This window comes from Mobula hypostoma, chromosome 7 (genome assembly GCF_963921235.1).
Source record: "Mobula hypostoma chromosome 7, sMobHyp1.1, whole genome shotgun sequence".
Lineage (NCBI taxonomy): Eukaryota > Metazoa > Chordata > Chondrichthyes > Myliobatiformes > Myliobatidae > Mobula > Mobula hypostoma.
The window spans coordinates 34,995,972-35,140,150 of NC_086103.1; the positions used below are offsets into that span (position 1 = coordinate 34,995,972).

A 144,179-nucleotide genomic window follows, 5' to 3' on the forward strand; every position below is an offset into this window, starting at 1 on the left:
AGATCTGTTCAGTGCACAGATCTTTTCCAAAGACTTTCATCTCTTAAAATGTAAGCAATTTTTTAGATATGTGTTTGAAAACGGATGCTGTCATCTACAGTAACTTGCAAGATTTTAAAATTTCATATCGACCACTTTATTAACTTTTAATTTGTAATTCAGATCAATGTTTGGTTAGTTGAAACAGAGAACAATTAGCCACAGACTGCAGTGGATGCCAAGTCATTGAGTATATTTAAAACAGACATTGATAAGTTCTTGACTAAACAGGGTGTCAATGATTACTGAGAGGAGGCAGAGAATGGGGTTGAGTCGGATAATAAATCAGCCATGGTGGAATGGTGGAGCAGACTCAATGGGATGAACAGATTAATTCTGAACCTATGTCTTATGGTCTATGGATAAATGAGGGAGAAATTGGAAATGATTACAAGCAAAACCTGATTTTTAAAAAAGAAACCTTAAAGGGACATGGTTAAACTTTTGCTTGCACCCAAAGTTTAGAAGTGACAGAGCTTCATAATCTATGAAAATATTTTTTTAAACAGAAGTTTCCCATAACCTTTTTATTCTGACCTGAGAAATTAATTACACATTGCTCTGAACTTAATCTACACTTTTGATCTCAGTTACAGTATGTGTCATTAATTGAATTTGCATTCTTGAAACTTGTCCTGATGAATTATAAACAAAATCTTTTACACAGTGTTTTTTAGAAGTTAGAGTAGTGCTTTTAAAAGTTGAAGAGCCGAAGAAATTACTATATAGACACATTCTTTCTCTCTCTCTCTCTCCTTTTTCTCCCTCTGTCCCTCTGACTATACCCCTTGCCCATCCTCTGGTTCCCCCCCCCCACTTATCTTTCTCCCCGGACCTCCTGTCCCATGATCCTCTCATATCTCCTTTGCCAATCACCTGTCCAGCTCTTGGCTCCATCCCTCCCCCTGCTGTCTTCTCCTATCATTCTAGCACTTATCCTTGTAAGCGGAACAAGTGTTACACATGCCCTTACACTTCCTCCCTTACCACCCTTCAGGGCCCCAGACAGTCCTTCCAGATGAGGCGACACTTCACCTGTGAGTCGGCTGGGGTGATATACTGCGTCCGCTGCTCCCGATGTGGCCTTTTATATATTGGCGAGACCCGACGCAGACTGGGAGACCGCTTTGCTGAACACCTACGCTCTGTCCGCCAGAAAAAGCAGGATCTCCCAGTGGCCACACATTTTAATTCCACATCCCATTCCCATTCTGACATGTCTATCCACGGCCTCCTCTATTGTAAAGATGAAACCACATTCAGGTTGGAGGAACAACACCTTATATTCCGTCTAGGTAGCCTCCAACCTGATGGCATGAACATCGACTTTTCTAACTTCCGCTAATGCACCACCTCCCCCTCGTACCCCATCCATTATTTATTTATATACACACTCTTTCTCTCACTCTCCTTTCCCCCTCTGACTATACCCTTTGCCCATCCTCTGGTTCCCCCCCCCCAACTTGTCTTTCTCCCCAGACTTCCTGTCCCATGATCCTCTCATATCCCCTTTGCCAATCACCTGTCCAGCTCTTGGCTCCATTCCTCCCCCTCCTGTCTTCTCCTATCGTTTTGGATCTCCCTCTCCCCCTCCCCCTCCCCCTCCCCCTCCCCCTCCCCCTTTCAAATCTCTTATTAACTCTTCCTTCAGTTAGTCCTGACGAAGGGTCTCGGCCTGAAACATCGACTGTACCTCTTCCTAAAGATGCTGCCTGGCCTGCTGCGTTCACCAGCAACTTTGATGTGTGTTGCTTGAATTTCCAGCATCTGCAGAATTCCTGTTGTTTGCAAACTTAAATGTCTACTAGGTTTAAAAACATTACATCTCATTTGCAATTTAGATAGTTATATTTCTCGTAATGGTTTAGAAATTTAAAAGGTAACAAATGCTGGCTTCTTCAGCAAGCCTCAATTCTTAAAGTATCAATAAAATTCTACTGATTACTCCAACTAAGAACAGTTGAACTCAGCTGAAACTGACTGAACTGAGGTAAGTTATTAATCTGATTAGGGTGGTAGCTAATTTACAAGACACAAAGAGTAAATTAAATATTCTAAATGACAAATTGTGATCCATTACCCAGAAATCAGTGATGGGGACTTGGCTATTCTGGTAACCATTAACAAGTTAATTGTTGTCTAGAAAGCATGCATTCATGTCCACTGATAAGATACCACAACAAGTGTGGTTTAAAACAAAATAATTTACAGATTATATGAATGAGTTAAAATGTAACAAGTATTTATCCAGACTTATCACTGTATTATCATTCAGGTTGGATGTAATAGTACTAAATACGATATTTTCAAACTGGTGAAAATCCAGAAAGACTGGATGCCCAAAATATTCTCGGAGAGCTCTGAGCAATCTTGTGCATTGCATCATTGCACCTTGGAAGGAATGCTGGATTGATTTCAGTGTTCTGCTAGGAGACCTGTAGTTAGTTTATAAAGTGAGATAATAGAAATTCAAGTGGTTCCCCTGCAAATTTAGAAGATTAAGGTATGATTTAGTTGACATTTCAATGTATTAAATGTATAAAACGCAGTTGGAACAAAACCGTTTCCATTGCCTGGGGGTCTAGAGTGAGAGGTTACAATGGGTACCATGCAGTGTAGCAGTTAGGGCATTGCTAATACAACTTGGGACATCAGAGTTTGGAGTTCAATTCTGGCACCGTTTGTAAGGAGGTTCTGTACATCCTCTCTGTGGAATACCTGGGTTTTTCCCGAATGCTCCTGTTTCCTCCCACAATCCAAAGACATACTGGGTAGGTTTAGGTTTAGGTTTAGGTTTAGGTTTGGGTGACACGCAGTCCTCTTTTATTGTCATTTAGTAATGCATGCATTAAGAAATGATACAATATTCCTCTAGTGTGATATCACAAACACAGGACAGACCAAGACTGAAAAACTGACAAAAACCACATAATTATAACATATAGTTACAACAGTTCAAGCAATACCGTAACTTGATGAAGAACAGGCCGTGAGCATGGTAAAAAAGTTCAAAGTCTCTCGAAAGTCCCACATCTCACGCAGACGAGAGAAGGAAGAAAACTCTCCCTGCCATACCTGACCACAGTCCGACTCTGAGTCATCCGAAAACTTCGAACTCCAACCAGCCCTCCGGCACCGAGCAACGAGCACCATCTCTGCCGAATGCTTCAACCCCAGCCCCGGTCGCCAGCAGCAGGCAAAGCCAAGGATTTTGGGGCCTTCCCTTCGGAGATTCTCGATCGCGCAGCAGCGAACCGGGCATTCCAGAAGTTACTCCAGATGTTCCTCTGTGCCCTCATGGCTGTCTCCATCAAATCAGAATTGTGCACGGCCCCTATTTAACAAATACGATATCATTTCACCGGAGAGGCTATGCGCGGTGGATGTACAGATGTCACACTGTCATCTTTTCCTCCCTCCTCAATTGTTCATTGTAAATTGTCCCATGATTGGGTTAGATTAACTTGGGGCAGTTGTGGTGGCCGGAGGGGCCTGTTCCATGTGTATCACTAAATAAAATAAATTAAATAAATTAACATTTGACCTAGTCTATTATGAGATAATTTTTGGAAAATCTTCTCAGCATAAAGTGTGACATAATTTTGGGAATTTCTTTGACTGGCAATCATTCATGCTGACCCCAAGATCCATAATTTGTGTTTGTCAAAAGACTTAAGAAACTTGGAGCAACCAGGACAACAGAATTTGTTTGGAAAAAAAGCATATTCTTATCTATGATATAAGAAGCTTGGAGATGTGTACTACATTTTTAGTGTGTTCTGGTGATTTATCCAAAAACTATAACATAGAACGGCTGAAGCTTACTTTAATTTTGCAGCAATCAATTAACACCACTGAATCTAACAACCACATGATATAGTTACCTTAAATCATGAATTAAATCTTTCCTTTGTGATCTTAATGGTGCATCCAACACCTAACTTCTCCCATTTATCTGAAGCCTACATCAACACCCAATGCTGTTGGCACACACCTGAGTCTAAATTCAACATTGCCCACAATATAAGAATGAAACCCCAAAATACACACAGTGGGAACTTTATTAAGTACACCTTATCAGGACAATCTAATCAGCCAATCATGTGGCAGCAACTCAATGCATAAATCATACAGTCACCTTCAAGAGAGCCGGTTAGTGTTTGGAACAAACATCATAATGGGGAAGAAATGTGATCTAAGTGACTTTGAGCATGGAATATCTGATGGAATAGTTGATGGAGACGGGTGGGTGATTTGAATATATCAGGAACTGCTCATTTCCTGGGGTTTTCACTCACAACAGCCGCACCAGAGAATGGTGTGAAAAACATATAAAAAAACCATCCAATGAGCAGCAGTTCTAGAAACATAGAAAATATACAGCAAAATACAGGCCATTCGGCCCACAATGCTGTGCTGAACATGTATTTACTTTAGAAATTACCTAGGGTTACCCATAGCCCTCTGTGGGTGAAAATACCTTGTTAATGAGAGATCAGAGGAGAAAATGGCCAAATTGGTTCAGGCTGACAGGAAGGCGACAACGACTCAAGTAACCATGCATTACAAAAGTGGTGCGCAGAAGAGCATTTCTGAATGCAAAACATGTTGAACCATGAAGTGAATGGGCTACCATAGAAGACCATGAAGATACACTGAGTGGCCACTTTACTAGGTACAGGAGAGTTATATCTACCTGTCAAATCAGTGTAATGACAACATTAGAGCTCTTCTCTTATGAATGGATGTTTTGATGTAGGTCTGTCCATTGGAGAAACATACTGCAAATAATTGAAGTATTTTTTATGACCATTAATTTCAATGAATGAGGAGAACACCATTACATCCTGAGTTATGGCACATGACTACACTTCTGTAAAATAGTTATGGAAAAAGATAGAACAGGTCTACAGGTTAAAAGTGCTCAAATGGAGCAGGGTCAACTTGGAGGGCACTAGGCCGGATCTTCCAGAGGTCGACTGGATGATTCTATTTAAAGGCAAAGGAACAGTTAGCAAGTGGAAGGTTCCTATCAAGAGTTCAGGGTCAGTATGTTCCTGTTATGGTGAAAGTGTAGACATACCAAGTACAGGGAACCCCGGATGATGAGAGATATCAATGCTCTGGTAAGGAAAAAGAAGGAAGCGTACATTGTATTTACTTTAATGATATTAGCTTTCGCCTTAAGTTTGAGGTAATGCACTTTGGATAGTCAAACCAGGGTAGTATTTATACAGTGAATGTTAGTTTCTGATGAGTGCTGTGGAACAGAGCGACCTGTGAGGAGTACAAATCCACAGTTCATGCAAATAAACAGTGTGGTGAAGGAGGCGCACCACAGGGATGTGTGCTTAGCCCACTACTCTATTCTCTCTACACCCACAACTGTATGGTTAGGCACAGCTCAAATACCATCTATAAGTTTGCTGATGATACAACTATTGTTGGCAGAATTTCAGATGGTGATGAAAGGAAGTACAGGACAGAGATATACCAGTTAGTGGAATGGTGTCGCAGCAATGACCTTGCACTTAACGTCAGTAAGACCAAGGAGCTGATTACGGACTTCAGGAAGGGTAAGACTAGGGAACACATACCAAACCTCATAGAGGGATCAGAAGTGAAGAGAGTAAAGAATTTCAAGTTCCTGGGTGTCATTTCTCTGAGGACATAACCTGGACGCAACATATTGATGCAGCTTATAAGGAAGGCGAGACAATGGCTATATTTTATTAGGTGATTTGGTTGCTCAACTAAAACACTCAAAATCATCCACAAATGTACTGTGGAGAGCATTCTGATCTGGCTGCATCACTGTCTGATATGTGCGGGCGGTGGGGAGGTGGTGTCTACTGTACAAGATTGAAATCAGTAGCAGAAACTTGTAAAATGAGTCTGGCTCCATCATGGGTACTAGCCTCCGTGGCATCCAAGATATCTTCAAGGAGCAGTGTCTTAGGAAGATGTTTCCCACCACCCAGGACATGCCCTCTTCTCATTGTTATCATCAGGTAGGAGGTGCAGAAGCCTGAAGGCACACACTCAGCGATTCAGGAACAGCTTCTCCCCTCTGCTATCCGATTTTCTTTTTTAAAAGGACACTTAACCCATGAATGCTACCTCACAACCTTTTTTTAATTTCTCCTTTTTTGCACTACTTATCTTTAACTTAATAGACATATATGTACTTACTGAAATTATTTTTAAAATCTACATTTAATTATCGCCTATTTCATTGTACTACTGCCGTGAAGTTAACAAATTTCACAATATATGCTACTGCAATTATAAAGTCATCTGTGGTGTGACCATGCTTGGAACATTGTATACAGTTTTAGTCATCCTGTTACAGGAAACATTTTCAAGCTGGAGAGAATGCAGAGGTAATCTAAGGGGATGCTGCCTGGGTTTTAAGAAGAGACTGGCTACACTGGATCTTTATTCCTTGGTGGGCAGGAGATTGAGGAGTGACCTCATAAAAGTTTTAAAAATCATGAGAAGTATGGGGGTGTGGATAAAGTGGATGGTCTGTATTTTCCCCAGGGCTGGAGAGCCCAAAACACAGATGGAAAAAGGAGAGAGATTTGAAAGAGGTGCAAGAAGTAACTTCTTTGTAGTGAGGACAGGGAGTACCTGGAATGAGCTGCTAGAGGCAATGAGCGCGATGAGTACAGGTACAACACCGAAGAGGCATTTGGGTAGGTACATGGAGGGGAGGCCTTAGAGGGTTTTGGGCTGAACGCTGTCAGCTGGGACTGGTTGGCATGCACCAGTTGGGCTGAAGGGCTTGTTTCTGTGTTGCATTACTCTATGAATAGGTCAGGGGTATGTTTAGGGAGAATCTTCCTGTGTAACAAGCACATGGCAGGACACATAGACAGGTGTTTAGGAACAAATCTGCCTGATTCTTTCTGGTCTATTTAGATATTTCAGGAGTTACCACGGCACTGGTGATGAGTGGAAAATTTACAATTACATGTGGCTTCTCCAGGGCTGAGCTGTACCCAACAGCAGTAAGAAATATGGGTTTTGAAGTCTGTTCAATGGCCAGCAGGATAGGTAGCACTGACTCACCTTATGTTTTTCATCTTGGTAAGAAAATTGTTTGACATTATCTACTGTTCATAGATTTAAAAAGAAATATTTTCTGTTGTCTCAGTACCCATAGACTATTACAAAACAAAACACTTTGTGCACTCAGCATGTAAATTTCCCAAATGTGGTTGCTAGGCCATGGTGTACACCATAGCTCTTGAATTTTACTCTAATGGGAACTTCAACAGCATTATCAGTACTTCTTGTTTTGTTGTGACTTGAAACTTTCAATAACCCTCTCCCAGACACCATTGAAAAGATGCAAAAAAATCAGGTGATGAGTTGAAATAATGGTCTGTATTTTACCCCTACTTCTCTACTCTAAACAACAGCTTACAATAGTAATAATTTCAATGCAACAAATGTTACAAGATGACTGATGAGAAACTAAGTAAGCATGTATCCTTATTAGTAAGATTAAAGGGAATATCAAAAGCTGAGTTAAACCATAAGACAGAGGAGCAAATTAAACCATCCAGCCCAACAAATCTGCTCTGCCATTCCATCGTTGTAGATTTATCGTCCCGCTCAACTCCACTCTCCTACCTTCTACCCATAACCTTTGACACCATGACTAATCAAGAACCTATCAATCTCTGCTCAATGACCTGGCCTCCACAGCTGTCTGTGGCAACAAATTCCACAGGTTGACTACCACCTGGCTAAAACAAAATTCCTTCGCAATCTCTGTTCTAAAATGGGCGTGCTTCTATTCTGTGGCTGTGCTCCCTAGTCCTGGACTCACCCACAGGACCAGAACCATTAAACACTCCTCTTACATTAATCCTTTCATTCTTGTGTTCATTCTCGTGACCCTCCTCTGGATCCTCTCCAATGCCTGTACATCTTTTCTTAGATAAGGGGCCAAAAACTGCTCACAATTCTCCAAGTGCAGTCTGTCCAATGCCTTACAAAGCCTCAGGATTACCCCTTGCTCTTGATTTTTAATATAGTTTTTTTGTCATAGTAATGCTAACATTTATTGCCTGGCACAAGCCTTATAAAATAAAGCTGTTCTGAAATTATATGCAGTATGTCACTATCAATCGATGGAATATGTTGGGAAGGTTTCAGTTAATGCTTATTCTTTATAACAATGCTTTCTTTTTGATTTGATTGTGGATTCAAATGTGGAAGTATGAGTAAAGGTCACATCAGGTTTTATAAGAAAGGAAAACCTGAACATAATGGTCAAAACAATGAGGAAAATTAATCCAGCCGATTGTGTTGCCTCTGATCTGGGCCGACATTTACGTGCCAGGCGACGCCTAATTAATTAGCTTGTTTATTTTGGCTTTTTTCTTAAAAATGTGCTGGTTACGTCCCGACTACCACTGTATCGCTGCATTCTCCGCAATTCGGTATCGGTTCGCTGCCCAGCAGTTGGGGGCTACTGCATCACCCCAACCTCCAACGACTCAGCCTAACACACCATCATCAGTGTGCTCGGTGCTGTCTTCACGATTCCAGTAAGTGATACTACACTGTACACACATTATTTCTACTTTATATAGGTTGTGTATTTTTATGCGTTATTTGGTATGATTTGGCAGCTTCATAGCTGAAAGGTTACTGGAGAGAGTGTTTCTGCCGAAAGCGCTTGCGTGAGATTTTCACTACAGAGAACAGTGCGGCAATGATTGTAGAAAAGTATAGTCTGTGTATTTATCATATCATTCCTGCTTTTACTGTATGTTACTATTATTTTAGGTTTTATATGTCATTTCGCATGATTTGGTAGGTTATTTTTTGGGTCTGCGAACGCTCACGAATTTTTCCCATATAAATAAATGGTAATTGCTTCTTCGCTTTACGACATTCCAGCATACGAACCGTTTCACAGGAACGCTCTACCTTCGGACAACAGGGGAAACCTGTATTTAAATAACATTGAAGCATGACAGCTGCACCAATGCCAATGATGTTGGAAATGTCTTGTTGTTGGTTCTAATACCAGAGATACCACAAATGGTCTATTCAACTCTTTTTCCAAGAAGTGAGATTGCCCAAGTTTCTAGATCTTGACCATAGGCTAAGACCACAAAGCATTAATATTAGTGAAGGGCTAAACTAAGTTCACTTGTGAAATCTATATGATGAAGTGGCCTTCAGGCACCCACCTTCAGAACTGAAATTATGCCTGGGAGGGTTAATATAAAACATAGACCAGTTCAACACAGGAACAGGCCCTTCAGCCCACAATGTTATGCTGAACCAATTAAATTAATAATCAAATCGCCATCTAAACTAATTCATTCTTCCTATGCAATGTCCATATCCTTCCATTTCCCTCACATTATAGTCCCTAATGTATCTGCCTCTAATACCACACCATGCAGCACATTCCAGGCACCCTCTACTCTCTGCTCAAAAAAACTCTCTCCTCAATCTCCTTTGAACTTGCCTCTTCTCACCCTAAATGCATGCTCTCTGGTATTAGATATTTCAACCCTGAGAAAAATATACTTTTTGCCTACTCTACTATCTATGCCGCTCATAGTCTTATAAATCTCTATCAGATCTCGCCTCAGTCTATGCCACTCCAGAGAAAACAATCTTTCAGACAAGTGCACAACAATGAGGAAGACTGAAGCATTGGGGTGAAGCATTTGGTCAGCGAGCTCTCCTGAAGGAGGCCATGTCCTGGGCCTGCCGCCAGGCTGATGGCGTTTGGACATGGTCAGCGATCAGTCCCAATGGGGCCAGAGGACCAGCGATCACTAAGGCATGAGTCCTGAGTCACGGAAGGACTGTCTGATGTTCTGAGATATGTGACTGGACTGTTGTTTATATTGGCCACTTTCAGTTTTATGGCATTTTCTGTTTTTGGCCGATTGGTGGGTGGGTGATCTGTAAGTTCTTTGTGTGTGGGTGGAGGTGGGCAGGGTATTTCTGATACTAATGGCGCAGTTATTTTTGTGAGTGGGGGGTTGATCGCTTTTTTTTCTGCGGGGGAGAGGTTGGAGAGTGTGTTGCTATTGTTGCTGTCTTTTTACCTCCGAGTGAGAGGGTCAGGGATTGAATTGCTGGTCTTTTCCTGTGGTGGGGATGGGTTTACAGTTGTTGCAGTGTTTTCTTCTGCGTAGAGGAATTCAGAGATTGTTATTGCCGCTGTTCTTTTCTGTTGGGAAGAGGGTCAGGGAATGTATTGTTGCTGTTTTTTTTTCTGTGGAGTCGTGGGTCAGGGATTGTTATTGTCGCTGTTCTTTTCCGAGGGGTGGGGGTGGTGTTTGCGAGTTGTGTTTCTTTTACTTTATCATGGCTATCTGGAGAAGACAAATATTAGTTCTTTTGTACATGCATACTTTGACAATAAAATGAACCTTGAACCTTGAAAGTCAAAAAGGCTTAATGCAGGCCTAAAGGTGTTAGATTTGAACGCACGCAGTGTGCAGAGTAAGGTAAATGAACTTGCAGCACAGTTGCAGATTGAGTACATCACTGTCTGGTAATCGAGTGGTGGGGTGCTACTGCACAGTATTGACGTAAACTGTAGAGAGTTGTAAAATTCGTCAGCTCCATCATGGGCATCCTGAAGACAGTTACAGACGAGCATGTTTTATGATGTAGGATCACTGAATCACTGTTAAAAGATTATAGCTGGGAATTTAATGTCTAGGATACACATTATATCAAAGGGATAGGCAGGAAAGCAGAGGGGGTGGTGTGGTTCTGTTAGTAAAAAATGAAATCAAATCATAAGGAAGAGGTGGCATAGAGATGGAAGGTGTTGAATCATTGTGGATAGAGGTAAGGAACTGCAATGGTAAAAAGACCCTGATGGGAGTTGTATACAGACCCCTCAAAAGTAGTAAGGATGTGGTCTACAAATCACAACAGAAGATAGGAAATGAATGCCAAAAGGGCAATGTTACAATAGTCATGGGAAATTTCAATATGCAAGTAGATTGGGAAAATCAGGTTGGTGCTGGTTTATAGGAGAGGAATTTCTAGAGTGCCTACGAGATGGCTTTTCGGAGCAGCTCATGGTTCAGCCTACTAGAGGATCAGCTGTTCTAGATTGGGTGTTGTACAATGAACCAGAATTGATTAGAAAGCTTAAAGTAGAAGAACCATTAGGGGAAAGTAATGATAGTATGATGGAATTCACCCTGAAATTTGAGAAGGAGAAGCTAAAGTGAGATGTATTACAGTGGAGTAAGGAGAGATACAAAGGCATCAGAAAGGAGTTAGCCAGAATTGATTAGAAAAGAACACTGATAGGGATGATGACAAAGCAGCAATGGCTGGAATTTCTGGAAGCAATTCAGAAGGCACAGGATATATATATAATAGAACAAAAATTAGTGGGAAGTTAGAGGATTGGGATGCTTTTAAAAATCAAAAGAAGACAACTGAAGAAAGTCACAAAGAAGGTAAAGACGGAATACAAAAGTAAGCTACCCATAATATTAAAGAATATACCAAAAGTTTCTACAGATACATAAAGTGTAAACAAGAGGCAAGAGTGGATATCAATCTGCTGGACAATAATGCTGGAGAGGTAGTAATGCAGGACAATGAAATGTAGATGAACTGAATAAGTATTTTGCATCAGTCTTATCTGTGGAAGACACAAGGAGTATGGTGGAAGTTCCAGGTGGCGGTGGTCATGAAGTATGTGAAGTTATGATTACCAGAAAGAAGGTTCTTTGGAAAACAAAATGTCTGAAGGTAGATAAGTCACTTGGACCAGATGCTGTACACCACAGAGTTCTGAAGGAGGTGGCTGAAGAGATTGTGGAGGCATTACTAACGATCCTTCAAAAATCATGAGGTTCTGGAATGGTTCCAGAAGACTGGAAAATTGTAAATGACATTCCACTCCTCAAGAAGGGAGAGAGGCAGAAGAAAGGAAACTTAGGCCAGTTAGTCTGACCTCAGTTGTTGGGAAGATGCTGGAGTTTATTAATAAGGATGAGATCTCAGGGTACTTGGAGGCTCATGATGAGGTCTCAGGGTACTTGGAGGCCATAGTCAGCATGGTTTCCTCAAGGGAAAATCTTGCCTGAAAAATCTTTTGGAATTCTTTGAAGAAATAACAAGCAGGATAGACAAAGGAGGATTGGTTGATGTTGTGTACTGGATTTGCAGAAGGCCTTTGACAAGGTGTCACACATGAGGCTGCTTAACAAACTACAAGCCCATGGTATTGCAGGAAAGATTCTAACATGAATAAAGCAGTGTCTGATTGGCAGGAGGCAAAGAGTGGGAATAAAAGAAGCCTTTTCTGTTGGTTGCCGGTGACTAGTGGTGTTCCACAGGGGTCTGTATTGGGACCAGTTCTTTTTATGTTATATGTCAATGATTTGGATGATGGAATTAATGGCCTTGTTGCAAAGTTTGCAGCCAGTATGAAGATAGGTGGTGGGCTTGGTAGTTTTGAGGAAGTAGAGAGGCTACAGAAGGGCTTAGACAGGTTAGCAGTATAGCCAAAAAGGGAAGGTGGAATACAGTGTTAGGAAGTGTATAGTACTGCTCTTTGACAGCAGAAAGGTTGGCTATTTTCTAAATGGAGAGAAAATACAAAAAACTATGGTACAAAGGAACTTGGGAGTCCTTGTGCTGGATTCCCTGAAGGTTAATTTGCAGGTTGAGTCTGTGGTGATGAAGGCAAATGCAGTGTTAGTATTCACCTCAAGAAAACTAAAGTATAAAAGCAAGGATGTAATATCGTGAATTTATAAAGCACTGGTGAGGTCTCACTTGGAGAATTGTGAGCAGTTTTGGGCCCATTATCTTAGAAAGGATGTGCTAAAACCAGAGAGGGTTCAAAGGAGGCTCACAAAAATGATTCCAGGATTGAACAGCTTGACAAATGAAGAGTGTTTGATGACTCGGGTCCTGTATTCACTAGGATTCAGAAGAATGCCTTGGGATTCTCTTTAATCCTACTTGCCAAGAACTTTTCATGGTCCTTCCTGGCATTACTAATTCACTATTTGAGTCCTTTATGAGCTTGTTTATAATCATCAAGGGCTCTGTTTGATTCTAACTTCCCTTTAATTGCTTTTTCTTTTCCTTTTTGACTAAATTCATCACCTCTCTCAACATCCAAGATTCTCTCAATTAAAGCCTTAGTTATACAATAGCAAGAATTCAGTGTGCAATTCTTTTTGGGGAGTGTGCAGAGAGATTTACCAATATATTATTTGGGCTGGAGCTTTTCATTTATGAGCGGGCAATGGAGCATTTATTATTTTCCTTGGAGTGAGAACGCTGAAAGCATACCTAACTGAAGTGCAGAAAATAATCCGGAGCATAAACAGGGTGAGAAAAGCAGTCTATGATAAGAGGGAATAGATTTCAGAAAAAGGGGTATAGATTTACAAGAGACTTGAGAAAGATTTTATTTTCACTCGAGGTTGGTTTAAACCAAGTACTCATTAATTGTCATCACTAATCTCCTCAGAATGAGCTCTTAACCTTCCTATTCTAATTGAATCCTGCAATCTAACTGCAAACTCTCTTTCCTATACAGTCCTGTAATTGTTTCTCTCATCCACATCCATCCCATGAACTCCATGTTGAATCCTCTAGTAGAATTGCTGAAATATCTCTTACAAGAATCATAAGTAATAGGGTCTGAATATCTCAGAACTGAACCAATCCACTTTAAAAGTACATTTACTGTTGCTAAATAACAAAGGATTTGACATTCCATATGCATCCAGTACCTCTCCATTCAATGTCCGACTAGATGGGACTGCACTCAATGGTTTCTTTACTTTATAGACAAGGAATATCCCTTTTTCTTAGTGCTAGGATGTGGAGATCACTGGTTTCAATAGTTTATTCCAAATTGTTCTGTTCAGACACTTTAGAGTTGAGTTCCTGACAGGTCTTCAAGAGTGGATATAGAAAGGATATTTTGTCTAATGGAAGAAACTGGAACTGGGGGTCACTGCTGAGAGAGAAGGCAACAATGAGGCAAAATCTTTTCTCTCAGAGGGTTGTGAATCTTTGGAATGTTTTCCCTCAAAGGCAATGGAAGCAGATTCCAAGAATATTGTTTTTTTGTAATTTATTTTTTATTGAATTTCATCATCAAACAAACATTTCCATACGATGTATTTCAGATGCTGTACATATATATCATATAATCATATTTGTCACAAATCTCTGCATAATATTTATCTGAGGTATACACTAATAGAAAGGAGAGGAAAGAAAGAACAATCGAAAAAAGAAAACTATGTACAAGTAGGGAGTGATCTTTTTTTACAACATATTCATTCACTTGTGAGAATAAAATCAGGCCTATGAGGTGTTATGTAGTTAAACCATTTTTCCAGTATGAATAAAATTGTTCCAACTTATGATTAACAGATGCTGTTACCTTCTCCATAAAGCAGAGGGAGTTAGAATCTTGAAATGCAAGGGTATAAAAGGTGATAATATCACAGGTAGATCAGAATGCAGAGTAAAGGTTATAGTGAGACCAGGTGTGGTTTTATTAAAAGCCAGAATGTCTAAGTATCCAAATCCTGTTTGTTATTCCTATGAATCAGAAATCAGGTTTATTATCACCGGCATGTGTTGTGAAATTGATTAATTTAGCAGCAGCAGTTCAATGCAATACATAGCATCGAAGAAGGGGAAAAAATAAATAAATAGTAAATCAATTACAGTATACATATATTGAATAGATTAACAATCATGCAAATACAGGAATAATATATATTTAAAAAGTGAGGTAGTGTTCACGGGTTCAATGCCCATTTGGGAGTCGGATGGCAAAGGGGAAGAAGCTGTTCCTGAATTGCTGAGTATGTGCCTTCAGGCTACTTTACCTCCTATCAGATGGTAACAGTGAGAAAAGGGCATGCCCTGGGTGCTGGATGTCCTTAATAATGGACGCTGTCTTTCTGAGACACTGCTCCTTGAAGATGTCCTGGGTACTTTGTAGGCTAGTACAGCTTGTCAGAATGTTCTCCACAGTATATCTATAGAAGTTTTTGAGTGTTTTTGTTGACATACCAAATCACTTCAAACTCCTAATGAAGTATAGTCGCTGTCTTGCCTTCTTTATAGCTGCATCGATATGTTGGGACAAGGGTAGTTCCTCAGAGATCTTGACACACAGGAACTTAAAACTGCTCACTCTCTCTCCACTTATGATCCCTCTATGAGGAATGGTATGTGTTCCTTTGTCTTACCCTTCCTGAAGTCCACAATCAGCTCTTTCATCTTACTGACGTTGAGTGCAGGTTGTTGCTGCGACATCACTCCACTAGTTGGCATATCTCGCTCCTGTACGCCCTCTCGTTTCCATCTGAGAGTCTACCAACAATGTCATATGATTGTGTATTTGCAACCATGTTCTAAAATGAGACCAGTGAGCAAAATGACTTTTATTGCAATCTGGTAGTTTCATTGTCACCATTACAAATATGAGATTTTCATTCAATTAATAGTTTAAATTCTCCAGATGCAATGCTCCATTTAACATGAACCCAGGCCTCTGGAAATGAGTCTAGTAAAACAATCATATTGTAGCAATGATTGTGAAGATACTGTGAGTATGCATACTAAAGGATATTCATGTCCAACACATGGGAATAACCTATGTGACGGCAATGACCAGATAATATGTACATTGGACATAGAAGTTGTGTAGATTTGGCATGTCACCAGAAGCTTCAGCTTTGAATTTTGAGCTTTGATAATAAACAGGTCTTTGAAGGCCTGGTGAAGTCTTGTTCGGTACATCAGCATTAGAGGCCACTGCTCCATGCAAGTGTAGAAGGAGCTAGATTGTCTTTCAGGAGGATGCATATTCAAATGTTACAATGAGAACTTTCTCATTTTGGTTAATATTCTGAAAGGGATTGGAGATGTGGCTCTATGTCAGTGGAATCTCTGGTTCATGGACCCTATTGAATAAGCAGTCAAAGTTCTGACCTCAGCTTTTGTAGCCCATGGTATCCCCGTGAGTATCGCTCCAAAATTCATTTTTGATATTGGTCCAGAATATAGGTCAGCCTTGAATATCATTACATCGACTTATCCTTGTACTCCTTTGTTAAGATAGAGTTAAATATCACCTCACCTGTCAGCATCTAATGGAAAGGCTGAGTGAGTAATGAAGAACATGATGAAGGGACAGTTAGTGGACGTAAGTTATTGACTTGTTTTGTTTCACATGATGTACTGGCCAATTACAGATTCTACCTTTGAATGTCCCCTCAGATATTGATAAGTCAGCAGTTGCATACACAGTTGGGTTAAAAGCAGACCCTTAAAAAGACAAATGGAATTGAAGAGGAGGAACTAGTGGGGGTTAATATAGACACAAGATCCAGACTGCTTGAACCGATGGGTCAAAGACAATTGTCATGATAAAAGCAATGAATTACATTTGATGTACTAGGAACCAGATCACACACAACGAAGGTGAATGATAGACATTAAAAAATATCAGTGTAACATTTGTGCATGACACACCCAGAGAGTGGATGTCAAATACAGAACAAATATGCAGTTGAGGTACACAAGAGTTACAATGACACACAATTACAGGAGCACTCACTACTCAAAATGCATACAAAAACCATAACAAAGGAGAGAGCACATGCTGACAATAAAATAAATGATGCATCACAACCATTGGCACTTGAAGGTGAACAGATCTCAGCAGTCAAAAAGAGAGATCAGTAGAATTTATATATGAACATCTATGCAAATTAGCCAGCAGATGGTGTAGTGGCATCAGCACTCGTCTTTGAGGTGAATTGTCTTCAGTTCAAATCCATTCGGCTCCTTACACACTTTCCATCCATGCTGGGTTGAGCATCAAGCTAGCAACTCACCCTCATAAGAAAACAGTCAAACGCCTATAAAATACATTTGCCACCCTTGGAAGTTTTCATGATTTATTATTTTAAAACATTGAATCATAGTAAAATTAATATGGCTTTTTTGACACTGATCTACAGGAAAAGACTCTTTTGTGTCAAAGTGAAAACCAATCTCTACACAGTGATCTAAATTAATTGCAAATATAAAATGCAAAAATAAGTATTCACCCCCCCCCCCTTTTTTAATATGACACACCAAATCATCAGTGGTGCAGCCAACTGGTTTTAGAAGTCACATAATTAGTTAAATGGAGATATGTTTTTGGAGACCTGAATGCAATCAAGATGTTTCAATTGATTGTAGTCAAAATACACCTGAATTTGGAAGGTTCAGCTGCTGGTGAGTCAGTATCCTGGCAAAAACTACACCATGAAGCCAAAAGAACACTCCAAGCAGCTCCGTGAAAAAGTTACTGAAAAGCATAAGTCAGAAGATGGATACAAGAAAAATTCCAAGTCACTGAATAACCCTTGGAGTACGGTTAGGTCAATCATCAAGAAATTGAAAAAATATGGCACGGCTTTAAATCTGCCTGGAGCAGGCCATCCTCATAAACTGACTAACTGTGCAAGAAGAGGACTAGTGAGGGAGATCACCAAGAGACCTATGCAGCTCTGGAGGAGTTACAAGCTTCAGTGGCTGAGGGGTAGGAATAAGGGGTAGGCCATTTAGAACGGAGTTGAGAAAAAACTTTTTCACCCAGAGAGTGGTGGATATGTGGAATGCTCTGCCCCAAAAGGCAGTGGAGGCCAAGTCTCTGGATGCTTTCAAGAAAGAGATGGATAGAGCTCTTAATGATAGCGGAATCAAAGGTTATGGGGATAAGGCAGGAACTGGATACTGATTGTGGATGATCAGCCATGATCACAGTGAATGGTGGTGCTGGCTCGAAGGGCCGAATGGCCTGTTCCTGCACCTATTGTCTATTGAGAGTTTTAGTTAACGGTCCTGTTTGGTCTGGTGTTTATTGTTTTCTTTTCCCTTTAACACTTCGCATTGAAGTCTGTGAATTATCGACCTGTTTCAGTGTCTCTCACTCCGTACTTGGGCCATATTCATAGTCACAGTCGTACTTTATTGATCCCAGGGGGAAATTGGTTTTTGTTACAGTTGCACCATAAATAATAAATAGTAATAGAACCATAAATGGTTAAATAGTAATATGTAAATTATGCCAGTAAATTATGAAATAAATCCAGGACCAGCCTATCGGCTCAGGGTGTCTGACCCTCCAAGGGAGGAGTTGTAAAGTTTGATGGCCACAGGCAGGAATGACTTCCTATGATGCTCTGTGTTGCATCTCGGAGGAATGAGTCTCTGGCTGAATGTACTCCTGTGCCCACCCAGTACATTATGTAGTGGATGGGAGACATTGTCCAAGATGGCATGCAACTTAGATAGCATCCTCTTTTCAGACACCACCGTGAGAGAGTCCAGTTCCATCCCCACAACATCACTGGCCTTACGAATGAGTTTGTTGATTCTGTTAGTGTCTGCTACCCTCAGCCTGCTGCCCCAGCACACAACAGCAAACATGATAGCACTGAATATATCCGAACCGGGTGACAACAGACTTCTGTTTAAGGTTGTTTGTAGTACACAACAAAACTATTTCCGGTAGTTACTGAAGCAAAGAGTTTAGTAAAAATACGGTTCTGGTGCTGCTGGTCCGCCCACTATCTGTCAACGTTCCAAGCTTCGGGAAGAAAGTCGCTGTCTGCGCTGTGGCTGCCGCTAACATGCGGGATTACGATGAAATTACCGCTTTCTTGCGAGGCTGGGGACCACATCAGAAATTTCTCTTCTTTCTTCTGAGTGTCAGCGTCATTCCGAATGGTTTCACCGGATTAAGCATAATTTTCGTCGGAGATGTCCCAGAACATCACTGCTTAATTCCCGAGAACCTCAACCTCAGCGAAGCATGGAGGAACAAGACCATCCCTCTACAAGGCGCCGAACAGCAGCGCAGCAGGTGCAGTCGGTACCGGCTGGACGTGATAATGAACCTTTCGGAAACGTTCCCCGACCCCGATTTCCTCAACATGTCTGAGATCGAACAGGAACCGTGTCTGGATGGATGGGAGTACAGTAAGGAGCAGTACATCTCCACTATCGTCTCCGAGGTATGTGCTTGTACCCGCAGTGGTTAGCCCGAGAATACTTTGTAAAGACAGTTGTGATACGTTCAGATCTCTCAATACAACCCGGGTATTCCGATTTCTTCCCTCATCCCAAAGGTTTAAATATAGGTGTGGGTATCAAATGTTGGCGCCGAAAGCTTGGCGATTTGATGAGACGTAAAGCATTTCACTGTAATTTTCGATGTGGCAAATAAAGCAAATCTTATTCTGATTTTATTTAAACCCACACATAACGAAACAAATTTTTAATTAAGGGCTAATTAAGTGAAATGTGGACTCTTGCTTCTCTCCCCACAAATGAGCGACGTGCTGAATACTTTTTTTTTGTTTTTGGTTTAGATTTCCAGCATCTGTCGTTTTGCTTTTAATCATCACGAAACATCTGCAATTCTTTCAGTTAGCTAGCCTTGGGCATGGTATAATCTATGTTTGCTTTGTGTCTGGGAACGTCAGATATCCGATTTTGATGCACGACTCGGAGTTCGTTTCTCTGCACTCAGCCTTTCTGTGCTCCTGCAAGTTGTGACCGAACATATTTAAATTTCTAGCGTTGAATTTGGTTTAAAATTGTGGGTGATTCTAAAACTTGGAGAGAAGCTTTACATTTGACTGCTTCATGCTGGCGGCAGACTAGTGGCATTTCTGAGGAGTACTTGCCGAAGCAAAGAACTGTCTGCTTCTGTGGGCAGATTTAATGGAGGCTTGGTCGGGAAGACAAACCGTGTGTCAATATTTCTTTTTAAAAGACAATGAGTTTTCTCTAAATGTGTCAGATATTTTGACTAGGCTGCTGCAATTGCAATAACATTTGGTGACACATGAATGTAAGAAATGGGGCGGAAAATCGTTTCCCTGAGGTGCTCCATATATTAAGACTATGGCCGTTCTTTCTCTACTCCATTTTCTGGAAACATTCCTCAATTCTCTCAAAGCCCACAAATCTATCATTCTCCGTTTTGCATGTGACTAAGCCTCTGCAGCCTTCCAGACAATAAATTGCATAGCTTCACCTTACGCCACTCCTGTCAGAAACCAGCTACTTTTTTTTTGAAACTTTGCAATGGTGCTCAGCTTCTCCGCCATGGAAACATCTTCTTTGCTTCTTGTGTGTCAAACATGTATCAATGAAATTGCCGCTCATTCTTCTAAACCCCAGAGAATGCACTTATTGCTCATTCTTTGATGCAGCGCATGCCTGGATCTAGCCCAGTGAATCTCAGCTATATTCCTTCTACAGTAATTACATCCTTTCTTAGCTAGTTGACCAGAATTTCATATTATTCTCCTAATGTTGTCTCACCAAGCTCACACAAATTCTGTCTACTAAGCACTTGCTGTATGTGCATTTTGACATAGAAACATGGAAAACCTACAACACAATACAGGCCCTTCGGCCCACGATGCTGTGCTGAACATGTCCTTACCTTAGAAACTACCTAAGGTTACCCATAGCCCTCTATTTTTCTAAGCTCTGTGTACCTATCCAGGAGTCTCTGAAAAGACCTTATCGTATCCACTGTCGCTAGCAGCCTATTCCACACACTCACCACACTCTGCATTTTTTTTAAAAAAACTTACCCCTGACATCTCCTCAGTACCTACTGCCAGGCAGCTTAAAATGACCCCTTCTCCCGTCTTCAACCCTCCTCTTCTTCATGGACACCCCGCTCTGGTCTTCTGCCTGCTCTGGATCTCTTTATTGCCAACTGCCGACGGGACATCAACCGTCTCGACTTCACCGCACCTTGTCCCCATTCCAGCCTCACTCCTTCGGAACGCTCTGCTCTCCACTCCCTCCGCACTAATCCTAACATTATTATTAAACCCGCTGATAAAGGGGGTGCTGTTGTAGTCTGGCGTACTGACCTCTACCTTGCCGAGGCACAGCGACAACTCGCGGATACCTCCTCTTATTTACCCCTCGATCGTGATCCCACGAAGGAGCACCAGGCCATTGTCTCCCACACTATCAACGACTTTATCCGCTCAGGGGATCTCCCATCCACTGCTACCAACCTTATAGTTCCCACACCCCGCACTTCCCGTTTCTACCTCCTACCCAAGATCCACAAACCTGCCTGTCCTGGCCGACCTATTGTCTCAGCTTGCTCCTGCCCCACTGAACTCGTTTCTGCATACCTCGACACTGTTTTATCACCCCTTGTTCAATCCCTTCCGACCTATGTTCGTGACACTTCTCACGCTCTTAAACTTTTCGATGATTTTAAGTTCCCTGGCCCCCACCGCTTTATTTTCACCATGGATGTCCAGTCCTTATATACTTCCATCCCCCATCAGGAAGGTCTCAAAGCTCTATGCTTCTTTTTGGATTCCAGACCTAATCAGTTCCCCTCTACCACCACTCTGCTCCGTCTAGCGGAATTAGTCCTTACTCTTAATAATTTCTCCTTTTGCTCCTCCCATTTCCTCCAAACTAAAGGTGTAGCTATGGGCACCCGTATGGGTCCTAGCTATGCCTGCCTTTTTGTTGGGTTTGTGGAACAATCTATGTTCCGTGCCTATTCTGGTATCTGTCCCCCACTTTTCCTTCGCTACATCGACGACTGCATTGGCGCTGCTTCCTGCACGCATGCAGAACTCGTTGACTTTATTAACTTTGCCTCCAACTTTCACCCTGCCCTCAAGTTTACCTGGTCCATTTCCGACACCTCCCTCCCCTTTCTAGATCTTTCTGTCTCTGTCTCTGGAGACAGCTTATCCACTGATGTCTACTATAAGCCTACTGACTCTCACAGCTATCTGGACTATTCCTCTTCTCACCCTGTCTCTTGCAAAAACGCCATCCCCTTCTCGCAATTCCTCCGTCTCCGCCGCATCTGCTCTCAGGATGAGGCTTTTCATTCTAGGACGAAGGAGATGTCTTCATTTTTTAAAGAAAGGGGCTTCCCTTCCTCCACTATCAACTCTGCTCTTAAACGCATCTCCCCCATTTCACGTACATCTGCTCTCACTCCATCCTCCCACCACCCCACTAGGAATAGGGTTCCCCTGGTCCTCACCTACCACCCCACCAGCCTCTGGGTCCAACATATTATTCTCTGTAACTTCCGCCACCTCCAATGGGATCCCACCACTAAGCACATCTTTCCCTCCCCCCCTCTCTCTGCATTCCGCAGGGATCGCTCCCTACACAACTCCCTTGTCCATTCGTCCCCCCCCCCCCCATCCCTCCCCACTGATCTCCCTCCTGGCACTTATCCGTGTAAGCAGAACAAGTGCTACACATGCCCTTACACTTCCTCCCTTACCACCATTCAGGGCCCCAAACAGTCCTTCCAGGTGAGGCATCACTTCACCTGTGAGTCGACTGGGGTGATATACTGCGTCCGGTGCTCCCGATGTGGCCTTTTATATATTGGTGAGACCCGACGCAGACTGGGAGACCGCTTTGCTGAACATCTACGCTCTGTCCGCCAGAGAAAGCAGGATCTCCCAGTGACCACACATTTTAATTCCACATCCCATTCCCATTCTGACATGTCTATCCACGGCCTCCTCTACTGTAAAGATGAAGCCACACTCAGGTTGGAGGAACAACACCTTATATTCCGTCTGGGTAGCCTCCAACCTGATGGCATGAACATTGACTTCTCTAACTTCCGCTAGGCCCCACCTTCCCCTCGTACCCCAGCTGTTACTCATTTTTATGCACACATTCTTTCTCTCACTCTCCTTTTTCTCCCTCTGTCCCTCTGAATATACCTCTTGCCCATCCTCTGGGTCACCCCCCCCACTTGTCTTTCTTCCCGGACCTCCTGTCCCATGATCCTCTCGTATCCCCTTTTGCCTATCACCTGTCCAGCTCTCGGCTCTATCCCTCCCCCTCCTGTCTTCTCCTATCATTTTGCATCTCCTCCTCCCCCTCCAGCTTTCAAATCCCTTACTCACTCTTCCTTCAGTTAGTCCTGACGAAGGGTCTCGGCCTGAAACGTCGACTGCGCCTCTTCCTATAGATGCTGCCTGGCCTGCTGCGTTCACCAGCAACTTTGATGTGTGTTGCTTGAATTTCCAGCATCTGCAGAATTCCTGTTGTTTGAGCTTAAAATAGTGCTCTCTCATGTTAGTCATTTCAGCCCTGGGGAGAAAGCTTCTGACTGACCACGCCATCAATGCCTCTCATCATCTTGTACACCTCTGTCAGATAACCTTTCATCCTCTGCCACTCCTAAGAGAAAAGGCCGAGTTCACTCAACCTGTTCTCATAAGGCATACTCCCCAATACAGGCAACATCCTTGTAAATTTCCTCTGCACCCTTTCTATAGTTTCCACATCCTTCCTGTAGTGAGGTGACCAGAAATGAGCATATTACTCCATGTGGGGTCTGACCAGGGTCCTATATAGCTGTAACATTACCTCTCAGCTCTTAAACTCAATCCCATGGTTGATGAAGGCCAATGCACTGTATGCCTTCTTAACCACATAGTCAACCTGTGCAGCAGCTTTGAGTGTCCTATGGACTCAGACCCCAAGATCACCCACACTACCAAGGGCCTTACCATTAATACTACATTCTGCCATCATATCTGACCTACCAAAATGAACCAGCGCAGTTTTATATCTTATTAATGTCCTGCTGCAATGTCTGACAGCCCTCCACACTATCCACAACACCCCCAACCTTTGTGTCGTCAGCATATTTACTAACCCATCCCTCCACTTCCTCATCCCGGTCATTTATAAAAATCATGACAAGAAGAGATCCCAGAGCAGATCCCTGAGACACACCACTGGTCACCAACCTCCATGCAGAATATGACCTGTCTACAACCACTCGCTGCCTTCTCTGGGCAAGGCAATTCTGGATTCACAAAAGAAGGTCCCCTAGGATCCCATGACTCCTTACTTTCTCAATAAGCCTTGCATGATGGGAAATGGATCTGAGTATTAATATTGATGAAACAAATTGGTCAAGACTGTCTTGACAGTATGACAAATACAATAAACATTCGACTTAGATTAGTACAATATAATTTTTACACCAATTATTTATTACACCACAAAAAATAAATAGATTAAATTCAAATCTATCTGATCAATGTTTTTGGTGTAATCAAGAAATTGGTACTTTCTTACATTCTACTTGGTCTTGTTCTAAAATTCAACCTTTTTGGATAAATTTAAGAATCTTATTGGAACAAGTTACTGGAACTCAATTTCCACATAATCCTGTATTATTTCTATTAGGTGATATTGAAGGGATAAAACCGAAACTTAAATTGATTAAGTATCAGAAAGAATTCATAAAAATTGCACTGGCAGTAGCTAAGAAGGCTATAGCAGTTACTTGGAAATCTGATTCGTATTTAAGTATGAATCGTTGGAACAATGAAATAGCTAGTTCTATACCACTTGAAAAAATTACTTATAATTTAAGAGATAAATATGAAACATTTTTGAATATTTGGCGCCCTTATTTACAAAAGATAGGATGGCATATTTAGTTGCTCCGATGATAAAGATCTTGGTCCCTTGGGGAAAGTAATAAATAAATATACTAAATTTATTTTGAATCCCATGGAGCATGTGGAAACCTTCCAATATCCAGGCAGTTCTCTTTTTTTCTTTTTTTTCTTTCTTTTCTTTTTAGGTAGGAGTATATATTGGGGGGGAGGGTTAAGGGGAGGGGGGAGGGTTGACACTATCTTTTCATGTATTCACTTTGAAAGTTCAATAAAAATTACATTTAAAAAAAATAAGCCTTGCACAGGGCACCTTATCAAATGCCTTGCTGAAATCTATATACACTACATCTACTGCTTTACCTTCATCAGTGTGTTTAGTCACATCCTCAAAAGAATTAAATCAGGCTTGTAACACATGACCTGCCTTTGACAAAGCCATGCTGACTATTCCTAATCATATTATGCCTCTCCAAGTGTTCTTAAATCCTGCCTCTCAGATATTTTCCATCAACTTACCAACCACTGAAGTAGGACTCACTGGTCTAAAATTTTTCTGGGCTTTCTCTACTCCCTTTCTTGAAAAAGGGAACAACAACGGCAATCCTCCAATCCTCTGAAACCTCTCCCGTCCCCATTGATGAGGCAAAGATCATTGCCAGAGGCTCAGCAATCTCCTCCCTCATCTCCCACAGTAGCCTGGGTACATCTCATCAAGTCCTGGAGACTTATCCAACGATGCTTTCCAAAAGCTCCAGCACATCCTCTTTCTTAATGTCTATATGCTCAAGCTTTTCAATCTGCTATGTCATCCCTACAATCGCCAAGATCCTTTTCCATAGTGAATACTGAGGCAAAGTATTCATTAAGTACCTCTAATATCTCCTGCAGTTCCATACACACTTTTGCACTGTCACACTTGATTGGTCCTTTTCTCTCATGTCTTATCCTCTTGCTCTTCACATACTTGTAGAATGCCTTGGGGTTTTCTTTAATCCTGCTCGCCAAGGCTTTCTCATGGTCCCTTCTGGCTCTCCTAATTTCATTCTTCAGCTCCTTCCTGCTAGCCATATAATCTTCTAGATCTTTATCATTACCTAGTGTTTTTGAACCTTTCATAAGCTTTTCTTTTCTTCTTGACCAGATTTTGAACAGCCTTTGTGTATCACAGTTCCTGTACCCTACCATCCTTTCCCTGTCTCATTGTAATGTACCTATACAGAACACCACGCAGATATCCCCTGAACATTTGCCACATTTCTGCTGTACATTTCCCTGAGAACATCTGTTCCCAATTTATGCTTCCAAGTTCCTGCCTGATAGCTTTATATTTCCCTTTACTCCAATTAAACACTTTCCTAACTTGTCTGTTCCCATCCCTCTCCAATGCTATGATAAAGGAGATAGAATTGTGATCACTATCTCTGAAATGCTCTCCCACTGAGAGACCTGACACCTGACCAGGTTCATTTCCCAATACCAGATCAAGTACTGCCTCTCCTCTTGTAGGTTTATCTACATATTGTGTCAGGAAACCTTCCTGAGCACACCTAACAAACTCCACCCCATATAAACCCGTCACTCTAGGGAGATGCCAATCAATATCTGGGAAATTAAAATCTCCCACCACGACAACCCTTTTATTATTACACCCTTCCAGAATCTGTTTCCCTAAATGCCCCTCCATGTCCCTGTTACTATTGGGTGGTCTATAAAAAAACACCCAGTAGAGTTATGGACCCTTTCCTGTTTCTAACTTCCACCCACAGAGACAATCCCTCCATAAATACCTCCTTTTCGGCAGCCATGACGCTATCTCTGATCAACAGTGCCACGCCCCCACCTCTTTTGCCTCCCTCCCAGTTTTCTCTGAAACATCTAAAGCCTGGTACTCGAAGTAACCATTCCTGCCCCTGAGCCATCCAAGTCTCTGTAATGGCCACAACATAATAGCTTCAAGTACTGAACCACGCTCTAAGCTCATCTGCTTTGTTCATGGTGCTTCTTGTATTAAAATAGACACATTGCAAACCATCAGTCTGAGTGTATCCTTTCTCTCTCACCTGCATATCCTCCCTTTCACACTGTCTCGAAGCTTTCTCAATTTGTGAGCCAGCCACACCTTCCTCCGTCTCTTCAGTTCTGTTTCCACCCCGCAGCATTTCAAGTTTAAACTCTCCCAGACTGCCTTCGCAAACCTCCCTCCCAGGATATTGGTTCCCCTTGGATTCAAGTGCAACCCATCCTTTTTGTACAGGTCGCGCCTGTCCCTAAAGATGTCCCAATGATCCAGAAATCTGAATCCCTGCTCCCTGCTCCAATCCCTCAACCACACATTTATCCTCCACCTCACTCTATTCCTATACTCACTGTCACGTGCCACAGGCGGTAATCCTGAGATTACTATCTTTGAGGTCCTGTTTCCAAACTTCTTTCTTAACTCCCTGTAATCCATTTTCAGGACTTCTTCCCTTTTTCTACCTATGCCATTGGTACCACGACCTCCGGCTATTCACCTTCCCACTTCAGGATATCGTGGACATGATCAGAAACATCCCGGACCCTGGCACCTGGGAGGCAAACTACCATCCGTGTTTCTTTCTTTCGTCCCCAGAATCACCTGTCTGACCCCCTAACTATGGAGTCCCCTATTACTGCTGCCTACTTCCATTCCCTACCCTTCTGAGCCACAGAGCCAGACTCTGTGCCAGAGGCATAGCTACTGTTGCTTCTCCCAGGTAGGCCATCCCCCCCACCTCCCCCCCCCCAACAATACTCAAACAGAAGTTCTTATTGCTCAGGGGGACAGACACAGGGGTACTCTCCAGTATCTGACTCTTGCCCTTCCCTCTCCTGACTGTTACCACTTACCTGTCTCCCGAGGCCCTGGTGTGACTACTTGCCTAGAGCTCTTCCCTATCACCTCCTCACTTTCCCTAAACAGACAAAGGTCAATGAGCTGAAGCTCCTGTTCCCTAACGCAATCCCTAAGGAGCTGCAGCTCAATGCATCTGGCACAGATGTGGCCGGCCGGAAGGCTGGGAGTTCCCGAATTTCCCCACATCTGACACCCAGCAGAGAACACCGGCCTCACGGACATACAGTGGCATGCAATAGTTTGGGTACCTTTAGTCAAAATATCTGTTACTGTGAATAGTTAAGTGAGTAGAAGATGAACTGATCTCCAAAAGTCATAAAGTTAAAGATGAAACATTCTTTTCAACATTTTAAGCAAGATTAGTGTACTATTATTGTTTTCTACAATTTTAGAGTGAAAAAAGGAAAGGAGCACATGCAAAAGTTTGGGTACTCCAAGAGATTTGAGCTCTCAGATAACTTTTACCAAGGTCTCAGACCTTAATTAGCTTATTAGGGCTATGGCTTGTTCACAGTCATTGTTAGGAAAGGCCAGGTGAAGCAAATTTTAAAGCTTTATAAATACCCTGACTCCCCAACCCTTGTCCCAACAATCAGCAGCCATGGGGCTCCTCTAAGCAGCTGCCTAGCACTCTGAAAATTAAAATAAATGATGCCCACAAAGCAGAAGAAGGCTAGAAGAAGATAGCAAAGTGTTTTCAGGTAGCCGTTTCCTCAGTTCATAATGTAATTAAGAAATGGCAGTTAACAGGAATGGAGGAGTAATGTTCAGGTCTGAAAGACCAAGAAAACTTTTTGAGAGAACTGCTCGTTGATTGCTAGAAAGGCAAATCAAAAGACCTTCAGGAAGATTTGGCAGACTCTGGAGTGGTGGTGCACTGTTCTACTGTGCAGTGACACCTGCACAAATATGATCTTCATGGAAGGTTCATCAGAAGAAAACCTTTCCTGCGTCCTCAGCACAAAATTCAGCAAAGGAATGCAAAGGAACATCTGAACAAGCCTGATGCATTTTGGAAACAAGTCCTGTGGACTGATGAAGTTAAAATAGAACGTTTTGACCGCAATGAGCAAAGGTATGTTTGGAGAAAAAAGGGTGCAGAATTTCATGAAAAGAACACCTCTCCAACTGTTAAGCGTAGGGGTAGATTGATCATGCTCTGGGCTTGTGTTGCAGCCAGTGGCACGGGGAACATTTCACTGGTAGAGGGAAGAATGAATTAATTAAATACCAACAAATTCTGGAAGCATACATCACACCATCTGTAAAAAAGCTGAAGATGAAAAGAGGATGGCTTCTACAACAGGATAATGATTTTGGATAATGGACTATCTCAAGAGGCGCAAGCTGAAGGTTTTGCCATGGCCCTCACAATCCCCTGACCTAAACATCATTGAAAGTCTGTGGATAGACCTCAAAAGAGCAGTGCATGCAAGACAGCCCAAGAATCTCACAGAACTGAAAGACTTTTGCAAAGAAGAATGGGCGAAAATCCCCCAAACAAGAATTGAAAGACTCTTAGCTGGCTACAGGAAGTGTTTACAAGCTGTGATACTTGCCAAACGGGGTGTTACTAAGTACTGCCATGCAGGGTGCCCAAACTTTTGCTTCAGGCCCTTTTCCCTTTTTGTTATTTTGAAACTGTAAAAGATGGAAATAAAAAAGTAATCTTGCTTAAAATATTAAAGAAATGTGTCATCTTTAACTTTATGCCTTTTGGAAATCAGGTCATCCTTTACTCGCTTAACTACTCACAGTAACAGAAATTTTGACCAGGGGTGCCCAAACTTTTCCATGCCACTGTATTTCCTGTTTCTATTCCTCTCAGGTAACTTACCTCACCTCAGCCCGTTATCGCCAAAGCCCTACCCCTCTGCTTCAGATCACTCTGTCGACGACTGTTTCCGCTAGGTGGTGTCTCCCTTTTATGCCTGAACCTTTCTTGCTATCTAACTCACGATTGATGTTCCAGTTATAGCCGCTGATAGACCATATACAATGGATAAATGCTCTCGAAGCTCCCTTTTTAAATAACCACCTCCGACCTGTGAGAAATCCCTCTTGGTAAAGTTCTGTTGATAGGCCCATACGGACAAATGCTCTCGAAGCTCCCATTTTAAATAACTAAATGATATTTAATTCCTTATACCCAGACACAGCTAAGTCCCCATTGAACATAAATGCAACACAATCTCTCACCATTTAACACGTGATCCACTTTCAATTATGTGCATCAAAGTGCCTGCCCACATATCTTTCCAATTTCTATCAGCCAAATTCATTCCCATTCATTCAGATCTGTCCATACCCCCCATCAAAACCTTCTATATTTTCTCTGTACTCATTATCCTACCTTGTGTAGTATCATCAGAAACCCTGGGTATATGATATTTAGCCTTCCAACCACTGATATGCATGTCTTATCCTCTTGCTCTTCACATACTTGTAGAATGCCTTGGGGTTTCCTTTAATCCTGTTCACCAAGGCCTTCTACTGGCCCCTTCTGGCTCTCCTAATTTCAATCTTAAACTCCTTCCTACCAGCCTTATAATCTTCTATGTCTCTATCATTACATAGTTTTTTGAACCTTTGAGCTTTTCTTTTCTTCTTGACTAGATTTTCAACAGCCTTTGTACACAACGGTTCCTGTACCCTATCATCCTTTCCCTGTCTCATTGGAACGTACCTATGCAGAACTCCACGCAAATATCCCCAGAACAATTGCCACATCTCTGCCGTACATTTCCTTGAGAACATTTGTTCCCAATTTATGCTTCCAAATTCCTGCCTGGTAGCTTCATATTTCCCCTTACTCCAATTAAAGGCTTTCCTAACTTGTCTGCCCCTATCCCTCTCCAATACTATGGTAAAGGAGATAGAATTGTGATCACTATCTCCAAAATGCTTTCCCGCTGAGAGACCTGACAACGGACCAGGTTCATTTCCCAATACCAGATCAAGTACAGCCTCTCCTCTTGTAGGCTTATCTACATATTGTGTCAGGAAACCTTCCTGAACACACCTAACAAACTCCACCCCATATAAACCCCTTGCTCTAGGAAGATGCCAATCAGTATTTGGGAAATTAAAATCTCCCACCACAACAAAGGTATTATTACACCTTTCCAGAATCTGTTTCCCTGTCTGATCATCCATGTCCCTGTTACTATTGGGTGGTCTATAAAAAAACATCCAGTAGATTCATTAACCCCTTCCTGTTTCTAACTTCCACCCACAGAGACTCTGTAGACAATGCCTCATGACTTCCTCCTTTTCGGCAGCCATGACACTATTTCTGATCGGCAATGCCATGCCCCCATCTCTTTTGTACCCCTCCCTGTCCTTTCTGAAACATGCCCATGTTTCTTATTTGTAATACTGTACTGTCTCATGAAGCCATGAGATCATCAAGACAGGAACACTTCTGTAAAAGACACCCTGAAAAGGCTACTTATGATGTTACTCAGTTCCAGAAGATGAAAGAAGCATTTGAAAAGCATTGTACACTCAAGTCATTTGCCAAGAATGCTAAAAATGACCTTGATAGTGGTCTCAATGCTTCTTATAACATTTTCAAAATGATAACAAAGCGTGGGAAATCTTATACAATTGGTGAAAGATTAATAATGCCTGCTGCATCAGATATGTTCACCACTGTTCTCAAGATGGATACCAGTATTTTAAAATCAATTCCTCTGAGTAATAACACCGTAGCTCATCGTATTAACAGAAGGAGTGAAGATATTGATTATCAACTGTGCACAGAGCTACAAAACACAGAATTTGGGATGCAACTGGATGAGTCAACTGTGCAAGAAAATAAGGCATTTCTATTGGCCTTAATACGGTTTAGCAAAAAATGAAAAGTTTATGAAGAGATTCCCTTCTGTTTTTAACTTTTTACAAATATCATCAGAGAATCAATCTACGATGAACTCAAAATGTATATTGAGGATAAAAGTATTCCAATTTGGAACATGATTTTTGTGCAACAGATGGAACACCATATATGACAGGTCACCATGCTGGTTTAGTTGCATTTATGAAAAAAGAAATTCCAAGTCTGTTTACAATCCATTATGTAATTCATTGTCAACATCTCAGCCAAAAACCTCAGCCAGTGACTTTTTTCAAGCATGGCTCAATACCTGCTATCAACAGAATTAAATCTCATCCATTAAATTACAAATTTTACCAGTTATGGCAAGATAACAATGAGTTTAAAAGATTGCTTCTTCACACTGAAGTATATTGGCTGTCAAAAGGCTACTACTTAAAACATTTCTTTAATCTTTTTGACACTGAAGTTGAATTTTTGCTTAAAGTGAACAAGAGCTTGGAATACAAGATTGAACTTCTATGTGAGTTTCAATTTAATCCAGGCAAAATGTGAAGTGTCCACTTTTATCAGAAGCTTAGAAATATAAAAGCAAAAAATCAGGAGAAGAATGCCATGATGAGGCTAAACTCAGGTTGGAGGAGCAACACCTCATATACCGTCTAGGTAGTCTCCAGCCCCTTGGTATGAATATGGAATTCTCCAACTTCTGGTAATTCCCTCCCCCTCCCTTCCCCTATCCCCATGTCACTCTGCCCCCTCCCCCACTGCCTACCACCTCCCTCTTGGTTCCACCTCCTTCTACTACCCATTGTGTTTTCCCATACTCTTTCTTCACCTTTCCTGCCTATAACCTCCCTGCTTCCCCTCCCCCACCCTTTATCTTTCCCCTTACTGGTTTTTCACCTGGAACTGACCACCCTTCTCCTTCCCACCTTCTTTATAGGGCCTCTGCCCCTTCCCTCTACAGTTCTGAAGAAGGGTTCCGGCCCGAAACGTCGACCGATCTTTTCCACAGATGCTGCCCGACCTGCTGAGTTCCTGCAGCATGTTTGTGAGAAGAATGATCTCACAATTTCCCTGAATGGAGACCATGGAACTCTCTTTCACAGATGGTGATTTGCAAGAGTACTGCCTGCATTTGCAGTCACTGAAGAAGGATTTCCAGAATCAATTCAAGGATTTGAATGATCTGGAAATTCCAGACTGGGTAATTAACCCATTTCCTTTCAAAGTAGAAGAACAGGAAGAGAGCTTGCAAGAAGAAATAACTGAAATTCAGAATGAAGAAGAAGCAAAAGGGCTTTTCAAAAATGTCATTTTTTTGTGGTATGTGGCTTCACTGTCGTACAAATTTCCCTGGTTTGTGGAGAACTGCTCTTTGTACTGCTCTTCATTGTATTTCCATCCTCCTACCTTGTTGAAAGAGGCTCCAGTGCAGTGAACCACATAATCACAAAAGACAAAAACTGCTTGGATATTGTTATGTGAGGGGACTTAAGGATTTTGCAGTCACAACTTGAATCAGATATTTCAGCTCTTGCTGTACACCATCAACCTCAAGGTTCATATTAATACCTAAGCTGCTGTAAGCTAGGTTTAAAGACAAATACCAAATTTAAAGCAGAATCATTTTTATCATATCAGCATATGGTAGATGCGTTTTTGCCAGAAATTTACTATTGCGGCGGGGGGGGGGGGGGGTGGTGTTAGCAAGTATGAAATTGCTTTAGGGGGGCATTGATTTAACCTAATTTTGTTGCAAAGAATGGGGCGAACCCAAATGCAGGACACTGGCACGGAGATTGAGTTAGGATGCAGACGAGGGTGTGGGAGTGGCTGGAGCTGAACGGCAAACAGGAGGATGAACAGGAAAGCAGGAGGCAGGCAGAACTTATCTTGACACGGAGTGTAGAAAGGCAAGCGGTAGACAAATACTTTTCTTGACACGGAGAGACAGAGTTACACAGGTAATCCTCGGTACTGAAGTAAAACTTACAATACACAATCCTAAACGACCGGGAACGTTAATTACCACACCGGCTAAACAACTATCTGGCAACGAGTGGATGCAAAGCTGGGGTTTTTATGCTGCAGGTCTTGAGAGCCCGGTGTGTCGCCATCAAAGGGAATTAGGTGAAAATGGAGAATTAACGGGCGGGACCGTAACACAATCAAAGGGAATTAGGAGAAAATGGGGAATTAACAGTTGGGACCGTGACAGCATCCCCCTCAATGGAAGCCTCCAGGCGAACCACCAGGTTTGCCCGGATTGTCACGATGGAAATCTCGGATGAGGGAAGGGTCCGAAATGAATGAGCGGGGAATCCAGGAGTGCTCCTCAGGACCGTATCCCTCCCAATCGACAAGGTACTGGAAACCCCTGCCTGGACGGCGCACATCCAGTATTCGCCGGATGGTGTAAACTGACTAGTCATCAATGACCCGGGTGGGTGGAGGAGGTTCAGTGGAAGGGTTCAAAGGGCTGACAGAGATAGGATTCAATTGAGAGATGTGGAATGTGGGATGAATGTGCATAGATCTGGGCAGTTTGAGTTTGAACACTGAGGGGTTGATGAGGCTCTCGATTTCGAATGGTCCGATGTAACGAGGGGTGAGTTTCTTGGATTCATTCTTGAGGGGGATGTCTCTTGAAGAGAGTGAAATCTTCTGACCAGGCGGATAATTGGGCGCTGGAATCCGGTGGCGATCGGCTATACTGCGGTTGCGGTCAGCGGAGCGGAGCAGGGCTGAGTGTTCATCCTTCCAGACCTTGCAGCATCGGTGGAGATGGGCCTGAACTGAAGGCACAGCAATGTCGTCTTCATGGGCAGGAAACAAAGGGGTTGATATCCGAGGGAGCATCGAAAGGGGACATACCAGTGGCGGTGCTGACCAGGGAGTTGTGGGCATACTGCACCCAAGTGGATGGGTGCTCCAGGATGATGGGTTGTTGGTGGATATGCAGCGCAGTGCTGCTTCCAAATCCTGATTTGCTCGCTCCGTTTGACCGTTAGTCTGTGGATGAAAACCGGAAGACAGACTTACTGAAGCCCTAAGGGCTTGACAGAAGGATTTCCAGACTTGAGAGGTGAATTGGGGGTCCCGGCCAGGAACAATATCAGAGGGAATTCCATGAAGGCGGAAGACGTGTTGGACAAAGAGGTCGGCTGTTTCACGAGCTGTAGGGAGTTTGGGAAGGGCTATGAAGTGCACGGCTCTGGAGAAACGGTCCACCACTGTGAGTACATCAGTGTTACCATGTGAAAGGGATGGTCTAGTGACGAAATCCAGAGCAATGTGGGACCAAGGGCGGCCAGGGACAGGTAGCGGACGAAGCAGCCCAGCAGGTGGTCGATGAGAGGCTTTTCCACGGGCACACATAGTACAGGCAGAGACGAAGGAGCGAGTGTCAGCATCCATGGTGTGCCATCAGAAATGTCGCTTCAGAACGGACAGATTTTGATCGATTCCAGGATGGCAGGTGAACTGGGAACTATGCCCTCACTGGAGAACCTGAGACCGGACAGAGTCTGGGTCAGGTTGAATCCATCGGGCCTCTGACTATGGACTCGATCTCCCAGGTGAAGGCAGCCACAACACAGGATGGTGGAAAGATTGTATCAGGGTTGGAAGGGCCCTCCTCAGAGACGTATTGACGAGAGACAGCATCTGGCTTCCTTTTCTTAGAACCAGGATGACAGGTGAGGGTGAATTTGAAATGGCCAAAAAATAGTGCCCAACAGGCTTGGCGGGAGTTAAGGCGTTTAACTGTTTGGATGTACGCCAGGTTCTTATGTTCCGTCCAGACGATGAATGGACGTTCTGCTCCCTCCAGCCAGTGCCTCTACTCCTCCAAGGCGAGTTGGACGGTCAGCAACTCTCAGTTCCCAATGTCGTAGTTCAGTTCGGTGGAGGATAGACGCGAGAGAAGAAGGCGCAGGAATGGAGCTTTTGGTCTGGGAAGGAGCATTAGGAAAGGACTGCTCCCACCCCGGAGTTGGAGGCGTCGAATTCCACAATGAATTGGCGTGAGGGGTCAGGATGGACCAGGACGGGAGCGGAGGTGAAATGCCTCTTCAGCTCCGAGAAGGCTGAGTCCACTTCGGGGGTCCAGTGGAAGGGGTCGCAGGAGAGGTGAGCTGAGTAAGGGGCGCTGCCACCCAGCTGTAATCCCTGATGAAGCAACAGTAGAAGGTTGTGAATCCCAGAAATTGCTGGAGTTGTTTGAGTGTCGTCGGTTTTGGCCACTTCGCAACCGCCCGGATCTTTTCGGGATCCGCCCTCACCTGCCCGCTCTCAATGATGTACCCAGGAGGATGACGGAACGAGCATGGAACTTGCACTTTTCTGCCTTAACAAATAGCTTGTTCTCCTAAAGCCGCTGAAGGACCTGACAGACGTAATGGGTGTGCTCCTGAAGATTACGGGAGAAGATTAAGATGTCATCCAAATAAACGAAATCAAAACAGTTAATAAAGTCCCTAAGGTCGTCATTTACCAGAGCTTTGAAGACAGTGGGGTCATTGGTGAGACCGAATGGCATGACCAGATATTTGAAATGACCGAGGTGGGGTGTTAAAAGTTGTTTTCCATTCGTCTCCCTCCCTTATCCTGAGCAGGTGACAGGCATATTGCAAATCCAACTTAGAGAAAATTGTGGCTCTGTGAAGGGGCTCGAATGCAGAGTTGATAAGGGGCAGGGGATACTTATTCTATATGGTAATGTTGTTCAGGCCACGGTAGTCGATGCAGGGATGTAGTGAGCCATCTTTCTTCTCCACGAAGAAGAAACCTTCGCCTACAGGGAAAGATGAGGGTCAGATAATGCCAGCTGTCAGGGAGTCATTTACGTAAGTCTCCATAGCTTCCCTTTCTGGTCGGGACAGGTTGTACATCCAACTGGTGGGTAGTGAGGCTCCGGGGGTGGGGGGGGGACGGGGAGTCAATTGCGCAATCGTAAGGTCGATGTGGGGGCAGAGAAAGGGCCTGTTGCTTGCTAAACACTTCTCTCAGATCGTGATTCTCTACGGGAACCTTGGACAAGTCAGGGGTCTCAGAGGCGGACGAGGTCGCGGTGACCTCCACTGGGGGAAGGGCTGATTGCAGACAAGTGGAATGGCAGAATGAACTCCAGCTGACTATCTTCCCGGTGGGCCAGTCAATGTGGGGGTTATGACGGCTTAACCAAGGTGGCCAAGAACTACAGGGGATTGAGGAGAAGAAATTAAATTGAATCGTACCTGTTCCCGACGCTTTCCGGAGGGAAGGAGAAGCAGGGTTTCCGTGCAGTGCGTGACTCGGGCCAGGAGTCTACCGTCCAGTGCCCGGGTGTCCGGGGGGTACACAATGGCTCCCGAGGAATTCCGGCTTGGAAGGCTAAGTTTTCATCCAAAAAGTTTCCCTCTGCGCCGGAGTCCACTAGTGCTAACAGAGACAGGGACTGTTGGTTGTAACACAAAGTGGCTTGAAGCTGCATTCGGGGTTGGGGGACGGAAGGGAATGTTGTCTGGCTCACCAGGGTCTCCCCTGCTACTGGTGAGCCTCCCCTTTTTGGCCAAAGGGGGCAGGTGGCAAAGAAGTGACTGGACTGGCCACAACATAGACACTCACCTGCTCTCATTCTCCACTCGTTCAGTGGGAGAAAGGCGGTTCGGTCCCAGCTGCATGGGTTCCTCTCCGGGGGCGGTGGAAACGGCCGGGCTGGGAGCAGAATGAGGAGAGAGTCTTGTTGAAGGGTCTTTGTGTCCACTGGGTCCATGATGGCCAGATCATTCTGTTGCAAAGAACGGGGTGAACCCAAATGCAGGGCACTGGCACGGAGATTGAGTTAGGATGCAGACGAGGGTGTGGGAGTGGCTGGAGCTGAACGGCAAACAGGAGGGTGAACAGGAAAGCAGGAGGCGGGCAGAACTTATGGAGCGTAGAAAGGCAAGTGGTAGACAATACTTTTCTTGGCACAGAGAGACGGAGTTACACAGGTAAACCTCGGTACTGAAGTAAAACTTAGAATACACAATCCTAAGCAGCCGGGAACATTAATTACCACACTGGCGAAACGACGATCTGGCAATGAGTGGATGCAAAGGACTGCCACTTGCAGCTCTATGGAGTAACACTCAAATCCTGTGGCTGTCTTTAATTCCTCCTTTTCCCCAGTTTAAACTTTGAATTTTTAACTTTTATTTGTCAGATCTTAGAGGGGAATAGTTATCGTTATGTCACAATCTTTAAGAAGTGGAAAGCAACTTTCTGAATCCAGCAATGGAAACAGAAAAACTTCGAAAGAAAAATCAGAAGATATGCCTGTCTGGGCTGAGCATTTAGAACATGCATTGATGGCTCTCAACAAGAAAATAAGACAATAACACTTCTGAGATGAAATCGTTTTGACAGAGTTTACAGTTTGTAGAGGAAAATATTATTTCCTTAAACACTGAGCTTAAAGAGTCAAAGCGTCAGATAGCGGATATTTCAGCCCGCTTGGAAAAGGCTCAACGCAAGATTATTGATTTGGAAACAAGGTCTCGTTGGAAAAACATTCGAATTGTTGGACTGAAGGAAGGATCTGAGAGTGGGAATTTATTGGACTATTTTGCTAATTTGTTTCAATCTCTGTTTCCGGACATTCTACCTCAGCCTCCCAATATTGAAAGAGCGCATAGAATTTTCACTTCGAGATCTCCAGATCCAGATAAACCAAGGTCAGTTTTGGTCAGTTTTCTTCATTTCAGAGTTAAAGACCAAGTCATAAAATATGCAAGGAGACAGAGTCTTTAAATTTAAGGGTTCTAAGATTCGAGAAGACTATCCACAGGAAGTTATGGAACAGCGACTCAAATTCATTCCAGCTATGAAGATAGCCCATGATAAGGGATTATTCCCATCACTTTGTTATCCAGCCCAATTTAAATTATTTTCTAAAGATTCGACTCCATATGTTTTTTTGGATCCCCGAGCGGCATTGGACTATGTTAATTCTATTTTGGAGGTGGCCGAGGTCTGAATGGTATTAGGTCTGCTGAATAATTTTCTGAAAGAAGACAGGCTTTGAAGATTTCTGATATGTTGAAGATGTCCTTTGATCAATGGGCCACTTAAAGAAGATGTGAACGTCTTGTTTTGACTGATGAATGACTTTTCCGAACTCTGTTTGTTATACTGAGTGAACTAACACAGTGGACAGATTGTTAACTGGTTTTTACTCTTCCTTTTCTTCATTAATTAAGTGATAGTTTTCATAGTCTATATAGACTTTTTCTTATATACATCGTGGAGTGCTTAGTAAATAGAATAAATAGATAATTAGTCTCAGTTTTTCTGCTAAAAAGTGTTTTTTCATCAGGCAGTAAGTCAAAGGGATAATGGCGCCAATTTTTCTTTGTTAGAGATTACATTGCTTAGGTTTAATATTATTGTTTTGACGTCTCTGGAGATTGTTTTGCATTCCCTAGTTTAGTTTTTAATGATTAAGCATAAACATTTTTTTTCCTCTGCAGGGCTTTCTTATCTTAGGGCCATGGGTTTTTTCTTGTAAAAGGTTGGAGGGGAATTAAGAAAAACTTTTAAAAATCACTATTTGAATTGAGCAGTTCGCTGAGTTCTGTTTCTTTTTTCTTTTTCTATGGGGGTGCATTCCGGCCTATTCCTTCTCTTTGTTCGACTTCTACCTTTTGGGATGGTGGGAGGATTGGGGGGTAGTTTCGAATTATTGGTTTCATTGCAGGAGTGGATGCAAAGCCAGGGTTTTTATGCTGCAGGGCTTGATGAGAACCAGGTGTGCTGCCATCAAAGGGAATTAGGAGAAAATGGGGAATTAACAGTCAGGACCGCGACAAATTTAACAAGGAGATGAGAATTGGAGTGATAGTGTTTGGCTGTCAGTCACTTCACAAAATGAGTTTAGAAGATACTGAACTGAAGCCTGTAGATATCCGACTAAGAACTTACACTGGAGAAAAGAACTCCTGTGAGAATGACCTTTGTGACAGTGAAATACAACAATCAATAAGGCACAATCAATTGGCTTATATGTGCTTAAAACAGAAGGATCAGCCCTGTGCGGTTGTGAGTGGCTGAAAGAACTGCAACTTGATTGGAGGTCTATCCATTATTTGTGTGGTAAACCATATATATGTTGTGACTGGGTTAAGTGTCTGGACACGCCCCTCTGCTGACTGCTGCTGTGGCTCCTCCCCCAGAGTCCTGTACAAAGGTGTTTGCCTTGCCCCTCCCCCTCAGTCCGAGAGCAGACACTCACTGTGGAGGTCGTATTGTACAACGAATAAAAGCCTTTCAGTATTTTACCAAACCTTAGTGTTTTGGAGTTATTGAAGGTGCTTCAATTTGTATGCCACATCCCGTGCAATAGAGTCAACTGAAGGGAATTAATAAAAGTATTAGATGGAGCCACAACTGAAAGTGACGAAAGCTGTCAACTGTTTTTGAAGGCAAATTATCTGAGAACATAAGAACATAAGGAATAGGAGCAGGAGTAGGCCCGTCAAACCTGCTCTGCCATTCTGGCCATGGCCTCATCTCCATCTCCCTGCCTTTACCCCATTACCCTTAATTCCCCTATTATGCAAAAATCTATCCAAACTTGTCATAAATATATTTACTGAGGTAGCCTTCACTACTTCATTGGGCAGAGAATTCCACAGATTCACCATTCTCTGAGACAATCGGTTCTTCCTCATCTCTTCACCAAATCTACTCCACCAAATCTTGAGTCTATGTCCCCTAGTTCAAGTCTCACCTACCAGTGAAGACAACTTCCCTGCCTCTATCTTATCTATCCGTTTCATAATTTTATATGTTTCTATAAGATCTGCTCTCATTTTCCTGATACAGTATGTTAATCAGGCAGTTACTTGCAAAATGTGGTTTCGATTTAAGCTGGAAGAGAATTCAAGGAGCTGAAGGAAAGTTGCAAACATTCATCTTTTATGAATATAAAGAACCAGAATCTACTCTGTATATATTAAGGTTATTGGATGAACTTCAAGTGGGAGGCAAAAAGCTGCTTGTAAAGTTAGACACACACAAAATGCTGGAGGAACCCGCAGATCAAGCAGCATCAATGCGATTGAATAACCAGTCAATGTTTCAGGAGAAGACCCTTCTTCAGGACTGGAAAGGAAGGTTAAAGACCGCAAAATAAAAAGGTGGGGGAAGAGAAGGAGAATTCCTAAAAGGTTATAGGTGATGCCAGATGGGTAGGAAATGTAAGGAGCTGGAGAGGAAGGAATCTGATAGAAGATGAACGTGTATAGTAGTTCTATAAGATAACATACTGTGTGTATAAGGCTATAAGACATAGCAGAATTAGGCCATCTGGCCCATTGAGTCTCGTCCGCCATTCAATCATGGCTGATCCTTTTCTTCCCCTTCTTAGCCCCACTCCCCAGCCTTCTCCCGTAACCTTTGTTGCCATGATTAATAAAGAACCTATCAACCTCTGCCTTAAATACACCCAATGACCTGGCCTCCACAGCTGCCTATGGTAACAAATTCCACAAATTCACCATCCTCTGGCTAAAGAAATTTCTCCACATCTCTGTTTTAAATGGACACCCCTCTATCTTGAGGCTGTGTCCTCTTGTCCTAGCGTATCCCACCATGGGAATCATCTGTTCCACATCTATTCTGTCTAGGCCTTTCAACATTCAAAAAGTTTCAATGAGATCCCCCTCATCCTCCTAAATTCCGGCAGTTGCAGGCACAGTGCCATCAAATGTTCCTCATATTAGAGACCTTTCATCATTGTGAACTTCCTCTGAGCCTTCTCCAATGCCAGCACATCTTTTCTTAAATAAGGAGCCCAAAACTGTTCACAATACTCAAGGTGAGGCCTCAGCAGTGCATTATAAACTCCTCAGCATCACATCTCTACTCTTATATTCTAAATCTCTTGAAATAAATGCTAACATTGCATTTGTCTTCCTCACCACAGACTCAACCTGCAAGTTAACCTTGGGATGTTCTGCACAAGGACTCCCAAGTCCATTTGTATCTCAGATTTTTGGATTTTCTCCCTGTTTAGAAAATAGTATGCACATTTACTTCTTCTACCAAAGTGCATGGCCGTACATTTTCCAACATTGGGCCACTTTCATGCCCATTTTTCCTAATCTGTTTGAGTCCATCTGCAGCCTTCCAGTTTCTTCAACACTACATGCCCCTTCACCAATCTGCATATCATCTGCAAGCTTGGCAACAAAACAATCTATTCCATCATCTAAATCATTGATATACAACATAAAAAGAAGCGGTCCCAACATCGACCTTTGCGGAACACCACTAGTCACTGGCAGCCAACCAGAAAAGCATCATTTTATTCCCACTCGCTGCTTCCTACCAATCAGCCAATGCTCTAACCATGTTTGTAACTTTCCTGTAATACCATGGGCTCTTAACTTAGTAAGCAGCCTCATGTGTGGTACCTTGTCAAAGGCCCTCTGAAAATCCAAATATACAACATCCACTACATCCCTTTTATCCATCCTACTTGTAATCTCCTCAAAGAGGTTCGCCAAGCAAGCTTTTCCCTTAAGGAAACCATGCTGACTTTCTCCAACCTTGTCCTGTGTTACCAAGTACTCCATGATTTCATCCTTAACAATCGACTCCAACATCTTCCCAACCACTGATGTCAGGAAGTCTGCTTTATAATTTCCTTTCCATGCCTTCCTCCTTTTTTAAAGAGTGGAGTGACATTTGCAATTTTCCAGTCCTCTAGCACCATGCCAGAGTCCAATGATTCTTAAGGGATCATTACTGATGCCTCCACAATCTATATAACTACCTCTTTCAGAACCCTCAGGTGCAGTTCATCTGGTTTGGGTGACTTCTGTACCTTTTTGTCTTTCAGTTTTTTGAGCACCTTCTCTCTTGTAATAGTAACTGCACTCACTTCTCTTTCTTCACACCCTTCAACACCGGGCACATAGCTGGTGTCTTCCATGGTGAAGACTGATGCAAAACACTCATAAAATTCATCTGCCATCACCTCATCCCCTGTTACTATTTCTCCGGCCTCATTTTCTAGCATTCCTATATCCACTTACAACTCTTTTTTTTATTTTTTATATACTTGAAAGAGCTTTTTCTATCCACCCTGATATTGTTTGCTAGTTTGTTTTCATATTTCATCATACGATTCTTATAGTTGTTTTCAGTAGCTTTTTAAAAGCTTCCCAATCCTCTACCTTCCCGCTAATTTTTGCTTTGTTGTATACCCTCTTTTTTTTGCATTAACGTTGACTTCCTTTGTCAGCCATGGCTGTACTATTTTTTTCTTTATGTATATCTTTGTTTTTGAAATATATCTATCCTTCACCTTACTCATTTTTCCCAGAAACTCAAGCCTCTACTGCTCCTCTGTCATCCCTGCCAGCATCTCCTTCCAATTTATTTTGGCCAACTCCTCTCTCTTTCACTGTAATTTATTTTACTCCACTGAAATACTGCTACATCGGACTCTACTTTCGCCCTATCAAATGTCAAGTTCAACTCAATCATATTGTGATCACTGCCTCTTAAGGGCTTCTTTACCTAAAGCTCCCTAATCGCCTCCTGTTCATTACATAGAACCCAATCCAGTATACCTGATCCCCGAGAAAACTCAATGACAAATTGCTCTAAAATCCCATCACATAGTCATTCAACAAATTCACTTTTTGAGATCCATTATCAACCTGATTTTCTTTTTTTTTAATTTTTTATTTTTATTTGGATAAGGAATTCACAAGTATCAAGTACTTTTTTCACATGTATACTTTTCCGTTTTTTTATATATGTACAAAACTATAATTATTTATACATTCCTAAGCACACATTAAGATGATATAAAAAGAAATTAGACACTTAAATAGATCATTATGTACAGCTGAAATTCTAATCTATTAGGCTAAGTAATGATATTAGTTGTTAAGAAAAATAATAGTAATAGTGGATTAATAATAATTTCCATATATCTCTTCTTGACCATTTCTTCTGGTCCAAAATGTTGTATTTAAGCCTATGTAACAACCATTGTAGGTGTTTATATCCTAACTTGTTCATGTTTGCTCCTACCCCCAAACATAATTATCCAATCCCAATGTACTTATTTACTTAATTTTATCATTTTTTCTCCCTTTCCCAAATCTTTTCCTTTACTTGTGTTAATTCTCTATTTTCCAAAAAAAAACAAAAACAGTAAACATTTAGACCGGGGTGCTTACTTTAGCAATATTACTGTGTTGATGAGAAGAGCAGTATAAATCATTAGGAGAATCATCTAAAGTCTGCTCGCTTTGGGGTTATATATTCAATCCATTTATTCCAGATTTGATAAAATTTTTCTTTTTGAATTCTCAGGGAGTAAGTCATCTTTTCCATTTTAAATATTTCCAAGATAAATTCGTGCCAATCTTCTAATGTAGGTGGTATTGGATGTAGCCACTTCCTAGTGATTGATTTCTTACTTGCCGTTAAAAGGGCCTGCAGCAACTTTATATCTTTCTTCTGTTCAAGAAACAATACATGCCCCAACTAGAGCGTTTCAAAGTTCAGAGGTATCTGGGTCTTAAGTGCCTTAACTAATGTTCTATGAATACCTTTCCAATATAAACTTAATTTAGGGCAATCCCAGAAAATATGGAAATGATTTGCCTCCTTGGAGCCGCACCTTCTCCAACACGTCACGTTTGTGTCTTTATATTTTTCCTAATATGGGGTCTTGAAGTATCTTATAATATTTTTCCAACTATGTTCTCTCCAAGTCAAAGAATTAGTCGAAGACCACTGAAAGCTGCATATTTTCCCTCAAGCCTCCTCTGAAAGTACCAACCCCACTTCTTTCTCCCACTTCTCTTTAATATACAATGTGTTTACATTTTTAGCATGGGAGAGTGCATTATATAATCGAGAAACTGATTTACTAGGTATTGAACTGCAGGCCGAATTCAGAATCTTGAAAAATTCTAATTCTACTGTTGATAGGTCTGTATATCTACAACTCTGGTTAACATAGTGTCGTACTTGAAGGTACCTAAAAAAGTCATTGTGTTCTAGGCCATGTTTGCCCTGCAGGAATTGGGAACTTTGTAATACTCTTTTATGTGTAAATGAGAGGTAGGTTGTAAGACCTTTCTTTATCCATAGTTCAAATCTGTTATCTCCTCTGTTGGGAAGGAATTCGGTATCATATGCACACCATCTGAAAAGTTTTAACATGTTGTTGATTCCACATGAATTAACCACCTTCTGCCATACTTTTAATGTAAGATTTATCCAACTGTTTTTAAACTTTTCCAATTGGGCCATCAATCCTATGTCAGCTATTGAAGCCTGTAGAGGAAAACTGTCAACCAATACAAATTCTATTTCCTTCCATCTGGCCTTATATTCCCTATTACACCAATATAACAGAGAGGTTATCTGTGAAGCAAAAAAATAATTTGTCAAGCAAGGAAGTACCATACCTCCTCCTTCCTTCCCTAACTGTAAGGTGTTATATCGAATTCTAGGTTTCTTTCCTTGCCAGATAAAGTGGGAAATCCATTTGTCCCATTCCCTGAATTGATTATCATCCACCTCCACAGGTAAAATCCGGAAAAGATACAGTAACCGAGGGAGAATATTCATTTTTATAGTATTTATCCTTGAATTTAAACTTAAAAAGGGGATAAGATTCCATCTATGCATATCTGCTTTCATCTCTGAAATTAATGGCCCATAATTTACCTGTGACAGCGTTGAAAGATCCTTCGGCAGGGTTATTCCTAAATATTTTAATGATTTAGCTTCCCACTTAAGATCACATGTATCCTGCAGTTTTTTGGATGGTGTATAATTTAGGGACATAACCTGCGTTTTCTTTACATTTATTTTATAACCTGATATTTTCCCAAAGTCATCCAACAGTGTAAACAATCCTATAAGTGATTTTTCTGGTTCACTCAGATAGACTAAAACATCATCTGCGAATAACGCCACTTTCTGTTCAATCCCTGCCACCTTGATACCTTTTACGATTTCGCACTGTCTTATTAGTTGGGCAAGCGGTTCAATATATAGCGCAAAAAGGAGAGGAGAAATTGGGCATCCCTATCTAGTGCATCTCTCTAAAATAAAGGAGTCAGAGAGGTCCCCATTTATCTTAATTCGAGCTGTATGGCTGTCATATAGAGTCTGAATTACTTTAATAATCTTTTCTTGAAAGCTGAATCTTCCTAACACTCTGTGTAGGAATGCCCAACTAACTAAATCAAAAGCTTTCTCAGCGTCTAATCCCACAACCATTGTCTCTGTCTCGTTCTTAATAACCTGTTCTAGTATGTGTAGAGTTCTCCTTATGTTGTCCTGTGTTTGTCTTTGTTGAATAAATCCAGTCTGTTCTAAATGGATTAGGCCAGTTAAAAGCTTTTCCAATCTGCGCGCTAATATAGATGTAAATAATTTGTAATCTAAATTAAGAACACTAATTGGCGGATAATTACCACATTCTAGTTTATCTTTACCCTCTTTAGGAATAACTGAAATAATCACTCCTTTCCAGGAAGGTGGAGTTTCTCCTCTCTGCAAGATCCAATTAAAGGTGTTAAGTAGTAATGGGGCTAACTGTGACTTCAGCGATTTGTACCACTCTGAGGTAAACCCATCAGAACCTGGAGACTTTCCAGCCTTTAATCTAGAGATGGCCACATTCAGTTCTTTGGCAGTTACTGGTTCTAATAGGCATTCATTTTGTAAATCTGTAAGTTTAGGTAGATCTAAAGTGAAATTGATGATATTTATACATTGGAAACTCAAAGAAATTTTCTTTACCTGAGACAAAAGAATTATGAAGTAGGAGGTAAATCAGCTAGATTATTAGCATATAAATTACGAAAATAACAAGCAGACAATACAATTCATAAAATAAAGAATCTAAAGACAAAGCTTGTGGAGAATACAATAGGAAAAATTCAAGAGAGTTTTGAAACATATTATCGAGAGCTGTACTCCCAACCCCGGGCCTCCAATGAGCCCTACGTAGACACTTTATTGAATTCTTTAGATCTATCAACCTGATTTTCAAGTCAAGTCAAGTCGCTTTTATTGTCATTTCAACCATAACTGCTGGTACAAAAGCGAAACAACGATCCAATTCCCAATCTACCAGCCTGTTAAAATCTTCCAGAATGATCATAACATTGCTCTGTTAACAAGCTTTTTCTATTTCTCATTGTACTCTGTAGTTCACATCCCAGTTACTGTTTGTAGGCCCATATCAGAGTATGCCATCAGAGTCCTTTTACCCTTGCAGTTTCTTAACACAACCCACAAGGATTCAACGTCTTCTGATCCTATGTCACATTTTTCTACTGATTTGATGCCATTCTTTACCAGCAGAGCCACGCACTCCCGCTGCCTACTTCCAATCCCTCCGATAACCTTGGACATTCAGCTCCCAACTACAACCATCCTTCAGCCACGATTCAGTGATGGCCACAACATCATACCCGACAATCTGTAAAAGTGCAACAAGATCATCCATCTTATTTCTTATAGTTTGTGCATTGAAATATAATTTGAGTAGTGTATTTGTTGCCCTTTTTGATTCTGCATCCCTAATACAGGTGTCCCCCGCTTTTTGAACGTTTGCTTTACGAAACCTCGCTGTTACGAAAGACCTACGTTAGTCACCTGTTTTCGCTAACAGAAGGTGTTTTCACTGTTATGAAAAAAGGCAGCAAGTGCCCTGAGTAGCGAAGCTCCTCCTCGGAACTGCATTCTAGCCGGCATTGCTTAAACACGTGCCTGTGAGCATCTGTGCTTTATGTCGATTTATTTTGAACATCCATTAGCAAGATGAGTTCTAAGGCATCGGAAAAGCCTAAAAGAGCTCGTAAGGGTGTAACACTTAGCGTAAAACTAGACATAATTAAGCGTTTCGATCGTGGTGAACAAAGTAAGGACAATGTGAATTTGGCTTGTGGAAGTTGACGAAGATGATATTGAAGAGGTTTTGGCATCTCATGACCAAGAACTGATAGATGAAGTGCTGATGCAGTTGGAAGAGGAAAGGATAACAATCGAAACCGAATGCAGTAGCAAATGGACCGAAAGTGAAGTCTTCCAGGAACTGAACGTGAAGCAACAGTGTGAGATTTTAACTGCAATGATTGCCGAAAAGTATGACTTTCATTTTGAAAGGGTACGTAGGTTTAGGGCATATTTTTAGGATGGTTTGAGTGTTTACAAAGAACTGTATGATAGAAACATGCGCGAGGCTAAGCAGTCAAGCATACTGTCATTTTTCAAGCCTTCCACGTCAGCCACAGCAGCGACAAACCTCAACCTTCGACATCGAGGCAGGCAGACATAAAAGAAGATGACCTGCCTGCCCTGATGGAAACAGACAACGATGACATGACACCCCAGTGTCCCACCACCCCAACCTCCAGGCCGCGGACCGATACCGATCCGCGAAGAATGCAGTGGTGCGGTGGTGGCCGGGACGCACTCAGCACATCTTTAAGAAAAATTCAAAATAAACAAGTTAGTTAAGTAGGTGCCGCCCGGCACGTAAATGTCGGCCCAGGTCAGAGGCGATTGCCAATTTCACTTGCTCTAAGCAATCGGCAATCACCTCTGATCTGGGCTGACATTTACGTGCCGGGCGGCACCTAATTAATTAGCTTGTTTATTTTGGCTCTTTTCTTAAACATGTGCTGGGTGGGTCCCGGCTACCGCTGCACCGCTGCATGCTTCGCGTGTCGGTATTGGTTGGCGGCCTGGAGGCTAGAGGCTACTACACCACCCCAACCTCCGACGACTCAGCCTAACACACCATCATCAGTGTGCTCGGCGCTGTCTTCCCGATTCCGGTAAGTGATACTAGTAAGTGATACTATCTGTACATATATTATTTCTACTTTATATAGGCTGTGTATTTTTATGTGTTATTTGGTATGATTTGGCAGCTTCATAGCTTAAAAGTTACGGGAGAGAGTGTTTCTACCGAGGGCGTTTGCGTCGTGTTTCTGCCGAGAGCGCTTGCGTGAGATTTTCGCTACAGTGGAGAGTGCGGCAATGATTGTAGAAAAATATTTCTACTTTATATAGGCGGTGTATTTATCACATCATTCCTGCTTTTACTACATGTTACTGTTATTTTAGGTTTTATGTGTTACTTGGCATGATTTGGTAGGTTATTTTTTGGGTCTGCGAACGCTCACGATTTTTTCCCATATGAATAAACTGTAATTGCTTCTTCACTTTACGACATTCCGGCTTACGAACCGTTTCATAGGAACGCTCTACCTTCGGATGCCAGGGGAAACCTGTACGCTGATACTCAATTTGCTGGCTGCAATTTTGTCCTACCATCTGCCTGCCCTTCCTGACAGTCTGACGCACACTACCTTTGTTCTTTCACCATCCGTCCTATCCTGAGTCCTCTCACTTGGTTTTTATCCCCTTGCCAAATTAGTTTAAACCCTTCCCAATAGCTCTAACAAACCTGCCTGTGAGAATTTTGGTCCCCTTCGTGTTCCTTTCGAATAGGCCATACTTGCCCCAGAAGAGAACCCAATGATCCAAGAACCTGAAGTCCTGCCCCTTGCACCAGCTTCTCAGCCACGCATTTATCTGCCAAATCATACTGTTTAAACTGTCACTGGCACGTAGCACAGGTAGCAATCCAAAATTTTAATACCCTGGAGGTCCTGTTTCTCAGCTTTCTGTCTAGATCTCTGAGTTCTCTCTTCAGACCTTTTTGCTTTTGCCTCCTATATCATTGGTATTGACATGTACCCTGTGACGGGTTAAAGAACCAGCAGAAATGGAAAACACTTTGGAGTCCAGTATTGCTATTAACTAATGGTATTTATTAGTAACTACACAATACAGTAATATAAATGCAGATAAATCAAACAGCTTAGCAATGATTATATATAAGTAAGTGTGGAAATATATGAAAACTAAGCTTCTTCGGGTCTAAGGGTAAATAGATAATCTTATGATGATAAGTAAAGTTCAGTTCAGTTCATGGTATTGAGTTGAGTAGTGATGGAGAGAGAGAGAGAGGGAGAGACTCGAGTCTTCAGGTGAGCTGATGCCGTCAATCTTCCCGTTGTCCTCCGAAATCCTTTAGAAGTCACCGACTGTGACAACAAAGGGTACCATTCTTCTGTGGTGGAATTTTCAACCCAGGTGAGGGTTGGTCAGAGAGGGGGGAGGAAAAGAAGTACTTTCTACCCCACCAGCCTCCTGGTCCAACATATAATTCTCTGTAACTTCCGCCACCTCCAACGGGATCCCACCACTAAGCACATCTTTCCCTCCCCCCCTCTCTCTGCTTTCCGCAGGGATCGCTCCCTACGTGACTCTCTTGTCCATTTGTTCCCCCTCATCTCTCCCCAACAATCTCCCTCCTGGCACTTATCCTTGTAAGCGGAACAAGTGCCACACATGCCCTTACACTTCCTCCCTTACCACCATTCAGGGCCCCAAACAGTCCTTCCAGGTGAGGCGACACTTCACCTGTGAGTCGGCTGGGGTGATATACTGCGTCCGGTGCTCCCGATGTGGCCTTCTATATATTGGCGAGACCCGACGCAGACTGGGTGACCGCTTTGCTGAACATCTACGCTCTGTCCGCCAGAGAAAGCAGGATCTCCCAGTGGCCACACATTTTAATTCCACGTCCCATTCCCATTCTGATATGTCTATCCACAGCCTCCTCTACTGTAAAGATGAAGCCACACTCAGGTTGGAGGAACAACACCTTATATTCCATCTGGGTAGCCTCCAACCTGATGGCACGAACATTAACTTCTCTACCTTCCGTTAATGCCGCACCTCCCCCTCGTACCCCATCCGTTATTGCCCATCCTCTGGGCTTCCCTCCTCCCCCTTTCTTCCTCCCTAGGCCTCCCATCCCATGACCCTCTCATATCCCTTTTGCCAATCAACTGTCCAGCTTTTGGCTCCATCCCTACCCTCCTGTCTTCTCCTATCATTTTGGATCTCCCCCTTCCCCTCCCACTTTCAAATCTCTTACTAGCTCTTCTTTCAGTTAGTCCTGACGAAGGGTCTCAGCCCAAAACGTCAACTGTACCTCTTCCTATAGATGCTGCCTGGCCTGCTGCATTCACCAGCAACCTTTATGGGCATAAAAGGCATTGAGTTCATCTGGAAGTGAAGCATCGCTGCCATTCATGCTATTGGGTTTCACTTTGTAGGAAATAATGTCTTGCAAACCCTGCTAGAGTTGTCGTACATCCGATATCACCTCCAACCTCGTTCAAAATTGTCTCCTCACCCTTGAAATAGCCTTCTGCAAATCATACCTGGTTTTCTGGTACAGACTTGGGTCACCAGACCTGAGTGCCACAAACCTAGTATTCAGCAGATGACGTACCTCCTGGTTCATCCACGGCTTTTGGTTTGGGAATGTACAGTAAGTCTTTGTAGGAACACACTCATCCACACAGGTTTTAATGAAGTCGGTAACAACTGCAGCACACTCATCCAGGTTTCAAGATGAATCCCTGAATACAGTCCAGTCCACTGATTCAAAGCAGTCCTATAAGTGCTGCTGTGCTTCCCTTGTCCATATCTCCTGGGTCCTCACTACTGGTGCTGCAGTCTTCAGCCTCTGCCTATACTCAGGGAGTAGAAGTACAGCCAGGTGATCAGACTTCCCAAAGTGAGGGCGTGGAATAGCAGAGTAGGCATTCTTGATTGTGGTGTAACAGTGGTCCAGTGTGTTGTTTTCTTTTCTGGTATTGCAAGTGATCTGTTGATGGCAATTGCTTAGTGATTTTTTCAGACTAGTCTGGTTAAAATCCCCCAAAACGATGGTGGAGGCATTAGGATGCACTGTTTCGTGAATATTGATCCCATTGCTCAGATCATCTAAGCCTGATTGACATTGGTCTGAGTTGGAATGTATACCGCTACCAAAATGATACTGGAAATGTTCCGTGGTAGGTAAAATGGATGGCACTTAACCGCTAAATATTCCAGGTCTGGTGAGCAGGAATGGGACAGCACTGATATATTTGTGAACCAAGAAGAGTTGATCATGAGGCATACTCCTCCACCTCTGCTTTTGAGGACTCTATAGATTTATCCCGACAGTGTATAGTAAACCACTCGATCTGAATTGCTGCATCGGTACAGAAGGGGTTAACCAGGATTCCGTGAAACAAAGGACGCACGTGGTTCTAATGTCTCTCTGATTCAGCACCATAGCTCTGAGGTCATCAATTTTATTTATCAGAGACAGCACATTCGCCAGCAAGATAGTCGGTATTGGGAGTTTAAACCCCATTTCCTTAAATGCACTTGTATCCCTGACCTGCAGCAACGTTTCCTGCGTGGAATCCGAGGAGTCCGTCCGCAGTCGGCATTGTTTCTGTCAGTTTGTTTAAACGCATGAAGACATCTTTGTTGACTGTACTGACCTTGGAAGCAGTTGTGCTTTTTAGCTGTATCGGGCTGAAATGAGAATATTTAGTCGTATCCATTGAGAGTTCTGCTGCCACATGAGTTGCCTCGAGGCTCCCCGGAGGTATGATGGTATGAAAGTCTGAAGGTGGATAAACCACCTGGACTGGATGGAATACACCCCAGGCTTCTGAAAGAGGTAGCTGAAGGGATTCGGGAAGCATTGTTACTGATCTTTGAAGAATCACTCTATCTTGGAATGGATCCAGAGAACTGGAAAATCACAAATATCACTCTACTCCTTAAGAAAGGAGGGAGGCAAAAGTCAGGTACTTATAGGGCTAGTTAACCTGACTTCAATAGTTGGAGTCCGTTATTAAGTCTGAGATATCGGGGTACTTGGAGGCACATTATAAAGTAGCAGAAGTCATCATGCCTGACAAATCTGTTGAATTTTTTTTTTGAGGGAATAACAGGTTGGATAGAGAAAGAAGAGTCAGTGGATGTTGATTCTTAGATTGTCAGAAGGTCTTTGACAAGGTACAGCCCATGAGTCTGCTGAACAAGGTAAGAGCCCACGCCATTAGAGGAAAGATATTAACCTAGACAGAAGATTGGCTGATTGGCAGGAAGCAAAGAGTGTGAATAAAGGGGGCCTTCTTTGGTTGGTGGTCAGTAATAAGTGATGTTCCACAGGGTTTGGTGTTGGAAACACATATTTTCGCATTATATCTTAATGATTTGGATGTTGGGATTGATGGTTTTGTGGCCAAATTTGCAGATGATACAAAAATAATTCGAGAAGCAGGAAGCAGGTAGTGCTGAGGAGGCTGACATTCTGCAGATTAGGAGAATGGGCAGAGGAGTGGGACATGGAATATAGTGCATGGAACTGAATGGTCATGCACTTGGTCAAAGGAATAGACTATCTTCCAAACAGGGAAGAAGTTCAGAAATCAGTCATGTAAACAGTCTTGGGAACCCTTGTACAGGATTACCTAAAAGTTAACTCACGGGTTGAGTTGGTGGTAAGGAAGGCAAATGTAACTTCAGCATTTATTTTGAGAGGACTAGAATGTGAAAGCAAGGATGTAATGCTGAGGCTTTTTAAGGCAATGCTCAGATGCATGGAGTACTGTGAGCAGTTTTGAATCTCTTACCTAAGAAAGAATGTGCTGGGATTGGAGAGGGTGTAGAGGAGGTTCCAGAACAAGGGGTCACAGTTTGAGGATAATGGGGAAGCCTTTTAAGACCAAGATTAGGAAAAACTTCTTCACACAGAGAGTGGTGAATCTGTGGAATTCTCTGCCACAGGAAACGGTTGAGGCCAGTTCATTGGCTATATTTAAGAGGGAGTTAGATATGGCCCTTGTGGCTAAGGGGATCAGGGGGTATGGAGGGAAGGCTGGTACAGGGTTCTGAGTTGGATGATCAGCCATGATCATACTGAATGGCGGTGCAGGCTCGAAGGGCTGAATGGCCTACTCCTTCACCTATTTTCTATGTTTCTGTGTTTAAGAGTGATACGGGGAATGAAAAAGTTAACATATGAGGAGTTTTTGATGGCTCTGTGCCTGTACTTGCCGGAGTTTCGAAGAATGAAGGAGATCTTATCAAAACATATTGAATATTGGATGCAGAGAGGATGTTTCCTGTGGTGGGGCTATCGAAGACCAGAGGGCACAAACTCAGAATGGAAGAATATCCTTTTATAGCAGAGAAGAGGAGAAATTTCTCTCACCAGAGGGTGGTGAATCTGTGGAATTCATTGCTGCAGACATCTGTGGACAACAATCATTGAGTATATTTAAAGTGGATGTTGATAGACTCTTCATTAGTAAGAGTGTCAAAAGTTATGGAGAGAACTCGGGACAATCGGGTTGAGATGGATAATAAATCAACCATGCTGGAATAGTAGAACAGACTTGATGGGCCAAATGGCCTAATTCTGCTCATATATGTAATGGTCTTGTGCTCTTTTGCACAAGTGATGCTAAGTGAGCACTGTAAGCTGTTTGACTCTTTGAAGCCTCTGTGCATCAGTGCATCATGTTAATTAATGAACCAGCAAAAATTTCAGTCCACAGTTGTCTGGTCCACAAGAAAATAACCTCACAAACCTGAAGCATTGGATACTCCTGTTAGTCAAAGAAAACTGCATAAATTCAGAAGCAAGGTAAGAAGATGGAAGAGGATGGAATGGAAGAATATGCACTTGGTACTGAATGAAAGCAGAGTGGAAAGAAACCAATGTGAGGTCTTGACAAACTGTAATAATTTTTTTCAGTCTTTCAGTTTTATGTAAGTACTCTTAGTCTGATGATGGAATGAATTTAAGATTGAAGAGTTACAGTGCTCATTATGTTAGAAAAGCTGTCTGAAATAACAATATATTTTGTAGTTTTTTACAATTTGCTTTGTAAAATCTACACGCTGTATTTTGGAAGGCAGAAACTCAGGACCACCACTGAACAATGGAATGGTCTTTCCCAAGCAAAATTTTCTGTTAAGACATTAACTCTGTAAAAACAAATCTTTCTACTCATTACGTACTGTATATTGTCTTCAGTTCTTCATACATCCATATTCATAGTATTACACCGATGGTGGGCTGAATCAGATTGTACCCACAACTGCCCAAGGCCATATCTTTGGACTTTTTGAAGTTTTTTGTATTTCAGTGGGACTTGGTGTGTAACAATGGCTGGAAAGAACCGTTCACTGCATCATTGTACTTCATGGGAGTGTTAGTAGGTTCCTTTAGTTCTGGAATATTATCAGACAGGTGAGCCGTTTCTTTCCTTTGCCTCATATAGTCTATTTATCATGTATACTGCTAACTAACTCCATCACATAAAGATCATGGTAGATAAGCTGAATTAATAAAATAAATTTAGAAATAAATTACAGCATGATAACATACTAATTTATGGGATAATACAGGAGAATAACTTAATCCAATGGAATTTCCAGTCAGAAGGCATGGGATCCAGGGAAGTTTGGCCAGGTGGACTCAGATTTGGCTTGCCTGCAGAAGGCAGAGGGTCATGGTGGAGGGAGTACATTCAGATTGGAGGGTTGTGACTAGTGGTGTCCCACATGGATCGGTTCTGGAACCTCTACTTTTCATGATTTTTATTAACGACCTGGATGTGGGGGTAGAAGGGTGGGTTGGCAAGTTTGCAGACGACACAAAGGTTGGTGGTGTTGTAGATAGTGTAGAGGATTGTGAAAGATTGCAGAGAGACATTGATAGGATGCAGAAGTGGGCTGAGAAGTGGCAGATGGAGTTCAACCCGGAGAAGTGTGAGATGGTACACTTTGGAAGGACAAACTCCAAGGCAGACTACAAAGTAAATGGCAGGATATTTGGTAGTGTGGAGGTGCAGAGGGATCTGGGGGTACATGTCCACAGATCCCTAAAAGTTGCCTCACAGGTAGATAGGATAGTTAAGAAAGCTTATGGAGTGTTAGCTTTCATAAGTCGAGTGATAGAGTTTAAGAGTCACGAGGTAATGATGCAGCTGTATAAAACTCTGGTTAGGCCACACTTGGAGTACTGTGTCCAGTTCTGGTCACCTCACTATAGGAAGGATGTGGAAGCATTGGAAAGGGGACAGGGGAGATTTACCAGGATGCTGCCTGGTTTAGAGAGTATGGATTATGATCAGAGATTAAGGGAGCTAGGGCTTTACTCTTTGGAGAGGAGGAGGATGAGAGGAGATATGATAGAGGTATACAAGATATTAAGAGGAATAGATAGAATGGATAGTCAGCGCCTCTTCCCCAGGGCACCACTGCTCAGTACAAGAAGACATGGCTTTAAAGTAAGGGGTGGGAAGTTCAAGGGAGATATTAGAGGAAGGTTTTTTACTCAGAGAGTAGTTGGTGCATGGAATGCACTGCCTGAGTCAGTGGTGGAGGCAGATGCACTAGTGAAATTTAAGAGACTACTAGGCAGGTATATGGAGGAATTTAAGGTGGAGGGTTAAATGGGAGGCAGGTTTTGAAGGTCGATGCAATATTATGGGCCTGTACTGTGCTGTACTATTTTATGTTCGATATAAAAATTACTTGATAGTCATCTTCATTATTAATTTAACTAATTTGTATATTTATTTAGTGATACATATAATGCAGAGTAATCCCTGCCGGCCCTTCGATTGGTGTTGCCAGCAACACCCAGTTTAGCCCTGGCCTAATGACAGGACATTTTATAATGACAAATTAACCTATTAAACAGTATGTCTTTGGACTGTGGGGAAAAAAACAAAGCACCCAGTGAAAACTCACATTCCACAGGGAAGACATATGAAACCCCCCGTACCGGGCGTCCCCGGAAATGTAGCTCATTAGCCCCTCGCTAACAGCCACTAGATTCCGCGGCAAGAAACTCACCTTTCTCAGGCTTCCTATGTCTACTGTGTATGTGACTTTGATCCTGCCAAAGCCATGAGGCTGGGATGTCTCACCCACCCAAATCCTGGTTTGTGTGAATGCTATGTGATTTACTACATCCGGCAATCACTGTTGCCAAGAGATAACATATCACACACTGCATGCAATTGATCAGAAGTGTGTTTAAGAATGTTAACTTAAGCAAACAGTTATTAAAGTTAAGAAAGAGAAAAAGAAAAAGGGCCCATTATACCTAAACAGTCATATGTGCATGGTGGAGCTCAAATCTTGAACATGTCTGTATCTCACACACTGGACCCCTGGTCTATGTGAAAGCAAACACCATCTTCGGAAGGTCGCTCGAAATCTATCTTGAACAGATGGGTTCTCCCACGGGAGTATAGGTCCTTCCTCCTCAAAACCATTAATCTGCGCAAAGTACCTTGCACAACAGGGACAGCATCCTCCACCATCTTCACTCCTGTCTTCTCCCAGCTCCCGCCAACAAAGACCTCTCCGCCCAACGTTCACTTGAACATTCTCCCAGTTCTGCCATCCTGATTGGCTGATACTCATTCCTAAGTTGAACAACAAAGCCTCTTATCTCAGCTCAAACCCAAACAAGCTGAAACCAGAACAGACTGCTCTTACAGAATTGCTAAAATGAAATACAGTAAGAATCTGAACCAGCATGTTACACATGCAAACTCCTCACAGAGGATGCCAGGATTGAGCACGGAACTCCAACGTGCTGAGCTATAACAGCATTGCACTAACCGTGAGGCTACTATGGTGAGAATGAATCAACCAGACTACATTTCCGTCAATTCTGCATTGGATCCCCTTAAGAGCCTTAACTGCAGGAACTGTTGATATCACTTTCAAAGTTTAGGGAAATTTATTATCAATTTTGTAGCCTGGGGAAAAATACACACTAAGGACAACAAATACTTGTTGGGTCTTAAATTGCTTTATCTGTTTTAAATGTTTTATTGCAGAAAGAGGCTATCAAAATAAAAACGACAAAATAAATTTTAAAAAACAGTTCCCACTATTACAATCTCAGTTTAACTTCAGACCACACCCCTGTTACATATGCAGTATGAAAATAACTAAAACAAAATATACAAAACCATTCCAGAGTGGCAAATCTAAAAAAAATACAAACAACATTAGAATCCCACCAATCCTGTACTTTATACACAATATCGAAAATATGAATAAATACATCTCATCTCAGCTAAGAGAAATACTCACATTTGGCATACAGGTGCTTAACTTCCAAACACATATAGGATAGACCTTGAAATGACTTTGCCTCGCTCATGCTACGTGGACAGAGATTAACACATTCACATTACTCTGTTACAGTCACACTCTGTCATGAAACAATAAAGACAGACAAGTAAACTTTTACAATATATTGTCTTGTAGTTGAATTACTAAAAGGACTAACCTAGTAGGCCAATTAAGGAACTTCACAATCAGGCTATCCAACACTGATCAACTTACTCTCAAAAATCTAAAGCATCCACATGTAAAACACTTGAACTTACTGATATTATAGATTTACAAATGAGTATAAATGAATTTACATGGATATTAACAAATATTATTCACTTTTCCTCACCAAACCTGGGAAAAACATTCAAATGTCATCCTTTCTAGAATATGACAACTGTTCGTTCTACTCCACCATGCAAAATGACATCACCATTTTCTCTTAAAGGGACAGGCAGCTATTTTAGCATTACCAAGGAGATGGTAATAAGTGCACTTTAACAGTGTAAAGTGCACTTTACCAATAAGTGCACTTTAACAGTAAAAAATTATATTCAACATTCCCCTGGTTACATCAAGGTACATATATGCTACCATATACGACCTTGAGATTAATTTTCTTGCATGTATTCATAAGAAATAATAAAAACAATAGAATTTCACAAAAAATACATACATAATCAGACAAAGACTGATAATCAACCAATGTGCAAAAGATTCCAAACTGCGCAAATAAAAATAACACTGAAAACGTGAGGTGGAAAGAGTTCTTGAAAATAAATTTGCAAATCGTAGAGTCAGATCAGTGTAGTAGCGAATTGAATTATCCACACCAGTTCAGGAGGACAACAGATGTAGGGTAATAACTGTGCTGAACCAGATGGTGCAGGAGCTAAATCTTCTGGTATCTCTTGCCTGTTGGTAAGAGTGAGAAGAGGGCATACTGGGTGATGAATATCCATATGTCTAGCTTTGTTTCTTCTTGTACTTCCATTTCTTATTGCAGCCGGGAGGGTTTACATCTATTGGCATTTAGCGCCAGTGAGTATTTCACCCTGAGTTAATTTTTAGTCCTTTCATTATGTGCTCATAACAACCAGCCAGGATAATTATGACTTTTCAACTGCTTTTAATTGACCTCATCAGAGTCTTGACTCCATTAGTCAAGGAGGGACAAAGGAAAACCATCCAAAAATTATGCTGCCCACCAAAATACATTTTCATTTTATCTTCGCTCTACCAAACTATTCTCATTGATGTCTGCTGTCAAGCAAGGCAACACCATGACTCCAAAACTTTTCTCAACCTGGCTGCCATTCTGCATCTCAACTCAGACAAACTTTATAAGGGAATCGAGTTAAAGAGAATCAATTAGACAATTTATCAATTATGCTCCAGAACAAATGTTACTCAGACTTTGGTGACTAAGCTGCAGATGATGCTTGATGAGGCACAGCTCCAAGACATTATCAGTGTTTGTGTGAATATAGGCACATCAGATAATATTCATAAGGTTATTTACCATCTTGTCCCTGCTATACTTTGTGGCCCTCCAATACTAAAGATTCATAGTGAGAACCTGTAAAGCATGGTCCTCATCGTATATCTTGGGAGACCCATCTCGACAAAGGCAGGCAACTGCTTTCAAGTGCCAACACAGCCTTTGATTGAGGAAAACTCCTAGGAATTCCTGCCCCTAGGTTGTTCCAAATGATGAAGGAACATTTCGGATGGTATTAAGAACCTCACTGCCATACACCAGGAGCACACCCAGGATGTGCGTTATGAAGTAGTACAGAGATGAGAACCTCATAAACTACACACCAGTCTCACAATCCACAAAACCAAAGTGGAAGTAGGCCATTGTCCATCTCAAGGGGCTGCCTAGGAAGAAGGCTTTTCAAGTTATTTATTTATTGAGACAGAATGCAGAATAGGCCCTTCCAGCCCTTCGAGCTGTGCTGTTCAGAACTCCCCAGCTTAATCCTTGCCTAATCACAGGACAATTTACTACAACCAATTAACCTGCCAACTACTATATCTTCGGGAGGAAACCGGAGCATCCAAAGGAACCCCACGTAGTCACAGGGAGAACGTACAGACTCCTTACAGGCAGTGGCAGGAATTGAACCAGGGTTGCCTGTACTGTAAAGCATGCTAACCACCATGCTACCGTGCCACCCCTTTAATTAGAATTAACCAGAAGCAGAAGAATAAATTATTTATTTGTGTGTGCGGCTACATGTGTAATTGAGGGAACATATATCTAAACGTTCTTGAATGTTCATGCAGATTTACAAAAGTGTGAGCTAGAATATGTTTAATTATATATATTCATCACTAACTATGCAGTTCTGTACGTAACTGTTTAATCTGTTTTCTAGGTTTGGGAGGAAAATTGTTATGTTTGGGACAATGGTGCTACAGGTTGCGTTCAATGTGCTTATCACATTCTCACCAAACTTGGAAATCTTCTGCCTGATTAATTTCTTGAAAGGTTTTGGTGAAATTTCAAATTATATGTCTGCCTTTGTTCTTGGTGAGTTGCGATGCTATTCAGTCTCTTTCTCTTTCTAAATTTAATGATTATGTTACTCTTAGTATGAAGTTCCAGTAACTACAAAATAGGAACAAGATCTAACTCTATAATCTTTTGTTTCTACTAGAGATTTATCAAGTTCAGAGTTAAATTTGTGTATTTTGAGGAGTTCTCCTGTCAAATTTCTAATCTCTGAAGACTGCACTCCCAGAAAACGTTATCTGTCCTTTAATGGCAAAGCCACCACCTCTGGAACCTGCCTATTGAATCTTCACTGCACTCCCTCTTTGGCAACTACATTGTTTTTTAGATGAGGAGAACAAAAATTGTACAAAACATGCAGGTCTGGCCCCAACAAGCCTACTACAATTTCATTAAGACCTACATACTCCTGTGTTAAGTTTATTTCTAATAATAAATAACATTTCATTTATTTGCCTTTTCAAGTTGTTTACTGCACATGGCTATTGACCTTCAGCAAGTGTAAAGGCAAATCCCCTTGATCAACAACAGTATTTGATCTCTCACCATTTAACCAACATTATCCTTTTCCACTATGTGTACTAAAGTAGATAACTTCATATTTTTCCACATTATATTCCATTTGGCATGCTCTCATCCATTGATTCAACTTGTCTACATCCAAATGAAGCCGCTTTACATCTTTCTTTGTGCTTGGAATCCTACCTAGTTTAATATTGACAACAAACTTGCAAACTTTACAACTGGCCTTCTCAGCTAAATAAAATTATGCTTGGATCAAGATTAAGTCTTTTTCGGGCAGGCTACTGGGATGAACATAGGAAGAAGGAATGCCGCAAAGACATAGATAAAGAGAGTTTTATATGGGTGACATGATGCAAGAAAAGCAATGAACATCCTAATGAGACACATAGATTATGCAAAATAGAACATTTCTGCAGTACAGGACTTTCGGCTCACAAAGTTGTGCAAACTTCTAACTTACCCTAAGATCAATCTAACCCTTTTCTTTCAATAGCCTCTGATTTTCTATTATCCATATGCCAATCTAAGCGTTCGTTAAATGTCCCCAATGTTTCTCTACCACCACCTATTACACCTCTTCTGGGGAGGTATGACCTGTACAAAAGTAACGGGTTGCACCTGAACCCAGGTGGGACCAATATTCTCGCAGGCATGTTTGTTGGAGCTGTTGGAAGAGGGGTAAACTAATTTGGCAAGGGGGTGGGAACGGGAGTAAAGGGATTCAGGATGGGACAGATGGTAAAAAAAGCAAAGATAGCGTGCAGTCAGACTGTCAGGAAGGGAAGGCAGATGATAGAACAAAGTTGCAGCCAGCAGGGTGAGTATCAGTGCATTAGGGATGCAGAGTCAAAAAGGGTAGTAAATACAATACTCAAAGTGTTATATCTCAATGCATGGAGTATAAGAAGTAAGGTGAATGATCTTGTTGCACTATTAGAGCTTGTCAGATATGATGTTGTGGTCATCACTGAATTTTGGCTGAAGGATGGTTGTTGGGAGCTGAATGTTCGAGGTTGCATGTTGTATCAGAGGAATAGGATGTAGGCAGTGGGAGTGACATGGCTCTGCTGGTAAAGAATGGCTCAAATCAGTAGAAAAGTGTGATACAGGATCAGAAGATGTTGAATCTTCGTGGGTTGAGTTAAGAAACTGCAAGGGTAAAAGGATGTTGATGGAAGTTATATACAGGCCTCCGAACAGTAGCTGGGATGTGGACAACAGATTACAATGGGAAATAGTAAAGACAAGTCAAAAGGGCAGTGTTATGATACTCATGGAAGATTTTAACATGCAGGTCGATTGGGAAAATCAGGTTGGAAATGGATCTCAAGAAAGTGAGTTTGTTTAATTTCTATGAGTTGGCTTTTTAGAGCAGCTTGTTGTAGAGCCTACTAGGGGATCAGCTATACTGGACTGGATGTTATGTAATAAACCAGAGACGATTAGGGAGCTTAAAATAAAAGAACCCTTCAGAGGCAGTGATCACAATATGATTGAGTTCAACTTGAAATTTGATAGGGAGAAAGTGAAGTCTGACGTAGCAGTATTTCAGCGGAGTAAAGGAAATTATAGTGGTATGAGAGAGGAGTTGGTCAAAGTAATTTGGAAGAAGATGCTGGCAGAGATGACAGAAGATCAGCAATAGCATGGATTTCTGGGAAAAAAGGATAGATGTATTCCAAAAACAAAGACATACTCAAAGGGCAAAATAGAACCATAGCTAGCAAGGGAACTCAAAGCTAATGTAAAAGCAAGAGAGGGCATAGAACAAAGCAAAAATTAGCAGGAAGAAAGAGGACTGGGAAACTTTAAAACACTACAGACAGCAACTAAAAATTTCATTAGAAGGGAAAAGATGGAATATGAAAGCAAGCTAGCAAATGATATCAAAGCAAGTATGTAAAAAAAGAGGTGACAGTGAATATAGGACTACTAGAACATAAGGCCAGAAAAATAATAATGGGGGACAAAGAGATGGCAGATGTACTAGATGAGTATTTTGCGACAATCTTCATTGCAGAAGACACTAGTGGTGTGCCAGATGTTGAAGAGTGTGAGGGAAGAGAAGTGAGTGTAGTTACTATTACAAGGGAGAAGGTGATCAAAAAGGTGAAAGAACTAAGGGTACATTAGTCACCCAAACTAGATGAACTGCATCCTAGGGTTCTGAAAGAAGTAGCAGTAGAAATCGTGGAGGCATTAGTAATGATCTTTCAGAAATAATTGACTCTTGTATGGTACCAAAGGACTGGAAAATGTCACTCAACTCTTTAAGAAAGGAGGAAGATGCAGAAAGGAAATTATGTAGCAGCTTTCCTGACCTCAGTGGTTGGGAAGATGTTAGAGTCAATTGTTAAGGATAAGGCTATGGAGCACTTGGTAACACAGGACAAGACAGGACAAAGTCAGTATGATTTCCTTAAGGGAAAACCTTGTCTGTTAAACTCACTGGAATTCTTTGAGGAGAATGCAAGTAGGATAGATGAACACCATGCAGTGGACGTTGTATATTTGGACTTTCAGAAGGCCTTTGACAAGGTCTCACATATGAGGCTGCTTACTAAATTAAGAGCCCATGGTATTACAGAAAAGTAACTGGCACGGTTAGAGCATTGCCTGATTAGTAGGATGCAGCGAGTGGGAGTAAAAGGATCTTTTTCTGGTTGGCTGCCAGTGACTAGTGGTGTTTGTAGGGGTCGATTTTGGGACTGCATCTTTTTATGTTGTATATCAATGACTTGGATGATGGAGTAGGTGACTTTGTTGCCAAATTTGCTGATAATATGAAGATTGGTGGAGGGGCAGGTAGTGTTGAGGAAACAGGTAGGCAGCAGAAGGATGTAGACAGATTAGGAGAATGGGCAAGAAAGTTTCAAATGAAATACAATATTGGAAAATGCAAGGTCATGCACCTTGGTAGTAGAAATAAATGTGTAGACTATTTTCTAAATGGACAGAAATCCAAAAATCTGAGATGCAAAGGGACTTGGGAGTCCTTGTGCAGAACATCCCAAAAGGTTAACTTGTAGCTAGAGTCAGTGGTGAGGAAGGCAAATGCAATATTATTTATTTCAAGAGGTCTAGAATACAAGAGCAGGGTTGTGATGCAAAGGCTTTATAAGACATTGGTGAGGCCTCACCTTGAGTGTTGTGAAGAGTTTTGGGCTCCTTATCTAAGCAAAAATGTGCTAGCATTGGAGTAGGTTCAGAGGAGGTTCCCAATGATGATTCTGGGAATGAAAGGGTTATCACACAAGGAACGTTTAAATGCTCTGGGTCTGTACTCACTGGGGTTTGGAAGGATGAGGGGGATCTCATTGAAACCTTTCAAATGTTGAAAGGCCTAGACAGAGTAGATGTGGAAATGGTGTTTCCCATGGTGGGGGAGTCTAGGATAAGAGACCACAGCCTCAGGATAGAGGAGTGTCAATTTAAAACAGATACAGAGAAATTTCTTTGACCAGAGGGTGGAACATTTGTAGAATTTGTTACCACAGACAGCTGTGGAGGCCAGGTTGTTGGGTGTAATTAAAGCAAGGATTTATTGTTTCTTGATTGGACATATCATCAAGGGTACAGGGAGAAGACCGGGAAGTGGGGCTGAGTAGGGGATAAAAGGATCATCCGTGATTGAATGGCAGAGCAGACTCGATGGGTCAAAAGGTGTAATTCTGCTCCAGTGTCTTATGATCTAAAATGCTGGCCTCAGCAGGTCAGACAGCTTATGTTGAGGGAAAACACAAATATTTCAATTTTCATCAGAACATTGTAAGTGTAGGAATCAAACATTTTTAAGATGTAGAGAGGGGTGTAATGGGAAGAACAAAGAGAATAGTGGTGCCGCCTGCTAAGATACGGGGATGAATACTACTGTTTTGCCTCCAACTTCCATTGCCCACATATTTACCTGGTCTATTTCTGGCACCTACCTCCCCCTTCTTGATTTCACTGTCTCTGTCTCTGTCTCTGGAGACAACATATCTACTGATGACTGTTATAAACTCATGGACTCTCACAGCTACCTGGACTGTACCTGTTCCACCCAATGACTTGTAAAAACGCCATCCCCTTCTCTCAATTCCTCCATCTCCACCGCATCTGCTCTCACGATGAGGCTTTTAATTCTGGAGTGAAGGAGATGTCCTCCTTTTTCACAAAATGCACTTACCTTCCTCCAGCATCAACCTTGCCCTCAACCTGCCCCTATAACTCCTCCCTCACTGCCATTCCAGGCCCCAAACAGCCCTTCCAGGTGAGGTGACACTTCACCTGTGAGTCTGTTTGGATTATATACTAAGTCCAGTGCTCCTGGTGTGGCCTCCTGTATATCGGTGAAACCCCAGGTAGATTAGGGGACTGTTTCGCCGAGCATCTACGCTACATCTGCCAGAAAAAGTGGGATCTCCCAGAGGCTACCTATTTTAATTCCACTTCTTATTCCTATTCCAATATGTCAATCTATGGCTTCCTCTACTGTCATGATGAGGCACGCTCAGGTTGGAGGAACAACACCATATATTCTGTCTGGGTAGCCTCCAACCTGATGGTATGAACATCGATTTCTCAGACTTCCAGTAATGCCCGCCCCACCCTCTCCTTCACCATTTCCCATCCCCTTTTCCATCTCTCACCCTGTTTCCTTGCCTGCCCATTGCCTCACTCTGGTGCTCCTCTCCCCTTTTCTTTCTTCCATGGTCTTGTGTCCCCACCTATCAGACTCGCCCCTTCTCCAGCCCTGTATCTCTTTCACTAATCACCTTTCCAGCTCTTTTCTTCATTCCTCCCACTCCCAGTTCCACTTATCACCTTGTGTTTCTCCCTCCCCTCCCCCACCTTTTAAATCTACTCCTCACCTTTTTCTCTCCTGTCCTGCGAAAGGATCTCGGCCTGAAACGTCGACTGTACTTTTTTCCATAGATGTTGCCTGGCCTGCTGAGTTCCTCCAGCATTTTGTATGTGTTACAATGAGTTCATGGACTTTTTAGCAACTAAATCTGAGACTGTGCTGCTGCTTTCCTTCCTTCATTGTGTCACATTGCTACTATACTGGCATGCTCCAGTGCTAAACTCACATTCTTTCTTACTTTATCTCCCATCTTCCCTCCTGCCCTGGTCTATTTTGTCCAGGAAGTCAACACTTAACTCTATTCCCTAAAGCTTAACTCTACTTTTGACCACCATACTTTCCTTCCTTGTATAAGCAGAAATCCCCACCACAAAATGTATTTGACAATAGACTAGTTTACCAATATATACTTGCTGGCCATTACAGTGCTTTCTGGGATACCAAGGGACAGTGGTAAATTGAAGGAAGAATTTTATTTCTGGAAGTACCTACGTAGATCTGGGAGTATTTCTCTGCTGTATGCTGCCATCACTTGGGTAAACAGTTTCAAGCAGAGTACCAAAAACTGAGAGCAGTGGTTCATGAGCCAGTTGTAGAAAAGGTTAGATCTAGTCAGAAACATTCTAAAGCCCTGAAAAACTATTAAAAATTAAACTCTCTTCTCTGTTATGTTCTGTTTTTCTCATTTCATGCTGTTTCATTAGTGATTCATGAAGTACTTTGGGCTTCACATTGCTTGGTTTATGAGTTAAGCTGATGATGTGATATTCATATGCATTTTTTCATTGAATTTAAATGTTTCAGAGTGACATTCAATCAAAATGAACTCACTGTGCCCTAAACCTGGTTGTTCTCTTTCTGCAGGATCTGAACTTCTTGAAAAATCCATTCGGATTGCATACTCTACACTTGGAGTTGCCATGTGTTTTGCATTGGGCTATATGATCCTGCCTTTTGTTGCATATTTCATAAGAAAATGGCAGACGCTAATATTGACCCTGTCTCTCAGCTGTTTGGTGTACATTCCTTTGTGGTGGTATGTAAATATTTCAAAGTTAAACATAGTCAAACAATAGGATATGACCTTATATTGCTGGATGTCACTGACCAATAAGGCTGGGTCTGAAAGTAACTTCAGCTTGATTATGCCAAGTGACCACAATATTGAATCAATCTATTGCATCTGTATTAGTTGGATTCCTCACAAATTCAAATTTCTTTATAGATCCTTACAAGTTTCAAACATTTATAAAATTTGCTATGTGATACTTAACCTAATTTGAGATGTTGTGACTTCACCTTTCCCAGTGTCAAGTTATTCTGGCTTCAGCACCCAATAGCAATTATGTCAACATGCAGGCTGAAAAACTAATAAGTTTGAAGCATATCAAAAGCAAAACTACTGATTCTGAAATATATATATATTGCAATTTCATGGTCAAAGTAACCTCACCTTGAATATTCTGTAATATTTTAACACCTCCTTAGAAAGATGTCGTCAACTCATCCCATTATCCACTTTGCTGTTTGTGTGGGGTTTGCATGTTGTTGTGTATTTAATATTTCAGTAATATTTAAGTAATATTATAAGTATATTGTTTGATAAAGCATTCCTTGTTTAAATAATTCATTAAAGGTTATATGTGAAAGTAAGACATGTTATTCCCTGCTCCATGGTTTTATTTTAATTAGTTTTATATTTTGGAGTTACAGAACTTAACAGATGAATGGTGGGCCTTTTAAATGTATTTTTTTGTGATTACAAGACCCTGATAGACATAGAGAATTAAAGTACTGCAGGTCTACTTCATCAGTGAGTTGCTTGTTGGCAGAGAAACTGAAGGAGGTGGATTTGGTGGAGATCGTGCTGCTGCCTGCATAAGAGCGGTCGGTGTGCATCAGCAGTGTTCAGTTTAACAAGTGATCATCTTAGTCGCTTTTCCTGTGATCACAACACCTTGCTGGACATTCGTAATGCGGAATGCCACAAGTGCTGCTAGTGAATGGCTGGGAGCATGTGATCTCAGTCATAGCAAGGTTTAGGCATCAGGCCGCAGTGTAGTGTGTTTACAGCCACCCAGAAGAGGCGTCGGAGTCTGTGCACTCCGTTGGAGATGACTTGGAGTGGCGTCCAAGCTGGAATCAGTGCTGCACCCCCACCCCCATCACCACTCCCAGCGTTCACTCGGCAGAAGACAAGCTGCATTGTGTTTGACTGCGTTCATGGGACTCAGGTTCTTGGGCTCTATTTCTTTTCATGTGATTGTATTTTACTGAGAACTTACATGTGTTTGCTGTGTTACATGTGTTTTGTGCTGTGTATGACTGATAGTACTCCGTTTTGGACCTTCATACAAGTGCTGTTTGGCTGTATTCATGGATATTCATGCATGGTTGAATGACAATTGAACTTGAACTTGTGGAAGTTTAAATGAACCTGAGGCGGCTACTTACTTGTTGAAGTGCAGTTGATCATCGAGTTTAAAAAAGTGAAGCAATAAATGATTGAGTAAAAGCAATCTTGTACATTCTTTTTCGAGAAGGGACAGAGGCATTCAAGTTCAAAAATGAAAAAAACAGACAAATTCACAAATAAACGTTAAATACAGAGTGATAATAATAACTTCAAACAAAATCAGAAATAGCTGGCTACATTGAAAAGATAGAAGTGTTCAATTGCACAAAAAAAAGTTTCTGCTGTATATGGAACAAATTGAGCAGTACATTGAAGCAAATAGAATAGCCAATGAAGGGGTGTGCAGTTTTGCTAAGTGCATTCTGTTTAATGGTATACAGTTTGTTTAGAAGTTTGATTGCTTCATGCCAGCCAAAATGAGCTTTGCTGATATCATGAAAATTATGCAGGAACATTTAGAAGCAAAACCATTGTTAATTGCAGAATGCTTTAGATTTCATACGGAAAATCATAAGGAAGGGGAGTCTATTTCTGTCATAGTCCGGTCCGTGAAATCCATATTCCGGTTCACGGTCCGGTCCATCGACCCTTGCTCCAGGTTTTCCTATATACCCTGTTTCTGTTCTTGTTGAGCTCATTGAGGCAGCTGGTGCTCGTTGGAGCTGGCTGCATAAATACCTTCAGAGACCCAGGCGTGGTTGCTGGATTGTTCTTTCCTTACTCCTTGTATCCCTTGCTCAGCCTTCTGTTTCCTCGCCTGAAGCCCTTCCTTGTCTTGCCGGTAACTCTTACCTCACCTGAAGTTCTCGTCTCGCCTTGCTTTGCCAGAAGCCTTGCCTTGTCTTGCCGGTAACTTTCGCCTTGTCTCACCTGCAGTCTTGTCCTGGAGCCACCCTGTACCTAGCTCCCTTCCTGTCCCTTGCCTCCACCCAGGTAAGCCAGGCTGTCTTGCCGTTACCTGGGGTTGGTTCTGTCCCTTCCTGTCCCTTGCCTCTGTCGGGTTGTGATCTGCGCCCTGCCCAGGAGTACAGTGCCCTGCCCAGGAGATCCGCGCCCTGCCCAGGAGGAGCCTGCCAAGCCTCGCCTCAAGTCTCCTGCCTCCAGCCTCGCCTCGCCTCAAGTCTCCTGCCTCCGGCCTCCGGCCTCGCCTCGCCTCGTCTCCTGCCTCCAGCCTCGCCTCAAGTCTCCTGCCTCCAGCCTAGCGCCTCACCTCGTCCCCAGCCTCCAGCCTCGCCTCGCCTCAAGTCTCCTGCCTCCGGCCTCGCCTCGCCTCGTCTCCTGCCTCCAGCCTCGCCTCAAGTCTCCTGCCTCCAGCCTCGACTCGCCTCCTGCCTCCTTCCTCCAGTCTCGCCTCGCCTCGTCTCCTGCCTCTAGCCTCTAGCCTCTTGCCAAGCCTAGCCAAGTCTCTAGCCTCCTGCCTCCTGCCTCCTACTAAGCCAAGTCTCTAGTCTCTAGCCTCAAGCCTGAAGATTCCAGCCTCGTCCTGCCTGCCTGCCAAGCCTCGTCCTTGCCTAGTTCTGGGGTCCGAGCCAGAGGCAAGACCCAGGTACTGGGTCCTTGTCCAGTCTCTGGCTCGGAGTCCAAGCCCAGGCTCCTTGCTCTTTTGTCCAGTCCTGTACCAGGTCCCTGGTTTTCCTGTCCACGTCCTTGCCATCGCCCTGTATCCTAGTCCTGTCCCTAGTACTTCAGTGTCTGTGTCTTGCACTTGGGTCCATTCCCAGCCACCGCCTTATGACAATTTCAGCCAAAATGGCTGTATTGAATTTTTCTTGGCATTGTTGGTTCCGTCATGGGATTAATGATGCACTGAGAGGTTGTTTAGTTTGTGGAATCTTACAAGAAAGCATGAAACAATCAGCTCCTAACTGAAGCACAACTTACATTTAAAAGAGTAGTTGAAATAGCTGCATCAATGGAAACGATTGAGTTGTAGTCAGGAAACAAAGCAAGCATGAACAAAATTGCAACATGGAAGCAGAAACTGGCCTGGCCAAGCATTGTGGCAGTGGCTCACATGCACCAAACCAGTACATGTTTAAAGGTGAAACTAGCAGAAAATGCAATATTGTAGGAAGATTCATTCAAAGAGCACTTTGGGCAGATAAAAATAAATGGACTGCACAGACAAGAGAAAAAGATAAAAAGTCAAGTACCCATTTCAAAATGAGCACTAACCTTTATACTGTTGATGAAATACCTGATAACAATGTGACTCAGGATTGAATAGCCTTCAGACTTACTAAGTGAAAACTTACACGAGATAAGCAAGATAGCTTACACCAGAAGTGAATGGCAAATTAACTAAAATGGAAGAGCACCCTAACTTGTCTGTTTCTGTCATTCCACATAATGAGTTTGATTGGCTTTTCAACAATACTAAACTACGCCTGCAAATATCCAACTAAGAACTTATACTGGACAAAAAAGAACTCCTGTGAGAATGACATCTATTTCAGTGAAATATAACTAAGAACAAGACATATTGGGCTTGTACGTGATTAAAAAAGGACTAGCATTGTGGAGTTGTGAATGGTTGAGACAACTACAACATAATTGGAGATCTATCCATCAATTGCATGCCACGTTCCCTGCAAAAGAGTCAACTAAAAGTGAACTAAAGGTAATGGATGATGCCACAGCAGTGTCTTAGGGTGGGCACTGGAGAACTCAAACATATCAAGGGTAAAATAATATTAAATGAAAATGCCACATCCAAGTTTTGCGAAGCCCATCCATTTCATTATACCATCCAGGATAAAGTAGTCGATGAGCTAGATTACCCCAAGGCTGAACGGATTCTTTCCACGGTTGAGTGGAGCTCATGGGAAATACCAGTTGTCTAGTTGCCAAGAAGAATGGCAAACACTAGAAATCCAAAGGAGCACACACAAAATGTTGGAGGAATTCAGCAAGCCAGACAGCATCAGTGGAAGAGAGTAAGCTGTCAACGTATCAGGACTGGGAACGGAGGGGAAAAGTCAGAAGGTGGGGGGAGGGGAGGAAGAAGTATGAGGTGACAGGTATAGCTGAGCACGTGGTCAAAGAGCTGGAGGGCAGCAGAAGTCACAAAGGGGGAGAAGTGAGAGAGGGTTTCACTGAACTAGGAAGCTTATTGTAAAGGAACCTTTAGGAGGCAGTGATCATAATATGATTCAATTCATATTGCAAATTGAGAAGAAGAAGCATAAGTCTCATATATTGGTATCACAATGGAATAAAGGGGAATGCAGAAGCATTAGAGAGGAGCTTGCCCAGGTGGATTGGAGGACAATACTGGCGAGGGTGACAGCAGAGCAGAGGTGACTGAAGTTTCTGCGAATAGTTCACAAGGCACAGGGTAGATATATGCCACAGAAGAAGTTCTCAAATGGCAGGGCTAGGTAACCATGGCTGACACGGAAAGTTAAGGACTGCATAAAAACCAAGGAAAGGGCAAAGAGAGGTAGCAAGACTGAGTGACAAGTTGTATGATTGGGAAGCATTTAAAATCCAACAAGAGGCAACTACAAAAGCAATAAGAAGGGAAAAGATAAAATATGAAGACATACTAGCCAATAATATAAAGCAGGATACCAAAAGTTTTTGTTCAGTTATATTAAGAGTAAAAGGCAGGTGAGATTTAATACTGGACCACTGGAAAATGATATTGGTGAGACAGTATTGGGGGCAAAGAAAAGGCAGATGAACAATATGGGTACTTTGCATCATTCTTTACTGTGGAAGACTCTAGCAGTGTCTCTGAGCTCTGTGAGTGTCAGGGAGCAGGAGTCTGTGCCCTTGGTATTACAAAGGAAAAAATGCTTGGCAGACTCAAAGGTCTTAAGGTGGATAAGTCACCTGGACCAGATGGACAACATCCCAGAGTCCTGAGAGAGGTTGCTGAAGAGATGACGGATGCATTGGTCATGATCTTTCAAGAATCACTTGATTCTGGCGTGGCCCTGGAGGACTGGAAAATTGCAAATGTCACTCCACTCATTAAGAAGGGAGGAAGGCAAAAGAAAAGAAATTATAAGCCGGTTGACCTAAGCTCAGAGGCTGGGAAAGTGTTGGAGTCTATTATTAAGGATGGGTTTTCAAGGTACTTGGAGAGTAATAATAAAGTAAGTCAAAGTCAGCATGGTTGCTGTAAATGGAAATCTTGCTTGCCTAATCTGTTAAGAGTTTTTCAAGGAAGTAAGAAGCAGGGTGGACAATGGAGAGGCAGTGGATATCATTTACAAGAGAAAATCTGCAGATGCTGGATTTGGCCCGAAACGTCAGTTGTATTCTTTTCCTAGATGCTGCCTGGCCTGCTGAGTTCTTCCAGCATTTTGAGTGGATGTCATTTATTTGGATTTTCAAAAGGCATTTGATAAGATGCCACACATGAGGTTGCTTAACAAGATAAAATCCTATGGCAACAGGAAAATTACTGGCATGGATAGAGGGATGTTGACAGGCAGGAGGCAGCAAGTGGGAATAAAAGGGGCCTTTTCTGGTTGGCTGCCAGTGACTAGTGGTGACTTGGGGTCAGTATTGGGACTGCTGCTTTTCACATTGTATGACAATGATTTAGATAATGGAATTGATGTCTTTTTGGCAAAGTTTGCAGATGATACAAAGATAGGTGGAGGGGTAGGTAGTGCTGAGGAAGCAATGTGATTGCAGCAGGACTTAGACAAATTGGAAGATTGGGCAAGGAAGTGGCAGATGGAACAGTGTTGTGAAAAATATGATAATGCATTTTGATAAAAGGAACAATAGTGCAGACTGATGGGGAGAAGGTTCAAACATCAGCGGTGCAGAGGGACTTAGGAATCCTCATGCAAGTCTCCCAGAAGCTTAATTTGCAAGTTGAATCTGTAGTAAAGAAGGCAAATACCATGCTAGCATTTATTTCAAGAGGAATAGAATATAAAAGTAACGAGATAATTTTGAGATTGTATAAAACACTTGTCTGGCCATACATGGAATATTGTCAACAATTTTGGGCCCCATATCTCAGAGAGGATGTGTTGTCATTGGAGAGAGTCCAGAGGATATTCACGAGGATAATTCCCAGAATGAAGGGGGTAACATATGAGGAGCATTAGGCAGCTTTGGGCCTGTACTCTCTGGAATTTAGAAGAATGCTTGGGAATCTCATTGAAACTTACCGAATGTTGAAAGAATTAGATAGGGTGGATGTGGAGAGGTTGCTTCCTATGGTGGGGGGATCCAGAACTAGAGGGCACAGCTTCAATATTGAGGGGGTGACCTTTTAGAATGGAGGTAAGGAGGAATTATTTCAGCCTAGAGTGATGAATCTGTGGAATGTTTTACCACAGACTGTGGTGGAGGCCAGGCCACAGGTATACTTAAGGCGGAGTTTGATCATTTCCTGATCGGTCAGGGCATCAAAGGACATGGCGACAAGGCAAGTGTATGAGGTTGAGTGGAATCCAGGATTATCCCTGTTGGAATTGTAGAGCAGGCTTGATGGACTGAATGGCCTATGTCTTTTGGTCTTAGGGGCTTTGAACTCCTGATGAAGGGAAGATTTAAACTTCTTCAGGGTAGGCATTCCTCGAAGAGACTTTGCAGTGGTAGTAACATCACAAACATTTAAAAAAACTGCACATGCTGGAAAGAGTAAGTCTGTCAGGATCTGTGGTGATTTTAAGGTCAGAATCAACCCACTACTGAAAGAAGATCAATACCTTCCACCCAGGATAGACGATATCTTTACAAACATTTCTGGAGGAAATCACCTCAGCAAAGTGGACAGCTGAGGCCTGCCTACAGATGGAGATGCAAGAAGTGTTTCTCACTGTAGAAAGTCACAAAGGGCTTTATCGCTATGATAGGCTTATTTTTGGAGTAGCATCTCTGGCAGAAAGCTACGGACCTGTCATGGTCCGGTCCGTGAAGTCCGCATTCCGATTCACAGTCCAGTCCATCGACCCTTGCTCCAGGTTTTCCTGTCTACCCTGTTTCTGTTCCTGTGAGCACTAATTGAGGCAGCTGATTTTCGTTGGAGTTGGCTGCATAAATACCTCCAGAGATCAGGGCATGGCTGTTGGATTGTTCTTGTCTTTACTCCTTGTATCCCTTCCCCTGCCTTCTGTTTCCTCGCTTGAAGCCTTGCCTTGTCTTGCTGGTAACTCTCGCCTCGCCTGAAGTTCTTGTCTCAGCTTGCATTGCCTGAAGCCTTGCCTTGTCTTGCCGGTAACTCTCGCCTTGTCTCACCTGAAGTCTTGTCCTGGAGCCACCCTGTACCTAGCTCCCTTCCAGTCCCTTGCCTCCGCCGGGTAAGTCAGGCCATCTTGCTGTTACCCTGCGGTTGGTTCTGTCCCTTCCTGCCCCCTGCCTCCATCGGGTAAGCCAGGCCGTCTTGCCGTTACCCTGCAGTTGGTTCTGTCCCTTCCTGTCCCTTGCCTCCGTCGAGTAAGCCAGGCCATCTTGCCATTACCCTACGGTTGGTTCTGTCCCTTCCTGCCCCTTGCCTCCATCGGGTAAGCCAGGCTGTACTGCCGTTACCCTGCGGTTGGTTCTGTCCCTTTCTGTCCCTTGCCTCCATCGGGTGGAGATCCATGCCCTGCCCAGGAGGAGCTTCAAGACCCCAAGCCTCAAGCTTCGCCCCAAGCCAAGCTTCAAGACCCCAAGCCTCAAGCCTCTGGTCTCTGGCCTCGCCTCAAGCCTCTGGTCACGAGCCTCGCCTCAAGCCTCTGGTCTCCAGCCTCACCTCAAGCCTCTGGTCTCCAGCCTCACCTCAGGTCTCTGGTCTCCGGCCTCGCCTCAAGTCTCTGGTCTCCGGCCTCGCCTCAGGTCTCTGGTCTCTGGTCTCTGGCCTCGCCTCACGTCTCTGGTCTCCGGCCTCACCTCAAGCCTCTGGTCTCCGGCCTCGCCTCAAGTCTCTGGTCTCAAGCCTCGGCTGCTAGCTCTCTTGTCCAGTCCTGTTCCGGGTTCCCGGTTTTCGTGTCCATGTCTTAGCCCTCACCCTGTATCCTAGTCCTGTCCCTAGTACTTCAGTGTCTGTGTCTTGCACTTGAGTCCGTTCCCAGCCACCACCCTATGACAGAACCAGATGCTGCAAGGCTACCAGACATTCAGTACTACCTGAATGACGTCAATGTTACCAGTAAGAATGACAAGGAATATCTCCAAAATCTCAAGACAATGTTACAAAGATTAGAAGATTATGGGCTCAGAGCACAACACAACAATCATGGGTTCTTTAAACCAGGCATCGTTTACTGTGGTCACAGCATCAGCACACGTGTACTGAGAAAGTTCAAGTAGTGGTGGATTGCCCAAGGCCCAAGGACATGCCACAGTCGTAATCCATTTTAGAATTTGTTAATTATTATAACAGGTTCCTGCCAAACCTGGCTAATCTTCTCCACACCTTGTACTCATTACTACAGATCGGGAAAAAAATTGCAATGGACAAATCAGTGTGAATGGCTTTCCAACAGGTAAAGGAAATGGAGAAGTGAGACAGTATGCTCACACATATTGATCCACATCATCCATTGAAGCTTGCCTGTGATGCCTCAGCTTATGGCGTGAATGCAGAGATTGGCTCTGTTTTTTGGCGGATACATTTATCATCATATTATGGAACAAGTGAACTTCCTTCATTTCTTTCTTGTTCATATGAAATATATCTGATACAATTCATCCCTGGGCAAAAGTGCAACGTTATATATTCTGGACAAAGCACATTCTACTCTCTTTCATAACTGAGTCGAGGGGATATATTTCTGAGACAAAGTAGAATACATTAATGACACTATGTAATGCCATAGATTAATGATACCATCAGTTTCATGACAGTAAATATATTTGTCACTCCTGTATATTTGTAGAAGTATTTTCATTAATGTTTTTCACCAGAGTTTCTTTTGAGAGTAATGGCTAAATTTTTTCAAGTTTCTTTCCAATAGAGTGCATTGCTATTAAACGTTATTAAAGTTTTGAATTGCTCATGTTACTATTATGCTTGTCAACTTTAGTCTTTCACTAGTTTCATTTCGTCCATATATTTTGTCCTTCTATTCATGATACTGTTACTAAATTATTTTCCTTATGAATATCTGCATTATCATTTTCTCTTCTCAATTTGCTGATTCTTTATGTTTTTAAAATGTTCTCTTCCCCTTCTCATTGACTTGATTTTTTCACCTTCACACCTCCAGCACACATCCAGTGTCTCAGTGAGCATGTTGCAATCATAGACGTTTGTCAATAATGCTCACAATCTGAGACCTTAGAAAACATGTTAAAGGTTAACATCTACATTACACATAACTTACATCATCCCATAGTCATTACTAATTTCTGAATCAACTAATACATTTAAATACAACTTCATGATATTTATTATTATTAAGAAGTATTTTCTTCATTGAGATGTAGTGGCCTTTCTAGCCACCCAGCAATTCCCCGATTTAGTACTAGCCTAAGCATTTGACAATTTACAACGACCAATGACCTACCATCTGGTATATCTTTGGACTGTGGGAGGAAACCCACGTGATCACGAGGATAACATACAAACTCCTGACATGCAGCTGTGGGAATTGAACCTGTGTCGCCTGTACCGTAAAGTTTTGTACTAACCAGTACTCTACCATGCTGCCCATCTTAGCAGTAACATTACAAGTCCATTAGGCCTTCAATAGTCATGTTATAAAATAACTTATTTAATTCCAGGTTAATTCCTGAATCTCCACGCTGGCTATTATCTAAAGGAAGAGTAGAGGAAGCTGAATCAATACTTCGACTCATGGCAAAGAAAAATGGTGTCACTCCTCCAGCGAAGCTTTTCAGTGAAGATGAGGTATTACAACAATGCCATCTTTTTGTTTCTTTGTGATTCAAAGTTCAAAGTAAATTTATTATGGAAGTACATATGAAGTATGTCACCAAATATAGCCCTAAGATTCACTTTCTTGCATGCAATACAAAGCAACATTTTTTATCTCAGTTTTCATTTCTCTTCCATTCAAAAAGTGTTTACTCTGTGATCTAATTTGGTTCTACAAGTGCGTCCTACATCCCCCAGTTACTTTTTTTCACATGTGCTCTGTAATATGAGATAGATAGATAGATAGATAGAGAGAGAGAGAGAGAGAGAGAGAGAGAGAGAGAGAGAGATGTAACAAACAAGAGAAAGTCTGCAGGTGGTAGAAATCCAAGCAACACACACTGGAGGAACTCAGCAGGCCAGGCAGCATCTATGGAAAAACATACAATCGGCGTTTTGGGCCAAAACCCTTCAACCAGACTGCAGGACTGGAGAAAAAAGCTGAGGAGCAGATTTGAAAGATGGGGGGAGGGGCGAGAGAAACACCAGGCAATAAAAAAAAGTAGTGAGGTACTGTTCATGGATTCAATGTCCATTTAGAAATTGGAGGATAGAGGGGAAGAAGCTGTTCCTGAATTGCTGAGAGTGTGCCTTCAGGCTTTTGTACCTCCTTCCTGATGGTAGCAATGAGAAGAGGGCATTTCCTGGTGGTGGGTTCCTGAATGATCGACATCAACTATTTAAGTCACTGTTGCTTGCACATGTCTTGGATACTACAGAGTATAACACCCATGACGGAGCTGACTAATCTTACAACTCTGCAGTTTACTTCGATCCTCATGTTGGTTCTATCCAGAATCTAACTTGAATTTAAATTTGGAGAATATTCAGCTAATTTTATCAATCTATATAATTAATTGTGTTCAAATTAATTTCTACTGGGCAGGGATTGCTACCAGTTTGGGAAGAGGAACGATTCCTACTTTTGGAAAGTGATGAACATATTTGCAATCTATATACACCTTTTTGGATATCCACATAAAAAGTCATAAAGGAAATTGAATAATTGGTCTTTTGTATTGTTCATATGAACCAAGAGATGTGGAAAATAATACAGATTTTTTTTGTTAAGCTAATGCAATTTTGAATTCTCTGCTTTTCTTCCAGCTCAAGCACATAAAGAATAATAAAGTAAAATCTGTTCCATTTACTCAGTTGTTAAAAACCTGTAATATCCGAACCATCACAATCATTAACATTCTGCTGTGGTAAGTATTGGAGTCGAGCAAAATACACAGAAACACACACAAAAAAAATCTGGTTTTAAGGACTTTGTGAGTATGTCCTGGAACTGCTTAGTCTCTAGATTTTTTCTCACAGATCTGATTGAATTGGTGGTCAGTTTTGCTGAATCAAGTATTTTCCAAATATTCACACTTTGATCCAACCAAGTATTTGTTAATTTCCTGTGCAAGACACTTAATGGCATGTGGTAATGACAGAGGTGCATCATCTCAAATGAGACATTAAATAACCTCTATTGGTTGTCTCAGAAGAATATTAATGTGCCAAATTGCTAACATTTTAAAATGCTGACCACCAGGAGAAGTAAGAGAAGTAAACAAGCAGTGTAACATTCCCTGTGGTCATTTCCTTCAGTAACACATTGCTTGGATACGGTTGGCAGTGGGGGAGGGGATGCAGATGGGCAGGACTCCAGGATGGCGTGTTGACTCCCTGGTGCCAGGATCAAGTATGTCTCACAGCTGCAACACTATATACAAGTTTGCTGATGACACTGCTTTTGTGGGCTGTATCAAAGATGGTGATGAATCAGCATACAGGAGGGAGGTAAAAAATTTGGCTGACTGCTGTAACAACAACCTCTCACTGAATGTCAATAAGATCAAGGAACTGATGTAGGCTTCAGGAGAGGAAAACCAGAGGTCCATGTACTCATTGCAGGATCAGAGGTGGAGAGTGTCAGTAGATTTAAATTCCTGCCCGTCACTATCTCAGTGGAGCTGTCCTGGGCCCATCACATAAATATTATTGCAGAGAAAGCACGACAGCACCTTTACTTCCTTAGGAGTCTGTGGAGATTTGCATGTCATCAGAATCCTTCACAAACTTCTATAGGTATGCATGGAAAGTGTATTGACTTGGTATGGGAACACCAATGCCTTTAAGTGGAAAATCCAACAAAAGGTAGTGGATTCGGCCCAGTACATTACAGTTAAAACCCTCCCAACCATTGAAACATTACTGTAGAAAAGCAGCATTCATCGTCAAAGATCCTCAGCACCCAAATATGCTCTTTTTTCACTGCTGCCATCAGGTAGAAGGTACTGGTGCCTGAGACTCTCACCACCAGGTTCAAGAATAGGTACTACCTCTCAACCATCAGGCTCTTGAACAAAAGGGGATAACTACACTCATTCTTTTTCTGGTATTCCCACAACCAATGATCTCAGTTTCAGGACTCTTTATCTTGTTATTTCATGTTCTCATTTTTTAGCTATAATTTATATTTGCATCTGCGCAGTACGTTGTTCATTGGATCCTGTTTACAGTTTTTGTTCAACTGGTTTGCGAAGTATACCCAGAGGGAAAAGAATCTCGGGGCTGCATGTGATGGCATGTAAAGACTCTGATAATACATATTACTGTATTTTAAACATTGAACTTTGTAACTAAAATAATGCTGCAAAAGCCACACATCAGCAACGTCTCTGGACAACATGAAATCAAATGAAAGAAATTCTAAGAAATAAACTAGGGAGAACATAAGAATTTGCTTTATAAGAGTATTTAAAATTGTTTTTGCAGGATGATTATATCAATGGGATACTATGGTCTGTCATTGAACATACCCAATCTCCATGGTGATGACTATCTGAATTGTTTCCTCTTTGCTGCCTCAGAGATTCCAGCTAACATAGCAACATGGCTTCTCTTCAGGAAATATCCACGCAAGTTCAGCCTTCCAGTCATTCTTTTTCTTAGTGGAAGTATCCTGCTCTTCATTCATCTCATCCCATCACGTAAGTTTTACACTGCTTCTATATTGATCCTATTGTGATATTTGCTAACAAGAATTATAAAGCAGTATTCCATGATCAATTGAAATATACAGGAACTGTAATTCTGAGTGGTTTTGGTATGCAGGCACAGTATGCCAACAACTCTGAAATTAACTTCACTGATTTTAACAGTGGTATGACTTTGAGATGTTGGACCAAATTGTGACTCATGCAGAAGTGCCTGAGAGTCCAAATGAAGTTTGTTGTCCTGTCTATATTTCAATGAACATCATGGATGAGCAATTGAAAATTAGCACACTCTGACATGAGATCTGCTTAAACTGGAAACTTAAGTCATATGATTCTGATTCTTATTAATATTCTATTATTATTCTGAGCTGGATATCCATGCCCTGCACTTCTGGCAAATACATGCAGGAAGATTTGTGAAGTTATATCCAAATAGCTCAGCTATGACTCGTATCGATTTTTGATCATCCACATATTGATAATGTGACAGCTACTTCCACTGGCAGCTCGTTCCACTCCCTCATCAGTGTCTGAGTGAAGAAGTGCCTCCTCAGGTTCCCCTTAAATATTTCACCTTTTACCCTTAAAATATGACCTCTAGTTCTAGTTTCACCCAACTGCAGTAAAAATGCCTGTTTTACCCCTCTATACTTCATAATTTTGTATACCTAAATGGCAATTAAGAATATGAGATAGGGTTGAAAAAACTTCTCTCTAGAATTTCTCTAGACTAGGACAGGCCCAGTACATATGAATATGGGAAACCTCAGCCCCTTTACAGTTATCACAAACAGGACTAATGTCAGGGTAAAACCGCGATAATTTAGTTTTAGACATATGAACCCTGTGTACAACCTTAAACTGCAAAAGGCAGTGGTGAGCACATAGAGAGGTTGAGTTGACTGACTGAAGAATTGAATCCCAAACTACATCAGATAAGGAGATATTTAGATCATGTTCCAAGGCAGTTCTAATTTTATCGAAGGGGGCACACCTCAAGATCACTAACTTATCCCAAATAGCAGATCTTAAACCTTTACCCAATGGATTGATACAAAGAAACAAGTCCAGAACATTTTTCTCAGGCATCTCAGGAAAGTTCGATATTAAAGGGTTAATGAAATGTCTAATTTGAAGATATCTAAAGAAATGAGTATTAGATACAGTAAACTTTACAGACAGTTGTTGAAAAGTTGCAAAACGATTATCTATGAAACGGTCTTCAAAGTGCCTAATACCCTTTCTATACTATCATAAAATGTTGAATCCCGCATAGAAGGTAGGAAAAGATGATTGTGTAAAATAGGGCTAGAGAGAGAAAAACCATGAAGACCATTAAATTTTCTAAACTGAGCCCATATTCTTAAAGTATGTCTGACAAGACGATGAACAACAAGTCTAGGCAAATGACAAGGAAGTGCGGAACTGAGAAGTGCAGAAATAGAAAAATCCTTAGTAGAGTTCAACTCTATTGCTAACCATTTTGGGCAGTCAGACTTATTTTAGAAGAAAGACCAAAAAATAGGACAATGAATATTGGCTGCCCAATAACATAAACAAAAATTAGGCAAGGCCATACCACCTTCCTTTTTAGATTTTTGAAGGTGAGCTTTATTAAGACGAGGGCGTTTACCCTTCCGTAGACAGGATGAAATAATAGAATCTAACCAATCAAAAAAAGCTTTAGAAATAAAAACTAGTAAAGACTGAAATAGATACAAAAATTTAGGAAGGGTATACATTTTAATAACATTAATCCGACCTACAAGAGACATGGACAAGGGTGACTACTGTGTCAAACTCTGTTTTGTAGAGTTTAGAAGATTGGTAAAATTTTCTCGAAAAAGATTCTTAAAGTTCCTTGTTACTGTAATACCAAGATAAGTGAATTGATTGTTAACTACTTTAAAAGGGAGGTCATGGAATACTAAAGCTTGTGCTTCTCTATTAATTGGAAAGATTTCACTCTTATGTAAATTAAGTTTATAACCAGAAAGCTGACTAAATTTATTAAGAAGTGAAAACATTACGGTTAAGGAGTTAGTTGGGTTTGATATAAAAACTAAAAGATCGCCACCATAAAGGGAAACTTTATGCTCAACACCTCCCCTCCAAATCCCTGTCAATTCAGCACAGCTACGAAACACAATGGCAAGTGGCTCTATAGCCAAATCGAAGAGAATCTAACCCTCTAGTTGCTCTTTTTGGCACCTTGGGTGAAGTAGATATGCACTTGAGTCCGACTAAATGTCAAATATTATCTTTTGCCTCTCTCTTGGCTAGACAGTTGGTTCTTTTTAGGTGGAAAGATGCTGCCCCACCCACTCACGCTCAATGGCTTAGTGATATTATGTCCTGTTTAGACCTTGAAAAGATTCATTTTTCACTTCTTAATTCGGACATAAAGTTTCATAAGGTGTGGGGACCTTTTCTTGAACATTTTCATAACTCTTCTTTAGATTAAGTTTATCCTTTTTTTGTATGCTACAATCCCTTACTTTCAGCTTTTTTTTGTAAGTTATATAGGTTTTTGTTGTGGATTGCATTATACTTTTGGTGGTCAGCATTATACTTTCTTTTTTTCTATATATATTTACAGTTCTCTGGGGTTGAATGCTCTGATTAACTTTTTTTTCTTTTACACACAGAAATGGTTGGCCTGCTGGATACTAATTTTCCATAATTCTATTCTGGGTGCTTTTTTATTGTTATGAATTATATATTGGATTTGTTTGTTTTGCGCTGTATAAATTGTAGTTCTGTACTTCTATTGTAGAAATACATTTTAAAAAATTATAAGAATAATAATATTTTTGTACACCTCTGTAAAATATCCCCTCATTCCCAGGGGAAAAAGTTCTAACCTATTTAATTTTTCTCTATTTCTCTGGTCCTCAAGTCCAGCAACATTCTTGTAACTTTTTGCTGTACTCTTTCTATCTTATTGATAATCTTTCCTGTAGGCACGTGTTCACCAGAATTGCACATAATACTTCAAATTAGCCTTCACCAATGTCTTATACAACATCAATATAACATGCCAACTCCTGCACTTAGTACTTTAATTTATGAAGGCCATTGTGCCAAAAGCAGTCTTTACGACCCTATCTAGTTATGACACCACCTTCAGGGCATTATGGTTCTGTATTCCCAGAACTCTCTGTTTTACCACACTCCTTAGTTCCCTAGTATTCATGGTGTAGATCTACCCAGGTTTGTGTCCCAAAGTAGAACTCTACACACGTATCTGCATTAAATTCCACCTGCCATTTTTCAGCCTGTTTTCCCAGATGGTCCAGATCCCACTGCAAGCCTTCCTCACTGTCCACTATAACCTCAATCTTGCTGTCATCTGCAAATTTGCTAATCCAGTTCACAGTGGTTAATGACACACTTTATAGTGCCGGCTATCAGATCAGGGTTCAATTCCCACTGCTATCTGTGAGGTGTTTGTACGTTGCAGCTATATAGGACCCTGGTCAGTCCCCACTTGGAGTACTGTGCTCAGTTCTGGTTACCTCACTACAGGAAGGATGTGGAAGCCATAGAAAGGGTGCAGAGAAGATTTACAAGGATGTTGCCTGGATTGGGGAGCATGCCTTATGAGAATAGGTTGAGTAAACTCGGCCTTTTCTCCTTGGAGTGACGGAGGATGAGAGGTGACCTGATAGAGGTGTATAAGATGATGAGAGGCATTGATCATGTGGATAGTCAGAGGCTTTTTCCCAGGGCTGAAATGGTTGCCACAAGAGGACACAGGTTTAAGGTGCTGGGGAGAAGATACAGAGGAGATGTCAGGGGTAAGTTTCTTACTCAGAGAGTGATGAGTGCGTGGAATGGGCTGCCGGCAATGGTGGTGGAGGTGGATACAATAGGGTGTTTTAAGAGACTTTTAGATAGATACATGGAGCTTAGTAAAATAGAGGGCGATAGGTAGGCCTATTAATATCTAAGGTAGGGACATGTTCGGCACAACTCTGTGGGGCGAAGGGCCTGTTTTGTGCTGTAGGTTTTCTATGTTTCTGTCTTTGTGCCGTGACTGCAAGGATTTCCACCAGGTGCTTTGGTTTCCTCCCACATTACAAAGAGGTACAGTTAGGGTTTGAGTTGTGGGCATGCTCCATTGGCACCAGAAGTGTAGGCTGCCCTGCACAATTCCCGCTGATTTGATTTGACATAAACTACACATTTCACTTTACATTATTGTAAAGATAAAATAGAGATTGCTGAGCCTCTGGCAATGATCTTTGCATCATCAATGGGGATGGAGGAGGTTCCGGAGGATTGCAGGGTTGCAGATGTTGTTCTTTATTCAAGAAAGGGAGTAGAGATAGCCCAGGAAATTATAGACCAATGAGTCCTACGTCAGTGGCTGGTAAGTTGATGGAAAAGATCTTGAGAGGCAGGATTTATGAACATTTGGAGAGGCATAATATGATTAGGAACATTCAGCATGGCTTTGTCAAAGGCAGGTTGTGCCTTACGAGCCTGATTGAATTTTTTGGGGATGTGACCAAACACATTGATGAAGGTAAAGCAGTAGATGTAGTGTATATGGATTTCAGCAAGGCATTTGATAAGGTACCCCATGCAGGGCTTATTGAGAAGGTAAGGAGGCATGGAATCCCAGGGGTCATTGCTTTGTGGATCCAGAATTGGCTTGCTCACAGAAGACAAAGAGTGGTTGTAGACGGGTCATATTCAGCATGGAGGTCAGTGACCAGTGGTGTGCCTCAGGGATCTGTTCTGGGACCCCTACTCTTCGTGATTTTTATAAATGACCTGAATGAGGAAGTGGAGGGATGGGTTAGTAAATTTACTGATGACACAAAGGTTGGGGGTGTTGTGGATAGTGTGGAGGTCTGTCAGAGGTTACAGTGGGACATTGATAGTATGCAAAACTGGGCTGAGAAGTGGCAGAGGGAGTTCAACCCAAGTAAGTGTGAGGTGGTTCATTTTGGTAGGTTAAGTATGATGGCAGAATATAGTATTAATGGTAAGACTCTTGGCAGTGTGGAGGATCAGAGTGATCTTGGGGTCTGCGTCCATAGGACACTCAAAGCTGCTGCGCAGGTTAACTCTGGTTAAGAAGGCATACGGTGCATTGCCTTCATCAACCTTGGGATTGAGTTTAAGTGCCAAGAGGTAACGTTACAGCTATATAGGACCCTGGTCAGACCCCACTTGGAGTACTGTGCTCAGTTCTGTTCACCTCACTACAGGAAGGATGTGGAAACTGTAGAAAGGGTGCAGAGTAGACTTACAAGGATGTTGCCTGGATTGGGGAGCATCCCTTATGAGAATAGGTTGAGTGAACTCAGCCTTTTCTCCTTGGAGCAATGGAAGATGATAGGTGATCTGATAGAGGTATATAAGATGATGAGAGGCATTGATCATGTGGATAGTCAGAAGCTTTTTCCCAAGGCTGAAATGGCTAACATGAGAGGGCACAGTTTTAAGGTGCTTGGAAGTAGGTACAGAGGAGATGTCAGGGGTAAGCTTTTTACATAGAGAATGGTGGTGCGTGGAATGGGCTGCTGGTGAAGGTGGTGAGGCGGATACAATAAGGTCTTTTGAGAGACTCCTGCAGAGGTACATGGAGCTTAGAAAAATAAAAGGTTATGGGTAACCTTAGGTAATTTCTAAGTAAGTGCATGTTCGGCACAGCATTGCAGGCCAAAGGACCTGTGTTGTGCTGTAGGTTTTTTTTATGTTTCTATTATCATCCAGACCATTGACATAAATGACAAGCAACAGCAAACCTAGCACCAATCCATGTCAGATTCACAGGCTTCCAGTCAGAGAGGACTACTACACTCTCCGGCTACTCCTGCAAACCCAACTTTGAAGGCAAAACACACAAAATGCTGGAGGAACTCAACAGGTCAGGCAGCATCTATGGAAATAAATAAACAGGGTATGTTTCAAGCCCAGACCCTTCATCAGGACTGAACATCTTCCCCACCTTCTTGCTCTGAATTGTCATCTTTTTCCCATTCCTGATGAAGGGTCTTCTTGTCTCAAAACATTGACTGTTTATTCATTTTCATAGATGCTGCCTGACCTGTTGAGTTCCTCCAGCATTTTGTGTTTTGCTTTGAATTTCCAGCATCTGCAGAATTTTTCATGTCTGTGAACCCAATTTCGAATTTAATTTATTACCTCATCCTGAATGCCAAATGACTGAACCTTTTTGACCAGACTTACATGTAGGACTTTATCAAAAGCCTAGATAAAGTCCAGGTAGACAATATTCACTGACTTTTCTTCATCAACCTTCTAGTAACTTCCTTAAAAGTACAGCAGGTTGAAAATCCCTGATCAGGCCCCCTACCTATACAGTCCCTTAGAATATCTTCTGATAATTCAGCCACTTATGTCATTGGGCTCACCTTATTCTTAGAGCCTTTCTTGAACAATGGAATGATATAAGTAATCCTGCAGTCCTCCAGCATCTTGGCTAAAGATGTTTTAAATTTCTTTAGCAAGGCCCCTGCAATCTCTGCACTGGTCAAACTGTATTTTTACTAAAGCTTCTTTCTTCATTTACTGATTCGTTTGGTTCCATAGTATTTCCTGCAGTTTTATTGTGTCTTCTTTTGTAATGGCAGACACAATATTTGTGGAATTTCCCTGCTCGGTCCTTATTACCCTTTGGAGAATCTCCTGCCTCTGTTGTTAAGGAGCCATATTAACATTTGCTGGACCTGTCTATAATACATATCTTTAGTATCTCCTACCTCTTCATTCCACCTTTGGCATTTGGGCTTTCTACCCCAAAGCTCCCACTACTGAGTTTATTCAGTAAACTGTTTGTCCTTCTACTATTTTCTTTACCTTTATGACCTTCTTTAAAACTATCTTCTTTGACTATTTGTTTTCCTAATAATATGGAATCATACAACACAGAAACAAATTATTTTTTCCCACCATGACCATCTGATTATACAGACATCATATTGCACTTGCATCTAAAAACTGACAATTCAAGGGTTTATCCAAATACTTGGATGCTACAGAGTCGTAAAGCCTAAGAGTATTTACCTCCACAACTCATGAAGGCATTCTTTCCCAGATTTGAAACTCAAATCTCCTTAATATACTTACAAAAAGCGCGTCAGTCAGTGATACTGTATGCTTCCTCTTTGTTCTCCTAATTTCTGTTTTAAGTTCCTCTACACCAATACTGGCTGTAGTCTTGAAGCACTTAGCCATTATTGTTTCTTAATATATTTATCTGGCTCATAATATCCCTGGGTAGCCAGGTTCCGTGGAACTGCTGTCCGTACCTATCACCCTTTTAGGAACATGATCCTCCTAAATTCTCATTAATTTACTTTTGAATGACTCCCACTTAACGATGAAAACTTATCTGCAAACTACTGCTCCAGCTTTTGACTTACAATATTAAAATGGCTTTCCTCCAATTTTGACCTTAATTTCCAGTCTATACATTCCCCTTTCAATATCTAACTTGAGACCTATAAAACAGAAATTACTATCTCTAACGTGCTCAATTCTCCCTCACCAGCTCAGTGTCTGTTTTTCTGTCTGCCTCTCTTTATCAAATTAGAGCTGCTTTATCTCTTGTAAAATGTTATAAAGTTTGTTTTTGCAATTATTTTTGTTGTTGAAGAAAAGAGCTGTTTTTATTTACTGCACCTCATTTATGTTGGACCGAAATGTTTAGCAGTAATTTTGGAAATACATTTTATAATGTGTATCTTCAGCACAGGATCTCAGTTACCAGAAATACATATCTAGAGCTTTTTATTCTTTCCCATAATTTTAATATCAGAGGAAAGACACCAGAGCTTCTTAATGTTTGCTAACATTGGAACGTGTTAACTCATTCACCCATGTTTCCAACGTGTGGACAGATCTATACAGCCAGTCACTTGCAAACCAGAGCATCTTATATCCAGTCCACAACTATTTCTGTTTGTTCCAGGTTTTTTATCACTTGCTACAGTGCTGGTGTTAATTGGAAAATTGGGAAATACATGTGCCTTTTCCATGGTTTTTGTCTACACCGCTGAACTGTATCCAACTCTGGTGAGAAACACAGGCATTGGAGTGAGTTCAATGGCATCCAGGCTCGGCAGTGTTATTTCACCTTACATTATTTTGCTTGGTAAGGTAACAATCAATCATCACTAATTAATCAATACTATATAGACTTTTGACGCTATCCCAATATATAAGTAATTTATATAATAATTTTGTAAAGCCATTTTCTTTGCAGCAGAATTAAAGACTTCCTTTTATTTAAAATTTCATGGCCTGAATGAGTCTAATAATGAACTTCAGAGCAACAATGAGTATGAGATGTGACAGTCCCACTTTAACTTGCTGAGTTTTTTTTGATGCATTTCTGTTCCACATTTCTGATCTTTGGTATGATGAGGAAGAGAGTAGGCAATTCTGGAGTACAAATACGTTCCTTTGTTTAACCAACATGGCTATTTATATGACTAGGCAGACTACAATCATGGAAGTTTTCTGCCCTGCCTAGTTGGCTGTCTGCTGCAAATTAGGTGGGGAACATTCAAAATCAATTGGTAAGCTTGAGCTCTTCCACGGTCAGAGAGCACCAAATGAATTAAAGGCACAGCCAGGAAGAGTACTGATCTAATCTGCCTTCCATGTTAAGAAAGCATTGCTTATTTGTGAGTTGCTTGATCTAATTGCGATTAGATTATCAATAAAAAATGGGGGCTTTCAGAGTGATTCTCAAAGTCAATACTTTTAATTCTGCGTTCTCGTATATCTGTTGTGTAATGCACACAGGAATGAAGCACATAGAGGTGTCATTCCCAGGTGTTAGTCATTTAAATGTGAGAAGCCAATGCCATCCATGTGTAAGGAAACAGGGTTTTGGTACACATGAGTGGACTGAGGCATTGACTGGGTATGTCACAGATCGGTGCAGATACACAAGTCAGTCTATTATATTTAATTATTCTCTCTCCTTCAGCCCTCCTACCTGCTTTACACAAACTCCACTCTTCCCTTAGCACATGATCTTCACCCAGCTTGATTGGAACCCATTGCCACCAATCATATACAAACCCCATTTCCAGAAAAATTGGGATATTTTCCAAAATGCAATAAAAACAAAAATCTGTGATATGTTAATTCACGTGAACCTTTATTTAACTGACAAAAGTACAAAGAAAAGATTTTCAATAGTTTTACTGACCAACTTAATTGTATTTTGTAAACATACACAAATCTAGAATTTGATGGCTGCAACACACTCAACAAAAGTTGGGACAGAGGCATGTTTACCATTGTGTTACAACACCTTTTCTTTTAATAACACTTTTTAATCATTTTGGAACTGAGAATACTAATTGTAGTAGATTTGCAATTGGAAATTCTGTCTATTTTTGCTTAATATGAGACTTCAGCTGCTCAACAGTCCGTGGTCTCCGCTGTCTGACTCTCCTCTTCATGATGCGCCATACATTTTCAATAGGAGATAGATCTGGACTGGCAGCAGGCCAGTCAAGCACACGCACTCTGTGTCTACAAAGCCACGCTGTTGAAACCCATGCAGAATGTGGTCTGGCATTGTCCTGCTGAAATAAGCATGGACATCCCGGGAAGAGACATCGCCTTGACGGCAACATATGTCTCTCTAAAATCCTAATATACACCTCAGAGTCAATGGTACCTTCACATACATGAAACTCACCCATGCCATGGGCACTGATGCACCCCCATAACATCACAGATGCTGGCTTTTGCACCTTTCGCTGGTAACAATCTGGATGGTTGTTTTTATCTTTGGTACAGAGAACTCGACGCTCGTTTTTTCCGAAAACTAGCTGAAATGTGGACTCATCTGACCACAGCACATGGTTCCACAGTCCTTCGGTCCATCTGAGATGAGCTTGGGCCCAGAGAACTCGCCGGCGTTTCTGCATAGAGTTGATGTATGGCTTCCTCCTTGCGTAATACAGTTTCAGGTTGCATTTCCGGATGCAGCGACGGACCGTGTTGAGTGATAATGGTTTTCTGGAGTACTCCTGAGCCCAGGTGGCTATAATTGTCACAGTAGCGTGACGGTTTCTTAGGCAGTGCCGCCTGAGGGCTCGAAGATCATGCGCATTCAACAATGGTTTCCGACCTTGCCCTTTATGCACTGAGATGTCTCTGAATTCTCTGAATCTTTTCACAATATTATGTACTGTAGATGTTGAAAGACCTAATTTCTCTGCAATCTTGCATTGAGAAATGTTCCTTTTGAACTGACTAACAACTCTCTCACAAATTTTGGCACAAAGGGGTGAGCCACGACCAATCCTTGCTTGCAAAGACCGAGCCTTGGATGGACGCTACTTTTATACCCAGTCATGATACCTCACCTGCTACCAATTAGCCTGCTTAATGTGGAGTCTTCCAAACCAGTGTTACTTGAATATTCTACACACTTTTCAATCTTATTTTAACTCTGTCCCAACTTTTGTTAAGTGTGTTGCAGCCATCAAATTCTAAATTTGTGTATGTTTACAAAATACAATTAAGTTGGTCAGTAAAACTATTGAAAATCTTTTCTTTGTACTTTTGTCAGTTAAATAAAGGTTCACGTGAATTAACATATCACAGATTTTTGTTTTTTTTTGCATTTTGGAAAAAATCCCAACTTTTCTGGAAATGGGGTTTGTACATCCCATCCACCAAACCCCAGTCATCACTGACAGCTGACTACTTTCCAATTCCTTCCTCAATTAGAGATTGAAACAAATAATTTTCTTATTCAAAGTGCTAATTTCAAAATAAAAAGATCAGAACTAAAGTTAAGGTGGGATAAGATAAAACTTTATTTATCCCGAAAGAAATTATTGTTGCAAGGTTGTTCAGTCAGAATTATAAACTTTAAAATACAAAATTTAAGCATTGAAGTATGAAAAAATACAAAATGTGCATTAAAAAGTAATAGTGCGAAATATAGAATACATTCAACATATTCTCTCAATCTTCTGTGTTCTAGGGAATAAAGTCCAAACCTGTTCAAGCTTTTCCCATAACTCAGGTCCTCAAATCCCAGCAACATCCTTGTAAATTTACTCTGCACTCTTTCAAACTTGCTTACATCTTTCCTGTAGGTATGTGACCAAAACTGCACATAATATTCCAAATTGGGCCTCACCAATGTCTTATACAATTTCAGCATGACATCCTAACTCCTGTTCTCAATATATTGATTTCTGAAGGCCAATGTGCCAAAAGCTTGCTTTACGATCCTATCTACTTATGACACAACTTTCAAGGAATTAGGGATTGACATTTCTAGATCCGTCTGTTCTACTGCACCCCTTAGTGCTCTACAGCTCACTGCGTAAAACCTACCCTGGTTGGTCCTCCCAAAGAGCACCACCCCACACTTGTCAGCATTAAATTCCGTCTGTTATTTTCAGCCCGTTTTTACAGCTAGTCCAGATCCTGTGACAAGCTACACGCACAGTCTTGAAAAAGTTCATTTTATTACCAAGTATATGCAGAATACAACTCTCCTCCAAATAGCCATGACGTACAGAAAAGCCATGGTGGTTGTTGAATGAAAAGACATCAACCACCACCCGCATGAAAAAGAAAAAGAAACAAAAACTCGCAAACTCCAAAACCATTCCTCCCTCGCACAAAGCTAACAGATCACCCTCCGGAAAACAACTGCTAGAACATCAAATCCCAAACACCCAAATCCCTCCCTCACAAAAATCTAATATATTGCCCACAAGCACATCAAACCCAGACACCCCAAACTCCCAACCCGGTATTTGCAACAAGAAAGAAAGTACAGAAAACTAAAGGGGACCAATATAAACTACAGTCCACACCAATAATCACATAAATCTCAGAACTTCGAAAACATCCTCTGTCAGCATCAAGGAGAGCGACTGCTCAAATTCAGTCCTTCTGTGGATAGTGACACATCTCATCTCCTCACTGACAAGAGCAGCCAAATCAGGACATTGTGGAAACAAAACATTTTGGATATGACTTGGATATACATGTAGAGGAAATAATTTGAGTGCATTTTGGCCTCAGTTAAATGAAGTCCCCATGCTTGTTATATTCAGTTGCTGAGTTTCACTTTAAAGTGAATGTGCACTTTGTTTTTCCAGATGCTTATCAAGAGAATCTGTCACTTATTGTGATCGGGGTGTTAACAATGTTCGCAGCAATTGCAGTTTTGTTTCTGCCCGAAACATTTAATGTTCCTCTCCCAGATACTATGGACCAAATGCAAAAAATCTATTGGTAAGTATTATAGTCCTTATGGTTTACTCATTTAATACAATGTATTGTGCCTTAAATGGTAGTGACTCTAATGTAGAATGTGCCTCAGGTTTGTTTATGGAGAAGATTAAAAGATAGAATTCTTTTTGTTAAACAGTCATGGAAAACCTGGGGGAAGGGAGTTGATTATGAAATATGGTGCTTCCAGTACCTTTCATTTCTGATCTTAAGCAACTGCAGAGCTTTGGAGTGCTGCCACAGCACAGCTAACAGAGCTCATGCTTTCCTGCTCTATTGTTCTGGATTTGATCATTATCTCTGGCTCTGTCTATGTGGTGTTTGCACGTTCTCCTGCTGGCCTCATTGGTTTCCTTCGAACAGCCAAATGTACATGGTAGGTTCACTATAGACTGTCCCTAGTATGTAGATGAGTGTTGGAGCCGAAGTGGTTCTGCAAGTCTGTTCAGTTAGAAGTTCTAGAATATACAGAAGTGACATCAAAGTAATAGAAGACAATTTTCACATAATGGGTGTTAGTGACCTGGACAAGAACTTGTAGGTAGTATAATTAGCTTGAATCAGACGTCCTTTTCTATCTTAGTGATCACAGAATTTACACAGAAGCCTATGTGAGTAAAGAGAGCACATAACATAGGTCGTGTACACTATAGACACAGTGTGATGATGATGGAGGGGGAGGATGAATGGAGCAGTGGATAGGGTCCTAATCATGCAGTCCAGCTATTTCTTGAAAGCTGCTGAGCATCTCAAATGTTGGAGAAGTTGGCAAGCATCTGGGCAAGAATGGAATATGCACTCTGTAGCCACTTTTTTAGGTACACCTACTCATAAGTGCAAATATCTAATCAGCCAATCATGTGGCAGTAACTCAATGCATAAAAGCATGCAGACATGTCAACAGGTACAGTTATTGTTCAGGCCAAGCATCAGAATGGGGTAGAAATGTAGTACTTCTGATGCAGATATCAGAAGATGGACTTTCACCATCAGATCTCTTGTACCAACAGTATAGTTTTTATGAAAGTATTGAGGGAGTTTTCAGAAGTGCCAGTAAATATCAAGAATATTTATTTGCCCTTTCTTGTTGGAGATGGCCATTGCATGGTATAAAATTTACTTTCCATGTGCCATCCCAAAATTAAATGTTGGCTTACCCTTGCTATAGCAGACATCTGCTGTTTTATTAGTAAGTGTGTAGGAAACCGTACAATCATTAGTAAATATCCTGAGTTGGATAGGTATATGGACAGGAAAGGAATGGAGGGTTATGGGCTGAGTGCAGGTCGGTGGGTCTAGGTGAGAGTAAGAGTTTGGCACGGACTAGAAGGGCCGAGATGGCCTGTTTCCATGCTGTAATTGTTATATATGGTTATAATCAAGTAATAATAGGTCATTCATGGAGCAGTTGAAGATCATGGTTACTGGGATAGAGCCTCAGGGAATTTGGCAGTGATGTGATTTACTACATTTATTTATCTCATAAGGTGAGAACCAAAGTGTGATGATCAGTTAAGACAAAGAGTAATATCCAATTGCAAAGAATATACAAAATACAAAATGATGTGAAAAAGTAGCTACTGTGAAGGTTTGGATTAAGTTTAGATTATGCTGTTAGTTGAAGCAGATAGTTATATGAGGACATCACATAACCAGTTCATTAAATCAATTAAGAAAATTGTGATCAAGAAAACAAACAAAGGAGGGGCTGAAATATCCAAATTGCTATGCTGCTAAACAAAACATTTTTAATAAATATCTGGCAATTAGTATAAGGATGTTCCAAGACTGAGACAGCAATACATGGAATATCAGAAACTGTAAAAGATGAAACGGCCAATATTAAAACAAAGTGTGTTATTGAAATGACAACAGCCGGTAAATAGCTTGTAAGATCAGAAAAAGGCATATTGAAGTGTTGAGTCAGGGGAGAGAGAGCCTGTGAGAGTGGTGGAAACAAATTCAATCAGAGCTTTCTCAAGAACTGAGTTTGCAAAGCTACACGAAAGAGCAGGAGAATGGGTCTCACTGGATTGTGTTAGAAAAATCAGCTTGGATTGATTTGGAGGAATGAATTTTTATGATCCTTTAATTCTACTTGACTAAAGAAAAGTAAAACATAACATATCCCAACAACAATCTGAATGTCACATGATTGAATGTTATCAGGAAAAATTAAGCTTCTCGGACATTGCATACATCAGGTTTGAATGTTATAACTACACCATACATAAAACAGTACCAGATTGTCTCATTCTTTGCTTGTTTAAATATTTTGAGTATCATTCTCTCAAGAAATATATGGGTAACTTGTGTGAACTCCGTGTATACGTAGTAACCCACATGCCAGCAATGTGCGGTTTAATAATGCATTGATTAATTTGCATTTCCCATGCTGATAAAAACTGGCACTGGAATTTAATGATTTACTACTAAATTCATTTGAAATAATTGACTATATCTGGCCAGTATAACATGGAAATGTTTATATTCAAGTCCATTCTTTATGATTAATTTTTTATTCAAATATAGGTTCAAAGGTAGAAGGTATGTTCACGCTAATTCAAGCAAAAATGAAACAACAGAAAAAAACAGGGTGATCGTTCTTGAGGAAGCAGCTTGACACTTTTTTGACCACAGATCTATAGCGGCAGACAAACAACTGAAGATTTCATCACAAATTGGATCATGGATTAGCAGATTCTTCTGCGAAAACATAAAGTGAAAATGAGAAAAATGGGTGTCCTCCCTAAAATGCTCAGATGCTCTGCAAGTGACAGGTTTTGATGGTTCTTACCAAGTTCTAATGAAATATATTTTCTGGAAAATTTTCTGCAAGATATTATGGGAAAAAATGAAATTTCTGGGCTTCTTTGGATCAAATTACCTTATAATCACTTGATTTTTCTTCTTCATAGAGCAATTTATTAAATACAGTGAAACAAGCCACAATATCTACCCAGTCCAGTGGTTTCCTTCAGTAATGTTATCTGCTACCAACTCTTGCTATGTTTATCCAGCTTTGCTCCAAACCCTCTGTCAGTAGAATTTCACAGGGCCCGTGTTAAACTCATTCTTGTTACAATTTAAGTCTAATTCTTTAATATGTAACAAAGAGTTTGCAGAAAATACAAAAACTGCTTTGTATTTAACAGAAAGGAAGAAAAGGAAGAAATTTTTGCCTAGAAATGGGTTACGGACCTGACCATGCGATTGACTTTCAGGTGGAGAACAGTTAGGCAATAGTGATATCAGCTCCTTACATGTTAAAGATAAGCATTGACCTAGTGGGAGAGTATTAAACTGGCGAAGAGCAATTCACAAAAATGTTCGGCATAAATTTGGAAAAGTTCATCGGAAATAGCTGTTTTTGGCCAAGTCCAGATCTGACATGTAGAGGGTGCTTAAAGACCAACTACACAGAGCATAGGGCAGGTATTTTCCAGATTAAAGGAAGTCGAGAGAGGTGGTGAACTTAGTCAAGAATGAAAATGAAGCATTTGTAAGGTTTAGGAAGCTAAATTAAACTAGAGCTCTTGAGGATTACAAAGAAGCCAGAAAAGATCTCAATGAGGGAATAATGAAAGCCAAGATGGGTCATGAAAAGCCCTTGGTAAGTAGGATTAAAGAGAATCTCAAGGCATTCTATACATCAAGAGCAAGAGAATAACTAGGGAAGGATAGCTCATTCAAGGATAAAGGACTGAATACCTTAACAAACATCCTTGTGGCCTCTCTATGTCCAAGAGGGGTGAAGAGTAGCTAAATTTGTTCAGTTATTTAAGAAGGAAAATGGGCGCATGACTGGAAGTCTTAGACTGGTGAGTCTCATGTCAGTGGTGGGGATGTTGACCGTTCGTCAACAGAAGTATGTTCAGAAGCTTACCACACAACACTTAATTAATCAAAGCTTGCACTTTATTGACTCTGCACAAGTAACCGCATAACTATGTTGATCCCAGGCCAACAACTTAAAACATGAATTTTACTGATTCCTTTGTACCAATACTCACTCAGGCCACTTTTCCAATTTATAACACTGAAACAGGAGATCTCTGTCCGCCAGACGATCAATCTTTTCTTCTCCCAGCCCCTGGCATGGGGGTTCTTCCTTACAATGGTGGGACTCTGGAGAGAGCTATTGCTATCTTGTATCCGAAAACCTCTGCTGTTATATCCATTCCTTACCAATTCAAGTGTTTCCTTTCAGTTTTATCGGCTGTGGCTCATTAGACTGACCTTTAACACCTTATTGGCTGTGCTCCATGCCAACATCCATTTATTGCCACTCTTCCACAAGTGACAACTGACAACTGGTAATATATGGCTGTTTGTTTAAAATCAGTTACAAAAGCAGCAACCAGTTTGAATTAATCAGGGCAGACACAGACCCCAAAAGTCACAAACCCACATGTTATATCTAACCATGGAGTACCTCACAAATAACTTCTTATTTGGAAATGCTCTCTAGTCCAGCAGGTTACCTGCAGCATCATTGTCTACCTTTAAACACTGCTCAAGCCAGGCTACTTGAGTTCACAAAATAGAGGACAGGACTGTTTCACAAAATAATAGCCTCTGTTCCCTCGACCTCATAGCAAGAACAAAGACAACTGACTTGAATGCTACCACTGTCCTTGACCCGTTCGAGTTTGGCATTTTCTTCATATTTTATATCCACCACAGCTAATAGGGAAGTTACTGGAGAGGAATCTGAAGGAAAGATTAGAGTGTAATGCCTTGGTTAAGATTTTTACTGCTATGCTGTAGCGATTTCATTTCAGCAGTTCTGTAAAAGCAGTGTGGTCTACTTTTAAAATGCTTTGGATTTCAGCTAAAAGACAAGGGGCTATGATGTTCAATTTAGGAATTCTGTATCAGCCAATCAGGTTGGCAGAATCAGGAGAAAGTTTGAGAGAGCGGGGCGGAGAGAGATTTGTGATGGACATTGTGGTTCACGAATCTTGTTTTGGTGGGAGCTGCAGAGAGCATAGGAAGGAGGATGGCTGAGGATGCAGTGGGAACAGCATCTCTGTTGCACAAAGTGCATTGTGCAGATGAATGGCTCCAAGGAAGAGGGGCCAATACTCCTGATAAGAGCACTCATTTGTTCGAGGTGGATTTTGAGCGAAGTTCGGAACGTGGTGTGTGATTTCATGCAAACCGTGGGTCCAACACGTGAGTGAAAAGACAACTAACTTCTTGCTAACTGACAATTGTGTACGGGCAACATCTACGTATCATTTACTCAAATTGAGGTTTCTTTAATCAGAACATCATGACATTCCCTGTTTGGTTCAACCCCAAATCATACCCACCCTTGAAGCCCATTGTTTATGAAAGGCGGTCTTCTCACCACTGAGTGCATGGCTGTTAACGGTATTGCATGGTGGGAGATCAAATATGGAGAGACAGTACACTGTGAATAGCAAGGCCCTTAACAGCCTTGATGTGCAGAAGGACCTAGGGGTCCAAGTCCATAGCTCCCGTAAAGTGGTTACACAGGTTGATAGGGTGGTAAAGAAGGCATGTGGCATGGCTGTATTTATTAGTCAGGATTGAGTTCAAGAGTTGAGAAGTTACAGCTTTGTATACATCTTTGTATTATATTTAATTCTAGTAGGAAGGATGAGAAGGATTTGGATAAGTTACAAAGAGGTTTAGCTAAATGCTTCCTTTTTTAGAGAACATGCAATAGGGAGAGGTTGGACAAACTTGTGTTTTCTCTGGAACAGCAGATTAGACATGTGAACACAGACAGAGTCAACAGGTTTGGAATGTCTGATACCAGTGAGTTTGCATTTAAGGTGAGAGAGGATAAGTTCGAAGGAGAGGTGTGCTACAATTTTTTTAAGGAGGTGTGAGTGCTTCGCTGTGAGGTAAATATGACAGAGGTGTTTGAAAAGCTCTTACATACTGTTGTTGCATGAATGTGCAGGAAATGGAAGAATATGGGCATTGATTAGGCAAAAGAGATTAGTCCAGTGAGACATTTGATTACCAATTTAATTAGTTTGACACAACATTGCCTATTCCTGTGCTGTCCTCTTCCATGTTCTAGTAGATGAATGTCAAAGTCAAAGAACATTTGTTATCAAAGTATGTATAAATTACACAATGTTGAGATTCATCTGCATACAGGCAGCCACAAAGCAAGAAACCCAAAAGAACCCAATTTTTAAAAAAGACCAATTTTAAAAAGTGCACAGAAAAAGAGGAAAAACACACAGATCATGCAAATAATTAGAGCAAGCAACTGCATTCTGTACATATAAGTCATCTGATCTGTTGAGGAAAAACAGAGGAAAATAGAATTCTGTCCAGAGCAGAGTAACATAATATATTCGGGGAGTTACAGCAGAGCGCAAGACAGCCGACAATAAATGGAAGGTTATCAAGTGAAATAGAGAAACTTGAAGTATACATCCAGAGAATTTTAAGTTGGTTAAAAAAGTAAAATAGGATATTTTCCTTTATTAGTCAAATTATTGTTCCCTCCCCCTCCCCTCTTCTTCATTTCCCCATTCTGGCCTCTTACCTCTTCTCCTCATCTAACTATCTCCTCTACTGGTGCCCCTCCTCCTCTGCTTTCTCCGATGATCCACTCTCCAGTTCTATCAGATTCTTTCTTCTTTAGCCCTTTGGCTTTTCCATTTATCACCTTCCAGCTTTTTACTTCATCCCACCCACCTGGCTTCACCTATCACCTTCTAGCATGTCCTCTTTCCCCTCCCCCCCCCCGCCAATCTGGCATCCGAAATGTCAACCATTTATTCATTTCCATAGATGCTGCCTGACCTGCAGAATTCCTCCAGCATTTCGTGTGTGATGTTCTTAATACAGATCATGTTTCTCGCTGATTTACATTAGATCACTAATTCTGTTTCTCTATCTGCCAATGCTAATTGATCTGCTGAGTATTTCCAGCATTTACCATTCAGTTTTGATACATTGTGCTGATGACAATATTTGAAATAATTTCCGATTTTAATCCCATAACCCAGTTTTTTCTTCAGGTAGATGTACATTCAACTTTGGAGCTTGGATTCCATTCTTTTAACAGGAAGTACATTCCATATCCTGCTCCTTATTGTCTAACAAAACTCCTCAATGATTTAGAATACAGACATTAATCCCCCTTATGGTATATCTCCTACATAACCGTGACATGATTCCAGATTCCTCAGGGACTGACAAAATGTTCTCTTGGACCGAAATGCAGAAATTGCCAGGGCCCTAGCAGAGATATTTAAAACATCCTTAGCAACAGGAGAGGTACCAGAGGATTGGTGGATAGCCAATGTTGTTCCACTGTTTAAAAAAGCTCTGAACAGAAACCAGGAAATTATAAGCTAGTGTGTCTTACACAGTGAACAGTAAGGCACTGATGAGTGTGATCTGGGCATACAGGTCCATAATTCTTTCAAAGTGGTGTCACAGGTAGATAGGAAAGAAACTTCTTAGCACATTGGTTTTCATAAATCATTGTAATGAGTACAGAAGATGGAATGTTATGTTGAAGTTGTATAAGATGTTGAGTCCTAATGTGGGGTACTGTGCGCGGTTTTGTTCACCTATCTACAGGAAAGATGTAAACAAGCTTGAATGAGTGCAGAGAAAATTTGCAAGGATGTTGCCAGGTCTGGAGGACCTAAGTTATAAGGAAAGATTGAATAGATTAGGACTGTATTCTTCAGAATGTAGAAGATTGAGAGGACATTTGATAAAGGTATATAAAATTGTGAGGGGTATAGTTATGGTAAATGCAAGCAGACATTTTCCACTGAGGTTGGGTGGGACTACAACCGGAAGTCATGGGTTAAAGGTAAAAGGTGAGAAGTTTAAGGGGAACATGAGGGGAAACTTCTTCACTCAGAGGGTTGTGGAATGAGCTGCCTGCACAAGTGGTGCATTCAAGCTCTGTATCAACGTTTAAGAGAAGTCTAGATAGGTATATGGATAATAAGTGTATGGAGTGCTATGGTGCTGGTGCAGGTTGATGAGAGTAGGCAGTTTAAGTGATTTCAGCATAGATTAGATGGGTTGATGGGCCTGTTTCTGGGCTGTACTTCTCTCTGACTCAAATGAATGATGCTAGAACATGACTTAGTAGCTGAGGCTTGGGCTGTGATTAATAAAGTATTTGGGTGCTTTCTTTGTTTTGAATTTAATAATGCCATTTAAAAACAAGAGCTTCATTTGCACTTTGATATCTACTTTTCAATCAAGCACCGCAGGATTTAAAATCTTATGATTTTGCATCGATGGAACTTTCATCCTATCAAATCAGTGACCATAGACTGTAATTCTTTTTATATTGTGTTGTACAGTTTATCACTTCAGAACTAATAAAATTATATTAAAATTCAAATTATTTATTTTATTAAATTGGTTGCTTTCTCAACTCATTTCAGTTGCTGACACAATACATGTCCTTCTGATGTATTCTAACCTGCTCATTACTTACATTATGGCTAAATCATGAACTTCAACTGCAAATTTTAAGATTTTATTCAGATTCAGATTTATTTATCATATGGACATTGAAATATACAGTGAAATGTGTAATTTGTGTTTAAAAACCAACACACCTAGCGTTGTTGTGGGGCAGCCTGAGGTGTCACCACACATTCCGGTGCTAACATAGCATGTCAAATTTACAGAGAAAAGCCTGCACATCTTAATTCTATGTGGAGCTTAGTGGTAATTCAGTGGTTTTAAAAGCGCGCCACTCTATCCTGAGGCTGTGATTAGTAAAGTATTTGAGTGCTTTCATTGTTTTGAATTTAATAATGCCATTTAAAAACAAGAGTTTCCTTTGCACTTTGATATCTGACTCCCCCACCATGGGAAAATTCCTTTCCACATCTACTCTGTCTAGGCCTTTCAACATTTGACAGGTTTCATGAGATCCGCCCCCCATCATTCCAAATTCCAATGAGTACAGACCTAGAGCCACCAAACGTTGCTAGTATGATAACCCTTTCATTCCTGGAATCATTCTTATGAACCTCCTCTGAACCTTCTCCAAAGCCAGCTCATGTTTTCTAAGATGAAGGGCCCAAAACTGTTCACAATACTCAAGGTGAGTCCTCACCAGTGCCTCATACAGCCTCAGCGTCACTTTTTTGCTCTTGTATTCTAGACCTCTTGAAATGAATGCTAACATGGCATTTGCCTTCCTCACCACCAACTCAGCCTGCAAGTTTACCTTCAGGGTGTTCTGCACAAGGACACCCAAGTCCTCTGCATCTCAGATTTTTGGATTTTCTCCCCATTTAGGAAATAGTTCACACATTTATTTCTGCTACCAAAGTGCATGACCATGGATTTTCCAACATTGCATTTCACTTGCCAATTTCTTACCCATTCTCCTAATCTGTCAAAGTCCTTCTGCATCCTACCTGTTTCCTCAACATTACCTGCCCTTCCACCAATCTTTGTATCATCTGCAAAATCTGATGAAGTAGTCACCGCTAAAACCCTAACCCTAAAACCAATTGTAACGAAAACCAATTTCCCCTGGGATCAATAAAGTATGGCTATGACTATGACTGGTATATATTTATTAGTAAGTGTGCAGTGCTGTATGCAACTGCTTATCCAGTTTTCTAGGTTTGGGAGGAAAATTGTTATGTTTGGGACAATGGTGCTACAGGTTGCATTCAATGTGCTTATCACATTCTCACCAAACTTGGAAATCCTCTGCCTGATTAATTTCTTCAAAGATTTTGGTGAGTTTCAAATTATGTGGCTGTTTTTGTCCTTGGTGTGTTGTTATGTTATTCAGTTAAATTTGTATATTTTGAGGAGCTCTCCTGTCAAATTTGTAATCTCTAGAGATTGCAGTCCCATTAACTTCATCTGGCCTTGTTTGACAAAGCTGCCTCCTCTGGAACCTGTCTAGTAAATCTTCACTGCACTCGCTCTTTGGCAACTACATCCTTTCTTAGATGAGGAGACCAAGAATTGTACACCGTATACAAGAATGGCCTCACCAAGGCCTAATACAATTTCAGTATGACTTGCTTGCTCCTGTATTCAAATTCTTGTCATAAATTTAACATAAAATTCTTGTCATAAAATCATGTCATTTGCCCTTTCAATTGCATGTGGCAGATTCATTTGTACAACAGTAACTAATCTCTCAATATTTTATTAATATTATCCTTTTCCACCCAGTAGATAACCCCATATTTTCCACATTATGTTCAATTCACTATGTTTTCATTCACTGATTGAACTTGCCCACGTCCTTTGTAGCTTTCTTTATACTTGAAATCGTACCTAGTTTAGTACTGATAACAAAAATGCAAATATTACATCTAGTCCTCTCAGCTAAATAACTGATATGAATTAAATGAAGCTTGGTACACATCGCAGAAAAGGATAATAATCGTTATCCAAATGACATACATAGAACATACAACATAGAACACGGAAGAGTACAGCACAGTTCAGGTCATACAATCCTACAGTCATTGAAGTTTTACCAGCATTTTAACATATCCTAAGATCTACCTAGCACTTCCCTTCTCCATTTTTCTACCAACCACGTGCCTAAGCGTCTCTTAAATGCTCCTAATGTATCTGCTTCTGTCACCATCCCGGCAGCACATTCCATGCACACACAAACCTCTGTGTGAAGAACTTACTTGACATAACCCCCCAATACTTTCTTCGAATCATGTTAAAATTATGCAACAGACACACAAAATTCTGGAGAAACTCAGCAGGTCAGACAGCATTTATGGAAAAGATTAACAGTTGACATTTCAGGCCAAGACACTTCATCAGGACTGATGAGTACTGAGGAAAGGTCTTGGCCCAAAACATCAACTGTGCTTGTTTCTATCGATGCTGCCTGACATGCTGAGTTCCTCCAGCATTTTTTATGTGTTGCTTGGATCTCCAACATTTGCAGATTTTTCTCATCGTCACGTTAAAGTTATGCCCCCTCTTATCCATTATCCATTTCTGCCCTGGAAAAATGGGTCTGTTTATATATTCAATCTGTGCCTCTTATCATCTTCTACATGTCAACAGGTCACAAGAGAGAAAAGCTTTAGCCACTCAACCTACCATCATTAGCTCTAATCTGGGCAGCATCCTGGTAAATATCCTCTGCACCCTCTGTTGTAGTCAAATGTTTTTATACCTTTAATAAGATATTAGTTGAATTTTTAAATTTTTGAAGATTTAAATTGTATTCTCACTGATAATTTTTAACATTTTTAACAAGCTTGTATTTTTCACAATATATTTGTCTCCACCTACTGGTGGCAATGAGGCATAGCAACTACATACGTGTTTATCACCTTTTCATTTTTTTGTTGCCTGATTGTTAGCACATGACACACATGTTGTGCTGGTGTTCCTTTTAATTGGCCCTTCGCCCATCTCAAGAATGTAGCTTTAACTCGGTATAAAAGTGTCAGCCTCTGCAAAAGTCACCATCTTATCTTTGTTCTTAGGATCTTGCTTTTGCCTTTTCCAGAGGTTCCTTTCTTTAGTTCCATATGCTCTGCATCTGTTCCTTTGCTTAAATTTTAAATGAACAATCATAAAGCAGCAAGTTCTCACTCATTCGTGGACTCCTAAATGAAGCTGTGGATCAAAAAAAATCACCAGATCCCACGACTCTCAAAAGCTTCCACGTCCTTCCTGTAATGAGGCGACCATAACTAAACACAATATTCCAACTGCGGAATAACTAGGGTTTCAGAGAGTTGCAAAATTACCTCATGGCTCTTGAGCTCAATCCCACAACTAGTGGATGTAGTGTACCTGGACTTTCAGAAAGCCTTTGATAAAATCCCACATAGGAGATTAGTGGACAAAATTAGGGCACATGGTATTGGAGGAAGAGTACTGACATGGATTGACAATTGGCTGGCTGACAGGAAACAAAGAGTAGCGATTAACAGGTCTCTTTCAGAATGGCAATCGGTGACCAGTGGGGTACCGCAGGGTTCAGTGTTGGGACCGCAGCTGTTTACAAAATATATTAATGATTTAGATGAAGGGACTAAAAGTAACGTTAGCAAATTTGCAGATGACACAAAGCTGGGTGGCAGTGTGAAATGTGAGGAGGATGTTATGAGAATGCAGGGTGACTTGGACAAGCTGGGTGAGTGGGCGGATGCATGGCAGATGCAGTTCAATGTGGATAAATGTGAGGTTATCCACTTTGGTGGTAAGAATAGGACGGCAGATTATTATCTAAATGGAGTCAAGTTGGGAAAAGGGGAAGTACAATGAGTTCTAGGTGTTCTTGTACATCAGTCACTGAAAGCAAGCATGCAGGTACAGCAGGCAGTGAAGAAAGCTAATGGCATGCTGGCCTTCATAACAAGGGGAATTGAGTAGAGGAGCAAAGAGGTCCTTCTGCAGTTGTACAGGGCCCTGGTGAGACCACACCTGGAGTATTGTGTGCAGTTTTGGTCTCCAAATTTGAAGAAGGACATTCTTGCTATTGAGGGAGTGCAGCGTAGGTTCACAAGGTTAATTCCCATAATGGTGGGACTGTCATATGTTGAAAGATTGGAGCAACTGGGCTTGTATACACTGGAATTTAGAAGGATGAGAGGGGATCTGATTGAAACATATAAGATTATTAAGGGATTGGACATGCTGCAGGCAGGAAGCATGTTCCCGCTGATGGGTGAGTCCAGAACCAGGGGCCGCAGTTTAAGAATAAGGGGTAGGCCATTTAGTACGGAGTTGAGGAAAAACTTTTTCACCCAGAGAGTGGTGGATATGTGGAATGTTCTGCCCCAGAAGGCTGTGGAGGCCAAGTCTCTGGATGCTTTCAAAAAAGAAAAGGATAGAGCTCTTAAAGATAGCGGAATCAAAGGTTATGTGAATAAGGCAGGAACTGGATACTGATTGTGGATGATCATCCATGATCACAGTGAATGGCAGTGCTGGCTCGAAGGGCTGAATGGCTTAATCCTGCACCTATTGTCTATTGTCTAAAACTAATGAAAGCCAATACATCATATGTCTCCTTTCAACTTGCACAGCAACTTTGACAGAACTCGGGATTTTGATCCATAGATTCCTCTGTTCCTCCATCCTGAAATTCCTGTTATTAACCTTGTTTTCTGCCTTTAAATTCAACCTTCCAAAGTGAATCACTTTTTCTGGGTTGAACTCCATCTTTCACTTCTCAGCCCATCTCTGCATCCCGTCAATGGCCTACTGCAATCAACAACAGCCCTCCACAGAATCCACAATTCTACCAAACTTTGTAATCACAGTAACCTACCCATCAACCTCCTTGTCCAAGTCATTTATAAACATTACCTAGTGCAAGGGTCCCAGAACAGATCCCTGTGGAACACCATTGGACCATTCTGACCTCCAGGCAGAATATTCTCCATCTACTACCATCCTCTGCCTTTGATGGGAAAACCGATACTAAATCCACACAGCAAAATTTCCCTGGATCCCATGCCTCCTGACTTCCAAAATCAGTATTCAGGATTGATTGGAAAGAACAGATTAAAGTAAGGCAGGGGCAAGCAGAGCAGTCATTTTTTTGGAGCAACCATCGTTGGATTGGCAGAGTTAGAGTGGAGATTTTGAGGCTTCAGCTCTTCAAGGCTTCTGCAAGGAAACACCGCAATCAGAGGAGGCAAAAAAAGCTCTAGGTAGAGTTTCCCCACTTCTTTACATTTGTTCGGTTGGAGCAGGAGAGATGCCAGACAGGATAGTGGAGTGCTCCCCTTGCCGGATATGGGAAGGCAGGAGGACCTCCAGTATCCCTGACAGCTACACTTGCGGGAAGTGCATCCAGCTGCAGCTTCTAACAGTCCATGTTAAGGAATTGGAGCTGGGTCTGGATGAACTACAGATCGTTTAGGAGACTGAGGGGATGATAGATAGGACGTATATAGAGATAGTTACACCCAAGGTGCAGTACCCAGGAAACTGAGTGATAGCCAGCAAGGGGAAAGGGGTTAAACAGACAGTGCAGAGTATCCCTGAGGCCATCCCCCTCAACAACAGGTATATCACTTTATATACTATTGGGGGAGATAACCTATTCACAGCAGTCAAGTCTCTGGCTCTATGACTCAGAAAGGAAGGGGAGAGATGAGGCGAGCTGTGGTGATGGTGGATTCATTAGGTAGGGGAACAGAAAAGAGGTTCTGTTAATGAAAACATGGTTCCTGGATCAACACATGGAATTATGATAGTGTAGCCATTAGTGAGACTAGGTTGCAAGAGGGTCGGGACTCACAGCTCAATACTCCAGGGTTCTGTGTTTTAAGCATGACAGAGCTAGAGGGATTAAAGGAAGAGAGGTGGCATTATTAGTTGGGGAAATTGTCACAGCAGTGTGGACTGGACTCAATTAGTGAGGCGTTATGTGTGGAAATGAGAAATAAGCAAGGGTATGACCATGTTAATGTGTCTATATTACATGCCACCCAACAGTCTGAGGGATTTAGAGGAACAAATTTGTAGAGAGATCACAGACTGTTGCAAGAAACATAAGGTTGTTATAGTAGGTGATTTTAGCTTTCCACATACTGTATTGACTGGGACTCCCATACTGTAAAAGGAATAGATGGGATAGAGATTGTCAATGGTGTTCAGGGAAGTTTTCTTAATCAGTACGTAGAAGATACAACAGGAGTCCCATACTTGATCTGCTATTTGAGAATGAGACACGGCAGGTGACAGAAACATAGAAACAAAACATTTTGCATCTAGTGATCACAATGCCATTCATTTCTTAGTAAGTATGGAAAAAAGATAGTCTGATCTGCGGATTGGGATTCTAAATTGGAGAAAGGCCGGTGTTGATTGTATCCCAAATGATCTGGCAAGTGTGGATTAGGACAGGCTGTTTTCTCACAAAGGTGTACATGGTAAGTGGGGGACCTTCAAAAGTGAAAATTTGAGAGTATGAAGCTTGTATGTGCCTATCAGAATAAAAGGTAAAGATAACAGGTGTAGGGAATTTTGGTTTTCACGAGATAATGAGGCCCTGGTTAAGAAAAAAAAAGGTGCATAACAGATATAAACAGGTAGGAACAAATGAGGTTCTTATGGAGGATAAGAAATGCAAGAAAGCACAAGAAATGAATCGGAAGGGCTAAAAGAGGCATGAGATTGCCCTAGCAGACAAGGGGAAGGAGAATTCTAAGGGATTCTACAGATATGTCCAGAGCAAAAGGATTACAAGAGATAAAATTGGTCCTCTGGAAGATCAGAATGGAGTCAAGAGAGATGGAGGAGATCTTAAATGATTTATTTGCATCTGTATTTACTCTGGAGACAGAGTCTATAGAAGTGAGGCAAAGTGGCGTCGAATTCATGAACCTATTACAAATTACAGAGGAGGATGTGCTTGTTGTCATCCCCTAATTAGTGTGGACAAATCCCCAAGGCCTGACAAGGTGTTCCCTCAGACCCTGCAAGAGGCAAGTCCAGAGAATGCCAGGCTAGCAGAGATATTTAAATCATCCTTAGTAACTGGAGAAGTACCAGAGGAAAATAGCCAATATTGTTCTGCTGTTTAAGAAAGGCCTAATCATAAACCAGGTAATTATCGTTGTTGAGTCTGACACCAGTAGTGTGAAGGTTATTGGAAGGCGTTCTCAGGGACTGTACATTTAAGTGTTTGAATAGATATAGATATGGACTAATTAAGGATAGTTAGCATGGCTTCATGCATGGTAGGTCATGTCTAATCAATCTTATAGAGTTCTTCAAGGGAGTTACTAGGAAAGTTGATAAAGGCAAGGCAGTGGATTTTGTCTACTTGAACTTCAAGGGGAACATGAGTGGAAACTTCTTCAAACAGAGGGTTGTGAGAGTGTGGAATGAGCTGCCAACAGAAGTAATGCATGTGAGCTCAATTTCAATGTTTAAATGAAGTTTGGATATGTACCTTAGTGGTGGGACTATGGTCCCAGTGCAAGTCGATGGGAGTAGGCAGTTTAAATGGCCCGACAAGGACTAGATGGGCTGAAGGGCGTGCTTCTGTGCTGTAATTTTCTACAACTCTATGACCCTATCGGGCAGTACACCTGTGGCCAGTGACGATGCAAAGATCATTGCCAAAGGCAGAGCTATCTCTTCCCTCACCTCCAGTAATAAGCTGGGGTATATTCATCTGGCGCTGGGGACCTATTTGTCCTAATGTTTTTCAAAAGTTCCGGCACATCCTCTTTCTTAACGTTGACATTATTCAAGCACATCAGCCTGTTTTACACTATTCTCAAAAATGTTAAAGTCCCTCTCACTGTAAATACTGAAGCAAAGTATTCATTAAGGTCCTCTCCAACCTCCTCTACTCCAGACACACATTTCCTCTTCTATTCCTGATCAGCCTCAACTTGTATGTTCTAACCTTTGGTTACCACAAAAAAAAAATGCCTGGCAAACCTAAAGGCAGTGCTGCATTTGGGTTTGCTTTAGATGTGAAGAGACCAGATCAATCTCCAGCATCCATTCCACCTGCTCTTTGTCCTGCTTCACCCCATTTACGAGAGCCTGCAGAGGTTCTGCGAGCTCAGCAAAGTTTTTCACAAAATCACGACAGTAATTTAGGAGCCCCAAATTCTGAAGGATTCCCTTTACTGGGTACGGCGGGGGAGTTTAAGAAATGAAAGCGAAAGAGAATCTGCAGATGCTGCAGATCCAGAGTAACACACACAAAATGCTGGAGGAACTCAGCAGCTCAGGTGGCATCTATGGTAATAAATACACAATCGAGGACTTGGTCTGAAACCCTTCATCAGGACTAGAAGGAAGAGGCAAGAAGCCAGAATAGGAAGGTGGGGGGGGGGGGGTGTTGAAGAAGTACATAGCATGTTGTTTACCTGTATTTTCAGAAGACCATAGGAGCAGAATTGTACAATTCAGCCCATCGTGTCTGCTCCATATCCCATCATGGCTGATTTATTATCCCTCTTAATTCCACTCTCCTGTCTGCTCCCCATAAACTTTGATGCCCTGACTGAATCATGATCCAATGAAACTCCACTTTAAATATACTCAATGACTTGACCACAAGCTCTCTGTGGCAATGAATTCAATAGATTCACTACACTCCAGACAAAGAAATCCTCTTCATCTCTGTTCTAAATGGATGTCCCTCTATTCTGAGGCTGTGCCCTCTGGTCTTAGACTCACCCATTATTTGAAACATCCTGTATAAAACTGCCCTATCTAAGCTTTCGATAGTTTTTAATGAGAACCCACTCATTCTTCTAAATTACAATGAATACAGGCAGAGAGCTATCAAAAGCTCCTCATATGTTAAACTTTTCACTCCCGGAATCATTCTCATGAACATTCTCTGGAACTTCTCCAATGCCAGCACATCTGTTCTTAGATAACGGTTCTAAAACTGCTCACAATACTCAGAGGTCTGACCAATGTCATATAAAGCCTCAGCATAACATCCTTGCTCTCTTACTCTAGTCCTCTCAAAAGAGTGGTAAATTCCATTCCCCTTCCTTGCTACTGACTCAACCTGCAGTTAACCTTTAGGGAATCGTGCACAAAGACACTCAAGTACCTTTGCATCCTCTTCCTTCAGTTAGTCCTGACGAAGGGTCTTGGCCTGAAACGTCGACTGCACCTCTTCCTATAGATGCTGCTTGGCCTTCTGCGTTCACCAGCAACTTTGATGTATGTTAGTACCTTTGCATGTCTGTTTTTTTTTAATTTTCTCCCTATTTAGACAATAGTCTATGCCTTTATTCATTTTACCAAATTACATGAAAATACTTCCCCATACAAAATTCCATCTGCCATATCTTCGCCCATTCTCCCACTCTGTCTAATTCTTTCTGCAGACTCCTTGATTCCTCAACACTACCTGCAACTCCACCTATCTTTGTATGATCTGCAAACTTGGCTATAAAACCATCTATTCCATCATTTGCCTATTATTACATACCCCGTAACTGGGTTGTCAAACCAGCAGAAATGGAACACTCGTTGGAGTCTGTGATTACGAGGAACTAATAAAGTTTTATTAAAGAAATAAGTAATACAGTACACTAACCGCAAGGATATAAATGTAACAGGTTAGCAATGATAGTATACACATATACACAGAAATAGGGTAATAGGAATCAGCCAAGCTCTATCGCAGTCTAGGGATAAAATGATCAGTCTTAAGGTGAAACAGAGTTCGGTTCAGTCTAGCGTAGTTCGAAGTAATCGCTGTTGTTGTACCGTTGGGGAGAGAGAGAGAGAGAGAGAGAGAGTGAGAGATGCAGTTGGTTTCGGGCAGACCTTTCGATGCCTTCCGATCCAGCAGTGGTCACCAACTGTGACCCCTCCGTTCCGGATGCGATCGTTCTTCCGTGGTGAACCCGGCACCCAGGCAAGGGCGGACACACACCAGGTTCCCACCAATCATACCTTTACACCCTGTGAACCTCTGACCGATTCCCGCGAACCGGTCCTCCAAACTCCCACCAATTTGTGGGGCACAATGCTCTTTCCAGGGTCTCGTGGCATGTGTGTGTCATGCCTTAGCAAACCCGCTATTTTTATCCCCCTGATGGGGTATCACCTGTCCATCAAACTTCAAACAGTTCAGGTTCAAAGCAAACTGTCTGTGACAGACGCCACCATCTGAATTATGTGTCTCTTTCTCGTTAATCTCTCTCTCTCCTCTCTTATTAGCATTTTGAATGGTTCTCCATTGTCTCTCGTTATCTCTCTCATTAGCATCATCCATTCTGCAGCTCTGCTTGGCTTCACACATGACACTGTATTGTGAAAAGGAGCAGTCTCAACACCAAACCCTGTGGAGCACCGTTAGTCATCGGCAGCCAACCAGAAACGGCTCCCATTATTCCCACTCTTTGCTTCCTGCCAGTCAACCAATCTTCTATACATGCCAGTAACTTTCCTGTAATACCATGGGCTCTTATTTGTCTAAGCAGCCTCATGTGTGGCCCCTTGTCAAAGGGCTTTTGAAAATCCAAGTAAACAACATCCACCGACTCTATCTATCCTGACTGTTATTTCCTCAAACAATTCCAACGTATTTGACAGGCAAGATTTTGCTTGAAGGAGACCCTGCTGACTTCGGCCAATTTTGTCATGTGCCTCCAAGTAACCCAAAACCTCATCCTTAATAATGGATTCCAGTATCTTCCAAACCACTGAGATTGGGCTAAATGGTTTATAATTTCCTTTCTTTACATCCTTCCCTTCTTAAAGAGTGAGTGACATTTGCAATTTTCCAATCCTTCAGAACCATTCAAAATCTAGTGATTCTTGAAAGATCATTACTAATGTCTCCACAAGCTCTTCAGTCACCTGCTTCAGAACCCTGTGGTGTAGTCCATCTGATCCAGGAAATTTATCTACATGCTTTCAGTTCCCAAGCACCTTCTCCTTAGTAATAGCAACTACACTCTCTGCTGCCTCCTGACACTCTCGAATTTCTGGCATACTGTTAGTGTCGTCCACAGTGAAGACTGGTGCAAAATACTTATTACGTTCGTCCACCATTTCTTTGTCCCTCATTACTGCCTCTCCAACATAATTTTCCAGTAGTCCGATATCCACTCTCACCTCCCTTTTATTCTTTATATATCTGGAAAAAGTTTTGGTATCCTCTTTTATATGATTGTCATACCTACCTTCAAATTCAAAGATTCAAAGTACACTTATTATCAAGGAATGTGTAAATTATATAAACTTGAGACCTTGAGATTTGTTTACTTACATTCAGCCACAAATCTAGAAACTGAAAGAGTCCAATTAAAGGGAAAAAAAATAAAAGACCAACACCTGATGTGCAAGAGAAGGACAAAACAAACACAAATCATGCGAGCAATTGAAGTGAAGAGCAACATTTTGAACTACCCTGTCCTGTCCAGCTTTGGCCAACTCCTCTCTCTCATGCCTCTGAACATCCGTTTGCTCGACAGTGACAGTCATTCATCTGATTTTAGCTTCTTCCTGTCAAACTGCAGGGTGAATTCTATCATATTACAATCACTGCCTCCTAAAGGCTTCAATTTCCTTCAGTTCCCTAATCAAATCCAGTTCATTACACAGCACCCATTCCAGAATTGCTTTTTTCGAGTGGGCTCAGCCACAAGCTGCTCTAGAAACCCACCTCATAGGCATTTTACAAATTCCTTCCCTTGGGATCCAGCACCAACCCGATAATAAACTCAAAATGTGATCTTCCCAGAGGAAACCCATGCAGTTATAGGGAAAATGTACAAACTCCTCCTTGCAGATAGCAGAAGGAATTGTACCCAGGCCCTGGTGTTTTAATAATGTTATGCTAACCACTATGCTACCTTTCCTGTATTAGATAAACAGGACTTCATGCAATACTTCAAATGAGGCCTTGCCCAACCTCTTGTGTATCTTCAACAGAACGTTCCAACTCCTGTACTCAGTACTTTGACTTATGAAAGCTAATGTGCTAAGAGCTCTCATTACAACAGGAAGTACCTGTGACGTACTCCCAAGGAATTATGGATCTGTGTGCACAGAACACTCTGTTCAACTGCACACAACAGTGCCCTAACATTCACTATGCAAGTCCAACAATGGCATACCACAGCATGCATTAAATTCCATCTGCCTTTTTTTCAGCCTATTTTTTCAAGCAGGTTCAGCTGCCGCTGCAAGCATTGATAGCCTACCTCACTGTCCACTATGCCCTCAATTTTGGTGTAATCTGCAAATTTGCCGATCCAGTTTACGGCACCAGTTTTAAGACTGGGGTATGATTCCCTTATCTGTCTGTAAGGAGTTTGTATGTTCATCCCATGACCATCTGGATTTCATCCAACATACATCAAAGTTGCTGGTGAACGCAGCAGGCCAAGCAGCATCTCTAGGAAGAGGCGCAGTCGACGTTTCAGGCCGAGACCCTTCGTCAGGACTAACTGAAGAAAGAGTGAGTAAGGGATTTGAAAGCTGGAGGGGGAGGGGAGATGCAAAAGATTTCATCCAGGTGCTCTGGTTTCCTCCTACATTCCAAAGACATACGGTTAGTGTGGTGAGTTAAGCGATATTGGCACAGAATCATGCTGACACTTGCGGGCTGTCCAATGCAATTATTGACGTAAATTACACATTTCAATATGTGTTGCAATGTAGATGTGACAAATAAATCTAATCTTTATTTTTAACTTTAAATTATCATCTAAATCATTGATATAGATGACAAGCAACAACGAACCCAGTGCCAACCCCTGCATCACACCATTACTCACAGGTGTTGTCCAGAAGGAACTACAGTGTACAAATCACTGAATTTGAATGAATCAAGGGCAGTGGAAGCAGACAGACCAATTGTCTTTGTTCTTGTCATGTGTTTGAAGGCAATGGAGGCTGCCATTTTGTGTAGCTGCTCTGCATCCTCCATTTTGTGAACTAAAGTTACTTGGCTGAATTAGCATTTTAAAATGGACTTAATGAAGATCTGGGTAATCTGCTGGCCTAGAGATAATTTTCAAATAAGAAATTATTTATGAAGATTTATTCGGTAAGATATAACATGCAGGTTTGTGAATGGTGGGGTCTGTCTACCCTGACTGAGTCAAGCTGGTTACTGACATGGTAACAGATTTAGAACAAAAAGCCATAAATTACCAGATGCCACTTGGGAGAAGATGGGCAATAAACGCATGCTGGCTTAGAACATAGCTAATGAGAAAGTGTTAAAGGTCAGTCAAATAATCCATTGCCAATAACACTGAAATGCAAATCACTGAATTTGAATGAATCAAGGACAGTGGAAGCAGACAGACCATGAGACATAAGCAGCCTCATGTGTGGTACTTTGTCAAAACCCTTCTTGAAGAGTGGAGTGACATTTACAATTTGACAGTTCTTTTCAAAGTTCAAAGTACATGTAGTGTTAAAATGTGTACATATTACAAACTTTGAGATTCATCTCCTTACAAGCAGCCACAAAACAAAGAAACCCAAAAGAACCCATTTAAAAAAAGACATGCAGATCAAAAAAAGACAATTTGTGCTAACAATAAAAGTCAGCAAATGGTATTCAGAATGAAAGTTAGTCGTCAGACACAAAGCCCAGAGGAGCCAGAGCAGGCCACAGCCACGGCCCCAGTTCAACATATAGCAGGGTGAACGTCATAGACCCACAGACATGAGGCCCAAGCAGCCACAGCCTCAGCCTCAGCCTCAGTGCAGCATAGAGCAGAATGAACATTGAGGAGCAGCGAGCAGAACCAGCCTGATCCTTGCTTCTGGTCCTGACACCTACACACTTCCACCCTCAAATCAGCCTCACCTTTGCTCTCCTCCTCGTTGTTTGCAGTGATCACTTACCAAATTTATTTACAAAAGAAATGTTATGAATAAAATTTTCAGTTGTATTCCCTGTTTTGTTAACTGCCAGTAAGTAGTCACTCGCCTTCAGCACAGCCATCTTAAACCAAAATTTTTACATCTTCTTTCAAGTATGATTCTACTACTAAGCCGCGTGCAATTAGAACCTGTGAGTTATATTTTGTTGTTGTGTTTTTGAGCTGATTGCTCAATCTGGCACCTTGCCGTCTCCAGGGGAGTTTGGTGAGGTGTGGAGCAGGGTGTGCAGCCAGGAGGCCTGAGAGCCAGGAGACGGGGCCACAATCAACTCCAGTACTTCTCTCCAAATGTGGTGTCAAGCAAGGTTGAAGTCAGCAAGGATGAGAATGGAGGAAGCACGGGTTTTCCCCGCACTTGACCGATCTTCCTCATCCCCCTCGCTTGCTGCTGTCAGAGTAGGAAACTTGGGTTCCATGCTGCAAGGATTGATCAGCTAGGCTGTGGACTCATTTTGGGGGACTTTGAGGTTCGTGCTGCACATATTTATGGATTCTAGTTGCTCTTTTTTTTTGTTACTTTAGTGCAGTTTGATCGGAATGGGGCACTTCAGGGAAGAATGGCTCTGCGTGCTGCCTGCAGTGGGCTAGCGCCACAACACTGAACTAAACTGAACACTGCTAGTTTGATGTTTGATATTCTATGTGCTGTTCACTTGCTTTTTGCCATTCGCACAATTTGTTCTTTTTTCACACGTTGGAATTTTGATGTTTTCTTGAACGAGTTCCATGATGTTACTTTGTTTCGTGGCTGCCTGTGGAAGGACAAATCTCAGACTTGTATTCTGTGTGCATACTTTGATAATAAATGTACTTTGAATCTTTAAACGGCTATTCAGTAAGTTTGTATTTACGTCCTTCAAGCTATAACAGCTCCAAATCTACTTCATGTTTCTTCACATAGCCTCCAGATCAATATGTATTACGGAATGGTTTTCAATTCAGCTCTCACATTTCTGCTGCCATCAGTAACACAACTGATACATTTCCTTGCTCGCTTTCCAAGTGAAAATGCTTCATATCTTTTTAGTACTGTTATTCCTGGCAGGACACTTCTCACCCTGCATTCATAGATGTGCTTGAACTGCTTGAATATTTCAAAGCAGCATTTCTTCACCAAGCAGCCTCTTGCTGTTTGACATTCCCCTGAACCACTGTTCCTGGATCAGCCTGGCAATGTTACTGCACTATTGAACAACCCTTTCATGATTCTTATATTCTTAACAATATAAAATGCATTTTAGTTACCAAAAACTGAGATTATACATTCACCTGCCTGTTTTGTTTTCCTTCTATAGTTAGGGGGTCAGACAGGCGATTCTGTGGATGCAGGAAAGAAACACGGATGATAGTTTAACTCTCAGGTGCCACGGTCCGGGATGTTTCCGATCGTGTCCACAATATCCTGAAGTGGGAAGGTGAACACCCAGAGGTCGTTGTACATATTGATACCAATGACATAGGTAGGAAAAGGTCCTGAAAACAGATTACTAGGAGTTAGCAAGGAAGTTGAGAAGCAAGACATTAAAGGTAGTAATCACGGGTTTTCTGCCTGTGCCATGTGACAGTGAGTATAGGAATAGAGTGAGGTGGAGGAAAAATGTGTGGCTGAGGGATTGGAGCAGGGGGCAGGGATTCAGATTTCTGGATTATTGGGACCTCTTTTGGGGCAGGCACGACCTGTACAATAAGGACGGGTTGCACTTGAATCTGAGGGGGACCAATGTCCTAACAGGGAGGTTTGCTAAGGCTACTAGGGAGAGTGTAAACTAGAATTGGTGTGGGGTGGAAAGTAAACTGAAGAGATGGAGGAAGGGGCGGTTGGCTCACAAATAGTGAAAGCTTGGAGACAGTGCAAGAGGAAGGATAGGCAGGCAATAGAGAAAGGACGCGCTCACACTGATGGTTTGAGATGTGTCTATTTTAATGCAAGAAGCATCATGCACAAAGCAGATGAGCTTAGAGCGTGGATCAGTACCTGGAAATATGATGTTGTGGTCATTACAGAGATTTGGATGGCTCAGGGGCAGGAATGGTTACTTAGAGTGCCAGGCTTTAGGTGTTTCAGAAAGGACAGGAAGGGAGGCAAAAGAAGGGGGGCATAGCACTGCTGATCAGAGATAGTGTCACGGCCACAGAAAAGGAGGAAGTCATGGAGGGATTGTCTACTGAGTCTCTGTGGGTGGAAGTTAGAAACAGGAAGGGGTCAATAACTCTACAAGGTGTTTTTTATAGACCACCCAAATGTAACAGGGACATGGAGGATCAGATAGGGAGACAGATTCTGGAAAAGTGTAATAATAACAGGGTTGTCGTGGTGGGAGATTTTAATTTCCCAAATATTGATTGGCATCTCCCTAAAGCAAGGGGTGTAGATGGGGTTTAGTTTGTTAAGTATGTTCAGGAATGATTCCTGACACAATATGTAGATAAGCCTACAAGAGAAGAGGCTGTACCTGATTTGGTACTAGGAAATGAACCTGGTCAGGTGTCAGATCTCTCAGTAGGAGAGCATTTTGGAGATAGTGATCACAATTCTATCTCCCTTATGGTGGCATTGGAGAGCGATACGTACAGACAAATTAAGAAAGCGTTTAATTGGAGTAAGAGGAAATATGAAGCTATCAGGCAGGAACTTGGAAGCATAAACTGGGAACAAATGTTCTCAGGGAAATGTACGGCAGAAATGTGGCAAATGTTCAGGGGATATTTGAGTGGTGTTCTGCATAGGTACGTTCCAATGAGATGGGGAAAGTATGGTAAGGAACAAGAACCGTGATGTACGAAGGCTTTTGAAAATCTAGTCAAGAGGAAAAGTAAAACTTATGAAAGGTTCAAAAAACTAGGTAATGTTAGAGATCTAGAAGATTATAACGCTAGCAGGATGGAGCTTAAGAATTAAATTAGGAGAGCCAGAAGGGGCCATGAGAAGGCCTTGGCAAGCAGGATTAAAGAAAACCCCAAGGCATTCTACAAGTATGTGAACAGCAAGAGGGTAAGACATGAGAGAAAAGTGTGTATGGAACTGGAGGAGATAGCAGGAGTACTTACTGAATACTTTGCTTCAGTATTCACTATGGACAAGTATGTTAGCGTTTGCAGGGATGACTTACAGCAGATTGAAGAACTTGAGCATATAGACATTAAGAAAGAGGATATGCTGGAGCTTTTGGAAAGCATCAAGTTAGTTAAGTGTCTGGGACCAGACAAGATGTACTCCAGGCTACTGTGGGAAGTGAGGAATGAGATTGCTTATTCCTCACCTGGTCCCTGGTCCCAGCCTCTGGCAATGATTTTTGTAACATCAATGGGGACGGGAGTGGTTCCGGAGGATTGGAGGATTGCAGATGTTGTTCCCTTATTGAAAGGGAGTAGAGATAGCCCAGGAGATTATAGACCAGTGAGTCTTACTTCAGTGGTTGGTAAGTTGATGGAAAAAATCTTGAGAGGCAGGATTTATGAACATTTGGAGAGGCATAATATGATTAGGAATCACCAGCATGGCTTTGTCAAAGGCAAGTCATCCCTTAAGAGTCTGATTGAATTTTTTGAGGATGTGACTAAACACATTGATGAAGGTAGAGCAGTAGATGCAGTGTAAATGGATTTCAACAAGGCATTTGATAAGGCACCCCATGCAAGGCTTTTTGAGAAAGTAAGGAGGCATGGGATCCATGGGGACCTTGCTTTCTGGATACAGAACTGGCTTGCCCACAGAAGGCAAAAAGTGGTTGTAGACAGGTCATATTCTGCATGGAGGTCAGTAACCAGTGGTATGCCTCAGGGATCTGTTCTGGGACCCCTTCTCTTCGTGATTTTTATGAATGACTGGACAAGGAAGTGGAGGGATGGGTTAGTAAGTTCATTGATGACACAAATGTTAGGGGTGTTTTGGATAGTGTGAAGGGCTATCAGAGGTTACAGTGGGACTTCAATAGGATGCAAAACTGGGTTGAGAAGTGGCAGATGGAGTTCAACCCAGATAAGTGTGAAGTGGTTCATTTTGGTAGGTCAAATATGATAGCAGTATAATAGTATAAATGGTAAGACTCTTGGCAGTGTGGAGGATCAGAGGGATCTTGGGGTCCGCGTCCATAGGACACTCAAAGCTGCTGCGCAGGTTAACTCTTGTTAAGAAGGCATACGGTGCATTGGCCTTCATCAACCTTGGGATTGAGTTTAAGAGCCAAGAGTTAACGTTACAGCTATATAGAACCCTGGTCAGACCCCACTTGGAGTACTGTGCTCAGTTCTGTTCACCTCACGACAGGAAGGATGTGGAAACTTTAGAAAGGGTGCAGAGGAGATTTACAAGGATGTTGCCTGCAATGGGGAGCATGCTTTATGAGAATAGATTGAGTGAACTTGGCCTTTCCTCCTTGGAGCAGTGGAGAATGAGAGGTGACGTGATAGAGGTGTATAAGATGATGAGAGGCATTGATCGTGTGGATAGTCAGAGTCTTTTTCCCCAGGGCTGAAATGGCTAACATAAGAGGGCTCAGTTTTAAGCTGCTTGGAAGTAGAGACAGAGGAGATATCAGGGGTAAGTTTTTTACGCTGAGAGCAGTGAGTGTTTGGAATAGACTGCCAGCGATGGTGGTGGAGGTGGATATGATAAGTACATGGAGCTTAGAAAAATAGAGGGCTATGGGTATCCCTTGGTAATTTCTAAAGTAAGTATATGTTCAGCACAGCATTGTGGGCCAAAAGGCCTGTATTGTGCTGTAGGTTTTCTGTTTCTCCTGTGTTCACCAAATCTTTGGTAGTATCTCTCTATTTGAGGGTATATGTCATTGTTTAGTTTTTCATTTTCCCCTCTGGAATGACTCATGCCAGTTTCTCATGATTTAATTGCCACTAATTTGCTGAGCATTCATCTACCCTTATGACCACCCTGCTAGTAATAATTTGAATTAGAATTTATTTCAATAGTACATCCATCCCACAATATGAGGGAATGAAAATCTTTGAGTTATGATTCCTTTGCAATGTACAGACATGATTTTTAAAAGTCTTATGTCTTTTAGAAAGAAGCTGTCCCACAGCCTGTTGGTCCTGGCTTTAATACTGTGGTAGCATTTGCCAAATAGAAGCAGCTGGAACAAGTTTATGACTGGGGTGACTGGTGTCCCCATGATCTTCCAGGCCTTCTTTCTGCACCTGCTGCTATAAGTGTCTTCAATAGAGGGAAGTTCACATCCATAGATGTGCTGGGCTGTCCGTACCACTCTCTGCAGTGACCAGCAATCAAGGTTGGTGCAGATCCCATACCAGGTGGTGATACAGCCAGTCAGTATGCCCTCAATGGTGCCCCTGCAAAAGGTCTTGAGGATTTGGGGGCCCATGCTGAAATTCTTCAAAAAAATTAATTTTTTGTTTAATATTTAGTGTTACTATCATTACTTCCACCCTTAAATAAGCTAGTCATGACCTCTCTGTTTCTGAAAACTACAAATCCACCTGGTCTCATCTCCTCTTGTCAACCCTTTGAATATGATTTTATTTTATAAGCAACAATCAGTTGCCTATATTTCACTATTTATATATTTACAATTAAGTTTCAATCATGATTTTAACCAAAATCATGAATAACTGTACTTGTTTCTAGTTCTTTTTGTCCTGATGAATAAGAATGTCCATCCTGTCCTCTTCGAAAAATCTTTGAGCTACACCTGCACCTCAAATTCATCCTTTTCAACCACAGCTGCTCCATGGTGATCATAATGTATCTAGAATACATGACTTCAATCCAGATTGAAATTACATATCCTAAATGCACTGTGATGTTAATTAGCCACATCTTTTTCTCAATTTTTATGCTTCAAGTTTGTTGATGACTGCAAATCTCTCCATGAGGAGCTTCTTCTAAATGGTGGGGAGGCTTGTGCATTTCTGGGATCCCAAGAACGATGCTGCCTGGAGCTTAGCTCCTGTTGGTGTCACCCATAGCGTTAAAGTTAAGGGAGAGGTTCCAGACCGACAGCGATCCAACTAAGACATAGCAGTGGAGCTGGCAGAAGATGATCACACCTTACAGTGGTAGTGAAGGCAGAGGAAGGGTTTTCAGTTGTTCTGCATTCCATGCCACTGCACCTTGACCCCGAGCAGTGAATGACTATGTTCATCAGCCTCCTCACGTTAAACAAAGTGGTGCACAGGTGTTCTCCATTAAGGTTAACTCCTTATGGGAACATCATACGCAACTCGAATGATCACGCTGATTACTACAAGTGTTAATTGATAAATCATGGTCAGTAAATTGCCAAATAGAGACACAACTTAAACTGAGACAGCAGGCCACGACTTCATTCATGTAATGCTTTAAAAGGTTAGAGCATTGTTGGGCTGGGCAGGTAGGTATGGAGACAGTTTGTGGCTTGTTCCAGTTGAAAATGTATCCAGGCCCCACCCTGCTCACAGCAAGATGTTTGAGTATGTCCTCTGGTACTCTGTTAGTGCATGAAGGCAAACCAGAATATAATACAAATAAGTTGGACTGCACGTTGCAGGAGCATCAAAATTCTGCATGCCACAGATCTCCAGGAGCAATTGGACTGCACTTAAGCAACATTTCAAAAAAAAAGCAAGTGGGGTCATTTGGGAGATTCTGCGCACCATTGGACTATGCATAGCAGGAGCGATGTGAGAAAAATCAGGCAGAGGCAGTTGGAACATTCTGAGCACCACAGGTCACAATGTGATTATGCACTTGACATGGGGACAATTAAAACAGATATTTGGGGGCCTTTGACTTTAGCATTGATATTGTCAGCAAGTGAAATAGCATTAGGGAGACCTTCCATCCATCTGTGAATAAATGTCAGCACGGAGTGGAGTCTGACACAGATTCAGCATATTGACTCCAAGGCAAGCTTTTGGCAGGTTTATGAGTTTGATGAAGTTATTACTTTACCTGCTTCATTTTGTTATTCTAATTATTGCACTATTTTTCATTATTTCTGAAACACTCCCAGAAAACCTTTCTGTTGCATATGGTCATCTTTCAAGATAACCAGTCATTTTCTTGCCCTAATATGAAATTACAGAACCCGAAACTGGGTTACCAACCAAACCTCTAATTTTCAGTCAAAGAAGTCAAGATTATTATTTAATCTGAAACCTACACTCCTAACCACTTTATTAGGTACACAACACTTAGGCTCATTCTGCAAATATCTAATCAACTAATCATGCAGCAACTCACATGTCACTGGTGACAAGCAAATAATGTCTTTTCAATGTCAACAAGACAAAGGAGATGGTTATCAACTTCAGGAGAACTCGTACACCTCATACCCTTCGTTACATCAATGGGACAGCAATGGAAGCGACAAGCAGTTTCAAACTCCTGGGAGTGCACATCTCACGCAACTTCTCATGGTCCCAGAACACATCGTACATAATCAAGAAAGCTCACCCACACCTCTCATTCCTGAGGAGGCTGAAGAGAGCTGAAGTGTGCACATCTATACTCACGGCATTATACAGATGCACAGTAGAGAGCATCCTAACATGCTGTATCACTGCTTGGTACAAAACTGCACTGCGGCAGACAGGAAGGCTCCACAACCCAGAGTCAAAACTGCCCAACTCATCACTGGCAGCAGCCTACCCACCATCAAGGACATACACTATATACAGAAAGGTGCAAGGAAAAGGCCAGTAATATCATGAAGGTTTCCATCCACCTTGCCCATGGACTGTTCATTCCACTCCCATCACAGAGCAAGCTATGTAGAATCCCTGCTAAGACCTCAAGACTCAGAAACAGTCACTTTCCCTGAGCATTAAAGCAGATCAACACATCCACCCGCTTCCCACCCCATTATATTCTCCACCACAAATACTTTATCCTTTTCTGTTAGAGTTACCATATCTCAGGACTCCTGTGCCTAGCATTGCTTTATGGACATAAAATAAATCTATGTATATGAACTATCTTATGTATTTGCATATATATTTGTTGTGTTTTCTTTATTATTGTATTCTTTATCTTATTGTATTTTTTGTGCTGCATCAGATCTGTAATAACAATTATTTTGTTCTCCTTTACACTTGTGTACTGAAAATGTCATTAAACAACCTTGAATCTTGAAAAGCATACAGACATAGTCAAGAGATTCAGTTCTTATTCAGATCAAATATCAGAATGGGGAAGATAGATGAACTAAGTGACTTGACTGTGGAATGATTGTTGGTGCCAGATGGGGTAATTAGAGTATCTCATAAATTACTGAACTCCTGGGCAAAGACAAGATGGTGATTTTTGCAGAAACCGGCATGTTTATACTGAGATAAAGGCAAATTGCTGAGATAAGCAAAAGGCCTTCAGAAATACACACGGGTACAGAATGGTTAACACTTATCCAATGAAAAATGAAAGATGATAAAGCATTATGTAACTGTTATATCACTTTACCACCAGCAGGTGGAGTCTAACACCACATATGGTGAAAAATACAAGTTACCATATATATTAGTAAAACTACAAATAGTCTTAATAAAAACTTCTTCATTCGACTAATACCTTATTAAAAACATAAAGTACAACCGATCCCAACAATCCCTCCTTTGATTCTAAATCACACATTTAGAATAATTCAATCTGAAAACTCAGAGGTGAAAAACTTAAAGTATCTACGTTACAGAGTAATCAAAAACTACTTCAGTTGTATAGAATCAAAGAATATATCTTCAAAGCATTTTTTTAACATTATGTCATGATTAGACACATTAGGCACACCTTTACAAGTTTGGATTATTCTGGTGATGATCGCCTTCAAACATACACAAAAAATGTAGATTATGATAATATATATTGTTATGAATATTATGACTTTTAATATTGAGTAACTCCAGCTTCCAAGACTGAAATGAATCCAATTAACTCAATCCCATCCATCAGTTTGATGTAGTTTAGCAACTTATTTACAGTCAAATTAAATATATCTTTGGAGTTGTCAGCTATGTAGGCACATGGTGTGTCTGGGGCTAAATATGTATGGGGACAGATGTATCATTTCTCAAATCATGTTGATCCTGTTCAAATAAATGACTCAGTTTGAGACGATATGCAGGGTGTATGACCAATGTGTACTCATGTCCCTCGACAGTATAATAACCAACGGTAAAGTACCTAATTCACCATCACTGGACTGTTTAATGAAAAGGAAACATACTTACTCTGAATCTGCAGGAATGCCTAGCATTGATGAATACTTTGAAATATGTGGTTTGTATTGACATACCCAAAAATTTGAATCACCAGCAGCCTCTGCAAATTCGTATGATACCCATAAGTATACACTTTGAGTCATTTCAACCAGCACATCATGAGTAGGGAATGTATAACAGCAAATATCAAAATAACATCCATAGTATCCAATAGTTATATTCATGCTTGAAGTCTTCTCACAGCACTTGTCTTAATCTTGTGTCATTTTTGCTCTTCTGCAGTAGCTGGTGTGTGTTCACCTAATTCTATCTTCGATCTCGACTGCTGAACAGAACTTGGTAAGGAACTCCTCACTGAGCTCCCAGTGGTTCCTCATGTGTTTTTTTCACTAGAACCCACTTGCCAGGAATCAGGGTGTTTCCTCCTTCCAATGGACCACTCCAAGCAACAAGAACCTGTTGAGAAGCAGACTGAACTACTTGGGTTCATTTCACACAATCAACTAAACTATCTGTCATACTGTATATATCAGCCTTTCTGAGATTAAGAGCTCCCAATAATGCCATAGGTCACCCTGTTACCAATTCAAATGGACTCAGTTTTGTTTTCATTTTTCAAGTTGTTTTGGAGTGACCTTACAGTTCAATACAGCGACTTCTGATGGTAATTGTATGACTTCCATAAGCTATTGTATTAGTTGTCCGTTCTTCTTTGGAATTCCCATGGCTATAAGAAATCCTCTGTCTCCATAAGTTTCCAAAGTCATGAATGACTCTGAAAGCATATGGAAATTCAGTGTAGATAATAGCTAATCTTCCTTCTGATAGCTGACAGGCCTCAATCAAAGCTAAGAGTTCTGCCTGTTGCGCAGAGGTATCTGGAGCCATGTTTCTGAGGCCATCACTTAGTTTTCTGTGACAACAGCCCAAACACCCATTCGAATTCCTCCCTCAATGATTGAGGAGCCATAAGCATACAGAATCAGAACTGGATACAATAAAGGCACTTTTTTATGGTAATTTGCATCTTGGCATGTTATTGTTCTTGCACAGTCATGATCTTCCATGTCCACTGGCAACAGTATAGCTGGATTTGCTGGACTTGCTTGTTGAATGATGGCATTAGGTGCCTCAAGAACAGTGGACCACTTGGTTCTCCAAGCAGCTGTCATAGTCAGTAGAATATTCACAGAATGTGGACATTGGATATTTAAAGACTGATCTAGCATAATGTTAGAAACAGCCATGAGTGCCAGGTAGATTGCCTGCACTGCTCATAGACATGAACCCCATCCAGCTTGGCAGAGTAATAACCAACAGGATGCTGTTTGTCTTCATGTTCTTGAGTTAAAACTGCTGTCATGTAGTCGCACTTCTTGTTGACATGCAGAGTAAATGGTCTTCCCAAACCTGGGATTCCTAATGCAGGTGCAGTACTTAATATCACCTTTAAAGTTAAAAAGCTTCCATCTAATCTTCATTATGAGTCACAGGGTCGTCGGAGTGCTTGCTGCCTTTCAGCAGACTAGGGAGGGATTGAGCAATTTCAGAATATGAATCAACCCATGTTCAGTTGTAGTTGCATAAACCCAGAAATGAAGTTGCTGCACTGTTGTAGGTGGTTTTTTCTGGTAGAATGGCCTTTGCATGATCCTCAGTGATTACACATATGATTTGGGGAATTTCTGGTCCCAAGTAAATGACTTCCTTTCGTTGCAATTGTACCTTATCCTAATTTGCCTTGTGCCCCTTGAAGGCAAGATAATTGAGCAAATAAAGTACATCACATACATTTTCAACCAGTAGTTTATCATATTTCTGTGAATTCCATTTCCACTTATTCTGTGGATTAACTGGTGTAGACTGTGGGTTCATCTGTACTAATGTTACTCGGACCCTAATGTCTCACTCCACTTGCTTGGCAGTTTGCACCAGATCACTGTAGGAAATGGCAGTTTCACTCCAACTTGCTTTGCTACCCTCACATTCTGGTTTCAAGCCATCTATGAAGGCCAACTCGGGGAGGGCATTATGAGGATTCTCCTATATTATCTTCAGTTATTCCTTGAACTCCTGAATAGCTGATCCAAACTGTCCAATAGCTGTCTTCATATTCAGAAACATTTCAGATGTCTTTTGTTTGGGAGCAACCACTGTCCTCCAATCAATCTGTGTTGGGGAAGTTTGTTCCAATTGTTTCTTAATTACATCCAAACCACTCGGTAAATTCTGTTTATTCTCTCCTATACCACCCTCAGCTCAACATGTCAACGGTCTTATTTGCTGAGAAGGCAACATAGTAGCCAAAATTTGTTTCCCATCATATGGATGCAATTTGCATGTGTTCTTAATTCTTTGAAGTTCAGCCCTAATCTTTAAGTTTCCTTTTTTAGGATATGGAATTCCTTTGGACCATTTGTCAATTTTTCCTGTATCTACTGCTTGATGGTAGACCACCTGTATCCTTTCATAATCTCCATTTTCATTCTTGCGTGCTTTCATTCCCTTAGTTTTTATTGGGGCACGTCGTGACATGGCTGCCAGATCAATTACCTCATCACTGTCAACAGCACTTGAGTTACCAAAGGTGTCTGTTGAGTCAGTGTTATATCTATTTTGGAGTTCTTCGGAGTTCCCAAGGCTGCATTGTTTCTGGGGACTATTCAGTGTATTGGCTGCATTCAACATAAGTGGCATCGCAGTTAACACCGCCATTGGGTTGGCAGAACTGCCTATCAAAAGTGCATTGCAATTTTGCTCTGTAAATCTGAACAGTGAACCTCATCATGCTGTTCTCTCACTCACTCAGTTAACAAGGATTATGATTAGATTAACATTAGATTTTGTACTGTTGCTGTCATACTGTTCCTTCTGCATGTTACATATTTTTTCCTTTTCTCCCAATTGATCACTTGCAATTTATTTATTTGCTCAGTCAATTCACCATGTGCTCACTTTAGTTACACAAACTCGATTTTCTAACTCAGCACATTCACTTTTAAATTCATTTATTTGATCTTGTGGTTCGGCATGTTCAGGTTTCTTAGTCCTGGTAGTATTGCTAGATTCGAATCAGGTTTTTTTTATTTCTCAACAACATTTTCTGAATTTTATTCTCAACTTTGACCATTGCCTTCAGTTCAATCTCAGTGAGTACTCTTTAGATGTCAATCACAGTAATTATTAGAATCGCAACCCAAAATAGTTAAGTAGAGATATGACAGAAAATATCATTCTAGAGTTCTAATCCAAACATCAATAGAGTCACAGCCTGAAATTTTAATGGGCGCTGTGCTCAAAAAATCAATAGAGTCCACCCAAAATATATCAATAGAGTCACAACCTGAAATATTTTAGAGTGGAGTTGCAACCCAGAATGTATAGCACGGACAAGTACAAAGTAAAATAGAGTTTTCTTCTCACTCTTAAACTTCCTTCAGATGGTGTACTGAAGCAGAATCAAATGATATCTCTACCAGTTCAGGAATGCTGGATGTTCTTTCCTCTTGTTAGGTGCACACTATAAGTTCCTTCTTTGTCCAAGGAATTTTGAAACTTTGCTTTTCAATAGGTTTCAAAAGATACATTTAATGTCAGAGAAATATGTACAATGTACATCCTGAAATTCTTTTTCTTTGCAAACATCCATGAAAACAGAGGTGCACTAGTCTTCTAGGCCGCATCCTTGGCATATCAAAAAGTGGCCAATTGTGAGGCCCTGAGAGCGGGTCCCATTCCCGCAAGGAACTGCTCAGTGTAACTCCAAGTCAGGGTCTTCAAAAGAACCGTGAAAGGGAAAAAAAGAGATATCAAAGATATAAATTATGCTGTTTGTGAAGTTGCAAGCAAAGGAGTCGCCGTTTAGCACCATCATCATTCAGCTCCGCCATAACCATCCAATGTGTGATGCCAAAATTGTCAGATCTGGTGATTTTCCGATCTGCAGGTTCTTTTAGGAGTCCAAGAATGAGTTGAGAATTTGTGTCTTTAATTGAAAGTTTAAACAAAGGAACAGGCACAGAGCACATGAAACTAAAAGAAAGCGCTAAGACAAACACAAAGACAAAATAGTGATTTTTGCAGAAACCAGCACTTTCATACGGAGGTAAAGGCAAATTCCTGAGATAAACAAAGGGCTTATAGAAAGACACAAAGGCTCATGGACCTCTAATTTTCTTCTCCTGAAGTCAATAATCAGCTCTTTTGTCTTGCTAACATTAAGAGGTTGTTGTTATGGCACCACTCAGAAATATTTTCAACGCCACCTTTGATTCAGCCTATGACAGCGGTGTCATCAGCAAACCTGAATATGACATTGGAATTGTTCTTGGCCTCACAGTCATAAGTGTAAAGTAAATAGATCGGGGGCTAAGTGCACAACCTTGTGGTGCACCTGTGCTGGTAGAGATTACGAAGGAGATGTTGTTGCCAATCCAGACTGACTGAGGTCTGCAAGTGAAGAAATCGAGGATCCGGTTGCATAAGGAGGTACCGAGGCCAAAATCTCAGAGGATATTGATTAGTTTTGAGGAGGTGATGGTAGTGGATGGTGAGCTGTAGTCAATAAAGAGCATCTTGATGTATGCGCCTTTGCTGCCTAGATGTTCCAGGTTGGGTGAAGAGCCAATGAGATGGCATCTGCTCTGGTAGGTAAATTGGAGTGGATCCAAGTCACCTCTCAGGTAGGAGTTGGTATGTTTCATCACCATCCTCTCAAAACACTTTATCACAGTGGATGTAAGTACCACAGGACAGTAATCATTGAGGCAGGTTACTATGTTCTTCTTAGGCACCCACATAACTGAAGCCTGCTTGAAGCAGGTGCATACCTCAGACTCCCAAAGTGGGAGGTTAAAGTTCTCAGTGAAAACTGTGGGCAGTTTATCAGCACAGGTCTTTAGAACTTGGCCAGAAATCCCTGCTAGGCTGGATACTTTTCAGGAGTTCACCCTCCTGAAGGTTGCTCGCATGTTGGACTCAGTAACTGTAATCACAGGATCATCGGGGCTGTAGGAGTTTGTAATGGTTTCTCCATGTTTTGACAGTTATAGTGAGCATAGAAGGTGCTGCGCACCTCCAGAAGCAAAGACCTGTTGTCGTCTACGTCGCCTGATTTAACTTTACAAGAGGTGATCATATTCAAGCCTGCCACAACTTCAAGCATGCTTCATTGATTGAAGTTTAGTCCAGTATTACCACTTAGCCTGCAAGATGGCTTTTCAGAGATCATATCCGTACCTCTTGTAACTTTCTTGATCACGAGACTTGAAAGTCTCTGATCTGGCTCTCAACAGATTGCAGATCTCATTGAATGGCTTCCCAATGGCAAATGTTGTGAAATTTGTTGTCTTGCATCAACTGTAAGTGCAATAATGAAATAAATTATAATTTACAATAAGTATACTATACATGAAAATTAAATTTAATAAGTATTGCAAAAAGAGAGAGAGAAAATAGTGAGGTAGTGTAAGTGGGTTAATTGTCCATTCAGAAATCTGATAGTGATAGGGAAGAATTAGTTTTTAAAAACATTGAGTGTGTGTCTCCAGACTCCTGTACTGCCTCCTTAATGGTAGCAATAAGAATAGAGCATGTTCTGGGTGATGGAGTTTCTTGATGATCGTTGCTGCATTTTTAAGGCATCGCCTTTTGAAGGTATCCTCAATACTAGGGAGGCTAGTGCTCATGATGGAGCTGGCTGAATTTGAAACTTTCTGCAGCTTTTTCCAGTCTTGTGCAGTGGCCCCTCCATACCAGTCAGTGATGCAAACAGTTAGAATGCTCTCCACGGTACATCTGTAGAAATTTGCTGGTCTTTTGTGACGTATTCAAAGCTCCTCAAACTCCTAATGAAATATGGCTGCTGTTGTGCTTTCTTTGTAATTGCATCAATATGTTGGGCCCAGGATAGTTCCTCAGAGATGTTGACACGAAGGAACTTGAAACTGCTCATCCTTTCTACACCTGACCCCTCAATTATGACTGGTGTGTGTTCTCTCAATTTCCTCAATCCCATTAATGTTTTTTTCTCTCTATTATTACCTCTTTCACAATAGGTTCTAGCATTTTTCACCAAGGTCAGGCAGACTTTTCTGTAATTGTTATTCTCTTCATGCTTTTTCTTTCAATTTGCCACTTCTAATCTGTAGGAACTACTTTAGAATCTTAAGACTTGTGAAAGATCACTACCAATGCATCCAGAGCTGCTTCCATTGATACTTGGGAACTTCCAGAACGTGAGGAATAGGAGCAGGAATATGAGATATGTCCATTCATCAAGTGGGAGAAGTGGGGTGTTGGAAACACTGTTAAGAACACAAGGGATAGAATTAGTTCAGGATGTAAGATGTTTAAATTCTATTGATGTTAGTTCCAGTGGTGTTCATTGGTTGCTACAAAGTTAAAGTAAGCTTCAGCTATTCTACTTTATCTGCAATGCTCGGGTAAAACACCAGCACACACTAAAATTTCAGTACACACCCGAATGCCTATTACATCATCAATAAGATTATGCTATTTTTGAAAAAATTCTATATTGGATTGTTCTAAATTTCGTGAGTCTTTTGATTAACACAAAACTATTGACCTTATGCTCAGTATCAATGATTGCTTGACAAAGAAATTCCCAAACTTATGTCACACTTTATGCAGAGAAGATCTTCCAAACATTATTTCTGAAGAAACCAGCTCTAATTTTTTGACTGTAAACTCTTACTTTATGCTTCCCAACAGGTGAAAATAGTTTCCCTCCAACTGTCTTTAATTCCATTTAATACATTGAAATGTCAAACAAATCAAGCATTAACCTTCTAAATTCCTAGGGGCACTCCTGGGAAGAAACAGAAAGTTGTAATAGTAGGAGATTTTAACTTTTCACATATTGACTGGGACTCCCACACTGTGAAAGGGCTGGATGGCTTGGAGTTTGTCAAATGTGTTCAAGAAAGTTTTCTAAATATTGTTACGTACCCCGTAACTGGGTTGCCAAACCAGCAGAAATGGATCACTCAGTTGGAGTCTGGAGTACTAGAACTAAGAAAGTTTTATTAAAGAAACAAGCAACACAGTAATCGAAAGGATAATAAATGAAACAATTCAACAATGATAACCACACATGTGCACAGAATTAAGATAACAGCATCAATCAAGCTCTATCGTTGTCTAGGGGTAAATGACCAATTTCAAAATGACTCAAAGTTCAGTTCGCAGTAATCGTTGCCATGGCGATGGACAAGGTGGGGGAAGAGAGACATAGAATAGGAACAACTCATCATTCAGAACGGCTTCACTCACAGACCAGCAAGATGGCTCACAGACCAGCGAGATGGCTCACAAACAGCATTTGGGCGGGTCCTTGGTGATGTCACCTGAGGTCACCGACTGTGACCCCTCCTCCAGATGCGGTCGATCCTCTGCAGTGAACCCGGCACCCAGGCAAGGGCGGACACACACCGGGTTCCCGCTGATCGTACCTTTCCACCCTGTGCGTTGTCCGGTACTTCTCACCACTCGTGAGAGGCGCACCGCTTCCAGGGTCTCGTTACCTCGGGTGGCATGTGTGTCTGTCTTAGCGAACCTGTCCCTTTTTATCCCCCTGCTGGGGTATCGCCTGTCCATCACTTCAAACAGTTCAGGGTTCAAAGGGGGAGCCGCTCCAGACAGCTCCCTCTCCCACGTCCCTCCATTACACATCTCCAGACGCTGCTCCATTGTTCCTTATCTCTCCTTCCCCTGAGGGCAGGTGGCAGACCAACTGCTGATGCCACTGATGCTAGCCCAGGCCAGCAAACATCTTAATTTTATGTGTATTCTCGTAACACTTCCCCCCTTTAAGGATTTTTACCGGGAGGTAAAAATTACAAACATGACTACATTATCTGATACATACACAATATACATCTTTAACAGTTATTTAGCTAATACAGAGAATTTGAAGCTGTCAACACCTTGACAGACAGTCATCACATTTTCGGTTCCTTTTACACGTGTTATTAATAATCCCTTAGACCAGGCTCCAACTCAGCAAACTTCATAGTGGCCAAAAACACTGATGAATTGCGACCAATGTAACCTCTCATTTGGTTTTGTCCCGGACCACAACAACAAGGGTCGTCCCATTCCGGCTCAGTTTTCTCTCGCAAGGGCTTAGTAGGAGGGGGACGCTTATTGACCGCAGAGTTATTGCAAAACTTCCTGCAGTACCCCACCATCTCCAAGAGCCTTCTGAGGGCCCTCTTGTCTGTCGGGGTTGGGAGGTCAGCGATAGCCTGCACTGTAGCTTGCATCACTGCCAGCTGCCCCTGTGTCACCACAATTCCCAGGTAAGTGCCCTTCGTGTGGCCGAATTCATTTTTTTCAAGGTTCACTATCAAGCTGGCTTCAGACAGCCGTGTTAAATTGCCAATACACACCTCTGTGTTCATCAGCCCTTTAGTCACTGAATTACTCAAAAAATATGGGTGTTGTTTACTTGGCCGCCCTATTGTAACCACAATCACCCAACGTCCCAGTTCTTTGCATTTCCTCGGGACAATCAAACACATGGGTGCGAGTCGTTTAATTACTCCTTCGGGGATTAAGGGAGAGACCTTATCAGTAGACCTGGCCAAAACAATAGCCTTCTCCCATCTGACCGATCCCATCCTAATCTTTTCAAAATGGTTTTTTCCTCTTAGCAGGGGGCCCCTAGCTTCATTGATTTCCACGCTAACACCGACTAGGTTTGTTAGCATATCAAAAGCCGGTGACCGTCTCAGTTCGCGTCGGTCATGATCAATAACATTCTTCCCCCTGGGCAGCCGGTAAATCTCTTTCATGATTCCACCAACTGTTTCCTCCAGCACCGCAAAATGTCCACCGGGGGGTACCTCGTGGGCCATGTTAAAAACCTCATCCCCATAACTCTTTTGCACCACCCCCCACTCCTCATCTGCGGATGCTGTACTTGATTTCCCTTTCTTCCTTAGCACTTCCTCCTCCGCACAATAGCTTGTCAAGGCTGTGTCAGAGAGAGCGGTCTCGGCAAAAACCATCAGCCCCTCGTCTCGCTCCTGCGTCTGCACAAATTCTTTCCCGGCTACTGCTACGTCCGTCCCAGCTCCCTCACTACCTCTTATCTCACTACACCCTGTCTCATACAAGGTTGGCAGAAATGTTTCAGCCAAATTCACCATCGCGGGCGGGGCCTCCATGCTGGCAGGCTGACCCGTCAATCTCACGACTGGGAACACGATTCCTCCGGCGATGTCATTACCGAGCAAGACTTCCACGTCTTTCATCGGTAATTCGGACCTCACCCCGATCGTGACTAGTCCAGAGACCAGGTTGCTCTGTAAATGTATCTGGTGCAAAGGGACCGACTCTGTCCCTTCCCCAACACCTTTGACCTCTACCTCCCCAGTCTGGGTCTCTGAGCTAAACTCTAATACACTCTTCAGTATTAGTGACTGACACGCTCCCGTGTCTCTCCAGATCCGCACTGGAACTGGTTTTAACCTCTCCTTCACTGACACCAGTCCGGCCGAGATAAACCTCTCGCGCCCTTCCTGGACTTTTTCAGACCTGTCCTTCCCTAGCGGTTCGCTTAACAGCTCGATACAGCCATTCAAAATTTCCGCTTTTCCTTTCCCCGTCTCCTTTCTTGGGGCAAAGCACCTGGACGCAAAGTGTCCGACTTTCCCACAATTATAACAGACGACCCCAGGAGACTTCCTACCAGGCTGCTCCCGGTCTACCTTATCCTTTTCACTAGTCCCCGGCTTACTTTCTGACTTTTCCGGCGGACTCTCCCCGCCGTCCTGACTACCCTTCTGGTAGCCTTTACTCGGGGCAAACTTCATTTTATGCGTCAACGCATACTCATCCGCTAACTTAGCAGTTGCGGCTAACGTGGCTGCCTCTTTCTCATCGAGGTAGGGTCTCATACCCTCAGGGACACAACCTTTAAACTGCTCAATCAGAATCAGCTGCAGCAGTCTGTCATAATCCCCCTCTACCCCCTTCGAGGCGCACCAACGCTCACAATATGTTTGCATCTCGCGAGCAAACTCCAAATACGTGCGGTCCCACCGCTTCCTCGCATTCCGGAACCTCTGCCGGTATGCCTCCGGGACCAACTCATAAATCCTGAGGATGGCCTCCTTCACCACCTCATACTTCTGGGCATCTTCCGCGGATAAAGCAGAGTAAGATTGTTGGGCCTTCCCTTTCAGTACACTCTGAAGTAAAACAACCCACTTATCCCTCGGCCATTCCTGACTTATAGCCACCTTTTCGAAGTGGAGAAAGTACCGATCCACATCGGTATCGTCAAATGGGGGAACCAGCCTAACCTCCTGGGTCGCCCAGAACCCTCCACCTTGGCTCGGCACGAGCCCCTGCTCGGCCCTTATCTTTAACTTCTCCAGCTCAAATTCCCTTTCCCTCTGTTTCTCCTCTCTCTCCAACTGTCTTTCTCTCTCTTGCCTTTCTACCTCTTTCTCTCTCTCTCGCCTTTCTAACTCTCTCTCTCTTTCTCCCGCCTTTCTAACTCTCTCTCTTTCTCCCGCCTTTCTAACTCTCTCTCCTGCCTTTCTAACTGCTTCTCTTCGTGTTCTAACTGCCGTACCCGGAACTCGTGCTCGAGTCTCAGTTTTTCAAGCTGTACCTGTACCGCGTCTCCAGCAGGTTTTTCAATAGACACCACCCCCAGCTCACCTTGGGGAAACACACCTTTAGATACATAGTGCTCTACAATAGCTCTGTGTATCTCCTCTCTCCTCATTGTCGACTTCACTTTAGCAAGATTCACCCGTTTGGCCACAGCTATCAATTCCGATTTCCTGGCATCCTCTAATGCCTCCAAGGTCGGCGCCTTTATAAATTCCTCAACCTCCATTTCTGCTGTTTGTCTTTTCTTTCTTTCGGGAATTTTAACCCAATCAATTTACTCCGTCCCAAATTTAGCGTTCAAAATCGCGGACGAGAACCCCACTTATGTTACGTACCCCGTAACTGGGTTGCCAAACCAGCAGAAATGGATCACTCAGTTGGAGTCTGGAGTACTAGAACTAAGAAAGTTTTATTAAAGAAACAAGCAACACAGTAATCGAAAGGATAATAAATGCAACAATTCAACAATGATAACCACACATGTGCACAGAATTAAGATAACAGCATCAATCAAGCTCTATCGTTGTCTAGGGGTAAATGACCAATTTCAAAATGACTCAAAGTTCAGTTCGCAGTAATCGTTGCCATGGCGATGGACAAGGTGGGGGAAGAGAGACATAGAATAGGAACAACTCATCATTCAGAACGGCTTCACTCACAGACCAGCGAGATGGCTCACAAACAACTTTTGGGCGGGTCCTTGGTGATGTCACCTGAGGTCACCGACTGTGACCCCTCCTCCAGATGCGGTCGATCCTCTGCAGTGAACCCGGCACCCAGGCAAGGGCGGACACACACCGGGTTCCCGCTGATCGTACCTTTCCACCCTGTGCGTTGTCCGATACTTCTCACCACTCGTGAGAGGCGCACCGCTTCCAGGGTCTCGTTACCTCGGGTGGCATGTGTGTCTGTCTTAGCGAACCTGTCCCTTTTTATCCCCCTGCTGGGGTATCGCCTGTCCATCACTTCAAACAGTTCAGGGTTCAAAGGGGGAGCCGCTCCAGACAGCTCCCTCTCCCACGTCCCTCCATTACACATCTCCAGACGTTGCTCCATTGTTCCTTATCTCTCCTTCCCCTGAGGGCAGGTGGCAGACCAACTGCTGATGCCACTGATGCTAGCCCAGGCCAGCAAACATCTTAATTTTATGTGTATTCTCGTAACAATATATATATAGAGGTACCAACGAGAGAGGATGCAATACTTGATCTTCTATTAGGGAACCAGACAGGTCTGGTGTCAGAAGTATGTGTAGGTGAAGATTTTGGGTCCAGTGACCATAATGTCATTAGTTTCAAGTTAATTATGGATAAAGATACATCTGGTTCTCGAGTTGAGTTTCTAAATTGAAGAAAGGCCAATTTTGTGGCGATGAGAAAGGATCTAGGAAGAGTGGGTTGGGATAAGTTGTTTTCTGGCAAGGATGTGTTCAGTAAGTGGAAGGCCTTCATAGGTGAAATTTTGAGAGTGCAGAGTTTGTGTGTTCCTGCCAGGATTAAAGATAAAGTTAACAGGCGTAGGGAACCTTAGTTTTTAAGGGATATTGGTGATCTGGTTAAGAAAAAAGAGAGAGGTGTATAGCAGGTATAGGCAATTAGGAACAAATGAGGTACTTGAAGAGCATAGAAAATGTAAGAAAATATTAAAGAAGGAAATCAGGAAGGCAAAAAGAAGACATGAGATTGCTGTAGCAGATAATGTGAAGGTAAACCCGAAGGGTTTCTACAAGTATATTAAGAGTTAAAGGATAGTAAGGGACAAAATTGGTCCCCTAGAAGATCAGAGGGGTCATCTATGTGTGGAGCCTCAGGAGATGGGGGAGATCTTAAACAGTTTCTTTTTCAACAGTATTTACTCAGGAAACTGGCAGAGTGTATATGGAAGGAAGGGAAACAAGCAGTAGTGTCATGGAACATACAGAGATTAAAGAGGAGGAGGTGCTTGCTGCCTTACAGCGAATAAAGGCAGATAAGGCCCCCGGGCTTGACAGGATATTTCCTCGGACATTGACAGAGATTAGTGTAGAAATTGCAGGGGCCCTGGCAGAGATATTTAAAATGTCCTTAGCCACTGGTGCGGTGCCGGTGGACTGGAGGGTGGCTCATGTTATTCTGTTGTTTAAAAAAGGCTCGAAAAGTAAACCACGCAATTACAGACCAGTGAGCCTAACATCAGCAGTAGGTAAATTATTGGAAGGTGTTCTGAGAGATCGGATATACAAGTATTTGGACAGCCAAGGGCTGTTTAAGGATAGTCAGCATGGCGTTATGCATGGTAGATCGTGTTTAATGAATCTTATAGAGTTTTTTGAGGTGGTTATAAAGAAAGCAAATGAGAGAAAGGCTGTGGATGTTGTCTACATGGACTTTAGTAAGGCCTTTGACAAGGTCCCACATGGGAGGTTAGTTCAGAAGGTTCAGACACTAGGTATCCATGGAGACGTTGTAAACTGGATTTGAAATTGGCTGTATGGGAGAAGATAGAGAGTGGTAGTGAATAATTGCTTCTCAGACTGGAGGCCCGTGACTAGTGGTGTGCCTCGGATCTGTGCTGGGACCATTGTTGTTTGTTGTCCATATCAATGATCTAGATAAAGATGTGGAAAATTGGATCAGCAAGTTTGCTGATGACACTAAGATTGGGGGCATTGTGGATGACGAGGAAGGCTTTCAAAGCTTGCAGAGGGATCTGGACCAGCTGGAAAAATGGGCTAAAAATGGCAGATGGAACTTCATGCAGACAAGTGTGAGGTGTTGCATTTTGGAAGGACAAATCAAGGTAGGACATACATAGTAAATGGTAGGGCGCTGAGGGGTGCGGAGGAACAAAGGGATCTGGGAGATCAGATACATAATTCCCTGAAAGTGGCATCACAGGTAGACAGGGTGGTAAAGAAGGCTTCTGGCATTCTGGCATTCATAAATCAAAGTATTGAGTACAGCAGTTGGGATGATATGGCGAGGTTTTATAAGACATTGGTGAGGCAAAATTTGGAATATTGTATGCAGTTCTGGTCACCTAACTATAGGAAGGATATCAGTAAGATTGAAAGTGTGCAGAGAAGATTTACTAGGATGTTGCCGGGTCTTCAGAAGTTGAGTTACAGGGAAAGATTGAACGGGTTAGGACTTTACTCCTTGGAGCGTAGAAGAATGACGGGAGATTTGATAGAAGTTTACAAAATAATAAGGGGTATACACAGAGTAAATGCGAGTAGGCTCTTTCCACTTGGATTAGGAGAGATAAACACAAGAGGACATGGCTTTAGGGTGAAAGGGGAAAGATTTAGGGGGAACTTCTTCACTCCGAGAGTGGTGGGACTGTGGAATGAGCTGACATCTGACGTGGTAAATGCAGACTCACTCGTAAGTTTTAAGAACAAATTGGATAGGTACATGGATGGGAGCGGTCTGGAGGGTTATGAACTGGGTGCGGGTCAATGGGGCTCGCGGAATAAAGTTTCGGCACTGACTAGAAAGGCCAAATGGCCTGTTTCCTGTGCTGTCGTGTTCTATAGTTTTACAATTTGAGTTTCACTAATCTCACTGCATATTGTAACTACAGGTTTCCTGGCAGAATGCTGAAAAATCAGTCCTGCATTTCCTCCAAAGTACAATGTTGCAATATCCTAGAATTGCCCAGAGCATTCCGAGAAATTTTTAGACTTGCCCTGTTTCTGGACTTCAACTAATTGGTTCTTTGTTTAGGACTATTAGATCCAACCTGAATGATAATACAGTTTGGATAAATATTTGATATATTTTAACTCATTCACATAATCGGTAAACTATTTTGTTTTAAACCACAGTAGTTGTGGTATCTCATCAGCAAACTTGGATGCATGTTTTTTTGATACAACTGAATTGTTAATGGACACCAGAATAGCCAAGGCCCCATCACTGATCCCTGGGTATTGAGTCATAATACATCATTTGGAATATTTAATTGTCCATTTAATTTACTCTGTCTTTCTTGTAAATTAGCCATCTTCCTAACCAGATTAATATTTACCTCAGTTCCGTCAATTTCAGCTGAGTTCAACTGTTCTTAGTATTAGAGTGATCAGTAGTTTACTTATTGATATTTTAAGAATTTCAAGTTGCTGAAGAGTCCAATATTTATTACCTTTAAGTTTCTAAACCATTACAAGGGATCAAAGTCTCTCAATTGCAAGCAAGATTTGAAATGTAATGTTTTTGAATCTATTAGACATTTAAGTTTATATACTTGACGTTGGGAGAAAATTTGAACTAAAGAATAAATTTTTTTTTAAACTAGAAGACCGATATTTTTTTATTTTGACTTCTGACTTTTGAAAACAGTGAAAAATTAAGAGAAAAAATAGGGCCTTGAAACCTCCGTTTTACCATACAGTTGGAGGACAGTGTCCTGTCATCAATAAACTGAGCTTTTAAAAGTGGTGTGTTAATTTGTTAAAAACTACTTTATGTCAAAGCGTCTAAATTAAAATGAAAGATTTTGTTTACAATTGATCCGGATCAGTTTCTGAAATGCTAGTTCAGTTAATTGCACATGCAACTGACAACAAAAGTTTAGATTAAGTTCAGAGAAATGTATAGTTAGTTTCTCAGGTCAAAACAAATGAGGTAAGGGAAATACGTTTTAAAAAAATATTCTTACAGAGATCACAATTGAGAAGCTTCACCAGTTCTAATCTTTTGGCGTAAGCTTAAGTTTTTGTTTAATCAGTCGCTTTAAGCTTTGATAAAAAAATGTTTTTTTAAAAAACAAGGTTTTGATTCGTAGTTTCCGCTTCCCTTTCTCCGTCCTCTCCAAGAACCCCGACTACCCAAACTGCACTGCTTGGGATGGTGTCGCCCCTGGAATCAGCAGCTCAGTCCCTTCAAGAGCCATACCTAGGGAGGTGCCGGGCCTTCCTGTTACAATGCTCTCTGGTCTTTGAGCTACAGCCACGTAGCTACACTTCAGATCGTGTACATCATGGGGCTGTTATGAGGGGATGCCTTGGCTTGGGCAACCGCGATATGGGATAACCGACCAGAGGTTTGTTCCTCCTTCCCCTCCTTTGTCACTGGAATGAGGAAGGTCTTCGAACAACCCTTTCATGGCAAGGACGCCGCTAAACGCTTGCTGACTCTGTCAGGGTACGCAAAGCGTAGCAAAGTATCCCATCGAGTTCCGAACCTTAGCCGCAGACTCAGGGTGGAATGACGAGGCCCTACGGGAGGTATTTCGACAGGGTCTCTCAGACAAGATAAAGGATGAACTGGCAGCAAAGGACGACCCGGACTGCCTCGACTCTCTGATCTCGCTAGCCACTAGATTAGATAATCGGTTTCAAGAACGGCTAAGAGAAAGAACCAGTCGCCCCGCTCCTCGAGGAAGCCCGCGGTCCACCTTATCAGTCTCAGCCAGACTCCCTTCCCCAGCCGCTCCAAGTGTAGCTCCTGCTCCGACCGTCCCCACCCCCCGGGGGAGGAACTGATGCAGCTGGGACAGAACAGTCTCTCCCCAGCCGAACGACTTCGGAGGTGGAGAGCTGGGGATTGTTACTATTGTGGCCAGCCAGGACATTTCCAGGATACAGCGGCCAAAAGGGAGGGCTCACCAATGAAAAGGGGGCCCTGGTGAGCCAGACAATACTCCCTTCAGCCCCCCAGGCTCAGAAGCAGATCCCGGCTACCGTAAATTACAAACGACAGTCCCTGTCCCTATCCACTTTGGTGGATTCCAGTGCCAAGGGCAATCTGCTAAACGAAGACATAGCCTCCCAGGCTGGAATACCTCACGAGCTGCTAATTACCCCCTGGAGGCCCGGGCCTTCGACGGAAAACTGCTGGCTTGGGTGACCCACTGTTCGCCATCCCTGACCTTGATTCTATCCAGCAACCATCAGGAGGAGGTACGATTCAGTCTCATTCATTCACCTCAAGCCCCAGTAGTTCTCGGGTATCCATGGCTGACCCAACACAATCCCCACCTCAACTGGTCTACCGGGAGGATAGCCAAATGGAGCCAGTCTTGCCACACCAACTGTCTACGGTCAGCCCCATCTCCCAGGGAAGCTACCTCAACCCCACCTGTCCTGGAACCCCTTGATTTGTCCCGAGTCCCTACAGAATACCATGACCCGGGAAAGGTATTCAGTGAACAACGGGCCCTTTCCCTGCCTCCGCACCACCCATATGATTGTGCCATTGACCTTCTCCCCAGGGCCTCGCTACCCATCAGTCGCCTTTTTAACCTAACCCGACTGGAGAGAGAGGCCATGGAGAAGTACATTAGCGAGTCCCTCGCGGCGGGCATTATCAGACCTTCATCCTCCCTGGTAGGTTCCAGTTTCTTCTTTGTAGAAAAGGACGGGTTGCTTCATCCTTGTATTGATTACAGAGGCCTAAACAGTATAACAGTTAAGAATAAGTACCTTCTACTCCTCATTAGTTCGGCTTTTGAACCACTACATGGAAACACCACCGTGGTAGACCGGTTCTCCAAGGCGGTGCATTTCATAGCCCTCCCTAAACTCCTTTCCTCTCGAGAAACTGCAGATCTTCTCATCCGCCACATCTTCCGCCTCCACGGAATCCCCGCAGACATCGTCTCCGATCGAGGTCACCCAGTTCGTCTCGCAGGTATGGAAGGCCTTCTGTCAAGCCTTGGGTGCATTGGTCAGCCTGTCATCCGGCTTCCACCCCCAGACGAATGGGCAGACAGAACGGGTCAACCAGGACCTGGAGGCAACGCTACGTGGTGTAACGGCAAACAACCCTGGAGCGACCACCTCCCACGGGTTGAGTACGCCCACAACTCTCTGCTGAGTTCTGCCATTGGAAGGTCTCCATTCAAGTGCTCCCTGGGGTATCAACCCCTGCTGTTCCCTGCGCAAGAAGAGGAGATTGCGGTACCGTTGGTTCAGGACCATATCGATTGGTGCCTTAAGGTTTGGGAGGAGACATGCACGGCCCTATTTCAGATCAGCAAATCGCAATAGGAAGACAGTCGACCAACACCGGACTCCGGCACCTGAGTACCAACCGGGGCAGATGGTGTGGCTTTCCTCCAAGGACATCCCACTCAGGAACGAGCAGAGGAAACTCGCCCCTCGCTTCCTGGGACCACTCAAGGTCAAAAGTGTTATCAATCCCGCAGCAGTCCGCCTAAAACTGCCAAGATCTATGCGCATCCACCCAAATTTTCATGTTTCCCGGTTAAAGCCAGTTTCCATCAGCCCCTTGTGTCCCCCGGCTGAGAATCCCCCACCTGCCCGTATCATCGACAACCATCCGGCATACACCGTCCAATGACTACTGGATGTGCACAGTCGGAGCAGGGTTTTCTAATATCTAGTAGACTGGGAAGGCTACGGTCCAGAAGAGCCATGTAGACAGCATCCACTGCCTTGCCTTCATCCACTTTCCTGGTAATGTCCTCGAAAAACTCTTTAAGGGGACAGGACCTCCCACACATGAAACTATGCTAACTTTCCTTAATATGTCCATGTCTATCCATATATTTATATATTCGGTCCCTAAGAATACCTTCCAATAACTTCCCCACTACTGATGTCAGATTAACCTGCCTATAAATTCCTGATTTATTTTTAGAGCCTTTCTTGAACTGAGGGAAATAATGGCTACGCTCCAATCCTCTGGTGCCTCTCCTATCACTAAGTATGATTTAAATATCTCTGCTAGGGTCCTGGCAATTTCTGCACTTCACTTCTGCATGATTGCAGGAACACCTTATCAGACCCTGGGGATTTATCCCCGCTAATTTGCCTCACTACAGCAAACACCTCCTCATCCTCCGTAATCTGTTTAGGATATATTAATGTTTCTTTATTTCGCATTTGCACAGTTTGTATTCCTACATCCTGGTTGAACACCCTCATTTGGTGGCTGTTCATTGATTGTTATAGTTACTATTCTATAGTTTTGTTGACAATGCCCACAAGAAATTGAATCTCAGGGTTGTGTTTAGTGACATATATGTATTTTGATAATAAAACTTGCTTTGAACTTTAGTAGGACTAATTCTGCCCCAGTACAAAATCTACATGAGTAATTCAGCTCAGAATGAGCCCCTCCCCCACCATGAGGGTGCCAAATGTTGCCAATTCAATGCAGTACACACCAGGCAATGACATGGCACAATAACTATTACTCTGTACAAATCACAATTAGTTCAAACAACTCAAAGATTCACAATGCCATTTCAAGCAAGACTAATTAACTCTTTAGTTTCACAACTCTTTTAGTTACACAACTAATAGCTTATTTGTGTTTCTTCCCAAACCCACTCTTGAAGAACTAGATTGGGGTTTGGTCTTCATGCGTTCTTCTCTGAGTCACTAACTTAGAGTCTTCTTTATTAGTCATTGATTTCTAGGGTTGCTGAAGCCAGTATCTCATGAGGCACTCTTTTATGTATTCCTTCATATTTTTTCAAGATATCAAGAGGACTTGAGGGGCAAGTTTTTCACACAGAGGCTGATGGGTATTTGGAACATGCTGCCAGACGATGTGGCAGGGAGTGTACAATTTCATTATTTTAAAGACATTTTGTCTGGTCCATGGATTGAAAAGGTATGGGCTCTATGTGATTAAATGGGACTATCTAAGGAAGGTAGCTAGTTTGGTATTAACAAATTGGGCCAATGAACCAGTTTCCAAGCATGTAACACTATGACTGTGATTGTGACTCTAATATGTTAATGATGATCTGAATAAAGAAGCTATTTGAAAATCCTTGACAAGTCATTTTTTCTTTTATTGCAGGATGATTTTAAACAGTTAGCTACTTTGAACTGTCCTTGAACACTCCCAATCTTCATGGTGATGACTTTGAACTCTTTCTTCTCTGATGCCGTCGAAATTCTTGCCTACACAGCAGTCTGGCTTTTTCTTCAGAAAATTTCATGCGGGTTCACCCTTTCTTGGTGGAGCTGGCCTTATACTAACCCAGTTTATGCCTTCTGGTATAAGATTTTCAAATTCTACCTTTCAGTTCCATAAACTATCATAATAATAGCACCTATATTGTGACTATGAGGTGTTAGAATGAGAACACTGAGGGGAAAATGGGGGGAATAAAAAATTCTCAAGAATAGATGGTTAAAGCATTAGCTGCCTTAACTATGATTTTCCAAATTTCTTTTGAATCATGAAATCCTTTTGATATATTAAGAAAATTGTCCTTGTTACTCTATTAGCATGAAAAGTGAGAGAAGGAAACCAGTGTTAAGTTTTAAATTAATTAATCTATCAGTTGAAAGGGCTTACTACTTTATTTTATCCTAAGATGTGGCTGCAACATTAAAGCACCTGTAATTCTGTAAGGGGTCATTTCCTCAATGGACATGTGCTAAGAAAATAAATCCATTGAAGTATACTGCATACGAAATCTCTGAAGTATAGTTTTTTTTAACTCTGAATATAATTTTTAACTCCTGATGTGTTTAAATTCTATTCCTATCCAAAGCTTACTCAGTTTTCAGAAGAAATGGGAGTCTTGATAATAAGCACTTCTTACCTCACTCAATCATTTGCAAACACCATGTTTGAACAACGCAGAGATGTTAATTTTTAAAAACTTTGGATAGCATCCAAAGGTGTTCTGTAACCTAAGTAGTTGGTCATGGGCACCCAGTAGGTAGCCCTGGCTGGCGAGGGCCTGTTGTATGGGACCCATGTCCACTGGGTTCATTATGGCCAGTTCACTGTTACACGGGCATGGCAGTGGACGAACCCAAGTGCAGAACACAGGCACAGAGGCAGAGTCAGGAGGCGTTATTGCCGTAGCAAGCATGAAATCAGTATTCAGGTGAGTCTTTACCCAGAGTCTTGGGTCTGGAGAGAATCCAGGAGCAATGCTAGACTGGCAGTCCTAAGAACCATGAAACAAGGTTACTCACACCAGAATCAATCAACAAACTGGTAATTCCTTGTTGTGGTCACAGGGTCTTTATCCTGCATTTTCAGATGGAAAGCAGGTGTGTGTAGTTAGTGGAACCCGGGAATGATTGGAAATTAAACAAGGGGATTGAGTCCCAATTCCTGAGGTAACGAGCAAGGTGGGGAATTGCCAGACGGGACCATGACAGGTATACAAAATTATAGATAGGGTAAATGCAAGCAGGCTTTTCTACTGAGGTTGGGTGGGACTACAACCAGAGGTTCTGGGTTAAAGGTGATGTTGAAAGGCTTAAGGGGAACATGAGGAGAAGCCCCTTCACTCAGAGGGTT

The 144,179-nt window shown here is 41.9% G+C and overlaps 2 protein-coding genes across 3 annotated transcripts; one reads left to right on the top strand and one right to left on the bottom strand.

Annotated features, from left to right (window-relative positions):
- Positions 1-2,596: 2,596 nt before the first annotated feature.
- Positions 2,597-47,702, bottom strand: LOC134349231 (uncharacterized). The gene is made up of 2 exons (XM_063053243.1): positions 36,887-47,702; positions 2,597-3,373 (listed from the first exon to the last, which is right to left on the bottom strand). The coding sequence occupies exon 1, from the start codon at positions 45,122-45,124 to the stop codon at positions 44,084-44,086; it is 1,041 nt and encodes a 346-aa protein (XP_062909313.1). The 5' UTR covers positions 45,125-47,702; the 3' UTR covers positions 2,597-3,373; positions 36,887-44,083.
- Positions 18,615-100,159, top strand: LOC134349229 (organic cation/carnitine transporter 2-like). 2 transcript variants are annotated; one of them, XM_063053240.1, is made up of 10 exons: positions 18,615-19,118; positions 54,382-54,485; positions 59,764-59,918; positions 66,136-66,307; positions 76,367-76,493; positions 77,628-77,728; positions 79,290-79,504; positions 87,465-87,647; positions 91,648-91,783; positions 94,313-100,159. In XM_063053240.1, the coding sequence occupies exons 1-10, from the start codon at positions 18,735-18,737 to the stop codon at positions 94,401-94,403; spliced, it is 1,668 nt and encodes a 555-aa protein (XP_062909310.1). In that variant the 5' UTR covers positions 18,615-18,734; the 3' UTR covers positions 94,404-100,159. The 2 variants fall into 2 exon arrangements, with proteins under 2 accessions (XP_062909310.1, XP_062909311.1); XM_063053241.1 differs by lacking the exons at positions 91,648-91,783; positions 94,313-100,159 and adding an exon at positions 89,315-89,988.
- Positions 100,160-144,179: the final 44,020 nt, after the last annotated feature.

Coding starts and splice junctions, on each gene's coding strand:
- LOC134349229 (XM_063053240.1), top strand. CDS start 18,735: ATGCGGGATTACGATGAAATTACCGCTTTCTTGCGAGGCTGGGGACCA. Junction 19,119..54,381: donor TCTCCACTATCGTCTCCGAG/GTATGTGCTTGT, acceptor TTTGTATTTCAG/TGGGACTTGGTGTGTAACAA. Junction 59,919..66,135: donor TATGTCTGCCTTTGTTCTTG/GTGAGTTGCGAT, acceptor CTCTTTCTGCAG/GATCTGAACTTCTTGAAAAA.
- LOC134349231 (XM_063053243.1), bottom strand. CDS start 45,124: ATGTCCCTAAATTATACACCATCCAAAAAACTGCAGGATACATGTGAT.